At 39.6% G+C, this 144,179-nt stretch overlaps 3 protein-coding genes and 1 non-coding gene across 11 annotated transcripts; 1 reads left to right on the forward strand and 3 right to left on the reverse strand.

The window, feature by feature from the left end:
* Positions 1–61,605: 61,605 nt before the first annotated feature.
* Positions 61,606–87,475, forward strand: Cstf2 (cleavage stimulation factor subunit 2). Of its 6 annotated transcripts, none has more exons than XM_045140648.1 (16): positions 61,606–61,737; positions 63,462–63,540; positions 64,064–64,233; positions 65,055–65,191; positions 65,776–65,895; positions 66,009–66,146; positions 69,226–69,349; positions 71,433–71,498; positions 72,563–72,625; positions 75,393–75,491; positions 76,147–76,288; positions 77,296–77,471; positions 77,720–78,012; positions 83,972–84,127; positions 84,880–85,005; positions 87,242–87,475. In XM_045140648.1, exons 1-15 carry the CDS (start codon positions 61,680–61,682, stop codon positions 85,000–85,002), a joined length of 1,944 nt encoding a protein of 647 aa, XP_044996583.1. In that variant the 5' UTR covers positions 61,606–61,679; the 3' UTR covers positions 85,003–85,005; positions 87,242–87,475. The 6 variants fall into 6 exon arrangements, with proteins under 6 accessions (XP_044996583.1, XP_044996584.1, XP_044996586.1 ...); XM_045140649.1 differs by having other exon boundaries at positions 75,432–75,491; XM_045140651.1 differs by lacking the exon at positions 75,393–75,491.
* LOC101599322 (SAP domain-containing ribonucleoprotein) lies at positions 81,240–81,956 on the reverse strand. The gene has a single exon (XM_004668790.3). It carries the CDS (start codon positions 81,953–81,955, stop codon positions 81,323–81,325), a length of 633 nt encoding a protein of 210 aa, XP_004668847.1. The 5' UTR covers position 81,956; the 3' UTR covers positions 81,240–81,322.
* A 2,982-nt stretch (positions 87,476–90,457) lies between the features above and the next one.
* On the reverse strand, positions 90,458–120,762 carry Nox1 (NADPH oxidase 1). 3 transcript variants are annotated; one of them, XM_004668786.3, is made up of 13 exons: positions 120,694–120,762; positions 117,372–117,467; positions 108,931–109,041; positions 108,580–108,664; positions 107,331–107,482; positions 107,047–107,228; positions 106,833–106,965; positions 100,203–100,295; positions 99,320–99,555; positions 98,942–99,104; positions 96,863–97,009; positions 96,541–96,665; positions 90,458–90,584 (listed from the first exon to the last, which is right to left on the reverse strand). In XM_004668786.3, the coding sequence occupies exons 1-13, from the start codon at positions 120,742–120,744 to the stop codon at positions 90,458–90,460; spliced, it is 1,701 nt and encodes a 566-aa protein (XP_004668843.1). In that variant the 5' UTR covers positions 120,745–120,762. The 3 variants fall into 3 exon arrangements, with proteins under 3 accessions (XP_004668843.1, XP_004668844.1, XP_004668846.1); XM_004668787.2 differs by lacking the exon at positions 108,931–109,041 and having other exon boundaries at positions 120,694–120,738; XM_004668789.2 differs by lacking the exon at positions 96,863–97,009 and having other exon boundaries at positions 120,694–120,738.
* On the reverse strand, positions 91,055–91,163 carry LOC123456858. Its single transcript, XR_006634733.1, has one exon. It is a non-coding gene; the product is annotated as a U6 spliceosomal RNA (small nuclear RNA).
* Positions 120,763–144,179: the final 23,417 nt, after the last annotated feature.

The following is a 144,179-nucleotide window of genomic DNA, read 5'->3' on the forward strand; positions in this document are numbered from 1 at the left end:
GGCAGATCCCGCAGCAGCGGCTTCGGGGGGAGCAGCAGCGGTGGTCACGGGTGGCAGCTTCAGCAGTGGTGGTGGCTCTGGTGGTGGCAGCTATAGGAGCAGCAGAGGCAGCAGCAGCGGCTCGGTTTGCCCCGTAGGAAAAGCAAGTGCCCAGCTCCAGAAATCAGAACAGCAGCCCGATGACCCAGGCAGCAACTTGACTGAGACCAAAATCACCCAAGGTAACTGGGATTGCACCAGGGAAGGGTCTCACTGGTCACAAGCTGACTTGGATCCCTCAATAGACCAGAAATCTAAACCTCTTTGTTGATAGAAGATCTGGTCATTATAATAACTACTCTTGCATACATACTCGGGGCTGTTTTTGATTGAATGTGTACAGTGTTTAGTTAAATTTTAGAATCTACCTGTATTTTATTCCACTCAGCCTGCTTGAATACTCCTATAGCAGGGAATCTCAACCCCTAAGAACATCTTTGTAGATACTCTGAGAGTCTTAAGAGCTGCACCTAATACCTTAAGGTCCTACCCTGAAAATATATTACATCAAATCAATTGATACAGCTAAGAATACACAGCTAGCTAGAAAATCCAAGCATAAACTTAATCCAAGATGCAAAAATATATACATTATAACACAAGAAACACTAAAAAGCAAGATGATATAAATCCACCTAAAAGTATTAATGCATCAGAAATGTCCTCCAGAGAGAAAGAGTTAGAGGAAATGCCTGAGAAAGAGTTCAAAAGAATAATTATAAATATGTTCCAAGAGGTCAAAGAACACATGAAAACAATCAAGGAAGAAATCAAAGAGGAAATCAAAGGAATCAAAGAAGAGGCAGGACACCAATTTAATGAAATAAAGAAGGCAATACAAGACATAAATAGGGAAATAGAAATAATAAAGAAAAACCAGTCAGAATTACTAGCAATGAAGAACACAGTTAATGAAATAAAAAACTCTGTAGAAAATCTCACCAGTAGGATGGATGAGGGAGAGGACAGAATATCTAAGCTAGAAGACCAGGTGGCAGACCTAATGCAGTCCAACAAAGAGAAAGACAAACTTATAGAAAAGTATGAGTGGGAATTTCAAGATATTCGGGACACTATGAAAAGATCCAATATAAGAATTCAGGGCATAGTAGAAGGAGAAGAACTCCACTCCAGAGGCATAGTAGGCATCTTCAACAAAATCATAGAGGAAAATTTCCCCCAATTTGGGAAAGAGGTGCCAATACAAATACAGGAAGCCTTTAGAACCCCAGCCAGACAAAACCCAGAAAGAACCTCCCCTCGCCATATTATAATCAAACTTCCAAACACACAAGCCAAAGAAAAATTATTGAAAGCAGTTAGAGAGAAAAATCAAGTTACCTACAAAAGCAAGCCCATCAGGATTACAGCAGATTATTCAACACAAACTTTTAAAGCCAGAAGGGCTTGGAGTGATATATTCCGAGTTCTGAAAGATAACAACTGTCAACCAAGGTTACTTTATCCTGCAAAGTTATCCATTCAAATAGATGGAGAAATAAATACATTCCATGACAAAAGCAGGTTAAAGGAGTATTTGAAGACAAAACCAGCTCTACAGAAAATACTTGATAGAATCCTCCATGCTGAACAAAAGGAAAAGCACACATATAAGGAACCTAGAAAAAACAAGCTATACTCAAATGCCAGTTAACAGAAGAGAGCACAGGTAGAACCAGTAACACACACACACACACACACACACACAAATGGCAAACATAAATACACACCTTTCAATAATATCTCTTAATATCAACGGTCTCAATGCCCCAACGAAAAGACATAGATTTGCAGACTGGGTTAAAAAGCAGGATCCTACAATTTGTTGTCTCCAAGAAACTCAGCTTTCTACAAAGGATAGACATTATCTTAGGGTGAAAGGTTGGAAGACGGTGTTTCAAGCAAATGGGCCTAGAAAACAAGCAGGGGTTGCTATCCTAATATCAGACAGGGTAGACTTTAGTCCGACGTTAGTCAAGAAAGATAAGGAAGGTCACTTTATATTGATTAAAGACACACTCCAACAGGAGGACATTACAATCCTGAACATATATGCACCTAACATGGGGGCTCCCAAATTCGTCAAACAAACACTATTAGAACTAAGGTCACAGATAACACCAAACACAGTGGTGGTGGGTGACTTTAACACCCCACTCTCATCAATTGACAGGTCATCCAGGGAAAGAATAAACAGAGAGGCATCTGGACTAAATGAGGTCATAGAAGGAATGGACCTAACAGATATATACAGGACATTTCATCCAAAGGCTGCAGAATATACATTCTTTTCAGCAGCACATGGAACATTCTCTAAAATAGACCATATATTAGGACATAAAGCAAATCTTAACAAATTCAGGAAAATTGAAATAATTCCTTGCATTCTATCTGACCACAATGGAATTAAACTACAAATCAGTAGCAAGAAAGGCTATAGAGCATACACAAAATCATGGAAACTAAACAATACACTACTAAATGATGAGTGGGTCAATGAAGAAATCAAAAAGGAAATCAAAAAATTTATAGAGTCAAATGATAATGAGAACACAACATACCAAAATCTCTGGGACACAATGAAGGCAGTTCTAAGAGGTAAATTTATAGCCTTAAGTGCCTATATTAAGAAATTAGAAAGGTCGCAAGTAAACGACCTAATGCTTCGCCTTAAAGCCTTGGAAAAAGAAGAACAAGGCAAACCAAAAATTAGTAGACGGGAAGAAATAATAAAGATTAGGGCAGAAATTAATGAAATAGAAACAAAAAGAACAATCCAAAGAATTAATGAAACAAAGAGTTGGTTCTTTGAAAGGATAAACAAGATTGATAAACCCTTAGCAAATCTGACCAAAAGAAAGAGAGAAGAGACACAAATTAATAAAATCAGAGATGAACAAGGCAACATCACAACAGATTCCAGAGAAATTCAAAAAATCATAGGGACATACTACAAAAGCATATACTCCACAAAGTATGAAAATCTGAAAGAAATGGATGATTTCCTTGATCTATATGACCTACCTAAATTAAATCAAAATGAGATTAATCACTTAAATAGACCTATAACAAACATGGAGATCCGAACAGTTATCAATAATCTCCCCACTAAAAAAAGCCCAGGCCTGGATGGATTCACTGCTGAATTTTACCAGACTTTTAAGGAAGAGCTAACACCATTGCTTCTTAAGCTTTTCCAGGAAATAGAAAAAGAAGGAATTCTACCAAACTCCTTCTATGAGGCCAGCATCACCCTGATACCAAAACCAGGCAAAGATAGAACAAAAAAAGAAAATTACAGACCAATCTCCCTCATGAACATAGATGCAAAAATTCTCAACAAAATATTGGCAAACAGAATACAAGAGTATATCAAAAAGATCATTCACCCTGACCAAGTAGGCTTTATCCCAGAGATGCAGGGATGGTTCAACATATGCAAATCTATAAATGTAATACATTACATAAACGGGTTGAAGGACAAAAATCACATGATCATCTCATTAGATGCAGAGAAAGCATTTGACAAAATCCAACATCCCTTCATGATAAAAGTCCTACAGAGACTGGGAATAGAAGGAACATATCTCAATATAATAAAGGCTATTTATGACAAGCCTACAGCCAACATATTACTAAATGGGGAAAAACTGGAAGCTTTTCCACTAAAATCAGGAACAAGACAAGGGTGTCCACTGTCCCCACTTCTATTTAATATAGTTTTGGAAGTCTTAGCCATAGCAATAAGGCAAGAGACACACATAAAAGGGATACAAATTGGAAAGGAAGAAATCAAGTTATCATTATTTGCAGATGACATGATTCTATACATAAAGGACCCTAGAGACTCTACTAGCAAGCTGTTAGAGCTGATCAAAACCTACAGCAATGTAGCAGGATACAAAATAAATACACAGAAATCAGTAGCCTTCATATATGCTAACAACAAACACACAGAGGATGAAATCAGAGAATCACTCCCATTCAAAATTGCATCAAAAAAAAATAAAATACCTTGGAATAAACCTAACCAAGGAAGTAAAGAATCTATACAATGAGAACTTTAAAACACTCAAGCGAGAAATTGCAGAAGACACTAGAAAGTGGAGAAACATCCCTTGTTCCTGGATTGGAAGAATCAATATTGTGAAAATGGCAATCTTACCTAAAGCAATCTACACATTTAATGCAATCCCTATCAAAATTCCAAAGGCTTTCTTCATGGAAATAGAAAAAACAATCCAAAAATTCATTTGGAATCACAAAAAACCTCAAATATCTAAAATAATACTGAGCAACAAAAAAGAGGCTGGTGGTATCACCATACCTGATTTTAACCTATACTACAGAGCCATAGTAACAAAAACAGCATGGTACTGGCACAAAAACAGACATGTAGATCAGTGGAACAGAATAGAGGACCCAGATGTAAGCCCAAGTAGCTATAGCCACCTGATATTCGATAAAAATGCCAAAAATTCTCATTGGAGAAGAGACAGCCTCTTCAGCAAATGGTGTTTTGAAAACTGGATAAATATCTGCAGAAGGATGAAAATAGATTCTTCTCTCTCGCCATGCACAAGAATTAAGTCCAAATGGATTAAAGACCTTAACATCAGACCTGAAACTTTGAAACTGCTAGAGGAAAAAGTAGGGGAAACCCTTCAACATATTGGTCTTGGCAAAGACTTTCTGAATACAACCCCAATTGCTCAGGCAATAAAACCACAGATTAACCACTGGGACCTAATGAAATTACAAAGATTTTGCACCGCAAAGGACACAGTGAAAAAAGCAAAGAGGCAACCTACAGAATGGGAAAAAATCTTCGCCAGCTATATATCTGATAGAGGATTAATATCTAGGATATACAAAGAACTCAAAAAGTTAAATAATAAGGAATCAAACAAGCCAATCAAAAAATGGGCTATGGAGCTAAATAGAGAGTTCTCAAAGGAAGAAATACGAATGGTATATAAGCATCTAAAAAAATGTTCTACGACACTAGTCATCAGGGAAATGCAGATTAAAACTACATTGAGATTCCATCTCACTCCTGTCAGATTGGCCACCATCATGAAAACAAATGATCATAAATGTTGGCGGGGATGTGGAAAAAAAGGAACCCTTCTTCACTGCTGGTGGGAATGCAATCTGGTCCAGCCATTGTGGAAAACAGTGTGGAGGTTCCTAAAACAGCTAGAGATTGATTTACCATATGACCCAGCTATAACGCTCCTAGGCATATATCCAAAGGACTCATCTCATTTCCTTAGAAGTACATGCTCAACCATGTTTATTGCTGCTCAATTTATAATAGCTGGGAAATGGAACCAGCCTAGATGTCCCTCAACAGATGAGTGGATAATGAAGATGTGGTACATTTATACAATGGAGTTCTACTCAGCGGTAAGGAAAAATGAAGTTATGAAATTTGCAGAAAAATGGATGGACCTGGAAAGTATTATACTAAGTCAGGTAACCCAGGCCCAGAAAGCCAAGCGCCACATGTTCTCTCTCATATGTGGATCCTAGCTACAGATGACTGGGCTTCTGCGTGAGAATGAAAATACTTAGTAGCAGAGGCCAGTAAGTTGAAAAGGAGACATAAAGGGTGGAGAAAGGAAGGGAGGAGGATACTTAATAGGTTGATATTGTATATATGTAATTACAATGATTGTAATGGGGAGGTAATATGATGGAGAATGGAATTTCAAACGGGAAAGTGTGGGGGTGGGGAGGGAGGGAATTACCATGGGATATATTTTATAATCATGAAAAATGTTAATAAAAATTTAAAAAAAAAAAAAAAAAAGCTCTACCCACAGGGACTGCCATTATCTCAAATCATTTGTGAGGAAGTTCTACCCTACAGATACTTTTAGAAACAGTGGATATTTTGGTAGTAAGTAATTAAGAAGAAAGTGTAATGCCTATGAGAACAACAAACTAAACTTGTGGCCAGATAATTTACCAGAGGGAACCAGGGAAACACAAAGTTAATATTAGGCCTGACATATGGATCAAACCAAACCTCAGATAGGAGCTTCACTAGTATCCCTGCCAGAGGCTCAAGTTAATTGGATTCAGTCATGAAGCAATGTAAACCATAGGGTGCTGTCTAAGTCGTAGATGGTCAAATCTTTTGACATTGTGACATGAAATCATATTCACAGCAATGCAGGAAAGCATTTGTCAGAGAGTCAAAGACTATCCTGGACTTGAGACAACAGAGCAATTAGCCCACAATTACAGGAGACTAGCATGTGGGTGTGACAGCAAGAGAGGTAAGTGTTCAACAGACAGGGGATCAGAAAGATAGACCAGAGGCAATCTTATTAAAACCACTGTCATTCCATAGTGACAGTGAGCAGGTCCAAAGCCACTCCTTCTAGGGAGCAGCAACAGTGCTGTAGAACATTTCCCTAAAAGTATCCAGCCAAGCTATTCACACATAGATAAGCAAACAAAACAAGCTATAGATAATGAAGATAAATCAGTATCTGCACTTACTACAATGTGTGACCTTATATGTCCAACTTTCCTTAAAATTATGAGACATGCACAAAAGAAGAAATGAATAACTCATAAGCAAGGGGGTAAAAGCAGGAAATAAATGGTCTGAGAGAGTAACCCAATCCTGTATTCAGTAGAATAAAGCTTTGAAGTTGCGTAGATAGATAGATAGATAGATAGATAGATAGATAGATAGATAGATAGATAGATAGATAGATGATAGATAGATAGATGGAGTGTGTATGTGTGTGTGCATGTGAATATGTGTGAGTGCATATATGTACATGCTACAGCACATATGTGGAAATCAGAGGACAACTTTCAAGTGAGTCCTTGCTTTCCACCCCATTTTAAGCAGGGTTTTTTGTGTTGTAGCTGTCACTATTGTATTCTCCATGAACTTCTGAGCTTCTGGAAATTCTCCCATTTCTGGCTCCCATCTCATTGACAGTGAGCTGGGATTATAGACATCTTCAACAGCTTTTGGCTTTTTATGTGTGGTCTGAGGATCAAACTCAGTACTCATGCTTGAGCTGCAACTGCTTTATCCATGCAGCCATCTCCTCAGCCTAAAGTCATTATAAATCTTTAAATAATAAAAAGAAGGGTTAGGGAAATGTGTCAACGGCTAAAAGCACTTGCTGCACAAGCATGAGCACCTGAGTTAGATCACAAGTAACCACATTAGAAGCTATGCATAGCCACACATGTTTATAACCCCAGTGCTGAAGGGGCAGATGCAGAAGAACTAGGGCTCCCAGGTCACCCTGAAAAATAGAATGAGTTCCAGATTCAGTGAGAAACTCTGTCTCAGAGAACTAAGATAGAAGAGCAATAGAAGAAGGTATCTTTCTCTGGCCTCTGCATGTGTAAACACAGGGTGAACATATTTGCATATGCGTGTACCACACAGTATGTATGCTACATACACATATACATAAAAAAGGAATTGTGATGACAATATTGTACCTAATAGAGAGTATCACTTGGAGGCAAAAATTATTTTTAGGAAAAACATATAGACATTCTGGGATTAGAAGTACAATAACTTAATTTTAAAAATCAGCTAGGCGGGGTGGCACATGCCTTTAACCCCATCACTCAGAAGGCAGAGGTAGGAGGATCACTGTGAGTTTGAGGCCACCCTGAGACTACAGAGTGAATCCAGGTCCGCCTGGGCTAGAGTGAGACCCTACCTTGAAGAAAAAAAATCACTGGAGGAATCCAACAGTATATTTGACCTAGCAGAAGAGGAAATTAAAAATCTTGATGACAGGTTGATCTCAATGAATATCTGCTGAAAGTGAGCTCCAAGTGAGTCTTGAGGAACTCTAAATGGAATACATTCAAATACACTAAGATACATCATAATAAAATGCTGAAAGTGAATTCAAAGAGAATATCTTTCAGGAGAAAAATCAATCCATTATGGACATTGCAAGTCCAATGGACTAACCACCATTAACATATGAATGGATAAAGAACATGCACTGTAAGTGTCTGGGGATATAGATGGCTTAGAGACAGATCAATTGCATAGCATGTGCATGTCTGTTTGTTTGCTTTCCAGCATTACTTAGACAAGAACACATGGAATATATGGACACAAGAAAATATTGTTTAGCACTAAAAAATGAATCCTACTGCTTGTGACAACATGGATAAACCTAGAGGTTCATGTGTCCTGTAGTATTGTTTGGATGTGGAGCATCTGTACAAAAGCTCAAGATCGGAGGCTTGGTCCCCTTCTGGTAGCACTAGTGAGAGGTGATTGGATCGGAGGGGAAGTAACTTTATAAATTAGCAGATTAATCTATTGATGAGTTTATAACTGAATGAGCCACTAAGAGATGGGTGCTAGTTAGGGGAAGTACATCACTGGTGGGTGTGGCTTTGAAAGGTATATGATGCCTCCCAACACCACCCCACTTCCTTGGGACCAAGAAAGAAGTAGTTTTGCTTGTACACTCTCCCTGCCATAATGCTCTTCCTCCCACAGGACCACAGTAATGGAAGCCAAGAACTATGGACTGAAAGCTCTAAAATCATGATCCAAAATAAATATTTTTTTCCTTTACATTATTTCTGTCAGTTTTTCATCATACTGATAAAATTGAGTAACACAATATGCAAAGTGAAATAAAGCAGTCAGTAAAACAGTACACACAGGGCTAGAGAGATGGCTTAGCAGTTAAAGTGCTTGCCTGCAAAGCCAAAAGACCCAAATTTGATTCTCCAGGACCCACATAAGCCAGATGCACAAGGTGGCACAGGCATCTGGAGTTCGTTTGCAATGGCTGGAGGCCCTGGCACACCCATTTTCTCTGTATCTGCCTCTTTCTCTCTGTCCCTCTCCCTCTAAAATAAATAAAACTACTTTAAAAACATAAGATTACACAGAATCCTACTTATGTAAGTGATTAACGCATTGCCTGCAAAGCTGAAGGACCCAGGTTTGATTCCTCAGTACCCATGTAATGTCAGATTCACAAGGTCATGTATGTGTCTGGAGTTCATTTGCAGTGGCTGGAGGTCCTGGTGTGCCCATTTTCTCTCTATATATAGGCTTCTTTCTCTAATAAATACATAAATAAAATACATTAAAAATTTAAAGGAGCCATAAGGAAATTATTGGAGATAACAGATGCATCTGTTACTTTGAGTGACGATTCTAAGTTCATACTCAAATTGTTCATGATCTAATTCAGGAGCATTAGATCATGATGGAAAGAAGGGCAAGCAGGTGAGTGCAGATTAGAGGAAGCAGGTGGGGCCTATAACATCCGCTCTTGAGTTGATTATCTCACTTCCATAAGAAAGGCATCAGGCCTGGCATGGTGGCACATGCTTTTAATCCCAGCACTTAGTAGGCAGAGGTAGGAGGATGACTGTGAGTTTGAGGTCACCCTGAGACTACATAGTGAGTGAATTCCAGGTCAGCCTGGACTAGAGTAAAACCCAACCTCGAAAAAAAAAAAAAGCCATTAGGGCTAGAGAGATGGTTTTGCCATTAAAGTACTTGCCTGCAAAGCCAAAGGACCCAGGTTCAATGCCCCAGGACTCACATAAGCCTGATGTACAAGGAGGTACATGCATCTGGAATTCATTTGCAGTGGCTGGAGACCCTAGTGTGCTTGTTCTCATATTCTTTCTCCCTCTCTCTCTCTCTCTCTCTCTCTCTCTCTCAGAAAGGAAGAAAATACTTTTAAAAAAGAAAGTCATTAATCTTTCTCAACAACCTCAGCATCTCTTAAAGGCCTCACCTGCCAATACTAGTTTAATGTCAATCATATTTCAACATGAGTTGCAAAAGGAGTAAGCCATACTCAAACCCAGTAAGTCAGAACAATCTAATTTGATCTGGTAACATCTTACATCACATAAAAAAAAAATTATTGTAGCCAGTTGTGGGAGTGCACGCCTTTGATACCAGAACTCGGGAGGCAGGAGGTAGGAGTATCACTGTGAGTTCAAGGCCAGCCTGAGACCACATAGTGAATTCCAGGTCAGCCTACCTCAAAAAAAAAAAAAAAAAAAAACTTACTTTATATCAATGGCTCCCACCCCACTTTGATTTTTTTTTTTTTTTTTTGTAATACTGGTGCTTGAGCCTAGAGCCTTGCATATGCTAGGAAAAGTGCTGTATCACTGAGCTACTGAGCTACACCCAAAACCCTTACTCTATGCTATTGGTGACAGAAATTACATTTCTTTATATTGCAAATCCTCTAAGATTTATACTTTAAAAAATATTTATTCATATTTGAGAGAGAGAGAGAGGCAGATAGATATAGAGAAAATGGGCATGCCAGGGCCTCTAGCATCCTCTACAAATGGACTCCAGATACATGTGCCACCATGTGCATCATGGCCAGTTGGCCATGGGTTCTGGCCAGTTGAGCATGGGTCCTTAGGCTTTCCAGGCAAGCACCTTAACTGCTAAGCCATCTCTCCAGCCTGAGTTATACTTTTTTAAATTTTTTTTTTTTATTTATTTATTTGAGAGCGACAGACACAGAGAGAAAGACAGACAGATAGAGGGAGAGAGAGAATGGGCGTGCCAGGGCTTCCAGCCTCTGCAAACAAACTCCAGACGCGTGCGCCCCCTTGTGCATCTGGCTAACGTGGGACCTGGGGAACCGAGCCTCGAACCAGGGTCCTTAGGCTTCACAGGCAAGCACTTAACCGCTAAGCCATCTCTCCAGCCCTTAAATTTATTTTTTTATTGGGGGGAAAGGAGAGAAAGAATTGGCACACCAAGGCCTTAGCCACTGCACTCAAACACCAGATGCTTGCGCCACCTGGTGGGCATGTGCGACCTTGTACTTGCCTCACATTTGTGTATACGGCTTATGTGGGATCTAGAGAGAAATGGAACATGGGGCCTTGGGCTTCATAGGCAAGCGCCTTAGCTGCTAAGCCATCTCTCCAGCCCTAATTTTACACTTTTATGCTTTGGTTTTACAAAACAGAGTTTTAAAGTGATTTGGACAATACATGCCAATACTGCAGTATTCTACATTTGTCTATATTTTAACCTTTACAATGGAGTTTTATAACTTCATAGGGTTTTATGTTTCTGTTTATTGTCTTTTTGTTTAAAATTGAGAGTCTTTTTTAACACTTTTCTTTTTTTAATTTTTTTGTTCATTTTTTATTTATTTGAGAGTGACAGACAGAGAAAGAGGCAGATAGAGAGAGAGGGAATGGGCGCGCCAGGGCCTCCAGCCACTGCAAACGAACTCCAGACGCGCGCACCCCCTTGTGCATCTGACTAACGTGGGTCCTGGGAAATTGAGCCTCGAACTGGGGTCCTTAGGCTTCACAGGCAAGCGCTTAACGGCTAAGCCATCTCTCCAGCCCCCCCCTTTTTTTTTTAACACTTTTCCTAAAACAATTCTACTGTGATTAACTCCTTCAGCTTTTATCTGAAAGTGTTTCAATCTTCCACTTTATTTTTGAAGGTCAGTTTCCCAAAGATGGAAATTTTAGATAGCAATTTTTCTTTCAGTATTTTGAATATATCTATTTTGAGTATATCTATCATACAAACTTCTCCAGAAAAAAATCTGCTGATGATCTAATAGCTAACAAGTATCCAATCATTTTCTCTTGCTGTTTTCAAGATTCTCTGTAACTTTGGATGGAATGAATTTATGATGCAATTCAATGTAAATCTCTTTAGAGGTCTCCTAGTTCCATGCCCTTGATTGAGCTTTATGTCCTTGAGCTTCTTGAATTTGTCTTTCTGTTTGGATTTGAAGATTTCAGCCATTAGTTCTTCAAATAGCCTCTCTACTCCCTCCCTTTTTTGTTTAATGTTTCTAGTATTTCATAATGCATATGTCCTTACACATGATACCAGAAAAGTAATTCCCTTGATCTCTGCTCACATTTTTTCATTATTTTCTCTTTTATAATTTTATTTGAGAGAGAGAGAGATAATGGGCATGCCAAGGCCTTCAGCCAATGCAAATGAACTCCAGACATGTTTGTCACCTTGTGCACATGTGTTACATTCTGTGTTTGTGCTGTGGTGTACCTGGCTTATGTGGGACCTGAAGATATGAACATAAGTTCTTAGGCTTATGCACCTTAACCACTAAGCCATCTCTCCATCCCTCTTCACTATTTTATTTATTAGTTTATTTATTTGAGAGAGAGAGAATGGGCATGCCTGGACCTCTAGCCACTGCAAATGAACTCCAGATGCATGTGCTAACTTGTACATCTGTTTTATGTGGGTGCTGAGGAATTGAACCTGGGTCCTTAGGTTTCACAGTCACACCTTAACCACTAAGCCATCTCTCCAGCCCCCTTCTAGCTAATTTAGAATGTCCTGTCTTCAAGTGCACTGAATCTTTTTTAAACCTGTTAAAGACTGCTCTTGGAAATCCATTATGTGTTTTTCTGTTTAGTATTTATTTTTCAATTCTATAAGTTTCATCTGTTTCTTCTTCATAGTTATATCTGCCATTTTTCTCATTTTGTTCATATGTTCCCTGATATCATTTTGTTGTCCATCTGTGTTCTCTTTTAATTCATGTTTATGAATTATGAACTGCTTAATGACAATCAATTTGAATTCCTCTTTATCTAGAAATTCACATATCTCTGTTTCATTAAGGTCAGTTTTCAGATATTAACTTCTTCTGATGGATCATATTATCCTTTTTCATTGTATGATTTATCTTAAACTCAGCTACCTCTCCCAGCATTTGGAGTTTGGCTTCATGCTATGCAGGAAGAACTTTCTCCCATGTCTGACTACAACCTGGCGACCTCTCATGCTTTTGTCTACGGATTTTTCTCCCTTACTCTTGTAATTGTAATGGAATTTGCTGGTCTCTGCTCACGACCTTCCCCCTACTGTTCATCTGTAATATTGCATCTTTGCTGATGACCAATGAAGGTACAGTACTGGAGTGCCACCTAGCCTTTCTCTGTGGTACTACATACTGCATTCTTGGATGCACGCATCTGTAAACTTGGCATTCAATTCCTTCAGCACTTAGCTTTAGGCAAGACAGAAACTATTCTCCCAGGCAGCTTCGCACTCCAAAACCATAATTCTGGATGTATGTTACAGTCTTTTCTTTCCCTTCTTAGGAAGAGCTAGACAGTTTGGAGTTTTAGCTGTATTTCCTATTCTAGGAGGGGGTCTGGCAAGAATCACAAACTTTCCCTTCAAACTTCAACGGATTTGACTTCCCACTGGCTTGAGGGGCAAGACTAAAGTGTGCATTTGTGAATTAGCAGGCTAGTAGTGGTATGCAACCACTATGATAACCAATGAGATCATATCCATCACCTCTGAAAAAAAAATCCATGTAAACTGACACTTATCCATGTGCTCACCTGGCCTTTCTCCCGGAGCCCTACACAGTCAATGATAGATTCTTTATCTCTGAGAATTTTTCAATGATGAACTGTGTAAGTGGAAATATAAGCTATAAGGTCTTTGTAATTGGCTCTTTCATTTAGCAAAACATTTAGAAATTTTATCCATGCTGTATATGTAGACAGAGAGAAAGAGGTACACCAGGGCTTCCTGACACTGCAAATGAACTCCAGAGACATGCTACTTTGCACATCTGACTTTATGGGGGTCCAAAGGAATTGAATCTGGGCCATCAGGCTTTGCAAGCAACCACCTTTAACTGTTGATACGTCGCTTCAGCTCAGGATTTTTTTTTTTTTTGGTTGATTTTTCAAGGTAGGAACTCGCTGTCACTCAGGCTGAACTGGAATTCATTTTGCAACATCAGGTTAGCCTCATACTCGTAGGCATTCCTGGACAGCCCAGGATTTTATTTGAATATTTTATTTGTATTTACTTATTTGAGAGAGAAAGAGGCTGATAGAGAGAGAGAATGTTGGCTCCAGGGCATCTAGCCACTGCAAATGAACTCCAGACTCATGAGCCACTATGTGCATCTGGCTTACGTGAGTACTGGGGAATTGAACCTGGGTCCTTAGGCTTTGCAGGCAACTGCTTTAATCACTAAGCTATCTCTCTAGCCCAGGAAGTTTTTATTTTTGATAAAACATTTATATTTTCTTGTATTGTCTTTGTTTGGTGTCACATATCTTAAAACCAAGGCTTAATCCAAATACAGGAAGATGTATATTTACTTTTTTTCCTTTTCAAAATTGTTTTATTAACAATTTCCATGATTATAAAATATATCCCATGATAATACCCTACCTTTCCCCACTTTACTCTTTGAAACTCCATTTCCCATCATATCCCCTCCCCATCTCAGTCTCTCTTTTATTTTGATGTCATGATCTTTTCCTCCTATTATGATGGTCATGTGTAAGTAGTGCAGGCACTGTGAGGTCATGGATATCCAGGCCATTTTGTGTCTGGGGAAGCTTGTTACATTCCTTCCACCACCTCTTCTACAATAGACCCTGAGCCTTGGATGGTGTGATACAGACATTGCAGTACTGAGCACTCTTGTCACTTCTTTCCAACACCATGATGCCTTCTGAATCATCCCAAGGTCACTGCCATCTGAAAAGAGAAGATTCTGTACCAAAAGTCAGAGTAGCATTAATATAAGGGTATGAACATTAAGAGAAGTGCTTACTGGGCAGTTTGATAAGCATAGCATATACATTTAACCAGACAGAAGCAGACATTACACTACTATGGCTCATGACTACCCCTGTTTAAGTTTTCAGTATCAGGGATGTATTCTCTCCCATGGAGTAGGCCTCCAGTCCAAGTAGAGGGCAGTTGGTTTCCACCAAGACAGATGTGCCACTATTGCACTTGTTAGCTACTTTGGCCTGGCTGGCCAAATCTAAGGCTTGCAGTTTCCAATGTTGAGTATCTTCACTGGTGATTTATCTTGCTCCCATTGAACTGCATGCAGAATGGCTTCTTCCAGCTTTCTGTCAGCTGGTCTACATGGATGAGGTTATCAGCTCAGTTCCAACGGGATTTCTCAGTGGCCTTGCAGTCCAAATATGTGGAGTCTTCAGTAATAGGGTCTTACCATCTATTCCTGGTGGGAAACCAAGGGCCTTGCCAATGGCCTACAATGTTTTGGTGGCACCAGGGACCTCCTTGGCCAACAACTTACTGGAAGGTATCTGATCCCTGGCACTGAAAATTTTCTAGCAATAATCTATGGCTCCTGAGTGTTCCATTGTCCAAAAAAGTAGGTTCCCATATGATTAATTTATATCCTCTTAGATTTTAATTAGCCCTCCCTCCACATTTCCTCTACTCAATCTCTTCTCCTGACCTCACTTTGGGCCTTTTCATCCCCATTAATCTATTCTTCTACTTACATAATAAAATACCATCCTAGGGCTGGAGAGATGGCTTACCAGTTAAGCGCTTGCCTGTGAAGCCTAAGGACCCAGGTTCGAGGCTCGGTTCCCCAGGTCCCACGTTAGCCAGATGCACAAGGGGGCACACGCGTCTGGAGTTCGTTTGTAGAGGCTGGAAGCCCTGGCGCGTCCATTCTCTCTCTCCCTCTATCTGTCTTTCTCTCTGTGTCTGTCGCTCTCAAATAAATAAATAAAAAAATTTTTTAAAAAATACCATCCTATTAAGTATCCCCTCCCTTCCTTTCTATTCCCTTTATATCTTTTTTCTAGCTTACTGGCCTTTGCTACTGAGTTTTCTTCCTACTCACAAAGAAGTCCAATCATCTGTAGCTAGAATCCACATACGAGAGAGAACATGCAACACTTAACTTTCTGGGCCTGGGTTACCTCACTTAGTATAATCCTTTCCAGATCCATCCATTTTCCTGCAAATTTCATAACTTCATTTTTCTTTTCTATTGAGTAGAACCCCATTGTATAAATGTGCCATATCTTCATTATCCACTCATTAGCTGAGTGACCTCTAGGCTGGTTCCATTTCCCAGCTATTGTGAATTGAGCAGCAGTAAACATGGTTGAGCATGTATCTCTAAGGAAATGAGATGAGTCCTTAGGATATATATACCTAGGAGTGCTATAGCTGGGTCATATGTTTGATCTATTTTTAGCTGTTTTAGGAACCTCCACACTGATTTCCACAATGGCCGGACCAGATTGCATTCCAACCAACAGTGTAGAAGGGTTCCTCTATTTCCACATCCTTGCCAGCATTTATGGTCATTTGTTTTCATGATGGTAGCCAATCTGACAGGAGTGAGATGCAATCTCAATATCAATGTTTTTATTTATTTATTTGAGAGTGACAGACAGAGAGAGAAAGAGGCAGAGAGAGAGAAAGGAGAGAGAATGGGCACGCCAGGGCCTCCAGCCACTGCAAACAAACTCCAGAAGCGTGCACCCCCTTGTGCATCTGGCTAATGTGGGTCCGGGGGAATCGAGCCTTGAACCTAGGTCCTTAGGCTTCCCAGGCAAGCGTTTAACCCCTAAGCCATCTCTCCAGCCCTCAATGTAGTTTTAATCTGCATTTCCCTGATGACTAGGGATGTAGAACATTTTTTACATGTTTATATGCCACCCGTATTTCTTCTTTTGAGAACTCTCTATTTAGTTCCATAGCACATTTTTTAATTGGGTTGTTTAATTTCTTATTATTTAACTTTTTGAATTCTTTGTATATCCTAGATATTAATCCTCTATCAGATGTATAACTGCCAAATACAGGAAGATGTATATATTTTTAATCTTAATTTTATAGTTCTAGCTCTTATATATGTGTCTTTGATACATTTGAGTATAAAGTGAGGTGATGGTGCAGTGATGCTAACAAGATTAGACAACAAGAAGCTGGGTGTGGTGGCACATGTCTTTAATCGCAGCCCTTGGGAGGCAGAGGTAGGAGAATCACCGTGAGTTTGAGACCACCCTCAGAATACAGAGTGAATTCCAGGTCAGCCTAGACTAGAGTGAAAGCCTACCTCAAAAAACAACAACAAAAAAAAAAGATTAGACAATAAGACTGGTCTTTTACCATTGAATTGTCTAATAACTTTGCTGAAAATCAAGTGGCCACAGGTGTATGTATTTGCTTCCAGACATTGAATTCTATTCCACTCATCTAATTGTATTTTTATTTTTTGAAAAAGAGTCTCATGTATCTTAATCTGGCCTCAAACTTACTATATAGGAAGGCATGACCTTAAACTTCTGTTCCTTCTGTTTCCACCTTCTGAGTGGTGGGATTATAGGTGTGAACCACCATTCTCAGTTTATGTGGTGCTGGGGATCAAACTTGGGGAATTGTCCATGCTAAGCAAGCCCTCTACCAGCCCTCCTATGTAACTATTTTTATTTCAGCACCACATCACCTTGATTACTCACAGAGTCGAGTAAGTAATGAAATGAGAAAGATTAAGCCTAGAATTTGTTGCGTCCTTTCAAGATTCTTTTAGCTATTCTGGTTCTCTTGAATTTCCATGAATTTTAGGACTATCTTGCAAAAATTCAAAAGAATTGGAATTTTAATAAAGATTAGATTGAATCTATAAATCACTTTAGAGAACTACCCACTTAGCAATGTAAAGCCCTCCAACTCATAAATGTTCAATGTTTCCATTTAATAGCTTTTAATGATACTTTATAGTTTTTAATTTACAATTATTGCATTTTGTTGTTTGAATTTATTCCTCAATATTTTATTCTTTTGATGTTAGTGTTAATTAACTTGTTTTAATTTATTTTCATAGAAAAAATTCATATATTTATTAGAAGTACAACTGATTTTGTATATGCACTTTGTAGCTTGCAATGCTACAAACCTCATTTTTTTGCTGCTATAAATGTTTTTATGGGTTTTTAATTTTTTATGTTCAAAATCAGAGAAAAGCCATCATATAAAGCCATGGATTTAAGATAAAGATAAGTTTTATTTCTTTCCTTCCAATGTGAGTGTTTTTGTTGCTTTATCTAGTATAGTTGTCCTGGCTTGACCTTCAAGTAAAACGTTATTTCTTCCTGATCTTAAATTTCAGTAACTCACCACTGAACATGAGGTCATCTGTGGGGCTTGCATGTATGCTCATTATCAGATTGAGGAAATTCCTTTCTGTTCCTACTTAGTTTTTTCACTGTAAAAACATGTTTAATTTTCTTCAAACGTTTCCCCTCCATTTATCCAAATGATTGCATGTGTTTTTGCTTACTCTAATAGTATATAGCACATTACATTGATGCATGAAAGTAACCCTACATTCCTGAAATTAATGCCACTTTTCATGTATGTAATCTTTCATATGTTGCCAGATTCTATTTGCTAGTATTTTGTTGTGGATGTTTATGACTATCATTATAAATGGGATGCAGTTTTACTTCCTTGTGCAGCATTGGACTAACTGAAGCCTGTATGACCCCAGAATAAATCCCATAACCCCACAGAGGAGAGTCCTAGCAAAACAGGAACACAAGAGAGGGAAGAAAATGGTATAATCTGTTAAAAATAAATAAATATTTTTAAAGAAGAAAAAAGAAACAGAAAATCTGAGGGGATGAACGTTATAACTAAAAAGATTGAATCAGTTATAAAAAACTAACCCACAAACAAAAGCCCCAGGACTTTATAATTTCATTGGTGAATTCTACCAAGTACTTAGAAATGAATGTCAATCCTTTTCAAACTCTTTTAAAAATAGAAGAATAAGGTTGGAGAGATGGCTAAGAGGTTAAGGCACTTGACTGCAAACCCTAACAACCTAGATTCAATTCCCCAGTACCCACATAAAGCCAAATGCACAAAGTGGCACATACATCTTGTGTTGGTTTGCAGTGGCTCGAGGCCCTGGCATAGCCATATTCTCTCATTCTCTCTCTACCTTTTTCCTCTTTCTCTCCTTGTTTAAAAATAGAATACAGAAGCCAGGCGTGGTGGTGTACGCCTTTAATCCCAGCACTCAGGAGGCAGAGGTAGGAGGATCGCCATGAGTTCGAGGCCACCCTGAGATGACATAGTGAACTCCAGGTCAGCCTGAGCCAGAGTGAGACCCTACCTTGGGAAAAAAAAAACATAGAATACATAACACTAATTCATTCTGTGATGCCACTTTTAATCCAGATATGAAAATCTAGACATTTCAATAAAAGAATGTAACAGGCCAGAATCACTTATGAATCTTTTGTGAATATGCATGTGAATAGCCTTAACAAAGTACCAAACCAAACAAGATGGAAATTAATATAAACCTAATCAAATTGGATTTAACTCACAAAATAGATAATTTACGGAACAATGCAATACCATCTATTAACTGAATGACATGAGGAAAATCCAGAATCATCTTAATAGACACAGCAAAAGCATTTAACAAAATCCAATGTCTTTTAATAATTAACAAAATAATTCCCAGATGAAAGGAATCAAAAAGCATTTCCTCAACATGACAGAAGGCATGATGAACAATTAAAAGCTTTCATTTTAAGATCAGAATTAATATAAAGATGTTTGCCTTTCCTCTTCTACTCAATATTGTATTAGAAGTTCTAGCCAGAGCAATTAAATAAGAAATAGTGGGGAAAGTATCTACGTTGGGCAGAAAATTGTATTTGCACATGATACACACCTACTTATAGAAAGCCTAAAGAATCTGCCAACAAAATCCATCCAGGGGCTTTATATCCTGTCCTGCCTTCTCATGGGCAGGAGCTCTTGGTACTCTCTCCTCTTTCCTTCTCTTAGTTTAATAAAGTATATCTAAACATTTTTTAAAAAATCACCAAATCTAATAAGCAAGTTCAGCAGTGTTGTAGGGTTGAAGATTAACAGAAAAAAATCAAATACTGCAGGGCATGGTGGTGCACGCCTTTAATCCCAGCACTTAGGAGGCAGAGGTAGGAGGATTGCAGTGAGTTTGAGGCCACCCTGAGACTCCTTAATGAATTCCAGGTCAGCCTGGGCTAGAGTGAGATCCTACCTCGAAAAACCAAAAAAATAAAAAATAAAAATAAATAAATAAAATCAACTACTATTCAAAATAATAAAATGGATAACCTGGAAAAGAAGAGAATAATTTTAAGTATAATGACTAAGAAATGATAAATATGAGAACAAGGGGATGATTTTGTGGTTAAAAGCACTTGCCTCCAAAATTTGATTAACCTGTATCCACATGAAATCCAGGTGCACAAAGTGGCATGTGCATCTCGAGTTTGTTTGCAACAACAGGAAGCTCTGGTGTGCCCATCCCCTCCCTCTCTCTAATTAAACATTTCTTATTTATTTATTTATTTATTTATTTATTTATTTATTTATGTGATATAGGGGATGACAGAGAGGTGGGAAGAAGCAGATAGAGTAAGAGAAAGACAGAGTGGGCATGCTAGGGCCTCCAGGCACTGCAAATGAACTTCAGATGCATGTGCCACCTTGTAGCATCTGGATTACATGGATACTGGGGAATCAAACCTGGGTCCTTAGGTTTCAGAGGTAAGTGCCTTAGCCACTGAGCCATCTCTCCAGCCCTAAATATTTCTTAATAATAACAATAAATACATATGAAAACAAGTTCAGCCAAGGAAGAAAAAGTCTTGCATACTGAATATTTTATACATTTTAAAACTGAAGATCTGGATAAATATTAAGACAGCCTGAATTCACAGATGGAAAAACCCATTAAGAAGACAATGTTCTCCGAATTTATTTACAGGATCAATGCAATCCTTTTCAAAATTCCAACACTTTCAAGATAGGGTACTTCAGGGGTATGTTTTGTCTTTAAAGGATTGGGTCAGCTGATGTTCATACTCATATACAATAACAAGAAATCCTGGAATGTCCAAAACCAATTTGGAAAAGTACAAAGTCGGGGGGTTCACACTTCCAGATTTCAAAACACTTAACAGAGGATGCAATAGCCAAGACAGTGAGATACTGTCATAAAGAATAGAATTGAGAATACAGAAATAAACACAGTCAATTAACTGTCAAGAAGAGTGCTAAAATCATTCAGTAATCAAAGAACAATATTTTCTACAAATGGTGCTAGGACATTTGAATAGACATATGAAACAAAATGAGTTTGGACTCAATGTTACACCACATACAATGCCCTAAAAGTAAAAGATGTAGATTTCTGTGAATTTGGGTGATATAAAAATCTCTTAGATATAAAACACCACAAACACAAGTAACAAAGAAAACACAGACAAACTTATTTCATTAAATTTTAAAACTTGGGGCCAGGCCTGGTGGTGCATGCCTCTAGTCCTAGCACTCAGGAGGCAGAGGTAGGAGGAGTGCTGTGAGTTCAAGACCAGCCTGAGACAACATAGTGAATTCCAGGTCAGCCTGGGCTAGAGCAAGACCCTACCTCGAACCCCCACCCCCGCCAAAAAAAACTTGGGGCTTGAGAGATTGTTCAATGGTTAAGGTGCTTGCCTGCCAAGCCTAAGGACCTGGGTTTGATTCTCCAGTACCCATGTAAATCCAGAAACACAAGGTGGCACATGTGTCTGGAGGGTTTCATTGCAGTGGCTAGAAGCTCTGTAGTATCCATTCTCATTCTCTCTCCCTCCTTTCAAAAAATTAAAAAAAAATTAAAAACTTGTAAAGCAGGTATGGTGGCTCACACCTGTGATACCATGCACTTGGGAGGGTGAGGCAGGAGTATGACTATAGGTTCAAGGGTAGCCTTGTCCTTGAGGTCTAGAACAGCATAGGCTACAGTGTGAGAGCCTATCTCAAAAAGATAAGTATAAACCTGCTAAGATATTATCCAGAATCTGAAGCAAAGAAAGACAACATTTGGAATGAAACAAGTAATTTTCAAATAATATAGCTATCTGGTGAGGGTCCAGCATCTAGGACACATAAAGAGCTCTTGCAACTCAACATAAACAAAAAAGCAAATGGTAGAGGAACCAATTTTCAAAAGGACAAAGCATTAATGATGAATAATCTAAAGAGCAAAATCAATGAAGTAATCTCACAATAGCTACAAAAATTAAATCCTTTAGAATAAATTTAACCAACAAAGTAAAATATCACTACTTTAAAAATTATAAAATATTGGGCTGGAGAGATGACTTAGCACTTAAGGAGCTTGCCTGTGAAGCCAAATGGACACAGGTTTGATTTTCCAGTACCCATGTGACCAGATGCACATGGTGTCCATGTGTCTGGAGTTTATTTGCTGTGGCTAGAGGCCCTGGCATGCCCGTTCTCTCTCCTTCTCTCTCTCTCTCTCCCTCTCTCTCTCTCTCACTCTCTCTCTCTCTCTCTCTCCCCCTCTCCCTCTCAAATAAATAAATAAAATATTTTTAAAAGAAAAGTATAAAATATTTATTGTAGAACTTGAAAAATCCCAAGTAATTACACTAATTTTCATGATTGGAAAACTTGTTAAAATACCCATGCCTGCCCCCAAAATGATCCACAGACTCAATATGATGTTCTCTCAAGTAATACTGTCCACCAAAATAGAAAAAAAATCCTGAAATTAATATGATGCCACAAAAACTGAAGATATCCTAAGCACACAATCAAAAAGAATGAAGTTGGAAAAACCACCTGAATGCAAAAGAGTCTATAAAGATGCATTGCTTGAAACAGCACAATACTTGCATAAAATAAAATATAGACAATAAAACTAATAAATCCACATGTTCATCATTAGTTGACTTTTTTTTACAAATGTGCCTAAAACACACATTAAGGAAGGCAGATTTAGTTCAATAAATGCACATGCAGGAAAAAATGAAACTGTGCCCCTACCTTTGCCGAGTTAAAGAAATCACCTCAAGATGGATTAAAGTTTTAAATGTAAGACATGAAACCACTCAAAGAAAATATTGGGAAAGTATTTCCAGGATATATGTATCAACATGGATATTTTGGACAAGACCCCCCCAAAAGTATAGAAAACCAAAAGCAAAAATAAAAAGGACAAATTGAGTTGTATCAAACTGAAACACTTTCTCAGAGCAGAGTAGAAAGACAATCTGCTGTGTGGGAGAAAATATTTGCAAAACATTTACCTGCTAAGAAGTTAATATAAAAAATTCAGGAAGCCGGGTGTGGTGGTGCACACCTTTAATCCCAGCACTTGGGAGGCATAGGTAGGAGGAGTGCCTTGAGTTTGAGGCCACCCTGAGTATTCACCCATAGTGAATTCCAGGTCAGCCTGAGCTAGAGTGAAATGCCTACCTCAAAAACAAACAAAAAACAAGTACAGGAGAGAGGCTGGAGAGATGGCTTAGTGGCTAAGGTGCTTGCCTGCAAAGCCAAAAACCCCTCATTCAATTTTCCAGGACCCACGTAAGCCAGATGAACAAAGGGACACATGCATCTGGAGTTCTTTTGCAGTGGCTGGAGACCCTGGCATGCCCATTCTCTCTTTTTCTTTGACTCTTTCTTTTTCACAAATAAATATGTTTAAAAAATGAAAGACTGAATAAAAATTTCCTCAAAAATATTATTTTTAAAAGTACAGGACAGCCAGGTGTGGTGGCACACTCCTTGAATCCCAGTACTCAGGAGGCAGAGGTAGGAGGATCACTGTGAGTTCGATGCCACCCTGAGACTACATAGTGAAATCTAGGTCAGCCTGAGCTAGAGTGAGACCTTACCTCAAAAAAAAAAAAAAAAAAAAAAAAAAAAAAAAAAAAAAAAAACAGGAGAAACAGAATTCAAACAATGTAATAGAAAAATCAAATGTGTGATTAAAATAGGCAGATGTAAAAATACTCATTTCTCAAAATAAATATGTAAGGCCTTCAAGTATATTTTTCAAACAACATCCACCATCACTATTCATGAAGGAAATGCAAATTAAAACCAGGAAATATCATCGTCCACTGATCATGATGGCTATTCAACAAGAAAAAATCACAGAAATTGTTGATGAGGATGTGGAGAAAAAGGAACACTACTCTATCATTAGTAGGATGGGGTACAGTCATTATGGTGTTTTCTGAAAAAAAAATAAAAAGAAGTGGGGCATGGTGGCACACACATTTAATTCCTGGACTCAGGAAGCTAAAGTAGGAGATACACCATGAGTTTGAGGTCAGCCTGAGTGACAGAATAAATTCCAGATCAACCTGGACTAGAGTGAAACCCTGCTTAAAACAAATGAAAAAGTAGAAGGAGAACAAGAGAGCTGGAGGGATGGCTTGGCAGTTAAGGCATTGCTTGCAAGGGAATAGGACCCAGGTTCGGTTCCCCAGGACCCACATAAGCCAGATGCACAAAGTGGTGCATAAGTCTGGAGTTCATTTGCAGTGGTTAGAGGCCCTGGCATGCCCATTTTCTCTGCCTCTCTCTGTCTCTCTTTCACTCTCAAATAAATAAAGTCTATTAAAAAAAGAAGGGGGAAAGATAGGATGATGACAGGGATAAACAAAAGACAAAGTCAAAGCTAGGTGGGTGGCTCTGGAGTCAGAAGACTTGAGACTGGGGGAATCCTTCACATGTGAGACCAAACTGTGCTAAGTTCCTGGACACCAGAGCCTACAGAGTGACACTTAGTTTCAAAAAATAAAAATAAAAATTCAGGCATGGTAGTGCATACCTTTAACACTAGCACTGGAGAGGCTGAGGTAGCAGGACTGCTGTGATTTCAAGGCCAGCCTAAGACTACATGGTGAATTCCAGGTCAGCCTGTGCCAGAGCAAGATCCTAACTTGGAAAACCAAAATAATAATAATAATAATAGTAGTAATAATAATAATAATAATAATAATAATAAAATTTTAAAATATATATAAATAGGGCTGGAGAGATGGCTTAGTGGTTAAGCGCTTGCCTGTGAAGCCTAAGGACTCCAGTTCGAGGCTTGATTCCCCAAGACCCACATTGGCCAGATACACAAGGGGGCACACGTGTCTGGAGTTCGTTTGCAGTGGCTGGAAGCCCTGGCGCGCCCATTCTCTCTCTCGCTGTCTCTCTCTCTCCCTCCCTTGCTGTCACTCTCAAATAAATAAATAAAAATGAACAAAAAATATTTAAAAATAAATAAATAAAATCTAAATGATTCCTTCTCTATGTGCATTGTCCTAACAGCAATTGGTACAAAGCAGGGATCTGACAAGCTCTTATCCACTGTGTCAGTAAGAGACCCTTTATCATGAGCAGTAACTTGACCTCTGTAGCCAAAGGAAACTACAGAAAGTATTTCACAGAGCAAAAAAGGAAAGCAAGGGACCATTCCAGAATGATCCATGTCCAGAAGCTACCCAGTGATGTCACTGATGTCACTTCAGGGCAAAGTCATCTCCCTGGGCTGCCCTTTGGGAAGGTCATCAGCTTCCTAAAGCTGATGCTGAAGGGTAAGAACTATACCTTCATCAGTCCCTAAGGTGCATGAAACCATACCACCTGACATAGCAACAGCAACAGCAGGGGCCATATAGACTTTCCAGGCTCTGCAGGGGCCTGGAACTCTGTCCTGCTGATCAGCAATCTGAAAACTAAGAGTCACACCCCAAAGCCTCTTAGCCTCTTTAGTGTCTGGGATTACTTGCAGATGGTGACAATCAATGTTGTTCAACAAGGAGAAGCTGCTGGTGAAGATAGCCAATGGCAGTCAGGTACAACTTGCCATGAGTCACCTCAAGGGGCCCAAGCTGAACAGGAAGACCATGCATATCACACTTTCTAAGCACCAGAGTGTGCAGCTGACCTGTGAGGGCCAGAAGGGCCAGAGCCTGAACCAGGACCACAGCCACTCACCACTGCATCACTTCAACAACATGTTCCCACCCAAGGCCACCCTGCACCTCTCCAACATCTTACCCTTGTCTCCAGCAACCAGGTTGTTTATGAAGAGTTTCAAATTCTTCCAGAAGGGCCACAAGATGACGCTGATCCAAATGGGCTCCTTGGAAGATGCTTTGAGTTTTATACCTAGCACTCATGTTAAGAGCTGAGCATAAAAACATTAAATTACCTGCCAGAGATAAAAGGTAAGACCATATTGCTGATGACACCACAGGTTGCTGTTACAGGACATTAGAATATTAGGCTGGTACCAAAAGGGAAACTAGTTCCCTCTCAGCTAGCCCTCATAGTGCTAGAGAACACTATTATAACTGCCAGAGGACAACAGTCACCAACAGCATGGATAAACAGGGGACTCTTCAGACTATGAAATCAACAAGCCGAACAAGATGTTCACACTTGTGCAATAGTGACATGTAGCCTCTACAAGTATCCAAGGCCAGAACCAATTCCTGATCAGTTGAAGGGAACTCATATCTGGTACTGGAAACTAAGTCAGAATCCCAGATTCAGTAGAGTGGGCTGGCACACACACACAAAACATCTAAACAACTCTGCATATCCCCTTTAACCCAAGTTGCTCTCACACTTGGTTGGTGAATCTATTTTATTTCATAGATGGTAGAGAAAATGGAGCAGAGCCTAGATTCCTCAATATGACAAGAAGATAGCTGACTGCTCACCATGAGACTTTCCACTTCTACCACATCATCCAGGGTCCAGGAGAAATAGCACATTAAAGGATGTCATAAACACTGCTCTTACTGCTAGCCTCAACATTAAATCAGACTTCCAACAGGCTGGATTAAAAGGCAGGATCCTGCCATTTGTAGCCTTCAGGAAGATAGATACTGCCTTAGGGTAAAAGGATGGAAATTGGTCTTTCAAGCAAATGGGCCTAGGAAACAAGCAGGGTTGCTATCCTAATATCTGACAGGTAGACTTCAAACCAGCATTGGTGAAAAAAGATAAAGAGGGTCATTTTATACTCATTAAAGGAACTCTCCAGTACGAGGACATTACAATCCTAAACATATATGCACCTAACATGGGGGCTCCCAGTTTCATCAAACAAACACTATTATACTTAAGATCACAGATAACATGAAACACAGTTGTAGTGGGAGAGCGCAATACCCCACTGTCTTCAACTAACAGGTCATCCCGGAAAAAAAATAAACAGACATCTGAATTAAATGATGTCATGGAACAAATGCACCTAACAGTTATCAGTTATCTACAGAACAATCCATTCAAATGCTGCAGAATATATCATGTTTTTAGCAGCACATGGAACATTCTCTAAAATAGACCATATGTTAGGACACAAAGCAAATCTCCACAAATAAAGGAAAATTGAAATAATCCCTTGTTCTCTCTCTCTGACCACAATGGGATTAAATTGCAAATCAGCAACAAGAAAAGCTACAGAGCATACAGAAATTCATGAAGACTAAACAGTACACTATTGAATGATCAGTGTGTCATTGAAGAAATCAAAAAGAAAATCAATAAATCCATAGAATCAAATAATGATGATAATACAACATACCAAAACTTTTGGGACACAATGAAGGCAGTCCTAAGAGGGAAATTTATCGGTATAAGTGCCTATATTAAGAAATTAGAGAGTTCACAAATAAACAATTTAATGCCCCACCTCAAAGCCTTGGAAAAAGAAGAACAAGGCAAACCAAAAAGCAATAGATGAGAAGAAAACATAAAGCTTAGGGCAGAAATTAATGAAATAGAAACCAAAAAAACAATCCAAAGAATCAATGAGGCAAAGAGTTGGTTCTTTGAAAGGATAAACAAGATTGACAAACCCTTACCAAAAACTTGACCAGAAGAAAATGAGAAGAGGCAAAAATTAATAGAATTAGAGATGAAAAAGTCACCATTACAACAGATACCAAAGAAATTCAGAAAATTGTAAGGACATACTTTAAGTATATATATGCCTCTATGTTTGAAAACCTGAAAGAAATGGATGATTTCCTTGATTCATATGACCTACCAAAATTAAATCAAAATGAGATAAACCATTTAAATAGGACTATAATGAGTACAGAGATCCAAGCAGTTATAAAAAGTCTCCCAACTAAAAAAAAAAAGCTCAGGCACAGATGGATTCACTGGCGAATTTTACCAGACTTCATGGAGGAACTAACATCAATGCTTCTCAAGCTTTTGCATAAAATACAAAAGGAAAGAATTATACTAAACTCCTATGAAGCCAGCATCACCCTCATACCAAAACCAGGCAAAGACAGAACAAAAACAGGAAATTGCAGACCAATCTCCCTCATGAATATAGATGCAAAAATTCGGAACAAAATATTGGCAGACAGGGCTGGAGAGTTGGCTTAGCAGTTAAACGCTTGCCTGTGAAGCCTAAGGACCCTGGTTCAAGGCTCAATTCCCCAGGACCCACGTTAGTCAGATGCACAAGGGGGCACACACATCTGGAGTTCATTGGCTGGAGGCCCTGACATGCCAATTGTTTCTCTCTCACTCTCTGCCTCTTTCTATCTCTGTCTGTTGCTCTCAAATAAATTAATTAATTAAATAATTAAAAATATTGGCAAACAGAATACAAGAATATATCAAAAAGATTATTCACCAAGTTGGCTTTATCCCCGTGATGCAGGGATGGTTCAACATATGCAAATCAATAAATGTAATACATCATATAAATGGACTAAAGGACAAAAATCACATGATCATCTCAATAGATGCAGAAAAGGCATTCAACAAAATCCAACATACTTTCATGGTAAAAGTATTAGAAAAACTGGGGCTAGAAGGAACATATCTCATCATAATAAAAGCTATATATGACAAACCTTTAGCCAACATAATACTAAATGATGAAAAACTCGAAGCTTTTCACTAAATTCAGGAGCAAAATAAGGGTGTCCACTGTCAGCACTTTTATTTAATATAGTACTGGAACTATTAGCTATAGCAATAAGGCAAGAGACACTCATAAAAGCAATACAAATTGGATAGGAAGAGATCAAATTATCACTATTTGCAGATGATATGATTCTATACTTAAAAGACCCTAAAAACTCTACCAGTTAGCTGGGCATGGTGGCACACGCCTTTAATCCCAGCATTCAGGAGGCAGAGGTAGGAGGATTGCCATGAATTCGAGGCCACCCTGAGACTCCATAGTGAATTCCAGGTCAGGCTGGGCTACAATGAGACCCTACCTCAACAAACAAACAAAAAAAAAAAAACAAAAAAAATACCAGGAAACTGTTAGAGCTGATAAACACTTTTAGCAATGTAACAGTATACAAAATAAATACACAGAAATCAGAATCTTTCCTATATACTAACAACAAATGTGTGGACAATGAAATCATAAAATCTCTTCCATGCACAATTGCTTCAAAAAATAAAGTAACTTGGAATAAACTTAATAAGGCAGTGAAGGAGCTCTACAATGAGAACTTTAAAACACTCAAGCAAGAAATTGCAGAAGACACAAAGAAATGGAAATATACCCCATGTTATTGGATTGGAAGAATCAATATTGTGAAAATGTCAATCTTATGAAAAGCAATCTACATGTTTAATGCAATCCCCATTAAAATGCCAATTGCACTCTTCACAGGAATGTTAAAAAATCATAAATTTGATTTGGAAGCAGAAAAGTCTTCGAATAGCCAAAATGATTCTGAGCAACAAAAATAGGGCTGTTGGTATCACCATACCCAATTTTAAGCTATATTACAAAGCCACAGTAACAAAATCAGAATGGTATTGGCACAAAGACAGACATTAGATCAATGGACGAGAATAGAGAAGCCAGATGTTAATCCAGGCAGCTAGAGCCATCTGATTTTTGACAAAAAATATTTATTGGCGAAAAGACAGACTCTTCAACAAGTGGTGGTGGGAAAACTGGATATTTCTATGTAGAAAGATGAAAATAGGTCCTGTCTTTCTCCGTGCACAAGAATCAAATCCAACTGGATCAAGGACCTTAATATCAGACCTGAAACTCTGAAATTGCTAGAGGAAAAGGTAGGAGAAACCCTTCAACATATTGGCATAGGTAATGACTTTCTGAATATAACCCCAGTTGCTCATCAAATAAAACCACTAATCAACCACTAGAATCTCATGAAATTACAAAGTTTTTGTATAGCAAAGGACACTGTGAATAGAGCAAAGAGACAACCTACAGAATGGGAGAAAGTCTTTGCCAGTTACAGATCTGACAGAAGATTAATATCCAGAATATACAAAGAACTCAAAAAAACAGAACAATAAGAAATCAAGCAACCCAATCAAAAAATGGGCTATGGAACTAAATAGAGAGTTCTCAGTGGTAGAAATATAGATGGCATATAAACTTCTAGACTTCCGGTTAAGATGGCGGCACAGGTACCATGCCAAAGCAGCCTAGGGGGGAAAAAGAGCAAAATAAACTCAGTAAAATACACACTTTTACTAAAAAGTGAGGTGTATAGGAAATTGAAATGGCAGTGGAGAAGTAGAAGAGATCCAGAGCCCGCACAGGCCAGCAAAAGCGGCCCCAGCATGTCCGCCGACCGCGGTGGGGGCAGCGCATCAGAAAGCCTCCAGGCTCCGTTCCAGCCACAGGAAAAGCCAGGTGAGGAGAGCTTACACTCACACCAGAGTTCTCCACAACTCAAGAAACGTGAAGCGAGAGTGGCAGTGAGCAACAGAGGAGCAGATCACAAGGTAGAAGGACATGTGGAATAGCGAGAGAACCAGAGCAGCTGTGGCTCCATCCCCTCCCCCACCACCTGTGCCCAGCTCCAGCAAACAGAGCAGCCCAGCCACGCCAACATGAGCTGACAGTGGGACCCAAGCAAGAGCAGAGTCCAGCAGCAACATCAGCAGCTCCAGCACCGGTAACAGCGGCACCAGCAGCGGCAGATCCAGCAGCATCAGCTTCAGAGGCAACAGTCACAGATCCAGCAGCAGCAGTGGAGGATCCAGCAATGGCAGCTAAAGCAGCAGCAGCGGCAGCAGCAGCAGCAGTGGACCCAGAAAAGGCAACAGACCCAGCAGCGACAGCTTTAGCAGCAGCGGTGACAGATCCAGCAGCAGCAGCTTCAGGAGCAGCAATGGCATTTCCAGAAGCGGGGATGCCAATCTGCAGGGCCACAATTGCCAGGTTCGGTTTGCCCCACAGGAAAAGCCAGTGCCCAGCTCCAGAAATCAGAACAGCAGCCCAACCACCCAGCCAGCAACTTGACTGAGACCAAAATCATCCAAAATGGTAACTGGGATTGCACCAGGGAAGGTTCTTACTTGGTCACAAGCTGACTTGGATCCCTCAACAGACCAGAAATCTTAACCTCTTTGTTGATAGAGGATATGGTTGTTATAATACCTACTGTTACATAAATACTAGGTGCTGTTTTTGATTGAATGTGTACAGTGTTTAAATTTTAGAATCTACCTGTATTTTCTTCCACTCAGCCTATTTGAATACTCCCATAGCAGGCAAACTCAACCCCTAGGAACACCTTTGTAGATACTCTGAGAGTTTTAAGAGCCACACCTAACACCTTAAGCTCCTACCCTGAAGATATATAACATCAGATCAATGGATACACGTAGGAATACCCAGCTAGCTAGAAAATACAAGCATTATCTTAATCCAAGATGCAAAAATATATACATTATAACACAAGAAACACTAAAAAGCAAGACAATATAAATCCACCTAAAAGTATTGATGCATCAGAAATGACCTCCAGTGAGAACAAGTTAGAGGAAACACCTGAGAAAGATTTCAAAAGAATGATTGTAAATATGTTCAAAGAAATCAAAGAACAAATCAAAAGAATCAAAGAGGAAATCAAAGAAGACGCAGGACACCAATATAATGAAATAAACAAGGCAATACAAGACATAACTAAGGAAATAGAAATAATAAAGATAAACCAGTCAGAATTACTAGCAATGAAGAACACAGTTAATGAAATAAACAACTCTGTAGAAAATCTCACCAGTAGAATGGATGAAGGAGAGGACAGAATATCTAAGCTAGAAGACCAGGTGGCAGATCTAATACAGGCCAACAAAGAGAAAGACAAACTTACAGATGTATGTATGAGTATGAGTGGGAATTTCAAGATATTTGGGACACTATGAAAAGATCAAATATAAGAATTCAGGGCATAGTAGAAGGATAAGAAATCCACTCCAAAGGCATAGTAGGCGTCTTCAACAAAATCACAGAAGAAAACTTCCCCCAAATTGGGAAAGAGGTGCCAATGCAGATACAGGAAGCCTTTAGAACCCCAGCCAGACAAAACCTGGAAAGAACCTCTCCTTGTCATATTATAATCAAACTACCAAACACACAAACCAAGAAAAAAATATTGAAAACAGTTAGAGAAAAATCAAGTTACCTACAAAGGCAAGCCCACCAGGATTACAGCAGATTATTCAACACAAACTTCAAAAGCCAGAAGGGCTTGGAGTGATGTATTGCAAGTTCTGAAAGAAAACAACTGTCAACCAAGGTTACTTTATACTGCAAAGCTACCCATTAAAATAGATGGAGAAATAAGGACATGCCATGACAAAAGCAGGTTAAAGGAGTATTTGAAGACAAAACCAGCCCTACAGAAAATACTTGATAGGATCCTCCATGCTGAAGAAAAGGAAAAGCACACATATAACAACCTAGAAAAAATAAGCAATACTCCAATACTAGTTAACACAAGAAAGCAAAGGTAGAACCGGAACCACACACACAAAAAAAATGGCAAACATAAATACATGCCTTTCAATAATATCTCTTAATATCAGTGGCCTCAATGCCCCATCCAGAAGACATAGGTTTGCAGACTGGGTTAAAAAGCAGGATTCTACAATCTGTTGTCTCCAAGAAACTCACCTTTCTACAAAGGATAGACATGATCTTAGGGTGACAGGTTGGAAAACAGAGTTTAAGCAAATAGGCCTAGAAAATAAGCAGGGGTTGCTATCCTAATATCTGACAAGGTAGACTTCAGTCCAACATTGGTCAAGAAAAATAAAGAAGGTCACTTTATATTGATTAAGGGCACACTCCAACAGGAGGATATTACAATCCTAAACTTATATGCATCTAACATGGGATCTCCCAAACTCATCAAACAAACACTATTAGAACTGAGGTCTCAGATAACACCAAACACAGTGGTGGTGGGTGACTTTAACACCCCACTCTCATCAACTGATAGGTCAACCTGGGAAAAAATAAACAGAGAGGCATCTGGACTAAATGAGTTCATAGAAGGAATGGACCTAACAGATATATAAAGAACATTTCATCCAAATGCTGCATAATATACATTCTTTTCAGCAGCACATGGAACATTCTCTAAAATAGACCATATATTAGGACACAAAGCAAATCTTCACAAATTCAGGAAAAGTGAAATAATTCCTTGCATTCTATCTGACCACAATGGAATTAAACTACAAATCAGTAGCAAGAAAGGCTATAGAGTGTACACAAAATCATGGAAACTAAACAATACACTACTAAATGATGAATGTGTCAATGAAGAAATCAAAAAGGAAATAAAAAAATTTATAGAGTCAAACGATAATGAGAACACAGCATATCAAAATCTCTGGGACACAATAAAGGCAGTTCTAAGAGGTACATTTATAGCTTTACGTGCCTATTTTAAGAAATTAGAAAGGTCGCAAGTAAACGACCTAATGCCTCACCTTAAAGCCTTGGAAAAGAAGAACAAGGCAAACCAAAACTCAGTAGATGGGAAGAATTAATAAAGATTAGGGCAGAAATTAATGAAATATGATAAAAAAATCCAAAGAATTAATGAAACAAAGAGTTGGTTCTTTGAAAGGATAAACAAGATTGATAAATCCTTAGCAATTCTGACCAAAAGAAAGAAAGAAGAGACACAAATCAGTGATGAAAAAGGTAACATCACAACATTCAGAGAAATTCAAAAAATCATAGGGACATACTATAAAAGCATATACTCCACAAAGTATGAAAATCTGAAAGAAATGGATGATTTCCTTTATTTGTATGACCTACCTAAATTAAATCAAAATGAGATTAATCACTTAAATAGACCTATAACAAACATGGAGATCCGAACAGTTATCAATAATCTCCCAACTAAAAAAAGCCCAGGCCCAGATGGATTCACTGCTGCATTTTACCAAACCTTTAAGGAAGAGCTTCTTAAGCTTTTCCAGGAAATATAAAAAGAAGGAATTCTACCAAACTCCTTCTATGAGGCCAGCATCACTCTGATACCAAAACCAGGCAAAGATAGAACAAAAAAAGAAAATTACAGACCAATCTCCCTCATGAACATAGATGCAAAAATTCTCAACAGAATATTGGCAAACAAAATACCAGAATATATCAGCCACCCGTTCCGTAGCTGACTTACCAGACCACTCACTTTGTGGAGATATAACGCATTTTGCTCTCAACAGGACCGTCAAAGCCCCATAAGGATCCTGGAGGAAATATGTTTGGTAGCCAATTAGTATGAGGGGTCGTGGAGACCTGAGTTATTGTTCGGAGGGGCGGGACCAAAATTTCTACCCCAGGGTGGATTTTTGCAGGGGGGTAAAGTCTAAGGGTCGAGATGGGGGGTTGTCTTGTTCTTTTGGCGGGTCAGCGGCAGATGTTTCTTCTGTGGTGAGGCGATGGTAATGGACTTCTATCGGCTTGATTGCAGAATCTACCTGACTCTTAACAAAACTTGTTAATCATTTAAAGGCCCAGGGGCCAAAAGAGAGAAGTAAAAGGAAACCTATAAAAGGTCCTAGCAAACTGGGAAGCAGAGTGGTTAGCCATGGAGATGTGGAAAACCAATTTTTACACCAAGATTCTTGTTGTTCTCAAGTCCTTTTTCTATCATCTAGATTTCTTTTAACTTTATCAAGGCTATTCTGTATTAGCCCAGTCTTATCTGAGTAGAAACAGCATTCTTCTTTGAGGGCTACACAGAGTCCCCCTTCTTTAAGGAAGACTAAATCTAATCCTCTCCGATTTTGAAGAACTACCTCAGAAAGGGAAGCTAATGAATCTTTAAGATCTTGTATTCCCTCATGTATGAGGTTGAGATCTCTATCCACTAAGGCACTGAGATGTGAAACATGTTGTTGGGAGGTAACCATTGAGGCAATACCTGTCCCGGCCCCTGCAGCACTAAGCCCCAGGAGCACAGTCAGGGTAATAGCAGTTAAAGGCTCTCTTTTTTGTCTGATGGAGATACCCTGATCCAGAGTGGATAAAAATTCTTCTAGATTATGGACAAGGAATCGCAGTAGCACAATAACTACAACGCAGTAATCTTTATTATTAATAAAATCCTTATTGACTATAAAAGGAGTCAGACCCAAGGAGCAAGAAAAGTAGGTGTTATTAGGGGCTTTAGTATAGGTGGAAGTTTCATTGACAATAGCAGTCTGATTACAGACCGATATGAGTGAATGGGGGGGCAACATTTTAGGGCCAACAAGACAGAGTCCAATACCTGAAATGGAGCTAAGAGTAAGGCCTCCATCTGGGGCAGCATGCCAGGAGAGGCCATCTGTATCATTGGTGAATATAGGGGCCATAAGCATTGCAACACCCTCATAAAAGGGAGGTGTAGGAGAAAAGCAAATCCAGCATTCTTGATAATCGGGATTGCTAGTATTATGAACAGCTTCTAGGGAGGCGTTTACTAAAGAAACAATGAGATCAGCCGAGCTTGGGGGTCCCTCAGGGATGGTGGGTTGGAACAAGTTATTTTTCTGAGATAACTGAGTGACAATAGGGGGTGTGGTAGACCCAATAGTTAATTTGGGTCAGGCTGGCTTAAGTAAGACAGGGTTTGGTCCCATGGCTGCAGAATTTTTATTGGGAATAGACTTAAGTAATCTGATTCTAAAAGTAAGTCCAATATCTTTTCCTTCTTGATAGACTCTGAGCCCCCATTCAAATCCCCGACCAGTCCAATCTTGTTGTTTGGCCTGAGGGGTGAATTGAATTAACAGGGGGTTGCACCATCCACCTGTAGAGGAGTGGGCAGTATTACAGAGTCGTCTTACATCCTGGGGGGAATGGTTAGGTGTCATCTGAGGATGTTTCCACTTTTGTTTGACAGTAATGTAGTCCCAGGAGGAAGAAGGCTTCCAATAGGCGTCCCCAGTAGTTTCGCAACCCCAGGAGGCACAAAAATAGTCATTAGCCCACCCGCACTTATAATTGAGGGATTTATCTCGGTGGGCTCCCGGGCAGATGTAAAAACCCTGTAGGCCATGAAGGAGACTTTTTTCGACATCGTTTCTACAGCCAGCGAAACTGGGGTTGCGTGCAGGAAGTTCAGGTGCTAAACCTTTGGGCCGAGGCCAGAATACCTCCTCTAGACCCCAATCAGGGTGTGCTCCAAGGGCAAGGGCACAGAGATCTATTTCTAGATCAGGCCATTGGGGCTGGAGTCCGACCGAAGAGCTAGAGTTAACAATATCTCCAGCCTGGTTTTCAATGATCCAAGTGTAGTTATAAATTTGATAAGGGGAGGGGGCACTTACCACCAGCAGGGCTGCAATTAGAAATGAGAGAATGGCAAGGCCGAGCATCTTTCTGTAATTAAGCACAATTAAAATCTTTCTCAGGGGTTTCCCTTGGAGAATTAATCAATTTTATTAGCCTCTCTGGGAGCCATCTAGCATTTTGTTCTTTAGAGTCATATATGCAAGCATGTCCTTTCCCCCAGATTAACACAGGATCTGGGCCGGACCATTTGTGAGTTAATGGATCCTTCCATAATGCTTGAGCATAATTATTTGATGTAGAAGGATGCCAAAATCTATCAGCCACGGATTTACCATCTTTATCAAGGGTCAGGAAATTTAAAACAAAGCATGGTTTAATAACGTTTTGGGATTTTCTGCCTGGGGGTATAATATTCCCCCTGAGTGTTGTAGCTTGGAAAGCATATTTTTAAGGGTTTGATGTGCTCTTTCTACTATACCTTGTCCCTGTGGATTATAGGGAATACCAGTAATATGTTTAATTTTTAATTGAGCACAGAATTGTTTAAAGCTAGTGCTGGTATACCCAGGGCCATTGTCTGTTTTGATGACTTTTTGCAATGGCATAAAGGCAGAGCAAGCAAATATATGATTAATAACATTTTTAGTAGCTTCCCCCGTCTCAAGGGAAGCACAAATAAATCCACTAAAGGCATCTATAGACACATGGATATATTTTAATTTGCCAAAGGGAGAATGATGGGTGACATCCATTTGCCCTAATTCCCCTGGTGTAAGACCACGAGGATTAACTCCCAAGTGTGGCTCAGGCAAAAATGTTATACAGCCCTGGCACTGGCGGACTATCTGTCGGGCCTGTTCTCAGGTGATAGAAAACATCTGTTGGAGAGTTTGGGCATTAAGATGGTGTAACCAATGTGTCTCTTGTGCCTGATATATGGGGTCAGGTGGGGCTACCATTCCCATTAGGATAACAGAACTATTTTGAGTTGCCTGATCCACAAGGTCATTTCCTTTACTTAAGGGTCCAGGAAGACCAGAATGTGCTCGAATATGTCCCACAAAAAAGGGGTGAATCCTGGCCAGGATTAGTTGTTGAAGTTTAGCAAAAAGAGGGGAAGCATTGGTAGAGGGACGGATGTAAGGGACCGTCTCAAGCAAAGGGACTGAGCTGGCTACATAGGCGCTGTCACTATAAAGGTTAAATGGGTGATTGGAGAGAGTCTCAAAGACCTGTATAACAGCAACCAATTCCACAAGCTGTGCCGAAGAAAGTTTAGTTTGGACTTTGGAGATTTTTCAATTGATGTTAAAGGCTGCAATTCCAGATGAAGAACCATCAGTAAAAAACTAACATGGCTCCAGGAATGGGAGAGCTTTTAGTCTGTTTTGGGAAAACAATGGACTGTCTATAAAGGAATTGAATTAGTCTGTCTGAAGGATAATGATTATCTATTTTGCCTTGGAAGGAAACACAATCAACAGCCCATTCATCAGAAGACTGTACTAGCCATTGAACCTGGGAGGTGCTATAAGGCACACTAATGGTGTCTGGGTCTTTTCCAAAAAGTTTAAGAGAACTTTCTGTCCCAAGTTTTAAAACCTGGGAAACCAGGGAGGGGTAGGTAGGCAGAATTTTGGGGGGGGGGTAGCAGGTAAATGGATCCAATATAAAGGCTTAGTCTGCCATAAAAGACCAGTGGGTGTAAAAGTTGTAGGGAGAATAAGTAACCATAACGGGGAGGTGGGAGAGAAGTATCCAATCTTTTGTGCCTGAATGGCCTTTTCAGCAATTTGTAAGCCTCTGTAGTAAGCTCTCGAGCAGAGGAAGAGTCGGAATCCCCTCGCAAAATATCAAACAAGGGTTTAAGTTCTCCAGTAGTTAATTTTAAATAAGGTCGTAACCAATTAATGTCCCCCAAGAGCCATTGGAAATTGTTAAGTGTTTTTAAAGAATCTTTTCTTAACTGGATTTTTTGAGATAGGATTTTATTGGAGTGTAATTCAAATCCAAGGAAAAGGTGGGGAGGATGGACCTGAACCTTCTCTGGGGCTATTTGTAGTCCGAATTTTTGGAGTATAAGGATTAATTCTTGTCCCACCTCATATAATTTTGTTGTCTCTGGGCCTGCTAATAAAATATCATCCATGTAATGAATGATATATAAATTAGGATATTTAAACCGAAAGGGATCTACTGCTTGGGCGACAAATTTTTGACAGAGGGTAGGGCTATTGGCCATCCCCTGTGGCAAGACTTTCCATTGGAAGCAGGGCGATGGACCCATACAATTAACAATAGGGAGGCTGAAGGCAAAACGTTTGCAATCCTCTGGGTGGAGGGGAATGCAAAAGAAGCAATCTTTAAGGTCAATGACTAATTTAGCGTAACCCTGCGGGATGCTACCAGTGATGGGAGACCAGGCTGAAGAGCCCCCATCGGAACCATGGTCTTGTTAATTTCTCTTAGATCTTGGAGTAATCTCCATTTCCCCCCCCCCTTTTTTTGTATAACAAAGATGGGTGTATTCCAGGGGGAGGTGGAGGGTTCAATATGACCAGCCACTAATTGTTCCTGCACCAACTGTATGGCTGCTATTAACTTATGTTGAGGAAGGGGCCATTGATCTACCCAGACAGGGGAATTATTTTTCCAGGTTATTTTATCTGCCTGGTGTGCAGGAGGAGCAATGGCCCTTAGGAAAAATGTGAGTCATAGCCAAGACCTGTCCGTGTTGTTTTTGGAGTAACCGAGACAGGGTCTGGTATTCCTTGGTTGTTTTTTCCAAGGCCTCTGGTTAAGCATTTGTTGAGTAACTGCCTCAGAAGGGCTGAACATGAGGACTCCCATCTGGGATAAGATGTCTCTTCCCCAGAGGTTGACCGGAAGGCCAGGGACTACGAATGGCCGAACATGTCCAGTATTTCCCTCAGGGTCCTCCCAAGTCAGGAGCTGGGAGCTCTGAAGGGTGTTAGTAGATTGGCCAATACCTTGAAGATGAGTCAATGAGGGCTGGAGGGCCCAGGAGGGGGGCCAAGCATTTTGTGAAATTACGGTGGAATCCGCCCCTGAGTCTAAGATGCCCTCAAAAATTTTACCATTGATTTTAAGTTTTAGGCTAGGAAGTTCTTGGGTCATTTTTTGAATCCAATAAATGTCTGAAGACCCAAGCCTGGAGGCTCCTCTATGGGGACCTATTGAAGGAGCCGTTGAATCCAAGGGCAGGGGGAGGGCCTGTGCTAAACGTTGTCCTTGTATGATAGGAACAGGCCCTCGTGTAGTGGTGGCCAAAATTTTTATTTCTCCTGTATAGTAATTATCAACTATTGATGGAAAAATGGTGATGCCCTTTAAAGTACTAGATGCCCTTCCCAGAATTAGATAATAGGTTTGTGGCGGAGGTGGGCTAGAAACTCCTGTAGGAATTATTTGGACTCCCTCTTCAGGTTTTAGTATTGAGTCGGTGGAGGCACACAGGTCCACCCCTGCACTTCCAGGAGTGGCTCTGTGGAGGCAGGCAGTTGATTGGGGGTCTGGCTGTTGTCTGTCTGGCTGTTCCCCAAGGACAGCAGGAAGGCTATCAGTTGAGGGGCCCGGGGTTGGCCCCTCATTCCGTTTCCCAGTAGGGGAGGGAGACGATTGCCAGAAATGTTTGTTTTAGACCGGCAAGTATTAGCCCAATGTTTACCATGATGGCAGCAAGGGCAGACTGTGGTAGGTGGGGGGCAAGCCCCTCCAAGTTGACCAGGAAGCTGTGGCTGACCAATGGACTGTCCCATAGTTCCTTGGGGGCATTGCCGTGCAAAATGGCCTGTTTGTCTGCATTTGAAGCAAGCATGTTTAGAACCGTTGGGTTGAACAACCACTCCAACGGCCAGATTGATTGCCTGAGAAACCTTATGGGTAAATAGATCTACGTCTTGGCATATGTGGATCATGTCATGAAGATCCTTGTCTCTATATTTGCTGCGTAGGGCGGCTCTGCAGGCCGAATTGGCATTTTCATAGGCAAGTTGTTTAAGAAGTTTATTTTCGTTTTGACCAGGTCCCAGAGACCTTTCGGCAGCCTCTAAGAGACGACTGACAAAATCACCATATTCTTCATGATTGTCCTGGATGATTTTTGTCAAGGGCGAGAGAACAGATCCCTTAGAGGGAATTGCACGCCAAGCTGCCATAGCGGCATTAGCAGTCTGCGCCAACAGGCCTAGAGGAAAATTTTGTTGTTGGTGGTCAGAGGAATATTTCCCTTGACCTATAAGTTTCTCAAATGTCCAGCCAGCAGAGGGAGCTCTAGGTCTTTTAGCGTTATTATTAGCCAGAGTTCTACAGCGATTGACCCAATCAGCCTGCCATGAAAGGAATTGTCCTCTAGTTAAGACCAACTGTACAACGGTGAGCCACTCATTAGGAGTCAGATAACCTCCCCCGTCAAGGTTTTCCAATAAGGAAAGGGTAAAAGGGGCATTAGGTCCATAGTCCTTGACTGTTGAGTTAAGTTTTTCTAGGTTTTTAAAGCAGAGTCAGCGATAAACAGTCTCCTCACCTTGACTATCTTGGCCTGTGGTGGGCATATTGTGGTGTGGTATACTCTGACTTTCTTTCTCCTCACTTTCATTTTCACTTTGAGAATCATCCTCATCAGAGGAAGGCAAGGAAACAGAGACTGCGGGGAGATGGCGTGAAGAGGATGGGGCATCGCGATTAGGGGCAGAGGAGGAAGGCCCGAGGGGGTCGGGCCCAGATCTCCGATCAGGAGAGTGTCTAGTTTGTGAGCGGGTAACAGGAAAAGCCAAACAAGGAGAAGACGAGGGGTGAAGGGGCTGGGGTAGGGGAGGGGGGAGTTCGGCAGAACAGCGAGCAGAGAGACGAGAAAGTTGTTTTTTTTTTTTTCTTTTTTTTTTTTAAATTTAATTTATTAGTTTTCTTTTCAGTAAATACAGGCAGTTTGGTACCATTATTTAGGTTCATCTGTGATCTACCCCCTCCCATTAGACCCTCCTTGTTCATGAAAATGGGTCGTGCATTGTGGAGTTAGCCCCCAGTTATTAGTATGATAAATGTCTCTGAAAATCATGACCCAACATGTAACTCTGACATTCTTTCCGCCCCCTCTTCCGCAAGATTTCCCTGAGCCATGTTGGGTTCATTTTTGGTCTGCTTCAGTGCTGAGGTGTTGGGGAGAAAGTTGTTTTTGAAGTTGGAGAATTTCAGTGAGATCTCGAATTTGAGAGGAGAGGCAAAGCTTGGTCTCAGAAAGGGAATTAGGTGGAACAATCGGAAAAGAGGACAAGGTGAAAAGAGGAGCAGAGGGGAGAGTTTGGGGGGAAAGAGTTGGGGCAGCGGGGGCGAGGGGTGGCCGATCAGGATTATGATAATGGTGGCCTCACCTTCTAAGGTGGTTGCATCGCCAGGATCAAGAGGGTCATCTGGAGGGGAGGCAGAGGATGAGGGACCAGTAGGAGGAGGCTGAGGTTTAGTGGTAGGTTGCTTCTTTATTTTTTTTTAAATTATTTATTTATTATTTGAGAGCGACAGACACAGAGAGAAAGACAGATAGAGGAAGAGAGAGAGAATGGGGGCGCCAGGGCTTCCAGCCTCTGCAAATGAACTCCAGATGCGTGCGCCCCCTTGTGCATCTGGCTAACGTGGGACCTGAGGAACTGAGCCTTGAACCAGGGTCCTTAGGCTTCACAGGCAAGCGCTTAACCGCTAAGCCATCTCTCCAGCCCAGGTTGCTTCTTTAGAACAGGATTGATTAGGTGAGGCGATTGGTTATAGAGGGGCGGTTTAGAAATGTCAATTGGGGGTAGTGGAGGGTAAAGTTGGGGAAGATTCGAAGGGTCAGAAGTATGAGAGTCAGAAACATCAACGAGAGAAAAGGAGTCTGAAGTTCAAGAGGGGGGACGCGAAGGGCAGCGGGAGCCAGGCTGTGAAGACGAGAGACAATGTTCGGCCACAGAGAGAAGGTGGTGTTTACCAGAGTCATTATTTGCTTCCTCGACAATGTCTCAAATTAAGCCCCAGAAAGAGAAAATAGTTGGGGATAGTGCATCATTGCCTTCCTCAGTGAGCTTCTGATTTAATTCTCTACCTACTCTTTGCCACTTTTTGTGATGAATATTAGGTCCATCAATCATCAACCATGGACATGTCTTGTCAACAAAATAAAAAACTGTATAAGATCCTTTTTCTTTACCCGTATTCCTCGCTCTGAAGGCTTTTAAATCCTTTATGAAAGAAGCCTCTTTAGAGAATGAATGGCCCATCTCGATGGGACGGAATGAAGAGGGAAAACTTACCAGGTATTGCCGTCTTCTTGGGCGGAGAAGCGGTGACCATTCAGGAACACTCCGGAGATCGTGTGCTGGGGGGTCTCCATCCGGCAGGGGTCCGTGCCTTGAGCCCCACGTTGGGCGCCACGTGTCCCGTCCCGTGGGACCTAGTTATTCATGGGGGCGAGGAGGACTCTAACCTGAAATAAGATGGGCAAGAGAGAGAGAGACTCAAGCAAATGTACACCTGTCAAGAGTCCAATTTTATTGAGCCGTAGTGGTCTTTTAAAGGGTTAGGGTTAAGGTTAGGGTTTTTGGGTGAGGGAGGGGCTGGAGGAGAAGGTAATGGAAAGTTACAGAATCTTCTTGGCCTTTGCCCTAGGACAGTTTGCCGGTTGTTCTGAGAAGTCACAGAATAGTTATCACGTCTCTGCAGCCACCAGGCAGGATGTTAATCAGTTAGGTGTGACAGGGTGGGGGGATGAGAAAAGGTCAAAAGTTGCGCAGGGCAGAAGTTATCTCAGGACAGAAGTTTGCTCAGGGCAGAGGTTATCTCAGGGCAAAGGTCTGTTCAGGGCTCATCTCCTCGTCTCCAACAGTAGAACTCCTTACAATGTGGTCCTCCAAACACAAAATGGCCTGGATATCCATGACCTCAAAGTGCCTAACACTACTTACACAAGACCATCATAATAGGAAGAAACAATCATGACATCAAAATACAAGAGAGACTGATTAAGAAGGGTAGGGGATATGATGGAGAATGGAGTTTCAAAGGGGAAAGTTGGGGGAGGGAGGGAATTACCATGGGGTATTGTTTACAATTATGGAAGTTGTCAACAAAAAAATAAAAATAAAAACCTCTACTCCACAAAACTGCATAATATGGAGGAAATGGATGAATTCCTGGACACATACCACCAACCAAAGCTAAACTCATAGAAGATTAATCTCCTGAACAAACCTGTAACACCCATCAAGATTGAAAAGGTAATCAAAAACTTCCCCAAAAGAAGAGTCCAGACCCAGATGGCTTCTCAGCTAAATTCTATCAAACCTTCATGGAAGAACTGAACCCATTTTGTTTTTCAACCTCTGCCACACAATTGGAGAACAGGAAAGCTCCCCAACTCCTTCTATGAATCTAGTATCACCCTAATACCAAAACCAGAAAGAGATACAACAAGAAAAGAAAACTATAGGCCTATTTCCCTGATGAACTTAGATGCAAAGACCCTGAACAAAATCGTCACAAACTGAATTCAACAACACATCAAAAGCATGATCCACCTTGATCAAGAGGGCTTCATCCCAGGAACACAGGGGTGGTTCAACATATAGAAATCTGACAATGTAATACACCACATAAATAAGCTTAAATACAAAAACCACATGATCATTTTGATAGGTGCAGAAAACGCCTTTGACAAAACACAACATTACTTCATGATCAAAACATTGGAGAGAATTGGCATGGATGGTTTATGTCTCAACATAATAAAGACTATACATAAAACTCCTAAAGCCCAAATAATACTTAATGTGGAGAGATTGAAGGAATTCTGCATAAGATCAGGAACAAGACAGGGTGTACACTTTCACCTCTGCTCTTCAACATAGTACTGAAAGTCCTAGCTCAAGCAATAAGACAGGAAAACCAAAAGGAATACAAATTGGAAAGGAAGAAGTTAATTTAGCCTTATTCACAAATGACATGATTCTATACACAAATGACTCAAGAACCTCCATCTTTTTTTTTTTTTTTTTTTTTTTCGAGGTAGGGTCTCACTCTGGTCCAGGCTGACCTGGAATTAACTCTGTACTCTCAGGGTGGCCTTGAACTCATGGTGATCCTCCTACCTCTGCCTCCCGAGTGCTGGGATTAAAGGCGTGCGCCACCACGCCCGGCTTAGAACCTCCATCTTATAACACTTAAGGGTGATTAACGCCTTCAGCAAAGTAGCAGGATACAAAAGCAATGAACAAAAATCAGTAACCTTTTATATGCAATAGAAAAACACACTGCAAATTAAATAAGTGACATTGTCTCATTTACAATACCAACAAAAATAATAAAATAACTAGGAATAACATTAGCCAAGGATGTGAAAGACCTACACAATGAAAACATAACAACACTCAAGAAAGAAATTGAGCAGGACTAGAGAAAATGGAAATCCCTCCCATGCTCCTGGATAGGCAGAAATAACATTGTGAAATGACAATCTTACCAAAAGCAATATACAGATTTAATGCAATACCAATGATCTCTAAATTCATATGGCATGGCAGAAGGCCTTGGATATCCAAACATATCCCCAGCAAAAGAAACACCTCTGGAGGCATCACCATACCTGATCTGAAACTATATTACAAAGCCATAGTAATAAAAACTACATGAAGCCGGGTGTGGTGGTGCATGCCTTTAATCCCAGCACTCAGGAGGTAGAGGTAAGAGGATCGCCGTGAGTTTGAGGCCACCCTGAGACTACATAGTAAATTCCAGGTCAGCCTGGGCTAGAGTGAAACCCTACCTAGGAAAAAAAAAAAAAGAAAGGAAGGAAGGAAGGAAGGAAGGAAGAAAAAGAAAAAGAAAAAGAAAAAGAAAAAGAAAAAGAAAAAGAAAAAACAACTACATGGTACTGACATCAAAAAAGGATTATAGACCAATGGAACAGAATTGAGGATCCAGACTTTAGGTCAAGTAACTACAGCTACTTGATATTGGATAAAGGCCGTAAAAATGTGGGCTGAAAAACACAGTATCTTCGACAAATGGTGCTGGAAAAACTGGATAACCATATGTATGAAAACTAAACTCGATCCACACATCTCACCATGCACAAAAATCAACTCCAAATGGATCAAAGATCAGAAACTCTGCTACTACTGGAAGAAAAAAATAGGAGAAACTTTCCATTATATAGGAGTGGGAAAAGACTGCCTGAACAAATCCCCAGTAGCTCAGGAAATTAAACAATCACTCAACCATTGGGATCCCATGAAGCTGAAAAGTTCTTTCACAGACATACAATAAGCAGAGCCAATAGATTACCCACAGAATGGGAGAAATTTTTTGCCTGCTATATAACTGACAGAGGCCTAATTTCTAGAATCTACAATGAACTCAAAAACCTAAACAATAAAAAGTCAAACAACCCACTTACAAAATTGGACAGAGAACTATACAGGGAGTTCTCAGAGGAAGAAATACAAATGGCAAAACCTTGCTTTAAAAAAATGTTCAACAGCCCTGATAATCAGGGAAATGCAAATTAAAACAACTATGAGATTCCACTTTATCCCTGTAAGGATAGCAAACGTTAAAAAAAAAAAAAAACTAATGAAGCCAGGTGCAGTGGCACACACCTTTAATTCCAGCACTTGGGAGGAAGAGGTAGGAGGATCACCTTGAGTTCAAGGCCACCCTGTGACTACATAGTGAATTACAGGTCAGTGTGGACAAGAGTAAGACCCTACCTTGAAACACACCCACCACCAAAAAAAAAAAAAAAAAAATCTAATAAAAACAAATCCTGGCATGGCTGTGGAGAAATAGGAACACTCATTCACTGTTGTTGGGAATATAGGATAGTACAAAAAAAAAAAAGCAATATGAAGACTCCTAAAAAGGTTGTATATGTGGTTACCAATGGACCCAGTTATTCCCTTACTAACTCTTTACTAAAAGCTCCATGCCTTAGTTCAGAGAGAGTCACTCAACCATATAGTTGCTCAATTCATAAGAGTTAAGAGCTGGAATCCACCCAGATGTCCATCATTAGACAAATGGATAACCAAGATGTAGTATACCTACATGATATAATTTTACACAGCAGTAAGGAAAAATGACACAATAATATTTGAATAAAATGGTCAAACATGGAACAGATCATTCTAAATGAACTCACCCAATCATAGAAAGATAAGTCATCACATTGTCTCACTCATCTGTTGCCTCTAACCTGAATTTTCCCAAGATGGTGATGTACCTAATAAGCATCTTGAGAACCAGACAATAGGAAGGGTGGGGTAGGAGGGGAGGGGAGGGGGGACATAAAACCAGACCCAAATGGAAATGGTACCATAAAATCCTATGTCCTGAAAGACAGACTAAATGGTTGAAACTTCATCAGGTCCTTAGAGGGAACACCTGAATTGCAGGGCCCTGGAGAGGGTATGATGAAGACTAAACTTAATCTCCTATTTTTTTTTTCTCTCTCTCCCCCTCTTCTCTCTTTCTCTTTTATATTGCCTATATTTTTCTTTCTTTTACTTGGCTCTGGCCTATAACTCCCAGTTCCAGCATGCAGTTAACATACACAGTGGGCTATTTTTCAGGGAGACCTACAAATTTTCCCAAAGAAGACAGATTTCTGTCAGAGTACTTGCTGACCCACTAAAGGTTAATAGTAAGACCCTACTGCTGAAGATACCATATGCTGTTGGTACGGAACGTGGAGTGACCTGGTTGGAATCTGGAAGAGAGTCAGTCTCCAGAGAGTTAGCTCAACTAGTGACATAAGGTGCTACATGAGCAACTGGGGGAAAATGACCAACATCTCTACAGGTAATTCATGGCCTAAGCTACTCAGCAGGAAACAACCTGACATGATGCTCACACAAGTGCAATAGTGGAACACAGCCATGGTAGGTAACCAACTGCTCTTGAACTGGCTAATGGATCTGCTCAGTGGAACAGGACCCATAGCTGGAACTGAGAAACAAGTCAGAATCATATCAAAAAATGAGTCCGCTCTCCAATATCAAGATCCTTCCAATCATGAGCTACAAGAGGGCCGACACCTATTAAATACTCTCTAAAATGATAATGGTTATTCCATTTATCCGGTGCTGACTTCGCTCTCCCTTGAAGACTTTGCTTCTCTTTTTCAGGTGGATGCAGAACCCAAGGAGAGAATCAGCCCATCACACCTCAACAGGGCCCCAGATGAAATCACACACAGCACACTTAGGAATTCCAGGCAAAACTCAAGCACTTTGCATACCTTTAGATTGCAATTTCAAATTCACCATCACACCTTAGGGCTGATCCCTAAGATCTACCCAGTGACATGTCCTCCACCCAGGTGGTTGCAGATCTAAATTACAAATTGTGAAAAGAGCTTGAATCTATTAGGGGCCATTCATTTAAACTACCACAAGTTGCTGCTAAATTGGGTGGATAGTAATGATAGAGGGGTTAAGAAAAGCTTATCAATAGTTAATGAATTATAATTAGATAGGAGTAAAATGTTATGGTGTGCTCTTATCCAGTAGGATGACATTAAATAATAATAATATACTACATAACATTATATACTAGAACAAAAGAATTTTAATTTTTCCATAAAGCAATAATAAATGTTTCAGGAAAGAGATAACTACCCTGATTTAAGCAATATACAATATATGCATGTATCAAAATCTCACATGAAGATATGGGGTGATGGATTGGTCAGTGGTTAAAGGTGCTTGCTTGCAAAGTTTCAATGCCATGGTCACCCACACAAAGCTCACAATATACCTTAGTGTTTCCCCTACACCCATGCACTCACACACATACTGATGTAAATAAGAAAAAAAATTCACTTGGTTCACCTTAAATGTGTTCAATATTTGTGTTTTAAAAATATTTTATTTATTTATTTGAGAGACAGCACGAAAATGGGCACGTCAAGGTTTCCAGCTACTGCAAACAAACTCCAGATGCATGATTCCCTTGTGCATCTGGCTTACATGGGTCCTGGGGAATCAAACCTGAGTCCTCTGGCTTTTCAGGCAAGCTCCTTAAGTGCTAATCTCTCACTCCAGTGCACAATATTTGTTTTATTCTTCAGTTACAAATTTAGTTTCTTCTTTTCCTAAATTTTATTTATTTGAGAGGGGGAGAGAGAGAGAGAAGGGAAGATACAGATAGTGAAAATGGGCACACTAGGGCCTCCAGCCACTGAAAACAAAATCCAGAAGCATTGTACCACCTTGTGCATCTAGCTTTCATGGGTCCTGGGGAATCTAACCTGGATCCTTCAGCTTTACAGGCAAACGCCTTAACTGCTAAGCCATCTCTCCAGCTCCCAAATTTCATTTCTTAAAGTATATCAATAGAATGAAAAGGCAATCCAAAAAATGGAAGAAAATACTTGCAAATGACGTGTGTGATAAGGGGCTAAAAATCTAGAATAAAAAAAAAAAACTCTTAGCTGGGCGAGGTAGTGCATGCCTTTCATCCCAGCACTCAGGAAGCACAGGTAGGAGGGTTATGATGAATTTGAGGCCACTCTGAGACTACATAGTGAAACTACATAATGAATTCCAGGTTAGCCTGAGCTAAAGTGAAACCCTATCTCAAGAAACCAAAAAATAATAAATAAATAAAAATTAAAAAATAATAAGAAAGCCTCTTAAGGCTAGAAATTAAAAAGAAAACAAAACAGAACAACTTTAGTGCTGGAGAGATGACTTAGCAGTTGAGGTGCTTGCCTGAAAAGCCATGGGACCCAGGTTGGATTCCCCAGTACCCATGTAAAGCCACAGCCAGATGCACATGGTGGTGCAAGCATCTGCAGTTCATTTTCAGGGGCTGAAGGCCCTGGCATACCCATTCTCTCTCTCTTTCTCAGATAAATAAAATATTAAATATATAAAAAAATAAAACTTTTAAAGACAAACTCAGTAAAATAAGTCATCCACAAAATGACAATATTGTATGATTCCATTTATATGAGGTACCTAGAGCAGTCAAAGTCACAGAAACAGAACATAGAATGGAAGAATGGAGGTTTATGAGCTGGACATGGTGACGCACGCCTTTAATTCCAGCACTTGGGAGGTAGAGGTAGAAGGATTGCTGTGAGTTCAAAGCTACCCTGAGAATACAGAGTAAATTCCAAGTCAACCTGGGCTAGAGTGAGACCCCTACCTCAAAAAAACCAAAAAAAAAAAAAAAGAATGGAGGTTTATGGAGTGTTTAATAGGTAAGGAATTTTGTTTGGGGAAAAACCAGCTTGCAGATGTATGATAGTAATAGCTGCACAGCAAATATAAATGACCTTAATGCCCTGGAGCTACTTTTATGAGTTGTTCAGTACATCAAAACGGGTCATTGGGGGTCCAGAAATGACCCAATCTGTGAGGACCTGAGTATGAATGCCCTGAACCCATTTAAATGTCAGACAGATGGACTTGGCAGTGTGTCTGTAATTCCAGAGCTCAGGAAACAGAGACAGGGGATCCCCAGAGCAAGCTGGCTAGGTCGACTAGCCAAATTGGCAAGCTCTAGGTTCAAGTGAGAGGCCCTGTCTTGGTAAATAAGGTGTAGAGCAACTGAAGAAGACATCTGACATCAACTCCCTCCACAAGCAAGTGGGCACATATACATACACATGCAACATAATACATACATAAGCTTATGCGGGGCTCCTTCCCGCACAGGTAGTGCCGAGGGCAGGACCAGGCCTGCTGGTTCCTTCCTAGGGGTTGTGGGGATGATGAGCGTCGGACAACTCAGAAACCTCTCCTGGCCACCGGAGACAAACCACACTGAGTCAGGAGTCTTTTCCATGCAGAAACAACTCGCTTTATTACTTTGAGCAGTTGCCTATATCATGTTGGGGACGAAGGCGGGGATTTTAGGATGGGGGAAGAGGTAAGGGCCAATAGTATACTTTAACTATTGAAATGGTAATTACAATTAACACAGGGAAGTAGCAGGCCAGAAGCCATTAGGCATCCTGCTGAGTCTTAGCTGGCCAGAGACAGGTCGCCAAACTTTAGCTAGACTCAGAAAGTTCCAAGCTGGCCAGAGACAGGCCGCCAAACTTTAGCTAGACTCAGAAAGTTCCACTAGGTCACACCTGGGCCTTTCAGGGCCCAACATCTCCCCCTTTTGTTTTTGTAAGAGCATTAGTCACCGTGGCCCCTGTCTTAGGTTGTCCCCCTCTGGGGATCTTACCCGTCATTGAGGACCAGGTGTTTAGCTGGCTAGGAAGCCACTCCATGGCCTGTCTTAGGTTGTCCCCTCTGGGGATCTTACCCGTCATTGGTCACATGGAGGGCAGGGGAGGTGGCAGTGGGTCATCTGAGGAACTTAATTCCTGAGTTGCCAGCCTGTGGTATTTCGACCTGATGAAGTTTTATTGCCTCTAGCCGCTGGTGAATAAATTGTGTAATTTTGTTAATGACACAAGGCCTGACAGTGAGGATAAGGAGAAGGGGAAGGAGAAGGAAGGGTAGGGGTCCAGGTAGAAGGAGGAGGTAGGGTAAGAAGTCATGTAAGCCCGTCGCAGCAGGTTGTCCTGGGGGTCCCATCGCCTCCTCTCCAAGTCCTCCTGGAGCCTCTTAATCTTGTCCTGGACGATTCCCGATTTATTGGCGTAAAAGCAGCATTTTTCCTGTAAAAACAAACATATGCCTCCCTTTTCGGCTGTTAGTAGGTCTAGTCCTCTCCTGTTTTGTAGGACTACCTTAGCCAGGGAATGTAGCTTCCAGAAATGATATCTACATCTGGGAGTAAGGTGGCTGGGGCGTAAGGCCTGTCCAATTGCTGGGCAGAAAGAAAGACATAGGCCATCTCACCTCCATAAACATAAAACATTCCAGAAGGTGGGCAGTGTTGAGCATTGGGCTCAGTTGTTTTAAAAGTATTATCATACTAATAACTGGGGGCTAACTCCACAATGCACGACCCATTTTCATTAACAAGGAGGGTCTAATGGGAGGGGGTAGATCACAGATGAGCCTAAATAATGGTACCAAACTGCCTGTATTCACTGAAATGAAAACTAATAAATTAAATTTTAAAAAAAGTATATAAGGAAGGATGAAAGTATCTCACATCTATACTGGAATTGTTAGGGGAAGGCGGGGCCCAAATGCCCAGAGGAAACATTGGGAAAAGCTGAATGGGGATGGGGAAGGTGGCTGAGCAGTTTTTTAAGGTCGTATGGACAACTGTACTGTAATTAGCCAGAGAGGCCCAGATCAGAGGCAAAGCCAGCAATCCTCCGCAAGGGAGGGAGTTATTTAGTTTAGCAGTATGAAGGACCATTTTAGGAACAGTCCTCAGGGGCAGGACACTCCCTAGAGAAGTGATTGTCAGTGTCCCCTTGTTGGGACAAATATTTTAGGTCTCTCGCTGGTACCCAAATGGGTCTTTTTCTTTTTACAAAGTTTTTTCCATGGACAAAGATTTTATGAGCTTCACACAAGTTTCTATCAAAAAACTCCTTTCTGTTAGAGTTTTTGTATTTTAATTACTTCTCAGTATAAAAGACTATTAAAGCCAGCCAAATGGCTTGACTCTGAATATACATAATCTTGTTTACATGTAGGTGCTAATGTCTTGCTGCCAGAACAGCTTCTTGACGTTGAATATACATAATCTTGCTTACTGTAGGTGCTATAGTTTTGCTAAAGCCTTGCTATAGTTTTGCTAAAGTGTTGCTGCCAAAAGCCCAGAGCTATGGATACAAGTCCAGCCAAAATGGCTCCCGACAATTCCCCCTTTTTTATTTAATATTTTTATGAACCGGGCCTCAGTGCAGAAAGACTGTGTCTTAGGTCGTCCTCTACGATATTTAGGCCTTACCCGTCATTGGTACATGAATTCCATTATTCATGCCCTGTCTTAGGTTGACCTAACTCGAGAGAATCTTACCCATCTTTGACTACCAGCCTCTGCAGGGGCTTTAAGATAATGTCTCAGGAAACTGAGGTCGGGTCTGTAGCTGTATCCCATGTATTTCTGCACAGATATCCATAATGGATCTTGAAAGGCACTTAACGAGTATGGGCAGCAGACACAGAATGAGTAAAAGACAAACACCTGTAGTAGCAAAGCTTCCTATCCAAGAAGTGAGAGAATTCCATCTAGGCAAGGTAGACGTAAAAGCACATATTAAGTCATCAGCAGCTTTAGCTGTATCAAAAATAAGCTGATTATTTTGTAAAGACAAAATCTCTGAATGTAACTGAATTAGATCTAAGGAAATATTATTGTTGTGCTAAATATCTCTTAAATGTATTTCCCCAATGCTGTTAACTGTTATTATATTTTTTAGAAGTAACACAAATCCATTGAAAATCTACATGACACTCCAAACGAGTTTTAACTTTTAACCCTAGTATATAGAGTATCTAACAGGTATCTATGTATGTATCTATGGTAAGGATCAAGCCCAAGATCTTAAAGAAAGATACAGTTTGAACTTTCTCAGGAACTACTTTAAAGCTGTGAGTATGAAGGATAGTTAGACATTAAAAGTACAATATTAAAGTCAAAAGCCACAACACATTTTAGGAACTCCTACTAGGTACAATTTCTATATCTTTAGATTGAAATCTGAAACCCACCATCACACCTTAAGATAAACAATTGAATATATTGGGGGCCATTTATTTAAATAATCACATTCTGCCCCTGGAGCCCAATAGATTTATAACCATCACACATTATAAATTGTTAGACAAAATTAAAATATTTAGGGTAAATAAGGCCCTTTTTAGTTGGTCGTGTGGGGGTATGGATTCCCCCTTTTGTTTTTGTAATTGAGACTTGAGAGTTTGATTACATCTTTTTTTAAAAAAAAAAATTATTTATTTATTTATTTGAGAGCGACAGACAGAGAAAGAGGCAGATAGAGAGAGGGAGAGAATGGGCGTGTCAGGGCCTTTAGCCACTGCAAACGAATTCCAGACACGTGTGCCCCCTTGTGTATTTGGCTAACGTGGGTCCTGGGGAGTCGAGCCTCGAACCTGGGTCCTTAGGCTTCACAGGCAAGAGCTTAACCGCTAAGGCCATGATTATATCTTTTAATAATAGCCTGCCGGGGGTTGTATAGGATGCCTGTGGAATGTGAGATTTTCCAGGTCTGGAGAAAATCTACAGAGGTCTTGCTTACGAAGTAGGGGCTATTATTTGTTTTAATTTGATCAGGCAGCCCAAGAGTGGTGAAACATTGAAGCAAATAACTCATGGCATGTTTAGATGTTTGTTTTTTTTTTTCCTGGAATGTGTCAATGCCCAGTAGGCACAGGAAGTGAGCCCAGTCACCACGAGATGGCGGACGTCTCCCCTGTCCCCACCTGGGTCAGTCCAAGGGGGCCACGTGGCAGTCTCCTAGAAGGTGGATTGCCCATTTCCCAGTAGGGGAGGGTCAGGCACAAGCTGCCAGGAGAGAGGCCATCTATTTAAATTACCAAATTTTGTCCTTGGCTCCCAATGGATTTATAACTATCATATATTATAAATTGTACTTAGTTAATTTTAAAGGTCTCCACAGTCTTGACCAATTTAAGATATTGGGATTTGTAAAATTAAACACTTCTAATATATAAAGGCACAGAGTAAACATTTTTTAACTGGTATAAGGTATAGTAAGGAAAGACTAAAACAATGTAAATTGAACCATCATAACCTAAAATTTGTCTCAGTGCTTGTAATTTTAACTTGTTTGAGATTTTTTTTTAATTTTTTTATTTATTTATTTGAGAGCGACAGACACAGAGAGAAAGACAGATAGAGGGAGAGAGAGAGAATGGGCATGCCAGGGCTTCCAGCCTCTGCAAACGAACTCCAGATACGTGCACCCCCTTGTGCATCTGGCTAACGTGGGACCTGGGGAACCAAGCCTCGAACCGGGGTCCTTAGGCTTCACAGGCAAGCGCTTAACCGCTAAGCCATCTCTCCAGCCCTGTTTGAGGTTTTTTTAGCTTAAAATCTTAAATCTCAGCGGGGTGTCGTGGTGTTCGCCTTTAATCCCAGCACTTGGGAGACGGAGGTAGGAGGATTACCATGAGTTTTAGGCCACCCTGAGGCTTCTTAGGGAATTTCAGGTCAACCTGGGCTAGAGTGAAATCCTACCTCGAAAAACCAAAACAAATATTAAATTTTTAAATCTAATATCTCTAGCTTAGCATATCAGTCTATTACAAAGTTAACCCTGATTAAACTCTTTGGGCCTGGGCAGCAGGACGCAGCCAGCCCTTATGCCAGTATCCCAGTTCCAATGAAGTTCCCTGTAGTCTTTCTTTCCTCTTTGAAAGCTTATAAGCTAAGCCTCGAAGTTTAATGCTGTCTGTACTTAGAGTTTTTAAATTTGTATCTGAATAGTCTATAAAATTTGTCTTATCACTCCAAAGACACATTTAGTTGAAAGCATCAAGTTTATGCCTAATTCTTTAAAACAAAGGTTAAAAAAGATTAACATCCACATGGTCAGGTTCATCTCAGCTCATTAGACAGCTTTAGGTTTGCTGAGATAAACTTCCAGATCAGGTACAGTTATGGAGGAAGGAATATTTATTGAAGTTTACAGATCCAGGGGAAGTTCCATAATGGCAGAAAAAGCTGGCCTGACTTTACAGGCCCAAGTAGAGAGAGAAGTACGAGCCTTTAGAAATACAAAAGCCGCTGGCGAACCGAAGGTGAAGGGAAGAGAAAGGGAACGAAGAGATGTCGACAAGTAAGTACAGGTTATAGAAGCAAAGTGTAGTGCACTAAATACGAAGACTGCCTCATAGCTCATGAGGGTACGCTCACCCGCACACACCGATTACCTCCTCAACGACTGCCTCTCACGGGGTGCACTAGTCTGTCGGGGTCCCAGAGCCGCACGTTGGGCACCAGATGCGGGGCTCCTTCCCGCTCAGGTAGTGCCGAGGGCAGGACCAGGCCTGCTGGTTCCTCCCTAGGGGTTGAGGGGATGATGAGCGTCGGACGACTCAGAAACCTCTCCTGGCCACCGGAGACAAACCACACTGAGTCGGGAGTCTTTTCCATGCAGAAACAACTCGCTTTATTACTCTGAGCAGTTGCCTATATCATGTTGGGGACGAAGGCGGGGATTTTAGGGTGGGGGAAGAGGTAAGGGCCAATAGTAAACTTTAACTATTGAAATGGTAATTACAATTAACACAGGGAAGTAGCAGGCCAGAAGCCCATAGGCATCCTGCTGAGTCTTAGCTGGCCAGAGACAGGTCGCCAAACTTTAGCTAGACTCAGGAAGTTCCACTAGGCCTCACACCTGGGCCTTTCAGGGCCTAACAAGCTTGATTGTTCATTCTGAATTTTTTGGTTTTTAATAGTTTCTTTTTTTTTTTAATTTTATTTATTTATTTGAGAGCGACAGACACAGAGAGAAAGACAGATAGAGGGAGAGAGAGAGAATGGGCACGCCAGGGCTTCCAGCCTCTGCAAACGAACTCCAGACGCGTGCGCCCCCTTGTGCATCTGGCTAACGTGGGACCTGGGGAACCGAGCCTCGAACCGGGGTCCTTAGGCTTCACAGGCAAGCGCTTAACCGCTAAGCCATCTCTCCAGCCCAATAGTTTCTTTTTTTATTTTAGTTCATTTGTTTTATTGTCAATGTGTTCTACGTACATTTCTCTTTTCTTTTCCCTGAATCCTGCTCCTTCACAGAAGGTCCCAGGGTGTACCCTTGCTCAAATGCTACTTTTGATATCAAACTAAAACTATCTTGTGGATCTTGTGAGAATCAGATAACCATGTAGAACAGCTTGTAATCCATACAATGTGTTACAAATGTTAACCCTTTGTAGTAACTATCACCTCTTCATCCCTCCCCCAACCTGATACCATTCACCATTTGTGCTACCTAGCCATGGTTACCTGCCAGCATACTATTGGAGTTGAATCATATTCTGTGATAATCATTTTCATTTTGCTAAACCATGGCTTGCATGTCCTAGGCAACAATATCCCAGAGTTCTGGTTCTGAAGCAGATGTTAGACCAATCTGGTGGATTCTAGGTAAAAAGCTCAAAAACATCCTCCTATTGTGCAGTTTTATCCAATGCTTGACTTGGAATCAGCCCTCGTTTGGTAACAAGAGGTCACCATGACATAGCCAAGGACAGACTATATCTTCCAATTTAATTGTCCACATCACTGCCTAGCCTTTGACTTAGCAACATATTTCATAATGCAGCATTTCAACAAGCAAATAGTTTAGAGCCCTCTCTTAAGGAACAGGATTCTAGGAAAGGAAAAAAGAGAAATGCACACACATGCACTGAAAATAGTTAACTAAGAAATAAAAAAAAATAAATAAAATCAACAGACCAAAAGTAACAGTTTTGATGTACTAAACAACTCTTTCTAGAGTAGCTTCAGGACTGAAATCTCCTACAGTCCCAGAAAGTATAAATCTTACTCTGGAGTCAGTTTGGTAATACAGCAGTACAGAATTACAATCAATGCTCTTGAAGCAAAGCCAATTGATAGCTTCATCCAGACACTGATTGGCATCTATGCTCACATAAGTACATGTTTCTGCATATCTTGCAGGCACTGTTCATTGAGTATTTTTCCTCACATAGGTAGCACTACATCTGACATCTTTTCATGCAATGGTACCCAACCAAGAATAACAGCTTTTCCAGATGTGTCTTGCAGGACTACTGATGGATTTCATTTCCTGAGCTTTTGAAGAGCTTTAAGCATAGCTCTAACATGAAGAATGATGTACTACTTACCTCAGGAGAGTAAAGAGATCAATGTGTATGTGCCCTTACAGTTTTGGACATCTTTGTTTCACATAACGGTATCTCATCCAAGATTTGTGGTGTCATCAACAAAATTGGATAAGAAGTGGAAACTTTCCCACAAAATTTTCTAGCCCACAAACAATGAATATGGTTTTCCAAATTCATTAATTCTCCATCAGGTACATTTTCTTATCTAGTCAAAGTCCCAAGTACCATTTATCCTATACCTTCTATACATCTAGTCCCATTTATGCAAAATGCTTCCTTTCTAGTGGTCTCCTTACCTCTTAAACTCATACTTATGTTATTGTTCATTGAAGCTTCAATGATAACATACAGGATGATCACACACCTCGCTGTCTGTCTTCACTTTACTATAAATTGAAGGCAAAAGAAATGCTGCCACACAGGGAGTGGCTCAATCACTGGAAGACTCTCAGTAGACAGACATTTGCATAGAGTCTATATAAGTAAAACCCAAAGAGAAAATGCAAACATTTAGGATGTATTCCTTGCACACACTTCCTCTTGTACAACTAGTAGAGATAGTTTGGTTGCTGATGTGACAGAACCAATAGTTCCATGGATGGTTGATGATAATGTGGTAGAAAAGTAGCTAAAAATTAAAGTGATTCACTGAGTTACTATAAAAGTTATCTGCTGAGGAGCTAAAACTTATCTTTGTCAGCAGATGGAAAAATCCCAAAGAAGGAACTGTCCAGAAGGGGCCCAAAGGGATGACAAGAAGAAAAGACAGTTTAGGCTAAACAAAGTAAAATGGAATTCATTGTTAGGGTGGCCTGACTACAGAAATGATTGATATGCAAATTGTCAAATCTTGTTTGTTCACTTATCCCTCCCCTTGGCTATGAAAGCTATAAGATGGAAATAAAATTTCAGCTTGGGGCCAGAGCTTCTTTGGAGGGCTACCTGAAGCTCTTTGGCCCCTGTGTAATAGGTTCCTCAACTTTTTTCTGGTGGTTCATTTTATAAGCCATGTCTCTGCTATCAAAAGATCATAAAATTTACATTCTTTGCCACAAATGAAAAAAAAATGTTGATCCATCCAAGTTCAGTTATTCTAGAAGGTAGTAGATGCACCAGTAAATGGTCTCTAGTGCCAGAGTGTCATAACTCGATACCATGCCTTAGCTGTTTTTTTTTTTTTGTGGAACCTAAAGTAAATTAACCTGTTTATTGAGACAGTGTCTAGCCTCAAACCCACAATTCTTCTGCCTCAGGCTCCTGAGTATTGGGATTACTGATGTGTACCACCAAGCCTGGCTACTTAAAGTTCCATATATGTTTATCCATAAATTGGGCATGATATTGAGAAGTCCAAGTTGGACCCAAAGATTTCCTGGATCCTGGTTATATTAACAACCTCATATGATTATGATGGGATGTACTCCCATAATGTCATGGTGTTATAGAACATAGTTGACCTTACCTTAGGAAGATTATCTGGGTGGACATATTGTAAACAAACAAACAAAAAGACCTTTAAAAGTAGAGTACTCCCCAACTGTTTACAGAAGAAAAGTGAGAGTCAAAGCATAAGCTTCCAATGTGCTGTTCCTGACTCTAAGGTGTGATTGCCACATGCAGGGACCAGCGAGACATCTCTAGGAGCTAAAAGGATGAGCTCTCAAGCCAATAGTCAGCAAAGTAAAAAAGGATCCAATCCTATCAGAACAAAGGAAAATTTCTACTAACAACAAACTGAGCTTGAAAGCTAATCTTCCCCCACAGTCTCCCAGTAAAAGCCCAACCCCTTGATTTCATCCTCTTGAGAAATTAAGCAGCAAACCTAGCCAAGTCCATTCAGACTTCTGACCTGCAGAACTGTGAGCTAATAAATTAATGTTGTCAAGAGAGCAACTATGTTTGTGGAAATCTGAGACACAGGACCAGAAAACTGCTACAATAAAGCCAGAGAAATGTGTAATAAATGTTAGCTTTTTGTGGCATCAGCTGCACAGCTCAATGGGCTAAAGTAGAAGCCATCCATGCAAAACTGGCAATGTAGTTCGGTCTTTAGATCCAGGGTCTCTTTTTGTTTAGTATGGCTGATATTCACAGGGTTACTCAAAGGGAGAAATATTGGCATTTGATGGGGTGAGAAGTTCATTGATAAGACTACCCTGGACATGGCAGTCCATTTATTTCTAGTTCTCCCAGTAATAATGCTCAGTGTAGTCATTGCCACAACCGTAAAACACTTCTGTACATTTCCAAATGCCTTCTCTCACAAGGGATAGGTCTGAGTTGAGAACTGTGAAAGCAACAGTAAAAATTGTCCAGCTAGTGCTTAATAAAATTTTGCAGTTAGAAACAGCACTTAAGAGCACTTGCTGCACAAGCATGAAGGCCAGAGACAGTTAGAGTTTGATTTCCTAGGCACCAAAGTAAAATTGCTAGGTGTGTCCGTGCATGTTTTTAAATACAGTCCTGGGTGCTTGGTGGGGGTGGGGTGAAGACTGGAAAATCCATGGGGGAATTATTAAGGGGGTGGGAATGTTAATAAAAAGTCTGGGTCAAATGAAGGTCTTCTAGGAAACATGTGAATGAGAGAAAAGTGAAGGCTACCCAAATTTCTCTACATGTGTGCACAGAGGCGCATCTGCACACACAGCACATCACATTATATGCCACACACCAGCACACATATGCATGCGTGTGCCCTAAACACCAAATATGTATCTATGTAGTTCTAAATGTTGCCATAAATCTCTCAGTAACTGCAATATTATATAAATTGCTTGCCTCTATGAATCATCAGAGGCACTTATTTAAAAATAACTCCCTAAGGACTGGGGAGATGGCTGAATGGTTAAGCGCTTGCCTGTGAAGCCTAAGGACCCTGGTTTGACGCTCAATTCCCTAGGACCTACGTAAGCCAGATGCACAAGGTGGTGTGTGCATCTGGAGTTCATTTGCAGTGACTAGAAGCCCTGGCATGCCCATTCTCCCCCCCCCCTCACTTTTTCTGTCTGCCCCTCTCAAATAAATAAATAAAAATCAACAAAAAATTAAAAATAAAAAATAAAAAGTCAGGATCTGACTGAAAAAAAAAAACTCCCTAGCTCCTTGTATGAAATCTCATTACATAAATGGGTGGAACTTCATAACTCCAGGTAAATCTTTGTTTTCATATTCTATTTATTTGAGGGGGGAGAGGGAGAGAGACAGACAGAGAATGTGTGCACCTAGGGCCTCTAGCTACTGCAAAAAAAAAACAAAAAAACAAAAAAAACAAAAAAACAACTACGGATCCATGTGCCACCTTGTGCATCTGGCTTTTTCTTGGGACCTGAAGAATCGAACCAGGGTCTTTTGGCTTTGAAGGCAAGTGCCTTAACAGCCAAGCCATCTCTCCAGCCCCCCAAGTGAATCTTGTGTTCTGAGTTTGGGAAACACTAGGTGACCATGCATTCATTTAGCAACACTGTAAATGTTGCAACTTTTAGTTTCTTTTCTCCTACAGAACTGTGACTGAAATCAAAACTTGTTGAAACTGTGTATCTTACAGAGCTGCAAGCACAGACTTTTGAACAATTCAATTATACAAGCCACCATAAATAGAAGTCTGCACTCATGGGAATGGGTCTATTCTTTTAAAAGTTTCTCCTTACCAGAATTGCTCCTTAAAATGACAACTCCACAATGTAAAATAATTATTTTTCTATCTTTTCATATTTTAAGGTAAGACTTATTCTCTCTTCTGACATACTATAAGATAGACTGTTGCATGATTAAACTTGGACTAATGCATGTAAGGCAAAGTACTCTCCCACTACATCCTCAGGCAGTGGTAATATTTTTTAAGCCCTCCAACATAGTGCTTATTTTTACAATCCTTATTTCATCACACGGCAAGTTCTTCAAATGACAGTGTTCTTAACTTCTTTTTGTCTTCCCTTATTCCTGTTGTCTAACTTAGATGACCTACTCCAATTTGGCAAGTTGTCCTGAACGCCATATTCCAGAGCATGGCAATAAAGTTGCTTCCAAACCCTTCCTGCTAATGTCTGGTGGCACATTTTTCCACCGCTTTAAGCAGCTGGGGCCAAGGAAGTACAGGAGATAAGACAGTCTGTCTCCCCCTATGCTCTCTGGTTACAGTGCTAGCAGAGGCACTGGGAGCCACTCTTTTCACGTCTAGCTGGACTCTCTTCACTACTCCCCCCTCCACACAACTTTAATAAAATTACAGGGTGCGCGCTGCAGCGATCCTTTCCTAAGGCAGAACTAAAATGAAAGTGTCCAGGCTGTTAGCAAACAATTTCCCTGCTACCAAGACAAGGCTGCTGCAGCTATCTGTACTATCGCTGACACATGTTTGGATCAGTGGAAGCGAAAATGATTAATAATGATCTCTGCAGGTTAAAAGCTTTCGAAGGTAGTCAAGCCCCTCTTCAATCACGCTGGGATCACAGCTACTCTCAGACTGTAGTCCCACCCACCGATGGATTCTCCTCCTCCGGACAAAACGTACAGTGAAATGACGCTAGGGGAGGGCCTTGCGCTCTCTTCCTCCAGGCTTTTCCGGCTCAAGCGCCCTACGGAAGCGTGGTCGGCGCTGGGCTTGCTCTCCTTGCGGAAGTGTGTGTTTCGGCGCACCGGAAGACACTGGGAGCGAACGATGGCGGGTTTGCCTGTGCGAGACCCTGCGGTGGATCGTTCTCTACGTTCTGTATTCGGTGAGAGGAATTCAGTGGAGCCAAGCGCCGGGGAGGGGCCAAAAAGGACATGGGAGCGGTGAGAAACGCTCCCTTGGCACCTCCCATCATCTCCCTTCCTGGAGAGCCAGTGTTGGGCCAGGCATGCTGCTCTCCCTGCTGATCCTGTCTGTGGGGTGGGCAATCTGATGTACTCTAGGCCTGATGAACTTGAGATCTCAGATTTTCCGCAGTATCATTCAGGGAGTTGGATTCTAGCATTCATTTTCTATGCATTTTCCCATGTATAATTTACAATTATTTGAAGAAAGGGTGCAGAGTAACAGACCTTGAACCATACTGCCACTTTTTACAGAGGTTGTAGATACCTGTTTCTGATTCCCATGTGCTTTTATTTGTTGGTTTGAAACAAGATCTCATTAACCCAGGCTTGGCTTGAACTCATATAGTGGAGGATGACCTTAAGATCTTGATCCTTCTGCCTCCACCTCTCAAGTGCCAGGATTGCTGCTCTGCATCCACCATTCTTTTTTTTTTTTTTTATGTAGTGCTGTGACTCTAACCCAGGACGTGGTACATGCTGTGCAAGCCCTCTACCAACTAAGTTATAACTCTAACCCCTCCTTTGCATTTTACTTGCAATATTTCGTCTGTAATAAGAACATACACTTGGTATCTTCATGTGAGTTTAAATAATGAATGATTTAAAAACCATCAGAGAGATTTTAACGTGGATGGAAACTATTCCGAGTTATTGTAACTGGATTATTGTAAAGTTACTTTTAAATATGTATTGATTTTTTGAGTGCTGAGGAAGATGAGACAGTTGGATTTCCTCAAGTTCAAAACCAGCCAAAGCTATAGTTTCCTGTCAGTCTGAGCTACATATGAAGATCCTGTCTCAAAAATAAAAAAAAGAACCCAGGCATGGTGGTGCATACCTTAAATCCCAGCACTGGGAGACAGAGGTAGAAACATCACTGTGAGCTTGAGACCATTCTGACACAACAGTGAATTCCAGGTCAGCTGGGCTACAAGGAGGCCCTACCTCAAAATAAACAAACAAAAAGCACTGTGTGAAACTATAACAAAACAATTCAGCAGGTGGATGTGGTAGTACACGCCTTTAATCCTAGCACTCTGGACTTGGAAGTTAGTGATTTCCAACTCAGCCTGGGCTAGAGTGAGACCCTACCTTGAAAAAATAAACAAAACCTATTTGAGAATAAATTTTAAGTACTCCCTGCTAAATTCATGATTATTCACCCCAGTATATGTATAAATGGAACCTGCTTTTTAAATTATATGTCTGTTACTCAGTAGCAACACTTGTTGATCTTACACTTAATATTTCCATCAAAATTAGCAAATATCTAATATTTGTCAGGCCTGCCTGAGAACTGTTGGGGAGACACTTTTTTTTTTCAAGGTAGGGTCTCACTCTAGCCCAGGCTGACCTGGAATTCAATATGTAGTCTCAGAGTGGTCTCGAACTCATGGTGATCCTCCTACCTCTGCCTCCCAAGTGCTGGAATTAAAGGCGTGTGCCACCACGACCGGATTGGGAGACATGTTTTTATATTTAGTCTGGCTTGTTTTGCTTGAGAGGTCTGACAAAATACAATAAAGTTGGTTTTGGAGAAAACAATGTTGAGCCTCTTATTACAAATTTGATAAAAGTCTACTTTCTCACTAAGGATATTGGTTATATTCTCGGAATTTTATCATGCTATCTTATTCCTTAGTGGGGAACATTCCTTATGAAGCTACTGAAGAACAACTGAAAGACATCTTTTCTGAAGTTGGACCTGTTGTTAGTTTCAGGTGAGATCCTCTTCTGTTTCATAGTGGGAGATTGTTTAAAATCACCAAAAATTTTAAGCTGCATCTCACAAACCATATTATGCACATTCAGTCATAACTAAAAAAACAATGTTTTTCATTAAAATGTTTTTTAAATCACCACTTCAGTAACAGTATCACAGTATCTCACATTTTCCTTTTTTTTGTTTTTTTCATATTTTGTTTATTTATTTGAGAGAGTGAGAAAGAGGCAGAGAGAGAGAGGGAAAATGGGCATGCAAATGAACTCCAGATGCATTTGTCCCCTTGTGCATCTGGCTTACGTGGGTCCTAGAGCGTCAAACTGGGATCATTTGGCTTTGCAGGCAAACACTTTAGCTGCTAAGCCATCTCTCCAGCCCTCATTAAAATGTTTTAAAAGCACAAGGCAGTCAGATGGTAATCTTTCTTACAGTGGGCCAAATTAGAGCATGGTAGTATTTGCAGAAATCCTGCATGTGTGTAGCATTTAAATTTCTTTTTGATACTTGATTTTGCTCTTCAGATTGGTATATGATAGAGAGACAGGAAAACCAAAAGGTTATGGCTTCTGTGAATACCAAGACCAAGAGACAGCACTTAGTGCCATGCGGAACCTGAATGGGCGTGAATTCAGTGGGAGAGCCCTTCGAGTGGATAATGCTGCCAGTGAAAAGAATAAAGAAGAATTGAAGAGTGAGTATGAGTCTGTAGCATGCAGTATAAGTCAGTGAAGATGGAACCATGAAAGTTTTCATTTATGATTGTTTTGGAATATGCCAAATACTTAGAGCCAAATAGCTTCTTTCCTGGCCAACCTGAGTTAGAGAAGTGTATATCGAAGAAAAAAAAAAAAAAAAAAAAAACCAAGGTAAGCTGGGCGTGGTGGCACACCTTTAATCCAAGAACTCGGGAGGTAGGAGGGTTGCCATGAGTTCAAGGCCAACATGAAACTACGTGGTGGATTCCAGATCAACCTGTACTAGAGTGAAATCCTACCTCGAAAGAAAAGCCAAAAAAAAAAAAAAGGAAAAAAACAAGGTAAAGTTGACCACAAATCCTTGTATTGCTAAGGAGCTGGTTTCTAGTTAAAGGGGAATTCAAGGCCATCAAGTGTAGTCAGTTATGTGTGTACATTGCCAGAGCAGTAACTGGTGGGGGTACTGAAGGCATTTTATGGTGAACTTTATGAGATAATAGATTCAGAAATTTTTCTGTTGAAATTAACATATTTTTTTCTATTTAAGTGTCCCTTTGAAATGATTTGTCAAAAGAAATCAATGAGATTTCATTCTCTGAGGTTAACATCAACTATGTGATCACTGTTCCAGCTTTCTTCTGAGAACAGACCATACACTATCACATTCTTTCACAGGAACAAGAGATTGTTTTTTGGATCACTTATTTTTCAGTTCCACAGAAATTAAAGTTGGTGATTACTGCTTACAGCAGCCCTGGAAATTTTTTTTTTTTTTAATTTTCCCTTCCTAACTTTTCTGTACTTTCTTCCTAATTAGGCCTTGGCACTGGTGCTCCAGTCATTGAATCACCTTATGGAGAAACCATCAGCCCGGAGGATGCTCCTGAGTCCATTAGCAAAGCTGTTGCTAGTCTTCCACCGGAACAGATGTTTGAGCTGATGAAACAAATGAAGGTGGGATGAGACATTAGCTTGTGAATAAAGTAATTCATATCAGACTTTTCAGGAAATGAATTGATATGTTACTGGCTGTTGTTTCCTGAGCTCAAGTAGTTGTTTGTATCTCTAGATACATTATTGCACCTTCAATATTCTGTACATGTGTGTACGCTATATTTTACATTTTTTACAAGAAGCTTTCTACTTTTGTAGTGAAACACCTACCCTAACAATCCAGTGGAATTTGGTGGCCCTTGTAGATATCAGATACAGATATTAAAATGTTGCTTTTTTGTGCAAGTGACAGTATATTGTATTGTAAATGCCACTTTTTCTTGCCATGGATAAGAGTTTGTGTTCCATGTAAATCAATTGTAACTTACCAGGCATGGTGATGCACATCTGTAACTTTAGGTCTTGGGAGAGTATGGCAAGAGGATCAGGAATTCAAGGTCATCCTTGACTACATAGTGAGTTTGAGGCTAACCTGGGCATAGGAGACCCTGTCTCTTAAGCATTACATTAACCAGATGAGATATGGCTCTACATCATGAGATTCTCAGTATTGAACCTGAATGGGAATCTTCTTATCTCCTCAGCTCTGTGTCCAGAATAGTCCCCAGGAAGCACGGAATATGTTGCTTCAGAATCCACAGCTGGCTTATGCTTTGCTGCAAGCACAGGTAGTGATGAGAATTGTGGATCCTGAAATTGCCCTGGTGAGTGTTTCTGGTTCTTTACAGAAATATTAGGGCAATCCTTGAGCAGGGTAGGAACTACCTGGTTGCTTTGTTAAACAGACAGCTCATAGGTTTGTCTTTTCACTTTTTAGAAAATTCTACATCGCCAGACAAATATCCCAACGCTGATTTCAGGCAACCCTCAGCCAGCCCATGGTGCTGGGCCTGGCTCAGGATCCAATGTTTCCATGAACCAGCAGAATCCTCAGGCCCCTCAAGCCCAAACTTTGGTAGGGCTTTATCCCTTAATATTTCCTTTATCTGTCTTAAAATGTTATTTTCTTTTTAGGAGAATATATTGAGAGAAGAAACACCAGGAATCAGAGATGGTAATTATAATTTGAGGCATAAAAAGCCATTTCTAGGAGGCAGACCACATGTCAACTAAAGAATATAGTTTCACTTCTGAGTTCAGCAAATCAAAAGATACTTCCTGTATACCCTTTTCTTATAAGATAATTTTGTGGTTATGTATGCCTGTAACTGTAGTTAGTGCTTCATTATTCCATATATGTTATCTAATTTAATATTCACCACAGTTACATGAGGCAGGCACTCTTATGATCTTCATTCTTAAGTGATACAATGAAAAGCTTATGTTCAAAGCATGATACAAACTTGCTACCATAAAAATTTGATACATTTAGCCGGGCGTGGTGGCGCACGCCTTTAATCCCAGCACTCGGGAGGCAGAGGTGGGAGGATCGCCGTGAGTTCAAGGCCACCCTGAGACTACAGAGTTAATTCCAGGTCAGTCTGGACCAGAGTGAGACCCTACCTCGAAAAACCAAAAAAAAAAAAAAAAAAATTGATACATTTAAAAGTTGAAATTATTTCCCTACAAAAAGGTAGTAAACACCAAAGACAAAGTGGGAAAACACTAACCCACATATGATAGGCAAAATGCAAATTACTTAATAAAAATAGTCATATTAAAAAAATGTTTATTGCCACATTATGCTAGTGAAAATTTGGGACATCTGCAATGTACATCATGGAAGAATGGAGAAAATGTGGTATATTTATCCAATGGGAAACTTTAAGCAGCTAAACAAACTATATGTACAATGTGAATGGCTCCGTAAAAAAACTGTTTTTGTTGCAAGCAGAGATAGAAAGAGAGAATGGGCACAACCGGGCCTCTTGCCACTACAAACGAACTACAGATACATGCACCACTTTGTGCATTTGACTTTATGTGGGTTATGGGGGAATTGAGCCTCAGCCATCAGGCTTTGTAAGCAAATTCCTTTAACTGCTAAGCCATCTCTCCAGCCTGTGAGTAACTATTAAAAACATAATTTCACATAGCATTAATCTAAGCTAGGATACATAGTATCAACACATTTAACTCAAAAGATATAACACTATACAGAAAAAACATGGGGGCTGGAAAGATAGCTTAGCAGTTAAGCGCTTGCCTAAGGACCCTGGTTTGAAGCTCTATTCCCCAGGACCCACATTAGCCAGAATCCAGGTGCACAAGGGGGCGCACACACACATCTGGAGTTCCTTTGCAGTGGCTAGAAGCCCTGGCACGCCCATTCTCTCCCACTCTCTCCCTCCCTCTCTCTCTCTCTCTCTCCCTCCCTCCCTCTTTCTCTATCACACTCAAATAAATAAAAATAAACAAGAAACAATGGGCTGGAGAGCTGGCTTAGTGGTTAAGTGCTTGCCTGTGAAGCCTAAGGAGCCCTGTTTGAGGCTGGATTCCCCAGGACCCACGTTAGCCAGATGCACAAGGGGGCCCATGCTTCTGGAATTCGTTTGCAGTGGCTGGAGGCCCTGGCACGCATTCTCTCTCTCGCTGTCTGCCTCTTTCTCTCTTTCACTCTCAAATAAATAAATAAAAATAAACAAGAAAAAATATGTCAGCATAAATTCCAAATATGTGTTGCATGAAATGTACAAGTATATATGTAGTATATAGTGATGAATATAAAATTTCCAAACAGCTGTAGGAAACCTTTGTTAAAAACTACAGGATATAGGGTATGATTGAGGAAAATCATATAGGAGAGTTCATTTGCATATATAATGTATTTTCTAAGCAGAGTAGTTATTACATTTTCTACATTATTTATATGTAATTTTGCATTAAAAGTATCTTAAAATTGGTAAGAAAATTGCTACCAATTACCCAGTAGAAAATGGGCCATGTGCATAAATAGTTCACAAATGTAAAAATAAAATAGTCAATGTTAAAATAAATGTAACCATAAATTAAAATAAGCTACCATTTTTCACCTATCAGGTTAGCAGAGATAAATAATGTGGGTGATTTTTACAAAGATATAGGGCAAGGACTCACAAACATTTTCTGCAAATACCTAGATAGCAAGTATCTTTAGTGTTGTAAGTCATAGGATCTGTTACAATTATTCTATTGAAGTTGTATGAAATAATATATAGAGAAGTATATTTGATTGCTTTCAGTAAAACTTAATTTATAAAAAGTGACAAAATTTAGTTAGCAGTCCATAGACTGCCAGCCCCTTATCTGAATAAATATTATTTTTGCAGAAATAGAAAATTGACTCTGAAAGGTTTGTTAGTCTAAAAATAGAATTGTAAGTGGCAAAACTAGATTCTAAACCTCATTTGTAGCCTCTTTTTTTTGTAGCCTCTTTTTCTTTACCTTCTCTCTACACATTTCATCTTTTCTATTTTAGAATTTTGTGTAAATGTGTGTAATTTTTTATTTAACTTAGTTTTTATTCTTTCTGTTATGTTGCAAAGAAGTGCTGGTGTCTCTGGGGAATAAACTGATGAAAAGATAACACTCCCCTTCTCTCAAGGAACTTCAGTGTAGCATTAAAAATTCCACATTCTCCCCAAACACTATCCAGGGACAAAATCAGTCCCTCAGGTCTTGTAAGCAAGCACCTTTAACTTCTGAGCCATCTCTCTAGCCCTAAGTCATGTTTAGCTGTTATTACGAGGCACAGTCATGAATTCAAGAATGAATCCTATATGTAACTTGTCATGTACATAAGGTTTGTTTGTAAGTTTCTGTATTTAGGATATTCTCCATATTAAATGTTCACATAACCAGACTTGTGGAATTGCTTCTGTGGATTTCAATGTATGATAGATCTAATGTTATAGACAACAAAAAGAGTGTTTGGGAGAATGCTTGGAGCTACCAATTTGAAGAAGGCTTTAAGGTCATAAACTTAATGTTTGGAGTCTTCACAGAGTCGTGTGTGTGTGTGTGTGTGTGTGTGTTAAATCCATATGTATTCTCTTATATAACTATATAAAATGTATATAATAATATATATATTTTCTTTTTTTTCTCTTGGTTAGGGTGCAATGCATGTCAATGGTGCACCTCCTCTGATGCAAGCATCTATGCAAGGTGGAGTTCCAGCCCCTGTGCAAATGACAGCTGCTGTAACAGGACCTGGTCCCGGTTCCTTAGCCCCTGGAGGTAACTTTCATTTAGAGTCTTTTCCATTTGTTACTTTACTTAAGTTTTATCTTAGTAACTGCTGCAGTACAGCCAAATTATTATTATGTGACACTAGGATTTTGAAAGAAAATTAATGTACAGCTAGAAAGTATCCTAGGATAAGGAGATAATTAATAAATGATTTCTTGGTTGTTTTGTACTGTTTTTTATAAAGGTCTCATTATATAGCCCAGGCTGGCCTCAAATTCTCAATGTTACTGCCTCAGACTCCGAAGTATTGAGATTAGAGGCATGCACTACCAGTTCCAGCTAAATGATTTCAGAAACAAGTGTACTGATCACACACTTGGATGTCACAATAATGTCAAATTGATACAAGTGTTTCTAAATGCCTGCTCTCCATTTCTGTATTCACTTGGTCATAAACTGAAAACAGACATACAGGTTATGATCAATGTCTTCTGTGGACCAAAATTGAATAGCATTGTGCTGGTGGACAGACAAAATGTAGGCATGTAGGAGACTTAAATAATATAATTAGTAAGTTCCACTTACTCCTTGGAAATACCCTCCTGTCTTTTGAGGACAGAGCACACTCTACCCATCCAAATAACCATCAAACTTTTTTTTTTTAACTGTACTTAGCCTCTGAGTTAAACCTTAACAAACTTGAAACATAGAGATATTTTAGATCACATTCTCTGGTTGTAAACTGAAAAAAAAATAAAAAAATACTTAAAAGGTGATTGAGAAGATTACTTGTACAGTTAAGGAACATACTATAGCTAATCCTTGAATTAAAAGGAAACAAAAAAAATTTATAAAGTAGCTAAATGAAAACAAAAAGTTTTATGTACATATATATTTTATTCAAAAAGCATGAGAAATAGTAAAGGCAGTGTGTAAATGAAAAAATGAATATCTTTAAATGCCTGTATTTAAAAAGTTAAGGAATTCTAAGTGTTACTTCTGATGAATTAGAAAATTAATAAATGAGAAAATACCAAGAAGAAATTAATGAATATAAGCCTAAAATTTAAATGATTAAGCTTTTGAAGTATATGTTTTGAGTTTATAGCATATATGTTTCTGAATTTACTATAACTTAAAACTACATGAAGATTTTTAAGGTATCCTGTGTAGAGCTCTATGACAATTGATGAGAAAGAGCAAGAAAAAATGATTAGAAAGATGAACAAAGAAAATACACAAGAATTTCCTAGATAAGTAGAACCAAATGACTAACCAAAGCAAATTCATTTAGACTTAGGGAGTTGCAAATTAGATAACAATAAGATGGCACTTAAACTCATCAGAGTACCAATTTGCAAAGAAAGATGACAATATTCATGGAGAAAGTTGTGTTTATACATTGCTGGTAGAAATTTGAAGACTTTCAGCTTTTCACAAAATAATATAGCATGAAAAATTCATGTATATTTTGACCTACCAATTCCACTAATGAGAATCTAGCCCATTCAAATAAAAGTGGTATTATGTGATGTATGTGATGGTTTATTTAATGAGAAATTATGCCCACAATACCTTCTGCTGTCTTTCCCTCAGATCCTAAGCCTTTGTATTGTTTTGGTGATTGGTCTGAACACAACAAATAGAGTAACACATTATGGCTGGAAGGGAGCTTTGAAATCATTTAGACCAGTGGTTTTCAAATGTTGATATGTATCAGAATCTCCTGAAAGGCCTATAAAATACAGGTTGTTGATCCCTACTCCCAAACTGGGTAATTCAGCAAGTCTGAGGTGCCAAGCCTGAGAATTTGCAGTTCTAACATTTTCCTGCTGATGCTGGTATGGCTTGTCTGGAGACCACATTCTGAGAACTGCTGTTTGGAACAACTTGTTCATTTTACACACGAGGAAGCCTGGGAATGTAATAATTTTATTGAGTCATTTGTTCAAAACCATAGTTACTTAGTGGCAAGGGCTGGGCTAGCACCCAGTTCTTGGGTTCTTAATCCATAGCATGTTAGTACCTAGCATGTTCAATGAAACAGGGAGAATGTGATGTGTACTTTCTATTTTAGGGAAGTATTAATGAACTGCAAACAAATCAGCTTGCCTTTTATCCCCACTCACAGCATATCTTGCTCCTTTGAGGAAAAGAGAATTATTGCTATGTGGAAGGGACCAGACAAGGATTTGTGGTGCGTGATCATTCTTTATATAGTAGTCATCATACCCCATCTGGTTAGAGTAGACTGTAGGTTCTCAGCCCTGTTAAATCCACTACCTCCTTTTTGTAATGGATATTTTATAATGAACTTATTATCCAGAAATGAAATGTACAGATTAGATATAACTTATGTAGCATGACTCCAAAAAAGTCCCCAGTATAATGCCCTAACTACACTATAAAAGTAAGTAAAAGGTTACTAATTTATAATTTAAAAATGTTAATATGCAAGTGTGTAGGTACAGTTACACTAGGTAAGCTGTTTGCATCTATATTATGAATATACAAACTAAAAATGTAGATAGTCATGTTTGCTTTGACAACTCAAATACCATAAGAACTTTTGACATGATTTTCCTAAATAGTGAAAAAATTATACTAAAATTTTTAAAACAAATTTCAGTACACATAATTCACTCAGTAATTGTATTTCTAGAAACCTCAGCAAATATATATTAAAACAATGCAAATAACCTGATTACAAATAAAACAGACTTGGGATCTACATTAAGACGGCTACCAACAGTGTTTTCTTTCTATGAATGTTCAACGAGACATTTGAAAGTTTTATAAAACACAAGATAATCCTTGCTTTTGTAGGATTGTCTCATACTTTGTAGGACACAGTATCCCTGGAAACTTTTCATTCAATGCCAGATGTTTCCCTACAAATCTTTAACATGACTGACATAACATACCCACACATTTACAGAATACCTTAGGAATGGTATTGCCTCCTGCGAAAGGAGGTCCGTGGGTAAGTGGCATTATTTTCCTTTATTACAGAAGAGCTGCCACAATTTTGGTAACTAATGATGTGAAATATTCTTACTGAACTTAATTTTGTCACTGAAGTGTGACATATACTAACAAACCCCAGCCTTTGTCCCACTACATTGTTGAGTGGTAGTTACCACCTTCCCTTATAGGTTTCTCCATGTGGGGAAAAATAAGGAAATTTGTAAACTCAGCCATTTTGTTAACTTTTTGTAGTATCCTAATTTGTGTTTTTCTTTCCTGCCCTTTATCTTCCAGGAGTAATGCAGGCCCAGGTTGGAATGCCAGGCAGTGGACCAGTGCCTATGGAACGAGCACAAGGTAAATGTCAATATCTAATTATTGTGAACTGTACTTGGAAATGTTCCATATCTGTAATCTCTAATATATCACCTACTAACCACCAGTGGCAATTTAAACATTAGCTTAATTCAAAAGATAAATTCAAATTAAGTGTAAAATTTGGTTTTCTAGTCACAATAACCACATTCTAAGTGCCCAGTAGTCACATGTGGCTAATTAACACCGCAGTGGACATTGCAGAAACAGAATAGTTCTATCATCACAGAAATTTTCATGAAGCAGTGTTGCTCTAGACTTTGCACCTGGTTATTCTGAGCCTAGCTGTGCAAGGACTGATGCTGAAACAAAAGCATCCTTTGTGTCTTAATGGTCTCATGACTCCACTGAAATGTCCTTATTTACACTCTATGAATAGTTGTAGCCTTACAATTAATTTTTAACAGTGAGCATATGGTGTATGTCCATGACTAGATTTATAGCACTGAGCCAAACTGGTGGGGTATCCTAGACATAGTAAGAAAATTTGGCAAGTTTCTGTTGACAGAAACATAACAGCATTAGCATATCAAAATCTTCACATTGTTTCTTCATGTAACTGGACAGTTAAGGAACACAAAGTGTAGTAGTTCAGTTGAGGAGATCAGAAGGGGAGAAAAAGAAAGGGGTGAGTATATAGTGGATGCACTTTAGCAGTACTTGGGGTTGAATATAGGGCATTGTCCATGCTAGGCAAGCACTCTGACACTAAGTTTCATCCCCAGCTATACTCAGCCATTTTGTTTCATAAATAAACTTGTGAGTTAGGTGCCGTCACTGCACCTTTGCTGGATGCTCAAGAGTTGTTAAGTATCTCAAGGGGATGAGGTAAGTAAATGGTAACATTTGAGCACTGGGGACTGGATTCAGTATTTCTCTTTTCTTCCAACCTAGAAGTGACAGAGCTGATTGAAATCTTTGAATCCAGAATCTGTCCACTTTCCATCATTCCACATCGCCACTATATTAACTTCAAAAACATTGTTCAATACGTTCTACTCTAATTCTTTGGGTCCCTGTGATGGGAATAGTCTGAGTTGGACAAGAACGGACAAGCTCAATATTTTTCTTCTTAGTTTATGGTCTATAAGTAAAACACATTGGAAAAGCAAAATACTAAGACATAGGTCCATGGTTGCACACTGGGCTTGATGGTTGAAGTGATAAAAGTGATGTCTTCTTTTTAAAAGTCTGGCAGCAAGACAAACTCCTGGCCAAATACCTCATCTTTTCTCTTAAATACCCACCTCAGGTTTTTGTGCTGCTGTATGTTCTCATCCCATTGATAACAATACATGGTATTTATGCCAATATTTTTGCAATAGTGAGAAGGCATTAGGACTGCTAGCTTCCCCAAGACATTAATTTATCAGTGAAACTTTGGCTGGTTAACACATACTTTCACAGGTATCTTTCTTTCTACTATAATTATTTCCATCTTTCTGGTAAAGAATTTATAAAGGGAAATGACTCATGTTTCAAAGATATTTCAATGACTTATTCAAGAAAAAAAACAAAGTAAATTTAGCTTTCTATAGTACCCAGCAGAGGAAGCAAGAATCCTTGCATTTGTGCCCAGTGTGTCTTAATCTTCCTGAAATGCTTATTTCTTGTGCACATCTGTAATGGTGAAGGGAAGCAGTGAGGTGTTTTAGAAGATATTTCTTGTTCATACCATGTTTGTTTAGTGTTAGTGCCTGTTTCATCTCACTAATCTTTGTTGTCATGTTAGTGATCAGAATCTTGTTATGGTAGAAAGTGAAAGTTTCTTTATCCTAAGTTCATTCACTTTATTCCCCCTATTTGAGATGATATATATATTTTTGTTTGTTTGTTTGTTTTCAAGGTAGGGTCTCTCTACCCCCGGCTGACCTGGAATTCACTATGTAGTCTCAGGGTGGTCTGGAACTCACAGTGATCCTCCTACCTCTGCCTCCTGGGTGCTGGGATTAAAGGCATCCACCAACATGTCCAGCTTATCTGATATATTTTTAGTGGCAGAAATTTTGTGCCTTAAAATATGATAAAGGGCTGAAGAGATGGCTTGGCCGTTAAGGCACTTGCCTGTGAAGCCTAAGGACACAGGTTCGATTCCTTAGTACCTACAGAAGCCAGATGCTCATGGTGGCACATCCATCTGGAGTTCATTTGCAGTGACTAGAGACCCTAGCATGCCCATTCTCTCTCTCTCTCTCTCTCATAAAGAAATTAAAAATAAAAAAAAAAATATGCCTAGCATGGTGGTGCACACCTTTAATCCCAGCACTGGAGAGGCAGAGGTTGGAGGATTGCTGTGAGTTGGATGCCAGTCTGAGACTACATAGTGAATTCCAGGTCATCCTGGGCCAGAGCGAGAACCTACCTCAGAAAAACCAAAAATATTTTAAAAATATGTTAAAAGTATTGCCCCACTTCTGTTATGACCTCTATAGTTCTCACATTCCACATTTTAGTACAATTTCTTGCATTTTGCTTTTGAACATATGTTTATCTTTAGTAGGGAGATTTAAAAAAAATTGTAAGGGCAGAAGGAAAAATCACAAGTGGTTGTTGTGGCCCAAATAACTCCAGTGGCTTATGGGTTTCCCTTTAAGGAAGTTATCTGGTCAGAGGAAAACAGTTTCAAATACCAAAAAGACGTACTGTTGGTTAGGAAATTTTGTAACCAGACTAACAAGCTCTTTTCTTAACGTACGTATGTAAATCTCCAGTCTCCCTATATACATTTCTGTGTGTGTTCTATTTTAAGTGTCTGCTGTTTCTCCTTTTGAACTTACTGCTTACCTAGGAACCCTACAGCACTCGCCCGTGGGACCCGCCGGGCCTGCATCAATTGAGCGAGTTCAAGGTACTCATTGTATCTGCGGGTTTCCTTTTGCTTGTGATATTCAGGGTGGGGTGTAAAGAGGAAAAGAGCTGCTTGGCAGTCATCCTCACATTTCAAACCCAAAACAGTAGGTTTCTTTTTGTGTGTATGTGTGTGCGTGTGCATGTGTGTGTTTAATTTTTTTCCCTATTGAGGCCACAAGCCTAAGATTGACCTCTTCACACAGGGCAGAGAACATGGCTGATATGGGCATCTGTCTGAGGCTGTACTCCCTCCCTACTGGTGTCAGGAGGCTTGGATGGAATAATCTGTAAAGAGACACCAGGTTCTTGCAGAGCCATGGCAGTGTTCACATATGCCAAGACCCTACCTCTCTTTTGTGGTCATTGAACTAAAATTGATTAGAAGGAAAACCAGGAGCTTAAGACTTTTCAGGTCACAGTGCTAGTCCTTGACAAGTTGCTCCCCAGTTTGCTCTTTATATCATTCCATCCATACCTCCGACATGGCACAATCTGCCTACACCCTGCTTCTGTTCTTGAGCCACGAGAGGACTCTGCTGTGGTGAGGTTTCACCCACTCAAGTGTCTGAATTATGTTGTCAGTGGTACAGAGTCATTTCTTGTCTCTGTATTTGTCTTTCACAGCAGTAATTCCCCGTTTGTTTCCCCGTCAGTGCCGATGCAAGACCCCAGAGCAGCTATGCAGCGGGGAGCCTTGCCTGCCAATGTCCAGACGCCTCGTGGTCTGCTAGGAGATGCTCCAAATGACCCACGGGGAGGCACTTTACTTACTGTAACTGGAGAAGTAGAGCCTAGGTAAGTACTAACATGGAAAGAAACCGTTTGAGAAGTCAGGACTTTTCCTGCCTGCATAGCAACTCTTCGTGCACCAGTTGTACCTGTTTATCCACTTTAAAAGAGAAATATTAGCTGGCATGGTGGTGTATGTCTTTAATCTCCACATTCATGAGGCAGAGATAGAGCAGAAGATCACTGGGAATTTGAGGCCACCCTGAGACTACATAGTGAATTCCAGCTCAGCCTAGGCTACAGTGAGACCCTACCTCAAAAAAAAAAAAAGGATGAATATTTTTGGCCACTGGCCAAGACTGAACCCTTACTTTTCCTAAGGCAAAGGTGTAAATACAAGGCATGACTATGAACTATGACTACTGTATTTTCAGAAATTGCAAATTCTAATACTTACATACTTCAACAAGGAAAACTTGTAGTGGTAATACTAGTAGTAGCAAAAATAATAGTTATTAACATTAATGGGGCTCACCCTTGACTCTGCTAGGTAGGTCATCTTATTAGACCTGCAGGACTCAAGCCTGGGGGTATAGCACTTGACTAACATGCACATGACCCTGGGTTTAATCTTTATCCCCACAAAGATAAGAAGGGAGAGAAGGAAATCCAACCAACCCTAAAATCTGGATTATAAGTCTTATTTTATTAAAAAAAAAAAGGCATCAAGAAGTAGAATAAATGTCTCAGATCACATATCTAAAAATGATAAAGCCTAGATTTGAGTCTAGGCAGTCTAAATCTAGAACCCATGTTGTTAAGCACTATACTAAATACTCCATATGTGCAGTGAATATCCATTAATTCCTTCCTAATTATGAATGCCCTGGTCATGGATATTTTCCAATACACGGATTTCTCTGGCTTTTCCTTGATCTGCTTGGCATTGTCTTACTAACACTTACTGATGTTTGTATCAGTTCTTTATTGGATATTTACGTACTGATATTCTGGATGACAATCTACTGTTGGTGTGTTCTGCTTTAAAATATATCACTTTTCTCTATGTTTAGAGGTTACCTGGGACCACCTCATCAGGGTCCACCCATGCACCATGTTCCTGGCCATGAAGGCCGTGGACCACCCCCACATGACATGAGGGGAGGTCCATTAGCTGAGCCCAGACCTCTAATGGCAGAGCCAAGAGGACCCATGCTAGATCAGAGAGGTCCACCCTTGGATGGCAGAGGTAAGGGGAAACCACACCACAAGGCTAACTTATAGATATGGGTTGACAAAGAACTCAGCTTTCTTCAACTCCAGTCTGCAGTAGAGGGTTGATAGACATCTTTCAGGTTCATCTACTATTCTGAGAAATTAGGAGATGAGTCTCATAGCTGAAAAGAGATGTGAATAGAGAAATAGATTCCCATCTTTATTGAACTATTAGTTCTTATAGGTGAGTAGCTACACAATGGTTGTCTTACAACTTTATAGGTGGGAGAGATCCCCGAGGAATTGATGCACGAGGGATGGAAGCCCGAGCCATGGAGGCAAGAGCACTAGAAGCCAGAGGACTGGAAGCCCGTGCCATGGAAGCTCGTGCAATGGAAGCCCGAGCCATGGAAGCCCGTGCCATGGAGGCTCGTGTGATGGAAGTCCGTGGAATGGAAGCCAGAGGCATGGATCCCAGGGGCCCAGTTCCTGGCCCTAGAGGACCTATGCCTAGTGGAATCCAAGGTCCCAGTCCAATGAACATGGGAGCTGTTGTTCCACAAGGATCCAGACCGGTATGTATAACATTTCTGGCATCTGTGTGAAATTTTGACTGTTTTTCAGTAATTATTTATTTAACCTGATTGTTACTGCCTTCCAACTTGAACTGTATCTTTGGTTGTTCTAAAGGGAAGACTAGGATCTCCCTTTACTTCTCTATTCTATAGGGTAGTGATTTTCCTGCTGCCAGGATTGTATCTTGTCCCACAATTTTAGTAGTTAGCTCTTTCTGAAAAGAGCCTGGGAACATTTGCAAGTCAGAGAGTACTCTTCACTGTGGATACAAACCAACATCACAAAGAAGGCTTTTCTAGAAAAAAAGTGGCTTCTGGCGTCTCAGCCCAAGCCTGCCTTGGCATCTTGATCTGTAGGATCTCCATATGGAAAGATTACAAATCTCCCCCAGATGATGCTGGGCTAGAGCATGTGAGTGTCAGGTGTCATTTAGATAATTGAAGGTGACAGAAACCTGTGATCTATTGTTATCAAAACACTTAAATGAAGCGGAGGGAATTTACTCGTGATCACCAAGAATCTATGGAAGAAAATCTGTATCTTCTCTCTTTTACTTGGCTGTCCATGTGTCTGTGGTACTCTACAATTGTCAACTCCTCTTCATCATTCACATTTGGTTTTTATATGCTGACATCTTCATTTCCCTTTAGATCCTCCACCTTCCTATTTTCTTCCTCTTCTGTGTACGTCTGTCTTCTGCTTTCTTATGTTTATGTGTCCTCTTATGTATTTGAGGGAGGGGAGAAGGAGAAAGAGAAGAACATGGCAACTGGAATGGGAGATGTCAACTATCCAGTTGTCTTATTTCATAGGCTTGGAAACTGACCACCAAGCATTCGGGTGACTTAGACAAATTCACGGTTAAAAAGATAGAACAAAGAATAGCACTCACTCTCGGCTGGCTACTCTGTCCTGTTATCTGCATGTGTGTACCTACATGTATGGATGCTTATCTACCCATATTTAAGATACCAATGTGGCTTATTTCTTAGTATGTAGAATAAAAATATTCTCAGGCTGGAGAGATAGCTTGGCAGTTAAGGTACTTGCTTGTGAAGCCTAAGGACCCAGGTTTGATTCTCCAGGACCCACATAAGCCATATGCACAGGGTGGTGCATGTATCTGGAGTTTGATTGAAGTGGCTATAGGCCCTAGTGCACCCATTCTTTCTATCTTTTTCCTCTCCCTCTCTTTGTTTCAAATAAATAAATAAAAATTTTAAAAAGTATTCTCTTTTGTTTTTCAAGTTTGTTTTTTGTAGGGGACAAGCATGTGCCACTTTACACATGTGGAGATCAAAGTATACAGTTGTGCAGGTCATAATACAACTTTGAGGTGTCTGTGCTCCTCTTTCTTTGAGGCAGGATCTCCTGCCACTGCAAGCAAATGGCCAGACTGCCAATGAACAGCAGACTAGCTAGCCCATAAGCTTTTGATTATCCTGGCTCTGCCTGCCATTGTTCTAGGTACATTGGGATCACAGATGCATGTGCCAGTTTGAATTCAGCTTTATGTGGATGCTGGGAGATTGAACCTAGGTCAAGCACCTTTAACCACTGAGCAATCTCCTTAGACCCTCAAATTCTGATGTTTCAAAAAATGTTCCTGTAGCCTGGTATGATTTTGCACACATTTAATCCCAGCTCTTGGGATGCAGAGGTACCGTGAGTTCTGTTTGAGGCCAGTCTACAACTACAGAATGAGTTTCAGGTCAGCGAGGGCTAGAGGGAGATACTACCTTGGGGGGAAAAAAAATATATATATATATATACACACACATACACACACATATATGTAGGAGGTCCCATATAGTCAGTAGCCTCATAATATAAATGTTTTTTATGTATTTTATTTATTTGTTTGTTTGTATGTTTATAGCCCTGGCTGACCTGGCACTCACTCAAGCTGGCCTCAAACTTATAACAACCCTCCTATCTCAGCCTCCCAAATGCTGGTATTGAAGACATGTACCACCACACCTGGCCCTGGTTTCTTTGTTTCATTTGGTTTGGTTTGGTTTTTTGAGGTAGGTTCTCACTGTACCAGGGCTAACCTGGAATTCACTATGTAGTCTCAGGCTGGCTTCAAACTCACAGTGATCCACCTACCTCTGCCTCCCAAATGCTGGGATTAAAGGCATGTGTGCCACTATGCCCAGCCCTAATAGGCATGTTTGTATACATTCATTCAATAATTATTTTATGAGCACCTACTAAGTACCAAATACAGATCACGAGTAAGGATATGCTATAAACAGAAAAGTCCTTGCCCCTATCCAACTTACATACTAGTTGAGGAGACAGATACCTACTATTTAGTGTGCTTCTCGTAATTCTACTGATGATTCTGTACAAAAAGACATTAAAAATAATGCTAATGTCTTGTTCCTTTTTCTGTTAGTATTTGAATTCATTGCTCTGTGATACTAATTGGTGGAGAGTTTTCTGGCATTAAGGATAAAACCTGGGGCCTCACATATGCTAGGCAAGAACTCTACTACTGAGCTACACCTCCAACCCAGTATGTATGTATGTATGTATGTATGTATGTATGTATGTATGTATGTATATATGTGTATATATATATGGTTTTTTGTTTGTATCTTGAGGTTAAGGTCTCACTCTAGCTCAGGCTGACCTGAAATTCCCTATGTAGTCTCAGGGTGGCCTTGAACTCATGGTGACCCTCCTACTTCTGCCTCCCAAGGCATGTGCCACCACAACTGGCTCCAATATAGTTTTTTGTTGTTGTTGTTGTTTGGTTTGGTTTGGTTTGTTTGTTTGTTTTTTCTTTTTGGTTTTTCGAGGTAGGGTCTCACTCTAGTCCAGGCTGACCTGGAATTCACTATGTTGTCTCAGGGTGGCCTTGAACTCACAGTGATCCTCCCACCTCAGCCTCCCAAGTGCTGAGATTAAAGGCGTGTGCCACCATGCCTGGCCAATATGGTTTTTATTAATGGTCTGTGAAGTCAGTTAGATCCAAGGTAGAGAAAATAAGAATTTAACCTTCATACATTTTAATTTTTTTATTTTCTTTTTTTTTTTATTAACAACCAAAATAATTAAAAACAACACAACCTTAAAGGTAGAACATCAGTAAAGTCAAACTGCTGCTGGAGTTCATGGATGAACCTGAGGTACATGCTTTCTCACTGCGAGGCAGGATATAAGCACGTAACTGCATTTAGGGGTATACATATACATATACATATATATATATATATATATATATATATATATATATATATATATCCAAGAAGAATCAGAAGTGGAAACCACTGGAGAACAGAAAACACCAACAACTTTTCATCATGCAATCCCAAAGCGCTCTGCTCTTTTCCTCTTCTTTGCCTCTGTGTCCTCTGTGGCTCCAGTTCCAGCTGAACTTGTGACTATCCCAAATCGTTCCTTCCTTTTCTTCAACTTCTCATCATCTTCTGACTTTCTAGAGATTGCAGAGACATTCAAACCAAATCTTTGTGCTCTTTCCTTCAGCTTATCCAGATTGACCACAAGCTTGTTGTCAGATGACAGACCTTTTGTTGGAGCTAAAGGAATGCCAAATCTAGCTGCCCGAGCAGCTTTCTTACTCTCCAAGCTCACGGGCACATTGAATCGTTCAGCCCTTTTCTGCATTCTCTCGGTCTGTGGCATTTCAGATGTAATTTTTACCACCTTCTTTTCTGATGCCACATCGACAGTTTTTTTAGGAGTTTCTTCCTCTTTGGCAGGCAGCTCTATGGGCTTCGGTTCTTCTTCCTCTGTTTTGTCTCCCAATACATCTTCATCATTTGCTTCCTCTTCAGCATGTTCTTCAAGATATGCCTGGAGCCTATGGATAAGATCTTGTTTTATTCCCTTGGTTTCCAATCCACGAGCAAGACACTCTTGCTTTAGTTCAGCAAGCTTCAGCTTGTGCAGCTCCACCGTCTCCGCCGCCATCTTCTCACCCCGCACTCCAACATTTTAAATTTTCATAAAATTAATAAGCTCATTTATAAATAAATTTATAATACATCCAATCAACACTAAAAACTATATAGAATGTCACTTCTCCTGTATCTCTCACTTGTGATAATTGTTCTTCTAGATAATTTCTTTGTTGTATTACTTATGTACTTTCCAGCAAAAATATTCTCCTTTCCCCCACATCATGATCATGTTTATTTTATCTTAAGAATATATCCTTAATTCATTATTTTAAAATATCTTATTTTTATTTATTTATTTGACAAAGAAAGAGAGAGAATGGGTGTGCCAGGGCCTCCAACCACTCCAAACAAACTCCAGACTCATGTGCCCCTTGCATCTGGCTAACCTGTGTCCTGGGGAATCGAGTCTGGGTCCTTTGGCTTTGCAGGCAAACATCTTAACCACTAAGCCATCCCTCCAGTCCCTTAATTCATCACTTTAAATTGCATTTCTAAAATTTATCTGCAGTCCATCTACTTGGAGGTTTGTAGTTGCTGGGCTTATTACAAGGATGATTATGTAATTTATTTCTAGAGAAAGGATGACAGTTGAGTGTTAAAGTGCTAATAATAATGGACTTCTACACAAAAGTACAAACTGGAACAATCTTACGCAGACTAAGATATATGGTCACTCTTGCTAGTGCTTATCTGCCTAGAACACTTACCTCTGAAAACTTAAAATGGCCCTTATTGGGTGATTATTTCTCTTTTTTTTCTTTTCTTTGTTAGAGAGAGAGAGAATTGGCACACCAGGGCCTCAGCCACTGAAATCGAACTCCAGATGCTTGCACCATCTAGTGCACATGTGCAACCTTGTGCTTGTGCCACCCTTTTGCATCTGACTTGCATGGGATCTGGAGAAAGATGGAACATGGGCCCTTAGGCTTCATAGGCAAGCACCTATCTTTCCAGTCCAAGTGGTTATTTACTAAAAGTACCTCAAATTAGTATTAATAAGTACTAGTAAGAATAATTGCATGTGAGTGGTCCAGAACTCTTCTTAAACAACTGTTTTAATGAAAAAAGTATTTATAAGGTATACTTTTTCTGAACTTGGAAGGAAAAATATTTATTCATTATTTCATTATTTTATTCATTGTTATGATTCAAGGTCAATATTAAATAGATCCATCATTGTGTATTCTATGATATAAAGAATAGTTCTCTCCTGTTTGGTTTCTGGTCCTTTTCACTGTCAGGTTGTTACCTGGCTCTTCACATTGCTGCCATGGTCGCTACTCCTAATAGGTGTTTATATTTCTGTATGTTTTGATGCTTCTTATGTGCTGGGGAAGCAGGTAACAGGTTTGTTAATTTATATTTAATAAGGGTGCCTTAAGCCCTGCTGAATGCCTGAGTGTGAACATAACTCAGGTAGAGCCCATCCAAAAGCCTCAGCCGGTGCATAGAGGCTTTTATGTCAGGGTCTGATAGTCTTCCAAAGAATTGGTTGAACTCACTGACAAGCTTAAATACCAATAAGTATAATACAACTGCATTTTGTTGTTTTACGCAAGTCTTGCTGCAAAAAATGCTGGGATAATAATAGTCTTTTCTCTAGAGGCCTTTCCATCTCCTTTCTGCCTAACATGGTCGCTGCCTTGTGAAATAGGGCCCTTGGAACAAACTAACTACGATTCAACTAAGTAGGCAGTAGCACTGTAATATCGCTTCCTCAACGGACCAATATATTTTTTTGCCTAAAATATGTTATATTTCCACTAAGCACTAGTTTCTAGAGTGCTCTGGTTTTTTCCTGTGCTTTTATGGCTGAACTTTGCTTAGTTCAAGTGTTTGTTGAAGACGCTGGAACTGCTGTAAGCACATATATGAAACTTATTCATCTTTGGCTAGAGCTTGCCTTCTGCCGATGCTAACATTAGAAGCTGATCGTTAGATTGGACCCAGAGCTCTGTACTCTGTTAAGCTTCCCTGTATGTCAGAAGTTCTGAAAAAAAAACTCTTTTTGTCTTTGTGTACATAGGTCCCAGTCATGCAGGGAGCAGGCATGCAAGGAGCAAACATGCAAGGAGCAAGCATGCAAGGAGCAAGCATGCAAGGAGCAAGCTTGCAAGGTGGAAGCCAGCCTGGTGGCTTTAGTCCTGGGCAGAACCAGGTCACACCCCAGGATCATGAGAAGGTAAGCAACACTGTCTGACTGCCTCCATATGCACAAATCTAGTCTTTTTGATCTTTTCACAGTTAACCATGTGGCGATCCTGGGTCTTCAAAGTCCTTTTGGAGGTGATGTTTACTCTAATTTAGCAATCTTATATTGTTGGCTGAACATTTGTGAACCTGATCCTAAAGTTATTAAGTAGATATAAATGACAGCTTGTTTTATATTTCACACTCATCTTTGAATAGCAGATATTTTGTGCAGAGAAAATTTGCCTATAAATCCAAACTCTTTGCCTCCTCCCCTCTCTGTCTTATCCCCAATAACAGTGGCAGATTCCCCACAAGTATATCTTTCTGTTGCTATGTTCGGCTACTGTGGGAGCTGTATCTTATGGAAAGGCTAAAACTTGTGGGAGGGGGGAAGAAACTTTCAAAACAGGATTAAAAACTGAAGAACTCCCAGGGGGGCACAGATCCCACCTTAGTCTGGAGGAACTTTAAGTTCCTGAAGGTGTCTGTTTTGAATTGTCTAACCTTAGGTATTTTAATTTATACTTGTTCTTTTCATTGTGTTTCTTCTCACCAGATTTTTTTCCTTCTTTTTGGCCTGCTTGTGTGAAATCTTTTTCCATTTTTCCTCATAACCCACTACAGCAGCTTTTTGGAAAGAAGCTGGTGGTGGTTTTTCTTTGTTTATTGTTATTATTAACTATTAATTATTATTATTGGCCACTGTAACTGAAACTCACTATCTTCTTTCCCTCTGCACAGGCTGCTTTGATCATGCAGGTTCTGCAGCTGACCGCAGACCAGATTGCCATGCTGCCTCCTGAGCAAAGGCAGAGTATCCTCATCTTGAAGGAACAAATACAGAAATCCACTGGAGCGCCTTGAGAGGTGAGCAGACTTCATCGTACCAGATCAGGACTACTAGTCCCTTCTCTATTCAGAGTATATACTTTCAGCTTAACCATCAGCATGATGTTCCCTGGGGCCCTTAAGCCTTTCCATTAGACTCTACCCTCCACTAATCAACAATTGGGGAAGGTTTTAGATCACTTGTTCAGTTGTTAAATGACTTCCAGCCTTTTTTAATGATAAAAGTATTGTGAGATCAGTTTAACAAAATTCATCAGATACAGGAATGTAGAAAGTTAAATGTAAAAGACCTGTGTCATGAATCCCATTTCTGCAGCAGGATATTTCACTATAATTTAGCATGTATCCATCCACAATCATTTATTATATTAATTCTAAACTCTCCCATCAAAATGAAGAAAATAGAAAACATTTCAATAAAATATGTAATTATATGAGCTTCTATTTATTTCTAATGAACATTTTGACAGTAAACTTATAGGATATTTAAGATAGATGTTTACCATCATCAATTTTTATACATTTTGGATATTGCCACACACTGCTAACCATATTTTCCTTGCTCATCAGTTAGGTAAAAGATTCAAGTATACAGCTTCATCAGTAATCATATAACCTAACTTGTTGGACAAGCACTATCTTTTTTTAACAAAATTCCCAAAGCTGGGGAGAAGGCCCAGTGATTATAAGCACTTGCTGCACAGGTCCAGAAACAACAGTGTGGACCCCTATAAGCTACATAAGAACAAGTGCAAGTATTACAGCATGTCTGTGAGTTGGTGTCAGGAGACTCTCAAAGCTAGTCTGGTGTTTTCAATGAAAATAATAAAGAGACTATGGTTCAAACAAGGTGGAAGTTAATTAAGGTAACCTTAGGGTGTCCTCTGACTGCCACACACCATGGCACATGTGCCTATACATTCATGCATGTGCCTGTACACATGTGCATGCATGCACACACCTACACTCTATATCCCCAACACCTTTTATAAGTAGCTCTATATTCCGAAAGTAGTTTAAAATTCATATTGTCCCAATATTTGCTGCAATCTACTTTTTAATTTTTACTTTTTACCCCATTCCTGCTACAGTTTCTACTTATATGTTATACAAAAATAGTAAACTCACTTATGGTAATTAGAAGTCTTACTAAATATATTTTAACCCATATTTGTAATATCTTTAAAACCTCCAAACTACATATTACATCACATGTACTTAAACTGGAAATGACTAATCTTTAATTGGAAGCTGTGATACATACATGGCTATCTAGACTTTTGGTTTGGTCAGTATTTTACCTTTCTTTCAAACATTCTATTTTCTTCATTAAACACGAACTATTTATTATATTCCTATGAATTTATTTTACTAATTATATGAGAGAAGGCATTCTCTGCAATGTGAGAAAATTACTGGTTTGGAAGAGTAAAGATAGAACTATTTCTCAAAGTTCTGCAATTATGCATTCCTACTATATGTCATCTGCCTGGCACATTAACTTCAGGGTTTTTGCATTTTTTTAACCTTTGAAATAAATAACATTCATGAGGACATTGGAAAACAGAATGAATCTCATGTGTACTTCACACATATTCAGTCATAATCTCTTACCCTTTGGCTTTGTTGAACAAAGCCAAGCACATGTTCTTGTAACATTACTGTGAGCTAGACTACAAATTTTACTCCATTTTCTCCATTTTATCTTACAGCAATTTATACCAATGTATGTGAAATTACAGCTATGTGATTTGATTTGAGCAGGGTTTTACTGTCTGTTAAAATGTGTATGCATGTTGTGGCTGAAGTATTGGCCCTCTGTTCTAGACCATTACAGACAGGCTTATTGCCATTAGAGATAAGTGTTTCTTAAGTAGGAGTGGTTTTGCCTCTTCTGGCGCATTTGCCAGTTTCTAGAAACATTTTCTATTGTCACAACTTTAGATAGTATAGTATGCACTGGCATTGAGAGAGCAGAAATCTGAGATGCTCCAAAGTATCCCATAATGCTCAGGACATGCCTCTCACTCCCTAATATCAGGTTGCTCTGGCTTAAAATATCAGTGTAGTGCTGAGGATGAAAAACCCTGCCCCAAATGGCCATTGCTTTAACAAGGCTAAAGGCTCATAGCAATTGATCTTTTGTATATCCTTCCCTTTCCCCTTTGATTTCTTTCTTCCTTTCTTTCTTAATATTTAGGAAAGAGTACTTTTTCTTCACTTTTAATGGATTTCTCCAAACTTTTTCTTACAGGTTTTCAAAATTACCTGGCAACAAATCTGGAAATTAAATTCCACAATGCTGTTGAAATATTGAAAAAAACAAAAGGTGACTTCTGCATCCTAATCCCCCATGACTCAAATTGGTGCCAGGTGGAGGACTCACATCACCTTCTTTCAGAACAAAAGCAGTTCATTTTGTTGTATTAGTTTGTATATTTTCTGTGACTTGAAATAAACTTTGAACACAATTTTAGTACACTGTAAATTGATACACGACCCTTTTGCTTTTAAAAAGCTGAACACCAAGGGTGAAACCTTAGATATGTTTTCTACCCTTACTGTAGAATTGTACTTTAATGTTATATTATCATAGCTCTATTTTTACTTTAGGTTAACCATTTATTCTTCTTGATATTTGAGAATTTCTTAGAAGCAATGTTTTCTGGAATTTTATTTTTGTTGAATTTGCTTCCAGCAAGATAATTCTAGATTTTTGAGTCTTCTGGGAGAAAATAGCACATGCTTGGAACTGTAAAATGGCCAGAAGGCCAACAAAGCAAATAGCATACCACAGTGGTATGTTTGTTTAAGAAAATCCAATTATCAAATTTTTTTTTTTTTTGTTAATCGCAGGTATGAACATACATAGTTCAGAGTTAAGACAAAGATTGTGTTGGCACCAGTTTGAGTGTGTGTCAACTAGCCGAGAGACTGTGACATTTACTTATCTGTTGTGAAGCTCTTCTGTCTAGGTAGCCAACTTCAAAGGTTTACAAAGTCACTGGTATTTTACATGTTCAAACTTAATCAAAAACAAATTCAGTGAACAAAATAAATTTAACCTTATCTCCCAGAAAATCACAAACTTTGTGGCCCTACCCTATAACCAAATTTATGCTAGAAATGTCAAACATAAGAAAACCCTAAAACTTTTACGTTTTTCTCAGTTTTAAGAGGACCAAGTGTCGAGTACAGGCAGGCAGATTGCCCAGTAGTCTGGCCTGCTTCTTTGCAAGTAGGAATGAAGATAATTAGTGCCACTAGCTAGCCTGTAGTTCTCCTTGCCTTCCGTTCTCATAGTGGCATTAAAGAGGAACATGGTTTCTCTCCATCAGGCCAACCTCAAGGGTTAAGAGTTGCCTTAATAATTAGTAAAGTTTACTGGAACTACTTTGAGTTTATTTATATTCTTAGAATCTTGCTCTCTGGGTTAGGGTTGTGGGCAGGTAAATTAAAAATCATGGTATAGGGCTGGAGAGGTGGCTTAGCGGTTAAGCGCTTGCCTGTGAAGCCTAAGGACCCCAGTTCAAGGCTAGATTCCCCAGGACCCACGTTAGCCAGATGCACAAGGGGGGCGCACGCATCTGGAGCTCGTTTTGCAGTGGCTGGAAGCCCTGGCGCGCCCACTTTCCTCTCTCTCTCTCTCTCTCTCTGCCTCTTTCTCTGTCACTCTCAAATAAATAAACAAAAAAAAATATTTAAGAGTCATGGTATAGGCTCAAGAATGTAATCACGTATTGCTTACAAAAGAATACAAAAATTGTCAAGTTAATAAGACATTAAATGAGGGATTTTTCTTAGCAAACATATGCAAAAAGCATTTGCTAAATATTTCATACTGTAACCTATCAGGAAAAAAATGCAAAACAGCCCTGAACTTTCTAAGTATCTCATGCATCCCCAATTTAACTGAGATATCATTTATGCATAGAATTTACTGTTCTTACTGCATTTTCTGCCTTCTTCATATTCAGCCTTTGATGTGTTGATTTTAGCAGCAATCATTTCTTAAAGTGTCAATATGTTTAGACATTGAGTCCAAGACTAAAGCATTTCTGTTGGTGACTGCCGATGAAATTATTTGCTAACTATATCTTTGAAAATCTATTATAACTTTTCCCAAAACCTTATTGAACTTAATTTACTTAGTGGTATTCAGGTGAATAAATTGGCAACAGCAGTGGAATTCCAATGTATCCTTAAGGAGACATTCATCAGTATTCTTTTTTTTTTAACTGGTGTAATGACATGATTAGTAACCACAATTTCATGAGCTACCTTTATTTGTGTTCAAACTAGTGACTGCAAACTGCCCCTACTAATTCTTCAAGCTATGGAGGTCCCTGAATAATTGGAAACCACCATTTGTTCATTTTTGATCAACTAATGGCAGTAAAAGTTGATGCTGTAGTGCTCAGTAGAAACATTCTGGTGATGTGAGTTGTCAGCACAGTGAAGTATGGGAATTCCCCCCTCTTGAAAACCTGCAGCTTCTTTCTTCAACTTACTCACTGTGACTGCTAACATGCCAGAGTCAGTGTGTTTATTGTACACAGTTGGGAAGGTGGGAGAAATAAAAGCATTTTTATAGGAGAAAGAATGCCATTCCATAATGGGATTCCTTCATAAGTATGAGTAAAAATACCAAGTGTATAAGTTCCTCATCTTTTAAACCAGACATTAATATACCCCGCTAACCAAAATGATGAAAAAGAGCTTCAGTCATCCATCTCATGATGAGATCAAGCTTGCCCAATTGTCTCCAACACATGACGACAATATAGCTGACTTCAATTATAATACATCTTCTCTCACAATTAATATGCCTTAAGATTTCTTTCTAATGCAACAAGATTTGTTCAATAAGAAATCCCTTCATATTTTTGTCAAGCAAAAATTAGTAAAATGTAAGTTGCTGTTCACACTGGATAAGATTATGTTCAACAAAATGTACCTAGTCTGTGATATGGGGTGGGGCTCATAATTTTATGTCATTGTTTATTATTTATGATTATGTTTTGTCATTGATTCAATAAAGTTTTATTTAAAAAGTCCTACTTAGAATTCTTTGTGAAAGTAGTTGGGAAGGGAGATTATGAGCCAAAGTCCAGGAGATTGGTAACACTTGAAATCAACAGTCACCTGAGGTAAAATTGTGAATTTTTCAAGTGTCAACTAGCAAAGCTCAGCTGCAGTCAGTTTTCCAGAAGGGTTTGCAATCATTTTTTTTTTTTTTTTTTTACAAAAAAGGGATCTATGTGCTTTGCAGTTGTGACTGCTGAAGTTCTTAGGTTGGCAAAACCTCAAGTGTAATTAAGTTGCATGGAGAAAAAGGGATGGGGATCAGGGGTAGGGAGTGAAGGCCTGAAAGGCACAATATTGTCCAGTGGCTTCTCAAACCTGACCAGAAAAAGTCATTGACTGTAAAAGGATAAAAAATGCACGCTGTTGTGCTTATCCATATAATTCAGAAATTTTCTTTGTTGAAGTAGAATTGAACCTTCCTAGGATCCAAACTTGAGTATCGGTGACAACATTTGCGCAGGCTCTTTGCCAAAGTCTGAGGGCCACACAAGAAAACGCCCACCACAGACCTGTAGGAATAGAGCAATAGTAAGGGCCTAGATACAATGAAGACTGGATGGGAGTGACAAAGGAGAAAAGGCCTCTGTCTCTCCCACATTGAACAAGAATTCAGTTGTTGATTTCCATGTTCTTCATGGTAGTTTTCTTTCTCTTTAAACATGTGTAGAATCTATTCTAAATGTGCCATCAGCCTTTACTGCATTTGGCATTTCCCATTACAGCAAGAGCACAGACACAAGAGACAGATTCCAGCACAGTGGGTAAATGTTAGGCTCTGAAGCTGAGGTAGGATAGAAACAGGAAAAAACGGTGACATGAGAAGGGAAAGAAGCCTCTCACCTTTCCTACTGAGTCAAGATACTAATACAACTCATAAAGCTAAAATAGCCTACAGAGCTAATGCAAGTCTTCTAAAGACATCTCAAACAAGTACAGTAAAAACAAGTGTACTATGCTTACCAGGACATTTTTTTTTTTTAAATAAGGAATGCTTGTGTGACAAACTTGCATGTCATCTTTGTGCAGGGGCCATGCTAATCTTCTCTGTATCATTCCAATTTTAGTATATGAGCTGCCGAAGGAAGAACTTACTAGAAAATTCTTAACCGTGAGTTTACTGACTAATACTCTTCACTCATCCCAGTATCTAACCAGTGCCTCATCAAATCATCTTACAATCCATTCATCCAAGGAAATTCTTTAAGGTTATATGAATAAGTAAACCGGCTCAAATATTCTTACTTAATTTTTAAACTTTACATACATTTTAATCTCTGCTTAATCTTTAAACCTTGTAAGTTTATATCCTTTGAGAAATGTACCTGAAAGCATAGGATCATACTGTAGCCATTGCAAAGATACATAAGTACAACCCTTTCAAGAACTATTGTATACTGTATACTATAAGGTTTTTACCTTATTCATCCTAGAATTCTTTTTTTTCTTTTTTTGTTTTTGTTTTTCAAGGTAGGGTCTCACTTTAGCCCAGGGTGACGACCTGGAATTCACTATGTAGTGTCAGGGTGGCCTCAAACTCATGGCAATCATCATATCTCTGCCTCCTGAGTGCTGGGATTAAAGGCATGCACTACCACACTCAGCTGGAATTCTTTCTTAAATTTTCTTATTTATTTTATTTTACATGCATGGCACCAAGGCTCTTGCCACTGCAAACGAAACACTAGATTCTTCTGTCACATTTTGTGTCCAGTTTACATGGGTGTCTTGGGACTTGAGTCCCTGGCCAGCAGGCTTTGCAAGCAAGCAACTTTAACTACTGAGCCATCTTCCCAGGCCTACATCCTGAAATTCTTTTCTGTGGCATAGTCAAGAGAGCTCCTCAGGCTGCTGGTGTATATGTTAGGTTTTATCTTTCTGCCCTTTGCTGACAGAGCCAGTCTGACCAACTTTGACATCCCAACTGTGTGGCTTTAAGCAACTTTCTGTTTCCACTTACCCTTTTGTAACTTGGGGATAAAAATATCATGTACTTTATAGGGTTATGTGATGGTTTGAGACAGGTGTCCCCCATAAACATAGGTATTCTGGATGCTAGGTTCCCCAGCTGATGGCAACTGGAAATTAATGCTTCCTGGAGGGAGTGTGTTGTTGGGGGTGGGCTTATGGGTGTTATAGCCAGTTTCCCTATGCCAGTGTTTGGCACACTCTCCTATTGCTATGGTCCACCTTATGTTGGCCAGGGGGTGATGTCACCCTCTGCTCATGTCGTCATTTTCCTTGCCATCTTGGAGCTTCCCCTTGAGCCTGTAAGCCAAAATAAACCTTTTTTTTTCCCCACAAGCTGCTCTTGGTTGGGTGATTTCTACCAGCAATGTGGACCTGACTGCAACAGTAAAATGATATCAAGGAGTGGAATTGCTTTTAGATACCTGACCATGTGGCTTTGGCCTTTGGAGCTGATTTTCAAGAGGAATGTGGAACTATTTGAAACCTTGGCCTAAGAGATGCCTTGCAGTGCTGTAAGTAACAGATTGATGGACTCTTCTGGTCAGAGTTGAAAGAACTGAATGCAGTAAGAACTATGGACTGTGAGGTTTGGTTCATGAGGGTGAGAAAGCTGTGCCTGGACTGGGCTAGCAGTTTGTGTGGGAAGCTTGCTATTATGCCTGTGTCCTGAGAAGTTGTGCGGGTTGCTTTGCATAGAAATGAACTGGTGTGAGCAGATGGATATGGCACAGAAAAAATGAAATCTCATTGGCCTGCAAATTGAGAAATTATAACTTTTCAGATTAGGCTAGCTGAGCTGAACTGGGGCAACATGAAGAATGTAGACTTTTTTGGAGGGGCCTGAGTCCTCAAGGAGTGTCCTGTTCTTTAAAGTCTGCCTCCTCCCCCCTCCCGGTTTAACAGATTGGCACCCTACCTGGCATTGTGGAGTGTAACAAATGCAGGAAAAAGAGGGTCATTGGGTTTGCAACACGTTCATGTGTTTTGGAAATGGCCATAGGCAGTGTGAAGCAGGTTTGCTGGATGCCTGCATGGAGACCCAATGGGGCCGTGAGGATGAACCGCGGATTGCAGTGGAGATGCTGGGACCATGATATGGCTGCTGATGAAAGCTGCCGGGCCCAATGAAATTTTCCAGGACTGTGAGTAGCCTAGTTGGAGGGGTGGAATTGGAATGCCAAAGAATTATTGCTCGTTAGAATTATTGGACTTGGAGATTTGTCACTGGCTAGAGTTGTTGGAGTTGAAGTTACAGAGTTTAATGTTTGCCCTGGTTGTTTTAAATCTTGTATTGGTTGAGTATTTCTTTGCTATGTTCAATGCCATCTTTTGCAGTGTGAGTATTCTGTGCCGTTATGGGTTTGGGGGGGATTTTTTTTTTTTTGGTTATTGTGGCTCAATTAAAAGATCTTCACTATGGGGATATTTGAACATCATTGCAATTAATAAAAAGCTATGGGGACTTGTAAAGTTGGATAAATGCATTGCATTTTACATCATGTATGGTCACCAGTTTAGGGGGTTCAAGGGTGGAATGTGATGGTTTGAGTCAGGTGTCCCCCATAAACTTAGGTGTTCTGGATGCTAGGTTCTCAGCTGATGGCAATTGGAAATTAATGCTTCTTGGAGGTAGTGTGTTGTTGGGGGGCTGGCTTATGGGTGTTATAGCCAGTTTCTTCTTGCCAGTGTTTTGCACACTCTCCTGTTGCTATTGTCCACCTTATGTTGGCCAGGGGGTGATGTCCACCCTCTGCTCATGCCATCATTTTCCCTGCCATCATGGAGCTTCCCCCTCAAGCATATAAGCCAAAATAAATCTCTTTTTTTTTTTGGTTGGGTGATTTCCACCAGCAATGCGAACCTGACTGCAACAGGTTATTTTGAGAATGAGATGAAAGCATATAAAACAATTAAAACAGTGCCTGGCACACAGCATGTGCATTCATGTTAACTGCCTTTCAAGCCATCCTTTGTGAATTTATCCCCACCTACATCCTACACCTGCAGAAGTGGTGCTTTGCTAAGTCAATATTTTCAGTTGTACTGTGGGTCCCAGTCTCTCTCTCCTGCCCCACTCTTTTTAAGCCAATTATGACATAATACCCAGGCCATAAAGTGCACCTTTTTAAACTGTACAATTAGCACTTTTTATTATAACCACACAGTTGTGCAACCATCCACCACTATCTAGTTCCCAAACATTTTCATCATCTTCAAAAGAAACCCTATTTACGTTAGCATTCACTCATTTCCTTTGAGTCATGCCTGACCACTGATCTACTTTCTCTACATAAATACTTGTCACTTTTCAATACATATGTTGATATGTATATATCAATATATACATATATCCTGAATATTTTCTATAAATTGAATCAAAACATAAGTAGCCTTTTGTGTCTGGTTTCATTCAGCCTATTGTATACTCAAGGTTCATCCCTCTTATAACATGTGACAATACTTCTTTCCTTTTATAACTGAGTTATGTTCTGTTATGTATACATACTGCATCTGTTGCTGGACATGAACTGTTTCTACTTTGGGCTATTATGAGCAATGCTACTTTGCAGATTCATGTGCAAGTTTTTGGGTGTAATCATGCTGCCATTCCTCATGGTTACATATCAAGGAGTGGAATTGTTGTGTCACATGGAAACTCTATGCTAAACATTTTGAGGGACTATAAAAGAGTCTTCTCCATTGGCTGCAATCTCACATTCCCATAAGCAATGTACTAGAATTCCAGATTCACCAGTTCCTTGCCAACACTTGTTTATTTTTTTATTATGATTATATTAATTATCTTTCTTCTTCTGTGCACTTATTTTATTCTGGTCTACTGGCTTGTGGCCTGTCTGTAAATATGTTCAGAACATCCTGAAGTTAACATTTCCTGACCCTATCACTCCAAATGCTCCTGCCCACACATCTCCAACATTTTTTTTCTCTTGGTTTCTAAGACACTACCACTCTTCATCCTTCTGTTTCATGCCTGGTTTATCTTTCTCTTCTCCCACATAATGTAGGCATTCCTCTAACATTAGACAGTAATAGAATACATGTGATAAGAAAGTAGGAAAACCTATCTGCAAGAAGGAAGAGACCCAGCTAGGAAAGGGCAGTGGGGCAGGAGAGCAAATGAAAACAAAGTATGACTTATGTATAACGATGGCACAATGACACCCCTAAATGTCTCTCCCTGCCTTCTCTTTCTCAGCAATTTCATGCACTCTCACCACTTCAAATATACTCAACTCAAACTACAAGATAATTAGCATAACCTCTTTGGCTTGTGTGCTGTTTTACAATTTTAAAAGATTATCATAGATGGTTTCAATCTTCACTCTTCACAACAACTATGCAAGTAAGTATGGCAGCAATTTACATGTCACTCCATTTTACAGAAAGGGAATGTGAACATGACAGGGATTTCTAGCTCCTTGTTCTAAAACTGAGAAGAGTCAAAAGCATCAGTAGGACCCAGAATCACCAAAATTTGAGTCACTACATGCTTGATCTAGTGACTGCCTTCATGCCGCCTTGCCTGAAAACTTCAGGTGTCCTTCAATCTTGTTTTCTCCCTTAGGTGCTCGTTCATCTGCTCCCTAGAGTATATCATTCTGCTGTGAATTGACTGTCTGCCTCTCTCACTCCAATGCATGCTCCTCTAGGACAAAAGCCATATCCTATTTCTCTTTCAATCTACAAAGCTTCTGGCACAGTAAGGGCTGATCTTCTGAAGGTAGCTAGTAATGTTTGAGGGAATGGATTGCTTTTGCTTGCCAACAATCAGCCTCATCTCCTTCTAGTGGAATGGCTGGTGCCATATCAGCAGCTCTTTCTATATTTTAACATGTCTCAAAACCCTCCAGAAAGACTGAGCTCAGTTGATCAATAAGATTATATGCCCCAACCTCTTGTTACTTTATGCAGAGGTCATTGAGGCCCCTTGAAATGCATTTGAATTTCTCCAGTTCTCTGCTTCTCTCTTTTGTTTGGCAGTGACATTAAGAATGGAGTCTCTTGGGGCTGAAGATATGGCTTAGTTGTGAAGGCACTTGCCTGCGAAGCCTAAGGACCCAGGTTCAATTCTCCAGGCCCCACATTAGCCAGATGCACATTATGGCACATGTGTCTGGAGTTAGTTTGCAGTGGTTGGAGGCCCTGGCATGCCCATTCTTTCTTCCTCTTTCCCTCTGCCCCTCTGTATCTAATAAATAAATAAATAAATAAAAGATTTAATTTTTTTTTTTAAAAAAAAGAATGGAGTCTCTTTGCTTTATTGTTTGAATGCAGGCTTATGAGGACAACTAACATCTTCTTATCAATAACACAACCATGATCCTTATTTTAGTAAAACCTTAGATGGAATATCCTTGGTTTTAAATAAGAGGCTAAGAATGGCACAAATAGCTTCTGCTCCAGAGACTCAAGGGTGTTCAACTGTAGGTGCCTTCTTAAACCCATATTCAACTAATCATAAGACAAGATACTTACTTAGGGTGGGCAGTAGCTACTGCAGAAAACTCATTGTCCCACATTGGCCTCCCAAAGAAGGTTTTCTGCTTCAGACCCGTCAGGATATCAGTGGCCTTGTCAAAGTTGAATGCTGCATGACCAGCCTGAAATCGGAGAAGTATGAAGTTAGAAAGGTCACGTCTGAAGCTTCCTCTTCTTTCAGCTGCTTTTAAGTTTAGATGTGAGGGTGAGGCCACATAGGAAATTATAAGAAATAATTATTTCTGATCAGCATGCACTATCTTTTGTCTGAAAGTCATCTTACATTTGTCACGGGAATTGGTGTTTTATTTGAACTCACAATGTTGCTATCCCAGCCGGTGAGGAAGAGACGATAGTTTAGGAAACCCACTTTGCCTAATTCTTCCATCTCCTGTTCCAGGGAATTCAACAGGTGATTGAACCAGGCAAAGGCACCAGTCTCTCTGCAGATCCAGTAGAAATAGATCTGAAATCAGCAAAAGATGCTATATCCTTATCAAGTGTCCTTTACCATGCATACTGTGTCAACACAAATATAAGTATGTGTATATTCTAAATTTGTTGACTAAGTCTAAGGGTCACCTGAAAAACCACATTTACAGAGTAGAAGATTTTCTACAAAATGGAAATTGTCATGTTAAACAAAATGAGAGATTCAGAAAGACAAATGTTGCATTTTTTTCTCCCACATATGGAATGTGAAAAAAAAATGAATTCTTTAGTAAAAAGAAGGGGGAATCTTAGGAGAAAAGCAGGAGAGAGCAATGGACACTAATGAAATTGTCATCATGAAAACTATATTTTGGGCAGGTGCAATGGCTCACACCTGTAATTCTAGCACTTGGGAGGCTGAACTAGAAGGATCACCATGAGTTCAAGGCCATCCTGGATAACATATTGAGTTCCAGATCACCCTGGGCTACAATGACATCTTTCCAGGAAGGAAGGAAAGGTAGGAAACCATATTTTGTATAATAAAAATAAACTGAAAACAAAACCATAATGAAAATGTTCAAGATATTCCAAATTAATTAATTAATTAAACATAAAACTCTAAATTGAAAAAAAAGACCATACTCTTATGGTGAACATGTGCAGAAGTGGGTGGATGACAAAGGGAAGTTGCCACTCAATATTATTTTAAGTAAAAGATTTGAGGGGGATTTTTGTTGTTGTTTTGAGGAAAGGTCTCACTCTGGTTCAGACTGACCTGGAATTCATCCTGTAGTCTCATGGTGGCCTCTAATTCACAGTGATCCTCCTACCTCTACCTCCTGGGTGCTGGGATTAAAGGTGTTTGTCACCATGCCCAGCTTAAGATTTGTTTTTTTTTAATATTTTTTTGAGCTGGGAGTGGTGACACAAGCCTTTAATCCCAGCATTTGGGAGGCAGAAGTAGGAGGATTGCCATGAGTTTGAGGCCACCCTGGAACTATATTGTGAATTCCAGGTTGGCCTGGGCCAGAGTGAGACCCTACCTTGAGAAACCAAAAGTGTGCGTGTACGTGTGTGTATGTGTGTGTGTGTGTGTGTGTGTGTGTGTGTATTTTGATCTTATTCCTCTCCCAATAATACCCTTCTGGTTCCCTGTTTTATTTTCATGCCCCCCCTTATTTTGGTTTAAGGGTGTCCTCAAACTCACGGCAACCCTACCTCTGCCTCCTGATTGCTGGGATTAAAGACATGTGTCACCACATCTGACTTACATGCTGTTTGTTTGCTTTTTTATCCATTGAGTTAAATTAGGTTTGCTCACATGATCATGGGTGGAAGGTTATTTACTGTGGAATGGGCTATTTACCAGTGACCACCCCACTGATGAACATGACTCCCCTCTCCCAGAAAACATTAGTTGCCATTATCTACTCAGAGAGGTGTGGGGTCTCATGTTCCCTTCTCCCATCTAGTTTAGAAGCCTCACCAAAGTATTCTGTCCATATTATAAAAGAGTGGTTAAACTGTAATAGGGACAAGGAACAATCTTGGGCAAGCAAAAATAGCCTTGACTTGGAAGATTAGAGCACTCCACTTCTGAAAGAGAAGCCACAAGGACGGAGAACCCTTTCTTCCTCTTCTAAACAGCCTCCAAACTGAAATAGTATCATCATGAGCATGTTGAGACCAGTAGAATGGCAACAGACTGGACTGATTGTGTCATTCAGGGTATCTCAGGGCAGATGCAGGAGTGGTGGCAGTGACTCCTAGTGCAACCACATACAGGCAGCCAGGCTCCGGCCCTTCAGAAGCCAAGGCTGACCACACCTTCCCGCCTGGGCTGATCCTTCACTCAAAACGTCTATTTTTCCTCTCTTATCAGCTGTAAAGATATTAGTCTATGAAGGCATTAGACCTGTCCGGATCAGGCTGCATGAAAATTGGCCTGTGGAAATAAATGTACCTTTTGTGTTTTGAGCTTGTGGTCTGCACGCTGAAATTTGTACCAGATGGATTTCAAGATGGAAGCAAAGGGGGTGACCCCAATTCCTGCCCCAACCAGTACAGCCACTTCGTACTGGAAAACATCCTCGCTGACTGTGCCAAAGGGACCATCCACCTCAATCCTAGCAGATGATGAAAGACAATGAGAAAGTAAAGTCTCACCTCCACCCTCAGCCTTAAACATTCTTCCAGAAATGTAGCTGCTTCCCCAGCTAACATTTGCCCACTCATTTTCATCTTATCCAGTCTTACTAAATGTGAGCTTCATAAAGGAATCATTTTCTTTTTGTAAGTCAATCTCTATTCTGATTTGAATCTCCATATTTCAGAGTCCTACCTGGGCATTGGTGAATGCTGTTGTTCAAATGCCCTTATGAAGTTTTCTGTCCAGTCTCCTGCTGCTCGGACATGAATGGAGAAGAAGTCTTCCTCTGGAGCAGAGGTCAAAGTAAAAGGATGCCACTCCAGAAGAGAGATTGAGGGGCAATTTACAAAGATATACTGTCCCACTTCCATGCTAAAGCCACGTTTTCTCATCTGCAATTCCAAGACCTTAGATGGGTGCATGACAACCTATGAATGGAACATATACATCATTGGAGGTGAATTCAAAAGGCAGCAAGCATGAATTTGTGAAAGCAAGTGTTCTCTAAAAGGGACAGCAAACATAGGTTACAATGTGGAGCTGAGATTCCTGATTCTTCAAGAGAAGTTTGGTATGCCTTTTTAATGTTTCATTTATCTATTTGCAAGGAGAGGGGTGAGGGAATGAGTACATCAGGGCTTCTGCCACTGCAAACAAACTCCAGAGGCATGCACCACTTTATGTATCTGGCTTTAGGTGGGTATTGGGGAATCAAACCCAGGTTATTGGAAATTCCAGGCAAGCACCTTACCTTCTGAGCCATCTCTCCAGCCCAGGAATGCTTTTAATATTACTGTGCTTTAAGTTAGCATACAACACAATGGATTTCATGATGACATTTTCATACATTGTATATCACTATATATCACTATATATTGCTCATGTTCACCCCTCATATACTTCCTCATCCCTCCCAGTTGCTCCCTCAGTGGTCTCCTTTCTTCCCCCAAATAATAGTCCTCCTTCTGCCTTTGGGAAATAAATGATATATAGACAGATGAGAGATAGATAGGTTCCCCACATGAAAAACATTTGCAAACTTAGAACTACAAGAGAAAAGTGCTTATTTTCTTACCTTAGTAATCACAACCTTCTGCTTGGAGCGATAAAAGCGAAGGATCCTTTCAAAGATATAGAGAGCAATTGGTGCAAGGATCCACTTCCAAGACTGTATAAAGACAGAGCAACAAATGAGGTGAGGTTACCCATGAATCTCTTATTTGGAGCTGACATGTGTAAAAGTTCATTCCTCCATCCAATAAATATTTATTAAATTCGCTGATGTATATCATTATCAAGCCACTAATTTCACCAACACTTAGTATGGAAATAGAAACAGATACGCTATGATAGTTTTGCTTGCCAGTCTTTTACTCAGAAAACAAACCATTCCCTAAGAATTCATAGGTCAGACCAGGAAGCAAAGACAAAAGGCACAAATAAAATAAATGGATATATACACATATACTTATGAGTGTATTGTTAAATTATGTATGTAATTTAAAAGTTTGAAAATCCATCTTTCAATACAAAATGAACAGAAAAGGTAAACATAAAGTGTAAATAAAAGCAGGCAATTGAAAACAACATCACCTAAAATGGGAAAGCACGTTATTGATGCTTCTGGTACTAGTAAACCAAATGAGTAAATTAAAACAAATTAAAAAGCATGATGTTGACTTAGTGTCTCAAATTGGAGAAGAACTTTCAGCATCAGTGTCCAGAACTAACGGTGACTCAGGGAAATGGGCGTGTGTACACATGCAGCTGCTGTATATAGATATTTCTTTTCTTTTTTTTTTTTTTTTTTTGGTTTTTCGAAGTAGGGTCTCACTCCCCTAGACCAGGCTGACCTGGAATTCACTATGGAGACTCAGGGTGGCCTCGAACTCGTGGCAATCCTCCTACCTCTGCCTCCCAAGTGCTGGGATTAAAGGCATGCGCCACCATGCCTGGCAGATTTTTCATTTTTTGAGGTAGAGTCTCGCTGTAGTCCAGGCTGACCTGAAATTCACTATGTAGTCTCAGGGTGGCCTCAAACTCACAGCAATCCTTCTACCTCTACCTCCCGAGTGCTGGGATTAAAGACGTGTACCTCCATGCCCAGCCTATAGATTTTTTTTTAAATGTTTAGAAAGAATATTTGACAGTAGAGGGAAGAATCCAGAATTACCTCAAGATGATAGAATTATATGAAATTTAGACTTAATTCTATTTTATATATTTTCCAATTGTTCTATTCTAAACATGAATTTTTTAAAAATTTTTAAATGCGGGATGTGGAGAGGGTATTTTTAAATGTTTGTGGAAGAGACAAAGCAATACATTCAGATGGCAAAACTGAAATTCTCACCCTTAGAATATTACATAACCAATCACAAAAAAACCTGGAATCTTATGTATAATTTCAAATAGGCCAACTCTAACTCATCTCAGGTAACAGACAGGGAAAAGATGCTGATGGACAAGACAGAGCATTAACCAACTTATCTGGTAAACTTGGTTAAGAAGCCTTACACAGGCCCCTGTCTTCGAAGTCTTTATCTACAGTATAGGACTCTGGTTATAACCTTATACTTTTCAGTAATTTTACATGTTATATATGCTTTTAACATATGTCAGGTATCTTTTCAAAAATTACTATTTTTGGTGCTGGGCATTAAACTGAAGATCTCACTTGTTTTAAGCAATTACTCTACCACAAATTACAATTTTTGTAATATTGTAGAACAAGCCAAGTGCATCATGAATGCTAGGCAAGAACTCTACCACTAAGTCACTCTCCCAGCCCTGGAAATTAATTTTAAATAGATAATGCATGTACAATCATGCAGTGCATAACAATATTTGGCAGTTGTCATATATATATACATATATATTTAAATATTTTATTTTTATTTATGTTTATGAGAGTGACAAAGATGGAGGAACAGAGGGAAAGAGAGAGAGCGAGAATGGGCACACCAAGGCCGCCAGTCACTGCAAATGAACTCCAGATGCATGCACCACTTTGTGCATCTGGTTTTACAGGGGTCCTGGGGAATCAAACTTGGGTCCTTAGGTTTTGCAGGCAAGTGCCTTAACAGCTAAGCTGTCGCGCCAGCTCTATATACATATATTTTTATTTTGTTTTGTTTTGCTTTGTTTTGTTTTGTTTTGTTTTTCAAGGTAGGGTCTCACTCTAGCTCAGGCTGACCTGGAATTCACTGTGTCATCATAGGGTATCCTCGAACTCACGGTGATCCTCCTACCTCTGCTTCCCAAGTGATAGGACTAAAGGCATGCACCACCATGCCCAGCTCAGTTGTTATATTTTTATCTAAAGACGAGGTCTTATTGGCCTCAAAAATCACAATCCTCTTGCCTCAACTTCTATAGTACTAAGATTACATACATGTACTTGTATACCCAGCTCATAACAATGGGCTTTAAAAAAAAAAAAAACAGAGAACACATACTATTGGGATCCCATAAAAATACATCACCTAGTGATGTCATAGCTGTCTTATTTTATGTAATTATACTATGTGATGTTCACTCAATGATGAACTCACCTAATGAAGTATTTTTCAGAATTTATCCCCATTGTTAAACAATACATAACTGTGTGATTAAAAAAATCCTCAAATACAAAATAATGCATAATGAAAAGTAAATCTCCCTTGCATACCTCCAGAAGTAATCATGTGATTACTCTATGACTATGTAAAATATCCATTGAAGTGATCTTTTTCATGCAAAGGATAGACTACACCCAATGCCCTTCCTCTTTAACATCTGGAAGTTTAGCCCTTATTCATACTGTTGAGATCAGGCTGTGCCCTGTTCTATATTACTGCATATTGTGTAAAACAGTGCTTTTTTTAGGATGTACCTTGCCTGAGGAGCTCTATTTAACTCCATTTTGAGTGCAAATGTAGAAGCAGAATGACTCTATACATTGTTGTTCACATAAATATAATCACCTGTCCAGAACCCATGAGGTACAGATTGATTTTTAAATTTATTCTTTAAAATAAAAAAGGACAACACTATAAAATTATCAAAGTAGATTGGGAACATATCAGTAGGTAGACATATTAAACTCATGCCAGGAAAAGCAAAGACCTATAAAGAAGAAGATCTATAACACTGTTAATGGCCACAGCCACACTGACCTGTCATCTGACCATCCCATGTGTGCATCAAGTGACCAACAGGCAGAGAATTTCTGACTGTCCCTTGAATCCCCAATGCCTCTACAGTCTCCACATCCAACACCTTACCTCTACAACTCAACCCTGAAGATCTGTTCAACTCTGACCCTTGGCTTTGTTCTGCAGCCTGCATCTCCAGAAGCTGTCCAACAGGGTTTGTTATCTAAAATCCCCTAGAGGTTCTTTGCCTATTAGCCCTTTGCCTCCAGCAAAAACTATCTGAACTTCTTGAACTCTGTTCAGGACTCTTTAGCTCTTTTGTAGCCATTCTGTAACCTGCATAGATAGGTGGATGGGTAAGTGATAGATAATAGACAGATAGATAGATATACTGTGTGATATATTATGTGTGATCTGTGAGTTAATATTTGTAATTAAGATTAGAATAAAAGAGCTTGCATTTTCCAGCTATCAAGGAAAATTAGAACTGCCCGGCAAATTGCAGCCACCAAAACCTATGTGACTTGTGAATTAATTATTTTAATTAATTCAATAAATTCTAATATTGTGGAAAGACACAAATGTGTCAGTCTATGTCTCTGATATAATACACACATGACAAGCACTTACTCAACTACCTCTTTTTGTTGGCTACTGAATATTACCTTGTGTGAATTAGGTCCCATAATTTAATTAGTCCCTACTGATGGATACTGGTTTCCAATATTTTGTACTATCAAGTAATGGTACCATTAATAATTCAATACATGTATTTATATCTATGTACAAGTAAATTTATGGAATAAACTTCTAGAATGAGAAGTATACTGTCTAATTATCCTCTACAATCAGTTATAAATGTTTATGTTCTCACCAGTATTTACCCACACTCTTGCCAATGCATAGTTAGCAAACATTTTTGTCTTTGCTAATCTGTGAGATAATTAAAAGTACTTTTTGTTTATTTTTCAAGGTAGAGTCTCACTGTAGCCCAAGCTGACCTGAAATTCACTATGTAGTCTCAGGGTGGCCTCAGACTCATAGCAGTCCAACCTCTGCCTCTTGAGTGCTGGGAATAAAGGCATGTACCACCATGCTTAGCTAATTAAAATTATTTTTAAAGTATCTTTTATGTGCAAGATGGTATGGTGCATGCCTTTAATCCCAGCACTCAAGAGGCAGAGGTAGGAGGATCACCATAAGTTTGAGGCCACCCTGAGACTACATAGTGAATTCCAGGTCAGCCTGGACTAGAGTGAGATCCTACCTTGAAAAAATAAAAAATATAAATATATAAATAACAGTTATTTCATATATTCAGTTCATAGCATCTGTCTTCCTTACATCAGTTTGTTATGCATTGCCCAGTAATTGCTAAGAGTTATTTATGTTTTAAAAATTAGTTGTTAAAATTTTTCCTACTTAAAAACATCACCTGTTTTTAATTTTTGTTTCTTTTGCTTTGCAACATTATCCTTTCATTTCTGGGGAGATGACTAGGTGAATAAAGTGCTCAATGACTCATGCTGGAGTACTCAAGTATGCTTCTCTAATCCCAATATATTGATGGTCATGGTGATGGTGATGGTGAGATAAGAGAAGGAGACAGGATAATTTCAAGGAAGGTCATGGTGAGTGCAGCAAAGAAGAACAGAGATAGAATCTAGAGTGAAAAACCCAGCCTCAAGTGAGTTGGACAGGGGAGGACCAGGCTGAAAGCTGTCCTCTGACCTTTACACACACACCATGGCACACGTGCACCTGAACTCATACATGAATGCACACAAATGCACACACACACACAAAGTAATTTTTTTTTCTTTTTTGGCTTTAAATTTGTATGTCTTATTTAAAAATGTCTTTCTTCGGGCTGCAGGAATGGATTAGCAGTTAAAGCCTTTGCCTGCTAAGCCAAAGGATCCCCGGGTTCAGTTACCCAGAACCCATGTTAGCCACATGCACAAGGGGGTGCAGACAGGGTGCATGTGTCTGGAGTTCATTTGCAGTGGCTGGAGACCCTGGAATGCCCATTCTCTCTCTCTTTCTCTGTCAAATAAATAAATAATAAAATATTAAACAAAAATGTCTTTCCTCCTCCTCTGATGTTCCATTAGAACAAAATGCCCATATGGCCTTAGGGTAACTTTATGATTTTTTTTTCACATTTGCATTCTTTCTGTATGTATCCTTGATCAATATTTTGGTGTAAAGCATGAAGATACACCATTTTTTTCTTAAGAGCTATTTAATTAATTTTCCTGGAAAAATATTAACCTATATCTTCTCCCAATGAACTGTAATATCAATTTTATTTTTGTTTTAAATATGTTTTTCTCTTTTTTTGTTGTTGTTGTTTTTTGTTTTTTGAGGTAGGGTCTCACTCTAGCCCAGGCTGACCTGGAATTCACTATGGAATCTCAGGGTGGCCTCAAACTCACGGCAATTCTCCTACCTCTGCCTCCCGAGTGCTGGGATTAAAGGCATGCACCACCACGCCCGGCTTTGATTTTTCTCTTTCTTGATGAAAGCTAAACTACTCTTTTTAATGCTGCAAAGATTTAACGACTTTAATGGTTCTCAGAGTGCCATGTTAGCATTCCCTTTCCTTTTCCTCAATATAGCCTATTTTATGAGCAAGAAAACCTAACCTATAATATCCATTATGTTTACGCTGAGGCATACACCTTCAGTTCCCTAGAACTCAGTTTATTTCATTCATCTTTTTTGTGATTATGGAACTCAGATCTAAAGCCACTTGTGCATGCTAGGCAAGCACTCCACCATTTGCCACATTTCCAGCCCTTGGAACTTGGTTTCTTCAGATAAAAATGTTTCACAAGAATTTTCAAGCATAGTACAACACCAAAAAAAAAAAAAATCCACTTTAAGGATGCTTTGTTTTTCCTCCATGAAAACTTTTCTGGAATTTTGTAGGTGAGCTTTGGGACACGAGAACGGCCAAGAGTTTAATCTTTGGATTTGGAAAGTGTTGGACTTGAATTCAAGCTCCATTACTTACTGTAGCTTTACTTAATCTTGTGGGACCCTGCACCTTGTTGTCTCAAAATGGACATGAAAGAGATAATCCACATAATTTTGTAGCAAGGCTGGTACATGATAAGAACTATCAATTAATGTGGATTGTCATTTTTACCTCTATGGAGGTGTTATCACACAACATGTAACAACTGTTAATCTCTCTTCCAAGAGCCTCCATAATGGCCTATTGCCCATGATGGTGGAATATTCTTAAAGGCAGAAACATTGTAGATATCTCTCATTGGAACCAGTACAGGGCTGAGCTAATCACAACGTTAATACTAATAAGAGTAATATTGCCGAGCCAGGCATGGTGGCACATGCCTTTAATCCCAGCATTTGGGTGGCAGAAGTAGGAGGATCGCTGTGAGTTGGAGGCCACCCTGAGACTACATAGTGAATTCCAGGTCAGCCTGGGCCAGGGTGAGACCCTTCCTCAAAAAATCAAAAAAAAAAAAAAAAGAGTAACATTGCCAACAGTGACAGTAACAGAGTATGACAAGAGACTGCCCTGAAACTTGCATTCTTACCGCAGGGGGGTGCCCCTCAAAATGAGGATGCTTGCATTTTGACTCATGTGTACCCCACTTCTGATAAGACTCTGAACAATTGTGGGGATGATTCTCACTCATGCTCTCCTCCGTTTGAGCCCGGACAATCCCACTGAAACAAAGGACAGTTTGCAATGAATAATTATGCAAAGACAAGGGCTGAGAAATGAGAATAAGTATCTGAAAACCTTACCCAAGACCATGGAGTCCTAAGCAGATGATATAGATGATAAAGAGGTGGTGTGTATACCAAAAGAGTTCAAAATAATTTCTCCGGATAAACTCCATAGCTGAAGTGACCATGAGAATCAAGACTGTTGTGATGAGCACTCCAGTGAGCCCAGCAATACTGGTGAATGCCACATACATCACTGTCTGCGAAAGGAGCAATGCCAGCCTGATACAATATCAATTTAAGACACCATAACCTTCCTGCTTATGACCAGATCCCCATGTTTTGCCATTGAATCAACTTACTGTGTTTGGGGACTGGATAGGATTAAGCCAAGAATTGCCCGCTTTCTCAGGATGAGATAGGGTGGAGAGAACAGAAGCGAGGGATCCATCCATGGCCTGCTGGCTTCTGCTATAGTGTTCAAAGTTAAACAGGTGTGCAATGATGTGAATAGCTAAGTGAAAAGATGGGAAACAGGGTGTCTCAGGAATATTATTACAGACATAATCCACTAGAATAAGAGGCCCCTATATACTGAGTGTGGAAAGAGATCCAAGATCTTTTGCATACCTATGTAGTTCCCAAAGGAAAAGAATTTAAGCTCCACGAATATATAAGTATAGAAGAGTTCCTCAAGGTCTGGAGAGATGGCTCAGCAGTTGGAGTGCTTGCTTGCAAGGATGATAGGTAGATAGATAGATTTCCCATATAAAAAATTTGCAAACTTTTCTCTCACCACTTTACCTTCTTCTGTTCCCCCTACCCTCAGACCTTTTCTTCCCTCACATGCCCAGAACTCACATAAAGCTCAATACACAAAGTGGTTCATGTGTCTGGAGATCATTTGCAGTAGCAAGGGGCTCTGGTATTCACATACTTTCTCTCTCTCATTGCAAATAAATAAAAAGAAAAACTCAAACATAGTGACCAATGCTCAATAAAGTTTATTTTTGAGCCAGGGTCTCAATCTAGCCACAGGATAACCTGTAGCTTACTTTATATCCCAGCCTGGCCTTGAATTCATGGTTATCCTCCTACCTCAGCCATCCCATTGCTAGAATTACAGGAGTAAGTCACCACTCAATAAATATTCATGTTATTATTTTTTCGTTTTCTTTTTTTTTTTTTTTTTCTTTTGGAGGTAGGGTCTCACTCTAGCTCAGGCAGACCTGGAATTCACTATGTCGTCTCAGGGTGGCCTGGAACTCATGGTGATCTTCCTACCTCTGCCTCCCAAGTGCTGTAATTAAAGGCATACACCACCACACCCAGCCTATTTTTTCTTTTGGAATCAGGGTTTCACTCTAGCCCAAGCTTATCTGAAACTTACTCTATAGCCCAAGCTTGCCACAAACACAAAGTGATCCTTCTTCCTTAGCCTCCTGAGTGCTCGGATTAAAAGTGTGAGCTGCCATACCTGGCTCCTCAATACTATACATATATGTATATATATACATTATTGTATATATATTGTATACACACACACATGGGTAAATGAAACAAGGTTCTGAATGCTTTGAAATTCATAGTTCCATGGTTTTCCCAAGTTACCTGTGAATATGCAGATCATATATGCCACCAGTTTATGGAAGGTGAGGTTGTGATCCAATGGCTTTCTCAGTGTGTGACTGCAAAACTGCAAATGTAAAGTGATCATGGCCAATTGTCACAATCCAGCCTAATGAAATTTACCAATCCACAACCAAATGCCTTAGACATAAAATGCCTATCCTTATTCATAGCATAGCATATCAATGCTCATCCAACTTTATTCACCCCTTCATTCACCAAAGAAGACTTCCAGCTTCAATTCTTAGGGACTTGGTGTTGGGCTGTCCTACTAAAGAGTCCAGGGACTCTTTTTTTAGTGTGAAAGTTGACCTAGGGACAGCAGGGACTCACTGAGCAGGTGCCCCTCAGGAAGGACAGCAGATTACGACACACAGGAATCAGGATCAGCATGCTGTTACAATTCAAGCAGAGAGCAGAGGCTCGGGCAAAGGCCAACGCCGTCTGGAACAGAGGAAAGAAGAAACAAACTGCTACTTTATTTCAGCATCCAAGTGATGAGGCTTGGCCCAATTCACTTTTCTCAGACCAACAAATGGACATTGGGAAAGCTTCCTATACATCTCAGTAGCCCACTTGCATCGACTGTCAAAGACAGCAAGCATGCTGAACTGCATTCTGAATTTAGAGCTTATCATGGCACTGGCTTTGGAAGTGTTGGGTGATACATTTATTAATATGAGAGAGCAAGATTTGGTAGTTCCACATTAGAAAATATGTTTGAATGTAATGTTTAGCACTGAATATTTTAAATATTTTGTTTATTTATTTGTAAGCAGACAGAGATATAGATAGAGAAAGATAGGGACATGGGGGTGGGGGAGAATGAACCCACCAGGGCCTCTAGCCACTACAAATGAACTCCAAATGCATGTGCCATCTTGTGCATCTAGCTTTAAGTAAATACTAGGCAATCAATCCTGGGTACTTAGGCTTTGCAGGCAAGTACATGTTAACTGTGGAGCCACCTCTCCAGCCCAGCATTGAATATTTTTGTTTCAGACATTTAATTAAGATATTGTTATTTATCCTTCATGAAAAAGCCTTACAATCATGTATAATTTTATACATATTTCAATTAAAGCTCATATGTAAAGGTATAATTACAGATAACTATTTTATTCATTTTCCCTGTATTTCTCATTGAAATTATGACTATAATATATGTATAAAGAAAACAATTAAATGTTAACATATTTAAGACATCTTTACAAGTTGAACCTTTGCTGCGAAATTCTTAAATATAAGTAAAGATTTTATAATGGAGAACTTCACATTTTTAGCGCTGGGCATGGAACCCTGGGTCTTTTGCATGCTAGGTGAGCACTCTGCCATGGGAAAGTAGAACTTCTAAGGACAGAGTTTTAGACTGATTTCCTTGGGTGATCAATTGACATAATCCAACATCTTTTTCTAACTGTAAAAGATATATGCTGGTTGTTGCAGTCCGGTTCACATTGCTGGTAGAAATCACCCAACAAAGAGCAGCTTCTGGGAAAAAGAGATTTATTTTGGCTTACAGGCTCGAGGGGAAGCTCCACGATGGCAGGGGAAAACGATGGCATGAGCAGAGGGTGGACATCACCCCCTGGCCAACATAAGGTGGACCATAGCAGGAGAGTGTGCCAAACACTGGCATGGGGAAACTGGCTTTAATACCCATAAGCCGGCCCCCAACAATACACTCCCTCCAGGAGGCGTTAATTCCCAAATCTCGATCAGCTGTGAACCTAGCATTCAGAACGCCTAAGTTTATGGGGGACACCTGAATCCAACCACCACACTGGTCAAATACATTCAATTCTGCAGCAGCTAAGTACAACCTCTATATAATTATCCAAAGTAAACTACAGATTCAATGCAATGCACATCAAAATTCCAGTGATATTCTTCATAGAACTAGAAAATAATATTAAAATTCACATAAAAGCACAAAAAGACCCTAAGTAGTCATAGCAATGCTAAGCAGATGAAAAATGATACAGCTATTACAATATCTAATTTACAAAACTATCTGACACTAGCACCCAACAGACAGAAATAAACCCACACTGCCACAAACACTTAATTTCCCATGACAGTGTCGAAAACATAATTGGAAAAAAGACAGACTATTCAATAAAAGTACTGGGGGAACTGAATATGCACCTGTAGTAGGAAGAAACTAGATCTCTATTTCTTACCTGGCACAAAAGCCAATTCAAAATGGATCATATGTTTAAATATATGAACTGAAACTCTGGTACTTCTAGAGGAAGACAGGTAAAGACACTTCAAGATACAAGCATAGAACTTTCTGAATAGGACTTTTTGATTAGGACTCCAGTAGCCCAAGAATCCAAATGGAATTATGTGAAATTAAAAAAAAAAAAAACCTTCTGCACAGCCAGGCGTGGCAGTGCACACCTTTAATCCCAGCACTTGGGAAGCCCAAGTAAGAGGATTGCTGTGAGTTCAAGGGCACCCTGGAACAATATAGTGAATTCCAGGTCACCCTGAGCTAAAGTGAGACCATCTACCTCGAAAAACCAAACAACAACACCAAAAAGAACTCTGAACAGCAAGGAAAACTGTCAACAGAGTTAAGGGTCATCCAAAAGAATGGTAAAACACTTTACCAAATATACATCAGATGGGATTAATATCTATAATATATAAAGAAGTACAAAAACTAAGCACTAATAAAAACACCGCACACATACCACACCACCTACCCCCCCCCACATTCTCACACACTCACACATGCACACACAAAATCCAGTAATTCAGTCAATAAATGGGCTAATGAACCAAGCCAAAAATTTTCAAAAGAATTAGAAAAATCCAATAAATGTTTGAAAAGGTGGTCAATATCCTTAGTCAAGAAGGAAATCCAAATTAAAACTACTATGGTATTCCTTCCCAACCTAGTCAGAATGGTTACCATCAAGAAAACAAACAACAAAAGCTGGCCATGATGTGTGAAAAGAGTAACCTTTGTACACTGCTGAGAGTGTCAACTGGTACAGCCAGTATTGAAACCAGTGTACACATTCTTCAAAAGACCAAAACTAGAACTACCATATGACCTAGCTATAAACATACCCAGAGATATATCCAAAGGGCCAGGCAAAGTGGTGCACACCTTTAATCCCAGCACTTGGGAAGCTGAGGTAGTATGATTGCTGTGAGTTCAGGGCAAGCCTGGGATAATTTAATGAGTTCCATGTCAGTCTGGGCTAGAGTGAAACCCTACCTCAAAAAAAAAAAAAAAGAATGGAATTTGTGGATCATGAAAAAGAAGGGAGGACCATTTGGAAGGATGTATGGGATCAGCAAAAGGAGCGTAGTGGGACTGGGGCAGGCATTAGGTAAGAGGGATGAATAAAAACAACATAAAATGGCTTGTATGTATGAAAATGTCATAATGGAAACCCATTACTTTGTATGCAATCTTAAAAATAATTTGAAAGAGCCATATGTGGTGGCTCGTGCCTTTAATCCCAGCACTCGGGAGGCATGAGTTCAAGGTCACCCTGAGACTATGTAGTAAGTTCCAGGTTAGCATAGACTAGAGTGAGACCCTACCTTGAAAAAGAAAGAAAGAAAGAAAGAAAGAAAGAAAGAAAGAAAGAAAGAAAGAAAGAAGGAAGGAAGGAAGGAAGGAAGGAAGGACGGAAGGAAGGAAGGAAGGAAGGAAGGAAGGGAAAAGAAGAGAAGAGAAGAGAAGAGAAGAGAAAAGAAAAGAAAAGAAAAGAAAAGAAAAGAAAAGAAAAGAAAAGAAAAGAAAAGAAAAGAAAAGAAAAGAAAAGAAAAAACAAACACCTAATCAGCTACATTTTCCCCCATACAACATAAACCCAAGACAATGTGACATCACCTTAGTAAGCCAGGTGAAGACCTGCCTAGCATTGATAATGGCTCACAACATAGGCAGTGCAGTGAACAAGAGCTGCCCTACTGCTTTTTATCTCTGGCCTTTGGCATGACCCATGTATTTTTCCTTCTGCTGAGTCACACGCTAACTGTTTTTGGTAAAGACAGACTGTTCCATTTTGAAGTAAATTTCCTCTGTTCATCACAGAGATTCTGCATTTCCACACTGGTTCCTACAGCTTGTTTATGTGAGTCACAGAGGTTTCTTGAAGCTAAGGTTGGCAAGTGAATTGAAAATATAAGACTATAATTTCACAGCTCCATATTTTGTGACAGCTATCTGTATGGGATGGATCCTTTTTAGAGAAAATTTTTTGTCCCTATTGCAGCACATTGAAATGTCACAATGTATTCATTTCTATCAGCTTTCATAAATGTCATAATTGAAATGCTTTCATCATTAAGACCTTATTGACTATGGATTTAATTTCCTTCTTCTGATATTTATTTGCTCTGCTTTACGATGAGTCAAGTTGCACTCCACATTCTCCCAGGGTGAAACTAAATGTGAGAAATACCCTATGAAATGATTAAACCAATTATGGCCCAAAAGTGTAAGGGACTGATAAACTCTTCACAGGCAGAGAGCCAATGCAGTGATTTAGGCATGGTAAATGTTTTAACAGTCAATAAATGGGAACTCTTCATTTCCAGAATGTGCCTATTTTGATAATGAAACTATTTTCACCATGACAAATTTCAAGATACCAACTTGATGTCATTGAAAACCACTTAACACAGAGTTGAGAGGAGATAGACACATCCCGCTATTACAAACTGGGATGCACTGGCTCCAGTATGCTGCTGGTAAGAAACTCCTATGGAAAGACATCTAAGATATATTAAGTGTAGGAAGTGATTTCTAACCAATATCTACACTGTCACCCTCTTTTGACTGAATAAAAAATTTGTGTAGAAGGGACTGGAGAGATTGCTCAGCAATCAAAGTCTCTTGCTTGCAAAGCCTGCCAACCAGGGTTCAACAAATAAGTTTTTTTTTAAATAATCTGTCCTGCTCTGCTTATAGACTTATATACCAAAAAAGAACAAATTTCACTCAATGCAAATTAAAAAGTGAATTAACAATATCACTTACATCAAGACAAAAATAAATATAATAAAAGCAAGCATATGTGGCTAATGCATTTGTGAATATGTTAGTGTGTCTATTTGCATGTGTACAAACCTGTTTATAGTAGGTAATGAGATGAAAGGTACTTTTCACATTATTGATGCACTTCATTAAAAACAGCATTGTTTATAATTAATTGTTTGTTTGATTGATTACTTTGAGGCATGGTCTCACTCTACCCAAGACTGGCCTTGGATGCATGAAAATCCTCCTACTCCCCAAAGCCAGGATTAAAAGTGTTGACCACCATGCCTAGCTTATAATTAATTCTTTTAAATATAGCTTTTAAAAATATAACATTCACAGGATATCAGTATGATTCATTTTTTATGCAGCTGACTTTTCAGTCATGAAATAATCAAGTTCTTAATAACTAACCCCATTTATTGCATCATTCTGTTAATAAAAATCTATTTTAAGACAAATTAACACTTCCTTTGGAGTTTTAGTTTCTAAAAAAGGATCAAGGAGGAACATTTAAAATGGAAAACAGCAGGGTGAAATCAGTCATGAACAGAACATTCAAATTCGCTGTGTTCTCAACATGTATCCTTTGACTATGAAGAGAAAAGAAGATTTTTTTAAAGGACAAGCTTTCTTAAATATGTACATTGAGTGGGTCTTTGTGAAAAGCGATTGAAAATAAAGCACCATCAAGATGGTTTAACCATATCCCTTACCTGTTACTGCATGAAAGAGATGGCAATAAAATTGCTTTTCTAACCAAGTACGGCCCAGGTGTATCAGCCTGGGAAGAACCTGCCTCAACTTCAGGTTTTCTCCTGGCCACCTCTATACCCATGTACTCTACAAATGACTCCCACCCTATTCTGTACTTAGTATGCCACTTCGTCCGATTCCTCATCACACCATCCACCACACCCTCCCCACCTCAGATACCCTTCTTGTTTCATATGGGAAGGATTAGTGCACAGCAGTAATTTTCAAGTTTTATCAATGCTTTTCATTCTCTCTCTCTCTCTCCTCTTGATATCACCCCATTTTTGAGGCATGGTCTAAATCTAGACCTAGGTTGACCTGTAACTCACCCTGTAGTCCAGGCTAGCTTCATACTTACAGTGATCCCCCTACCTCAGTCTTCAGAGTACTGGGATTAAAGGCATGAGCCACAGTGACCAGATCCTCTTTATCATTTAAAAAAAGTCCCCCCCCTTTTTTTGGGGGTTTTTCAAGGTAGGGTCTCACTCTAGCCCAGGCTGACCTGGAATTCACTATGTAGTCTCAGGGTGGCCTTGAACTCATAGTAATCCTCCTACCTCTGCCTCCTGAGTGCTGGGATTAAAGGCATGTGCCACCATGCCCCGCAATAATGTCCCTTTAATCCCAGCACTCAGGAAGCAGAGGTAGGAGGATCACCATGAGTTTGAGGCACCCCTGAGATTACATAGTGAATTCCAGGTCAGCTTGGACCAGAAGGAGACCCTACCTTGAAAAACAACTGAAAAAATTGTAGGGTTGGGCATATGGCTTAGTGGTTAAGGCACTTGCCTGCAAAGCCAAAGTACCCAGGTTCCATTTCTCAGGATCCATGTAAGCCAGATGCACAAAGTGGCACACGCATCTGGAGTTCATTTGCAGAGGCTGGGGGCCCTGGCATGCCCATTCTCTCTCTATCTACTGCCTCTCTCTTTCTCTCAAATAGATAAATAAATATAAAAATAATATAGCACTGATTGAACTCAGAGTATTGAATATGCTAGCCAAGTGCTCTACAACTGAACTACATATATCTCTGGCTAACCAAAATCTTTCTTAGTCACAAGATAGATGAAGGCTGCTCTAGCTGAAGTAAGGGCAGGGCAGGATTCCAACCTGGTTAGCCTTTTTCTGACACCCTGTAGGAACATCAAGGTTTCTGAAAATTAGTTGGAAAACTACTGTGTTATACTTTCATTTATTGTATGTTTTTCTTATTGGGCCTGGGAGCATGCCTTAAAATTGTCAAATTCAGCAAATAAAAAAATGCAGCATGTTTAGCAAATTAGAATTCTATGTAAAAGTGATGTTTTTATATGGCTATGTATATATATGGAACATGTACATGTTAAAAATGATTCATTATTGCTCTGAAATTCAAATTTAACTAGGTATCCTGTATGTTTTCCCTCCCCTGGTAATCCTAGTCTTAATGAAATCATATCATTGAGTCAAACATGAAAAGGAATTGAAGATTAAAAACAAACACAGTAATCAGGTCTGGTGGCTGTCATTCCAGCTATTCAGGAGGTGATAACAGGAAAATTGAAAGTTCTAGGCTGTCCTTCGCTACATAGCAAACCTGGATCAGCCCAAGTTACTGACATATCTGAATGGCATCTCAAGGCTTAATCAATACAGGTGGTAGGACTTGGGGAAAAGGAAAGGGTGGCGGGAGGAACCCCAAAGTGAACCTAAATTGAACTGGTACCACAGAACTCTATATCCTGGAAGTTAGAATAAAAGGTGGAACCCTCAAGAGGACCTTAGGGGGAGCACATGAATCAAAGGGCCCTGGAGAGGGTGAGATGAAGCCTAACCTTAAATTTCTCCTGTTTTTTTTTTCTCTGTCTTTTTCTGTTTTCTTTTCCCTTGGAAATGGCCTATAATTCTCTGTACAAGGACACGATTAACATCCACAATGAGCTGTTGATCAGAGATCCCTACTAGATCTCCTGAAACAAGCAAAACAGACTTGTCAGAGCACTTGATTACCCACCAGAGATTAATGGTAAGACACTACTGCTGAAGACACCATATACTGTCAGCACGGACCATGGAGAAACCTGGCTGTAATCCAGAAGAGAGCCAGTACCCAGACAATTAGCCCATCTAGTGGTGGAAGGTGCTACATGAACTACCAGGGAAAAGTGCCTAATATCTGTCTGAGCAACTCGAGGTCTAAGCGACTTAGCAGCAAACAACCTGATGTGATGCTCACACAAGTGCAATAGTGGCATACAAACATGGTGAGTAACCAACTGCTCTTGGATTGGCTAACAGATCCACTCAGTGGAAAGGAAACTATATCTGGAACTGGAAAACAAGTCAGAATCATATCCAGATAATGATTCTAATTCCCATTGTCAAGCTTCCACTAACTGGGCTAAAGAGGGTCTATACCTTTTCTCTCTAAATTAATAATGGTTATCCCATTTAACCACTGCTGATGTCACTCTCCAATGGAGAGTTACTTCTCTGTTTCAGACAGGAGTTGGACCTGAGGAGATAAATGACCCAGTGCACTCCACCCCAGCCCCAGCTGAAACCACAGAGGAATTGGGGAAATGAGTAAGAGGGCTGCTTTCTTAGTGAATCTGATATTAGCACAAGGGTGAAGGAGATAGACTCTGAAGACATTCAACACCTGCCAAACCATAGATCCAGAGGCTCCTAAGAGCCCATCACTGAAGTAGACTTAAAATGTACCCAACATGGCTAAGGGGATTTTGTGGAAGAGGGCGTGGGAAGATTGTTAGAGCCACAAGTTGGGACATTATGCCCAGAGGAATTGCCTCTCCCCCATAACTTACTGCTGCCCCCATAATGCATGACCCATAATCCATATGGAGTTGACCTGCATCCCCAATGAGGAAGGCCTCTTCAGGAAAGGGGTAGGGAGGAGGGACCAACATGTGTTGTTTACATACTAAATATGTCCATTTCTAATAAAAATAAGTTTAAAAAGAAAAAAAAAAGAGATTCACTACATCACAACCACAATACTCACCCCAAGAATTTCTCTTGTGTAATAATATTTATCAGACATCTCATAAGTTAGGAAGGTATATATAAACAGGAAAACATTCAGTCCCAACCAGACAACCTACAGAAAGAAAGAAAGAAAGAAACAAGCTAGAATACAGTGGAATACAGGAAAGTTTCTGTAACATATAGAAAATAGTATTGACATCTTAACTATGGTATTTACATTTTTTGCTTCACATTTTAGGTGGTTGAAAACATTATTAAAATAATGTATCATGACATGAAGATTATATGAAATTCAAATTTCAGTGACCATAAGTGAAGTGGTATTGGAACTCAGCCACACATACTCTGTTCCATATTGTTTATACATGTTTTCATGTGATCATGACAGTGTTGAGTAGCTGGGACAGAGAACACATGGTTTGCAAAAGCCAAAAATATCAATTTAGCTCTTTCAGGAACATATGTCAGTTTCAGGACAGAGCTTTCAAACTATTGTACCTAAAAGATGGCAAAAAGTGAAAACATGGAATTCTGAAGAAACAAAGCATAGATTTAGCATCTGTAACAGCACTCAGCTGAGAAGAACTAAGCCAATCCCAGATGGGCCTGCCTTTTTATGCCCTAACATTCATTTTCTTGTTTTAGAATGTCTTTTTTGGACTCTTGTGAACCTTGAGGAATGTCTTTGCTCATCCAAAGCTTGTGTATTGGCCAAGAGGAAAATTTGGAACCCACTGCACATTGTCTTTAAGACCAACAAACCGAGCTCTATCCTAAGTTTGAATGTGCCAGCCTAAAATTAAGCAGGTCTCCATAGTACTGGAATGCCTTTCAAATATGTCCCTGAGCCCATGAATGTATAAGAATCATTTCAACCCACAGGTAAAAGACCTTCATCTGGTGCCTGGCCCATCATTTTCCCTAGATCTGGAGCACTCACAAACCTCTTACAGTACAGCATGGTGACTCCAGGTATAACATTAGAGTCAAACTTCTGAGGTTCAATTTCTAGTGCCACCACTTAAGAGCTCCATAATCTTAGACATGACTCAAATTCTCAGAAAATCAATCTCTTCACCTGTAAAATACAGATAATAAAAGTATCTGCCTCACAACACTATAGAGCTTACATGAAATAATGTATGTAAAGTGATTAATGCAATAGTGTATAGTAAGAGCTCAGTAAAGGCAAGTTACAGAGTTGCATCATTACCAAACTGGTGTGCAACCGCCAGTTTCTCTCCTGCTTTATTTTCCTTTCTTTCTTTGAATGGCCTGGACTGGCTCAAGTTGGCCTTGAACTCCTGAGCTCAAGCTCTCCTACTTCATCTTCCCAAGTAGCTATCACTTCCTTCCTGCTTCCTGTGCTCCAAATCCTTTCCAGACTTGAGTATGATCTATAGAGTTGAGTGTCTCTGATTCCAATGGAAAGCCAGAGACACTTCAAGGATTTTTGGAGGATATGAGCATATTTGGAAGTTATCTAAAATACTTCAGGACCCAAGAGGAAATCAGGAACAAAGAATTCAGTCCATCATCAGTTGTATACAAGGTAAATGAAATACAGCAACATCTAGGAATAAGAAACTCCATTTTCTACCTTTAGGAGTATTTCCTCAACTGTAAATGGAAAAGAAAGTAAAATGCAAGACCTGGGAAGAAGGAGGAATAAAAAAAAATTTTAAGTAACTTATTCTTTATTTTAAAATAGTACATGGTAGTATACGCCAGAGATAGCAAGAAGTTGAGCCTGCCAGCAGGGTTGATAAGAGGTAGGAATTCAAAACCAGAGAGTTAAATGTGAGTCATCACTGGCAGTGATGGTGCCAAAAAGGAAGAAAAAGAAGCTAAAGAGTAAAAAAAAAAAAAAAAGCAATGGCTTTTAGATCTAGGTACAACCTTGAATGTACAGCTAACCCAGTCATTTCCACAAGTCACCCAGCACTTGAATAAATAATTTGATCAAGGTCATTCAGTGGCAGAACTGAAAATACTTACCAGGTTCCTTATCTCTTAAGCTAATGCTCTTTCTGACTGAATATGAAAAATATAAATCATGGGATAACCTGATAAAATAAGTACTTGGCTTTTCTTTAGATACAAAATAAACAACCTTCTAACAGCACTCCACACTTTTCCCTGGGCATCTGGAAAATTCTAGGGAACCAAAATAAAAGCGGAAAAAAGAGCCCCAAGAGAGAAATCAATGAAGTTTGAGTGAGGAAGGATGCTGGGAACCCCAGGGTTAGGTGTGGCTCAGAAATGGAAAGATAATGTAGGTGGGGGACAGAGACAGAGATAGGAATAAGGGAAGAAAGAATTCTGTGTAGATAGGATAGGGAAGAATTTCTGCTTTGAATCATGCCTTGTCAATCAATTCACTGTGTAACATCTGGGTCACTTTCCTTTATAAAAATCAAGGAATTGTATATCTGCTCGATGCAATACAGTCGCTACCCACATGTACTTTTGGAACACTTGCAATGTGACAAATTCCAATTGAAATGTGCTGTGCATGGAAAATACTCATGCTATTTCAATGAGTTATAAACAATGAACATAAATTATCTCATTAATATTTTCAATATTAATTACATGCTGAAAGATGAGTATCTTTCTATATTGGGTTAAATTATTACATTGTTAAAATTCCATCTGCTTCTTTTCTTATTGTTTTAAGCAGAAATATGAAAAGTTTTATAAATTTCATGAGTCACAGTATATATCTATCTAATGGATGGTACTGGGTCAAGATGATCTCTAAGATCGCTTTCACTTCCACCCTTAAATTATTTTATGGAGGGCTGGAGAGATTGCTTAGCGGTTAAGCGCTTGCCTGTGAAGCCTAAGGACCCCGGTTCGAGGCTCGGTTCCCCAGGTCCCAAGTTAGCCAGATGCACAAGTGGGCGCACGCGTCTGGAGTTCGTTTGCAGAGGCTGGAAGCCCTGGCATGCCCATTCTCTCTCTCTTCCTCTATGTCTTTCTCTCTATGTCTGTCGCACTCAAATAAATAAATAATTAATTAATTAAAAAAATATTTTATGGACTCTTGATAACAGCAGTAAAGGATGGAGAGAGCAACCAAGGCTCTATGGCAGTAGTTAGAAATGAGAGGACAAGACTGAAAATGAAAACAGATTTAAATTCCAAGTACTCACGGTTTGTCATTGTTCTCTCAAATGGCCTAGAGTTGGATTTTTATAACTTATAACTAGCTTTTATGAGCCAAATAATTTCCATAGACTCTCCCTTTTGAGTATTTTTACAAATATTAACAAGCATGATGTCTTCTTACCCTGGTAGCATTTCTAATTAATAGAAAGTGAAACATCACTTACCAGAATCAAAACTAAAAGCCAGTGATTAACCAGCCAGTTTCCCATAGTCATGTGAAAGTGTGGAGCTTCTCTAGGACCAGTCTAGATTCTGGAGAAATCCTTCAGGATAGGGACCTCTGTCCAGCTCAGAGTAAGAAGCCTCTATGAGTCTTTAAGCTGTCAATGATGCACACCCACTTACAAAGCTTCCAATTTGTGTTTTGTCTTCCTCCTCTCACGGAACTGTGTTATCAGTTTAGATAAATCAGCCCTACCTATGAGAACCACAGGGGTTTTCCCTGATGAGGTTTTTATTCCTTCAGGAAATTGCAATGTTCTTGGGTAAAAATAGCCTCTCTGATCACTTTATAGGCATAACCTCATGTGAAACACTGCCCTCCTTGAAAAGATTTAATAAAATTTCCAGAGAAGCATAATTAGGCTGATACTATATCCAGATCAACCAAAGGAGAAGTAGGAAGGGGAAGTGTGGGTTTTAAGGGATGTTTTGTTTTGTTTTGTTTTTTAAGTTTTTCAAGGTAGAGTCTCACTCTAGCTCAGGCTGACCTGGAATTCAGTATGTGGTCTCAGGATGGCCTTGAACTCATGGCAGTCCTCCTTCCTCTGCCTCCCAAATGCTGGGATTAAAGGCATATGCCACCACACCAGGCTCAAGTATGCTTCTTTTTGTTTGTTAGCTTTTGCTTTTTGTGACAGGGTCTCATCTACGTCAGAATGGCTTGTTTGATAACCTCACGCTTCTGATCCTCCTTTCTCCAGTTCTTAAGTGCTGGGGTTAAAGACTTGTGCCCCCATACCCAGTTGATGTGGTGCTAGGGATCCCATGCATGTCAGGAAAGCACTCTGCTAACTGAGGTATATCCCTTGCCCAAAAGAGCTTCTTTGAGGAAAACTTCAGAAAAATTGTCATATCGGCCAGCTGCCATTTGAACCTCGGCCTAGCTAACTCAGAAATTTCATTAGACCAGTTGCCTTGGAGGATGATCCCAGATTGGTGGATATGATAAGAGCTCTGAGGAAAGCCTGACTGATGGGAATGATAGAATAAGAGAAAATCTTAAAAGTAAATATGATTCAAAACAAACAGAGGCATAGCTCTCAAAATAAAGGTGCTTATCTTCTATGATGGGTTAGCTAGAGCTGTGTTCAGCTCTGGATGCTGATAATTTTCCTTTCTAAATTTGTGGGTAAAAATATATATCCATATATACAAGAGTACAAAAGGCATATGTACGTAACTTGAAGAATAGTTTTAAATAATAAAGATCTACAGAATCACTACCCAGGTTAAAAAAATGTAATATTGGGCTGGAGAGATGGCTTAGCAGTTAAGGCGTTTGCCTGCAAAGCCAAAGGATCCTGGTTCAATTCTACAGGACCCACATAAGCCAAGGTGGCGCATGCATCTGGAGTTTGTCTGCAGTGGTTGGATGCCCTGGCACACTCTCTTTCTCTCCTTCTTTCACTCTCTCAAATAAACAAATAAAAAATATTTTAAAAATGTAATATATATTTCCAGTGTCAAAGCACTTGGTGTGTTCTTTCCTAATCACATACTTTTTAAAAAATTTTTTATTTATTTATTTGAGAGTGACAGACAGAGAGAGAAAGACAGATAGAGGGAGAGAGAGAGAGAATGGGCGTGCCAGGGCTTCCAGCCTCTGCAAACGAACTCCAGACGCGTGCGCCCCTTGTGCATCTGGCTAACGTGGGACCTGGGGAACCGAGCCTCGAACCGGGGTCCTTAGGCTTCACAGGCAAGCACTTAACCGCTAAGCCATCTCTCCAGCTCTAATCACATACTTATTCTTTCCCTTCTTCACCAGATGCATCCTCAAATTTGGAGTAATCATTTCCTTTTTTTTTCTCATAGTTTTAGTAACTATAAATGCATTCTTGAAATACTGTTCAGTTATTCCTGTGTTGAATTTTTATACAAGGAACACAACTGTATTTATGCATGCTTCTGTGATTTGCTTCCTCAACATTGATTTGTTGAGATTCATACAAGTTGGTACATGCACTTTCAGTCCATTTACATTGCATGAGTATATCTTTATTTGCTCATGTCTTTTTGTCTTCCTGGTCCTTTTGAATGAACCCCAGTAATTGTTGCTAACCACCTTGTTTTGTGATACAACATCCTTTTATTCATTTTATTTATTCATTCTACCATTGATTTATATAAGGATGGAACAATGTTGATAGAATGACACATATGTGCCACATTTTACCTAAGGTTTTCCCAGGAGTGAAATTCCTGGGTCCTGAGATTTGTGCATGTCCAACTTCACTGTAAAACTGTTCTAGAGAACTCAAATAAATGGATACTCCAGTGAGCTTTTCATAAGAACTTCACCTGCGCACCAACCCTTGGTATTTTTTGAACTTTTCTTTTTATGATTCTAGTGAATGTGAAATGCTATTTTTCATACTTTATTTTTATTTATTTATTTGACACAGAGAAAGAGGCAGATATATAGAAAGAGATAGAATGAGCATGCCAGGGCCTCAAGCCATTGCAAACAAACTCCAGATGCATGTGCCACCTTGTGCATCTGGCTTACGTGGGTACTGGGGAGTTGAACCTGGGTCCTTTGGCTTTGCAGACAAGCACCTTAACCTCTAAGTCATCTCTCCAGCCCTGAAATGCTACTTCATTATGATGTTAATTTGTAAATTTCCAAATTATGAATCATTTAATTTAACAAACAAAAGGAAGCCTTCTTAAAGCATATATTTCCTTCTCTACTTCTGCTGTGCTAAACTTGGTATAGTCTCAGCCTAAGTATGCTTCTCATGAGAAACTTTAGCAAATCTCTTCAAGGAAAACTGTGCTTCACATTAGATTATGCTGATAGAATGAGAGAGGCTAGTAATGTTTCAAATCAACTACTGGAAACTTTATTTCCACTTTTGATAAGTGTCTATTCTAAATTTTCCTCACTCCCCCCTTTTCTTTCCTTCCTTCCTTCCCTTCCTCCCTCCTTCCTTCCATCCTTCCTTTACCATCCCACCCCTTGCCTTTCCCTTCACCTTTCAACCTTCCCACCTTCCTTCCTTTTTTCTCTCTTTCCTTCCTTCTTTCTTTCTTTCTTTCTTTCTTTTTTTTTTTTTTGGTAGGGTCGTATTCTACCTCCACCTGACCTGGAACTCATTCTGTAGTTCAGGCTGGCCTCAAATTAATAGCAATCCTCCCTCTTAGTGCTGGAATCATAGGTGTGAGCCATGATGCCTGGCTTTGACATATACCTATTGGCTTATTTTTCTCCTGCTTATGCATTTTTTACAGATCTTTTGTTGGTTGTGGTTGCATCTTGCCTTTTCATTTGTAATAATATTTGTTTCGAGGTAGGATCTCACTCTAGCCCAGGCTGGCCTGGAATTCACTATAGTCTCGGGGGGACCTCAAATTCACAGTGATCTTCCTACCTCAGACTCACAAGTTCTGGGATTAAAGACATGTGCCACCATGCCTGGCCCTTAATAACATTTTTTTAATAACAGTAAGTCCTTAATTTTTATGTATGTATACTGATTATAAGTCCTGGCCTTTATGATTTGTATATCTTATGTCTTATTATAGCATTCCAGTACTATCAAGAGATTGATAGTCTCATGCAGTTTTTTAAAAACAAACACGCACGTCTTTTCTTTTCATGTGTATGTTTTGAATGGATCTGAAGTTTTATTTAATTAGAGTTTATTAATTCCTGGAGTTGTTTATTCATGCATGATGTAAGGTGGAATTTTTTTTTCTATTTTTGTACTCAGTGAATACAGTCAAGTTGGTACCCTTGTTAGCCTCCACCCTGTCCTCCCCCCCTCCACAGGGACACTCCTTGTTGGGGTATATGGGTTGTGCATTGTGGGGTTAGCCATCAGTTTGGGGTAGGAGGAAATACCTCTACATATCATGACCCAACATGTGGCTCTGACATTCTCTCCTTCCCCTCTTCCACAAATTTCCTTGAGCCATATTGGGTTCATTTTAGGTCTGCTTCAGTGATGAGGTCTTGGAGCCTCTGTGTCTCTGGATATCTGGTTTAGTAGGAGCTGAGTGTGCTCTATGTCTATCTCCTTCACCCTTGTGCTGGTACCAGGTTCCCCAAGAATGCAGCACTCTTGCTCATTTCCCAAATTACTCTTAGTTTCAGTTGGGGCCCTTTTGAGGTATGATGGGGTGGTTCTTTCCTTAGAATCTGTGTCTATCTGCAAAAGAGAAGCAGATTCTCTGACGGAGAGTAAATATGAGAAATGTGAAAAGTAAGGTGGAATTTTGACATATGAGTTTTCCACCATTGCAACCATGAACATTATTTTTTAAAATCACTTTCTTTTAACTGCTGTGAAATTCCAGTTCTATCACACTGAAATGTCTGTATGTGTGGGATTTGTTCAGTTCTCCCATGCCACTGCTTTAATTATTGTGGTTTTATGTCTTAACAGCTGATAAGTTTCCCCACCTTCATGTTAAAGAGTATGGTGGCTATTTTTGGTCTTCTATACTGTCATGCACATTTTATTGCTAAGTACTTTGTATTTTAATGGGATTCTAAATTATATATGTGTTAATTGTGGCTGCTACGTAAAGATACAACTCAGAGCTGGGTGTGACGGTGCACACATCCAATCCTAGCATTTAGGAGGCCCAGATAGGAGGATTGTTGAGGTCAACGCCAGCCTAAGACTACACGGTGAATTCCAGGTCAGCCTGGGCTAGAGTGAAACCCGATCACGAAAAAAAAAGATACAACTTGGTATACATATTGATTTTTCTGTCTAGCAACATTACGAATTTTAATGGTAGTTCTGCATTTGGTGTTGTTTTCTTGTTTGGTATTTTAAATTTGCTAAAGCACAATCATATTTTTGTTTTAATTATTTATTTATACAATTCTTCCTTCTTTTTTTGAGGTGGGGGGGGTCTCACTCTAACCCAGGCTGACTTGGAACTCACTCTGTAGCCCAGCCTGCCCTTGTATTTATTTGAAATAAAGAAAGAGAGATAGAAGCAGACAGAGAGTAAGATTGTATGAGTGTGTCAAGTCCTCCCGTAACTACAAAGGAATTCCAGATACAGTGCTGCTTTATGGATCTTGCTTTATGTGGGCCCTGGGAAATTAAACCCAGGCCATCAGGCTTTGCCAGAAAAATGCCTTAATTGCTGAGCCATCTCTCCAGCCCATGGCTCTTCCCTCTTATTTTTACATTGCTTATTTCTTTTGGTGGGCTTATGTCGCTTGCTATAACTTCTAAAATACCAAAAGTAGAAATAATGTCTGTCTAATTCCCAGCCTCATAGTGAATTCATTCACTTCACCCTTAAGTAGAAAGTAGCATGCTTGATGTAGGATTTCATAAATACCCAGCTACATAGTCTTATCTTACCCTTCCTTATACATAAAAAAGACTAATTACACACACACACACACACACACACACACACACATTGCTGTGGGGAGCAAGCATGCACCACACATGTGTACATGTCAGAGGACATCTGTCAGGTTGGTGGTTGCCTTCCACTTGGTTCAATAGGGGGAAGGGATTTTGCTTGTTGTTCACCATTCTACTCTCTAGTTTCTGGGAAATTATCCTGTTTCCGAATCTTTTCTTGCCACAGGCACACTGTGATTACAGAAGACTACCATAGCTTCTGGAATTTATGTGGGGTCTGGGGTTCTGGGCTTAGGATACTCAGAGTTATACAGTAAGTGTTTTATCCACTGAGCTGTCATTCATTCCAGCATAAGACTTAATTTGAAAGAAGAAAAGGGGGCTGGAAAGATTGCTCAGCGATTAAAGACACTGTCTTGCAAAGCTTGCTAGCCTGGGTTCAATTGCCAGTACTCACATAAAGCTAAAGGCACAAAGTGGTACATGCATCTGCAGTTTGTTTGCAGGGGCAAGAAGTTCCGGATCATCCTTTCTCTCTCTCTCTTTCTTCTCATAAATAAATAAGTATTAAAAATAATAGAATGGCTAGACAGATTGCTTAGTGCTTAAGGCACTTGCCTATGAAGCCTAACAACCCAGATTCAACTCCCTAGAACCCTCATAAGCCAGATGCACATGGGGATGTATGTTCACAAAATGGCATAGGCATTTGGAGTTTGATTGCAGTGGCTAGAGGCCCTGACATGCCAATTCTTTCTCCCTTTAATAAATAATAAAAAATTAATAAATAAAAAAAATAAGAAAACAAATCAGCACATTTTAACAGCTTTATTAGGCATGATTTATATAACACAAATGTACTCATTGTAAAAGTATAGTTCAATACCCAGCATGGTGGCACACACCTTTAATCCCAGCACTTGGGAGGCAGAGGTAGGAGGATCACTGTGAGTTTGACAGCACCCTGAGACTACATAGTGAGTTCCTACCTCGAATAACCAAAAAATACACACATACCTACCTACATACATACATACATACATACGTACATACGTACATATTTATTTATTTATTTATTTATTTTTCAATCACAACACCTTTGATATTTTTTCAAGTTGATATACCACAAACCCTTACAAATAACATTTTCATTAGCTGTGTAACACACATGCAACTTAGTGTTGTACAGTGCAGAGTGAAATTGACACAACGGGTGGTAAGAGTATTTATGGAAGTCATTCCTACTCAAAGATAGGTAGAAATTAGTTAACTATACATGCAAGTGTAAAAGAAGCACACAATTCATATAACTGCCCTAATACAAGCTAAATGTATCACCCATGAAACTTCCCTGTAGCTGTATCCCAGATATACTCATGGTCATCCCAGGATCACAGGAAGGATGACAGAGGGAACCCAGATTGAAAAGAGTGGCATTTTCATCACTTGTTATGAAATTATATTACTTTTGCAAAATATACAGAATGTTTGACATGTCAAAGACCTCATCTTAGAAGAAGAAACAAACAAAACTCTGTCCATAGGAGGGTGACAAGAACAATATAATGATCTGGGCTCTCCTATATTAGGAATAGTTAAGAAATTTTAAAAATATGACCTGGATAAAGTGGCTTGTCATGAATATGAGTTTATCTATAATTCTTTCATGGGTTTAAGATTTTTATTTTTCAAGGTGGGGTTTCAGTCTAGTCCAGGCTGACCTGGAATTCATTATGGAGTCTCAGGATGGCCTCGAACTCATGGTGATCCTCCTACCTCTGCCTCCCAAGTGCTGGGATTAAAGGTCTACAACACCATACCCGGCTTTGATTTAAGTTATTTTTTTAATATTTATTTATTTGCAAGGAGAGGGAGAGAGAGAGAGAGAGTGAGAGAGAAGAGAGAATAGAGGATGTGTATGCCAGGGTCTCTAGACACATGGGCCCTTTGTGCATCTGGCCTACATGGGTCATGGGGAATTGAGCCTGTGTCATTTGGTTTCGTAGGCAAATGCCTTAACTACTAAGCAATCTCTCCAGCCCCTTTCATGGGTTTAGAGTGTTGTATAAGAGGAACCAAGTAAGAAACCTAAGGATAGAGACTCTAAAATAACACATTTTGGTTCAACATAAAGCTTATTTTACTGGTTTAAGGAGTGGCTCCATCCTGTTTGGTGTTTTGTTTTGTTTTGCTTTTAGAGAGAGAGAATGGGCACACCAGAGCCTCTAGCTACTTCAAATGAACTCCAGACACATGTACCACCTTGTAAATCTAGCTTTATGTGGGTCCTGGGGAATTGAACCTGGGCCCTTTTGGCTTTGCAGGCAAGCACCTTAACCTTAACCACTGAGCTATCTCTCCAGTCCTCATCTTTTTATTTTGTATCTTTGGGATTTCTTTCAGGGTTAATATACTTTTCAGAGTATGCACATGCTCTTGTTTTTCAATAAGTAAAGCAAATTCCACAGGTTAAAGACTTCCTAATTCATTATTCGATGGAAAACTAGCAGTCTGAATATCTTACAAAGCACATTTTATAACACTGGTGTTCAAAGTAGCAAAGAGGCAATGGGTTCAATCACACTTGTGATGTCCAAGGAATGATAGGAAAATCCTTGCCAGGCTGGAGAGATGGCTTAGCAGAAAAGGAATTTGCTTGCAATGCAAATCCTGGGTTTGATTCCACAGTACCTACATAAAGCCAAATGCAGAAAAAAGGTGCATCCATCTGAAGTTCCTTTGCAGTGGCTAGAGGCCAAGGTGCACCAATTTTCTCCCCCTCTCTTTCTGTCTCTCTCCCTCTCTATCTTTCTCTCTGTTTGCAAATAAATAAATAAATATTAAAAAACAAAACTCTTTGCCAGCTATGTTGTAGCAGAAATATCACTAATATCTAAATATTTTTGAGATTGTGGGATTCATAAGAGAATGATCTGTAATCTATTCATCTATAATTTCTGTAATGGCTAAAGGATTATATATGCCATTCTGAAAGGATCTTCACATCTTTTCTGAGTAGAGATCCTATTCCCAATATCAGAATTCTGGGAAGTCAGTCGATAATTTGCTGAGGACAGAATCTGAACTAAGATAATCAAATGATCTAAATGGCAGCACAGGGTCATTCGATTCTTTTGAAAAGAAAATTGCACCAGCCAATTCAACTAAAATAATTGTGTCTCTATTCTGAGCCCCCTGGACAATGCTAAACACACTATAGGGCTTCTTTTTAGCATCAAATTCCCCCTTTTAGTAAATTATCTAGGAAATGCTTTCCTTCAGTTAGTTCCAGACATTTTAACAATCTCCCTCCACCCTGTATTGTTTCCCTTATCTTAATGTTTGCATTTCCCAGGTTTATAGATTATTAAGTTGCAGCATAGCTACTTCCTGGAGATTTCTAACAGGTACTTAAATGGCATCAGCAGTTACACAAAGTTCAATCACAGGATGCAGTCAATCTCTTGAAAAGATTTTGTGAAGACATTTGATCCCACCCAAAATGTGTAGATTCTTGTAAAATCATGAACCTAAAGCCCTGTCCTAACTTTTATGTTTTGTCTTCTTTCTGATAACTTGCCTCAGTCATTATTTATACTAAATTTACACTTGCAGTTACCATTCTTTTACAGCTGTTCCAGCAATTAATATATGATAGTATTGACTTACCTGTCTAAGCATGTACTTAGGTCACAAATATGTTTTAAGAATATTTAAAAGAAAAATTTTTAGTAACAATCTATGGCTTCTGAATGTTCCATTGCCCAAAAAAGTAGGTTTCCAAATGACTTGTTTATACCCTCTTACCTACTGTTTTGGGACAATGGAACACTCAGAAGCCATAGATTATTAATAGAAAATTTTCAGTGCCATGGATGGGATACTTTCCAGTGAGTTGTTGGCCAGGGAGGTCCCTGATATCCCCAAAACATTACAGACCATTGTGGAGGCTCTTGTTTTCCCACCAGGAATATATGGTAAGCTATTGCTGAAGACTCCACATACTTGAGCTAAAGGATCACTGAGAAATCCTGCTGGAGCTGAGCTGAAAACCTCCTCCATGTAGACCAGCTGACAGACAGAAAGCTGGAGAAAGATATGCTGCATGAAGTTAAATGGAAGAGAGAGAAATCACCAGTGAAGATACTCAACAGTGAACACTGCAAACCTTAAATTTGGCCAGTCATTTTGCCAAATGAGACAATGGGTGCAATAGTGGCATATCTGTTATGGGGGAAACCAACCACTTTCTAATTGGAATGGAGGCCCATTCCATGGGAGGGAATACATCCCTGATACTGAAAACCTACAACAAGAGTAGTCATGACCCCTAGGGGTGTAACGTCTGTTGGTGTCTCACTAAATATATAAACTATGCTCAACAAACTGCCCAGTAAACATTTTTCTTAATGTTCACACCCATATGTTAATACTACTCTCACTTTTGGTTGGAGAACCTTCTCTTTTCAGATGGCAGTGACCTTCAGATGACTCAGAAGGCAACATGGTGCTGAGAAGAAGTGACAGAGGAGTGCTCAGCACTGAAATATCTCTATTGCACCTTTCAAGGTGGCAGAAAGAATGTAAGAGCCAAAGGAAGGGTAGGACTCCTTATAATGTGCTCCTTCAGGCACAAAATGGCCTGGATATCTATGACCTCATAGTGCCTGACACTACCTACATAGGACCATCATAATAGGAGGAAAATATCATGACATCAAAATAAAAGAGAGACTGATTGAGAAGAGGAGGGCATGTGATGGACAGTGTAGTTTCAAAGGGGAAAGTGGGGGAAGGAAGGGAATTACCATGGGATATTGTTTACAATTATGGAAGTTGTCAATAAAAAATTAAATGGAAAAAGAATATTTAAAAGAAATTTGATAGTATTTTCAAAAGAAAATTTTAAGTAGTCATGATGGGGAAAAAGTAATATTTTGGGTTTTTGTTTGTTTACAATTATTTTTTATTTAAGTCCATAAAACATAATGTTGAAAACTGATGCTTTTCCTTTTCGGATTTTAGATCATTTTTAACTGTTTTTTTTAAAATTTTATTTATTTATTTATTTATTTGAGAGTGACAGACACAGAGAGAAAGACAGATAGAGGGAGAGAGAGAGAGAATGGGCGCGCCAGGGCTTCCAGCCTCTGCAAACGAACTCCAGACGCGTGCACCCCCTTGTGCATCTGGCTAACATGGAACCTGGGGAACTGAGCCTCGAACTGGGGTCCTTAGGCTTCACAGGCAAGCACTTAACCGCTACGCCATCTCTCCAGCCCTTAACTGTTTTTGTTTTTATTTATTTATTTATTGGAGAGTGACAGATAAAGAGAAAGAGGCAGAGAGAGAGAATGGGTGTGCCAGGGCCTCCAGCCACTGCAAACAAACTCCAGACACGTGCACCCTCTTGTGCATCTGGCTAAAAGTCCTGGGGAACCGAGCCTTAAACCGGGGTCCTTAGGCTTCACAGGCAAGCGCTTAACCACTAAGCCATCTCTCCAGCACGGTTTTAGATATTTTAATGATATAGTCTGGTTTTTATCACAGTCTATAATAATACATTTCATAATGATAAGAGTGAATGATGTATGTGGAATTGTTTGAAACAAATATATTTCTTTAAGTAGAAAGAGAACAAAATCTCATCAAAGCAGCCTCTCTTAAGTGTATATGCTGTGATAGAGCTAAATTTGACCTCAATCAGCCTTAACAGTCTTTTTTAGGCCTCAGTTCCTTCATCTGTAATTTTATCCTTGTGGATAAATGATCCAGACATTGGGGGTGTAGCTCAGGTAGCAGAATCCTTGCTTAGCATGCTCAGGGTCCTAGGTTTGATCTCCTGCACTGCATAAGCTGAAGTGATGTCTCATGGCCATAAATTCAGCACTTATGGAGGAGGTAGGAGAATCAGAAGCTCTTGATCAACTTTGGTTACACAACAAGACCAGTGACAACTCATGGTTGCAGAATTATACAATTTGAAGCAACATTTTTTATGAGTAAAAATAATTATAAAAATTAAACAAGTACAAGGTGCCATGTTTTTCTTTTTTTGCCATTGAAAAGGGAAAGGAAGTTTAGAAACAGAATCCAGAGCCAGTCTACCTAGGTTTAAGCTTGCATCATGTTTGTCAATAAAAAGGGTTGTTGTGGTCATTAAATGCATTAAAATATCTAAAGCAATTAAAACAATATTTGACATATAAAAAGTACTCCAGGGCTGGAGAGATGGCTTAGTGGTTAAGCGCTTGCCTGTGAAGCCTAAGGACCCTGGTTCGAGGCTCGGTTCCCCAGGTCCCACGTTAGCCAGATGCACAAGGGGGCGCATGTGTCTGGAGTTCGTTTGCAGGGACTGGAAGCCCTGGCGCGCCCATTCTCTCCCTCGTCCTCTGTCTTTCTCTCTGTGTCTGTCGCTCTCAAATAAATAAATAAATAAATGAACAAAAAAATATTTAAAAAGTACTCCATAGTTGCCTGCTGGAATAATTATAATTATCCTTACAAAAGCACAAGTGGAGGACCTTACCTGAATGCTACCTTAGCCATTAGAAAAGGGAGAAGAACCAGGTCCCTGAAGTCCTAGTACCCAGGAAACAAAGACAGGAGGATCAGGAGCTTAAGGTCATCCTTGGCTACATAAAGAGATCAAGGCCAACCTGGTCTAGGAGACCATCACTCAAAAAAAAAGGGAGAATTGACAGTAGGTGGTGGATGAAAATGCAGATCAGGAGGAGGAGAATGGGGATCAGGAGGAGGAGAATGAAGAGAGGAAAAAGGAGGAAAACAAGGAGTAGAGAAGGTTGATGAGGAGGGACCAGAAACTATGGATCATATAATATTCTTTTATACAATTGTAAAGTTGTGGGGTTGTCACTTCCATGTCTCTGTCAATTTTATCACCTGTTTCCTCAATTGTTTAATATATAAGTCTTAATTAAATGAATCTTCGTGGGTGGCAAGAAAATAGGTGGATAAAGATGACTTTCTCCTATCTTACTGGGCAGAGGAAACAGGCTGTGTCTCTTTGTTTGCAAGGAATAAAGGACATGCTGAGTGACCTTAGTCCTGGGAAAAGGGGCCCGGATATTCATGCCCGGATGGCATGGCTCCTGTGGCTTTCTTCCCTACTTTCCTCATAGTACTATGCTATACATCAACTGAGTTGATGTGTAGAACAGTGCTTTTGAAGCTCATAAATGTTGTGGGTACATCACTTAAGTAGCACAGACTACTTTCATGTTACAGCTATTACACTGGAAATCTACACTCAAACGTGTGTAAGACTTACCCAGCTCAGAAATTATATTCAAGTCTTGATGTTTAAGACAGACTGTTCAGATATAGCTCAGTGGTTGAGCACAAGGCACTGGCTTTAATCCTCAACATTGCAAAATAAGTGAGCAAGTTCTTTCTCCTCCAGGAATCCTTCTCTGATCACCTTGGTATGTATGCCACACCCACTTTTAATTTTCATAATGAGTTACTCATATTACTTCTCTGTACTTATTTTTACTCTTTTCTGAGTAAGTCCTGTGTCATCTCCTGATTGCCTCTTAAGTCAGAGCACAAAGTTCTCTATATCCTGGGTATGTTCAATAAACATTTTTTTTCAAGTAGTATGTGATAGGTGGAACTATGCTACTGCCTCCCCACCTCCACAGAAAAGGTCTCCATGTTATGTCCTGGAGCATATGAATATGTGATTTTATGTGACAAAAGACAATGAGGGTTGCATATGGACTTAAGATAGCTAATCAACTGACGTCAAAGTAAGAACATTGTTGAGATTATATGGATTGGCCTAATGCAGTCTCAAGAACCCTTAAAAATGGGAGAGGGCTGCAGAAATGGTCACATGTTGGTATGTGAGGATACAATGTGTTGTTGCTGACTACAAAGCTGAGGAAAGAAGCTTGGAGCCAAGGAGTGTGGCAGCCTCTCCAAGCTGGAAAAAGAAGGGAAGCTATTCTCCCTACCTCTAGAAAAGATGCACTGAGAGATTTCTCAGTGGTTAAGGCACTTGCCTGAAGAACCTAAGGACTTGTGTTTGAGTCCCCAGTACCCATGTAAAGCCAGATGCACAAAGTGGTGGAAACACCTGGAGGTTATTTACGGAGGCCTGTTTCTCTCTCTCTTTCTCTCTCTCCCTCTCCCTCTCTCCCTCTCCTGGCAAATGAATAAATATTAAAAAAAGAGGGCTAGAGAGATAGCTTAGCAGTTAAGCGCTTGCCTGTGAAGCCTAAGGTTCGAGGCTCGGTTCCCCAGGTCCCACGTTAGCCAGATGCACAAGGGGGCGCACGCGTCTGGAGTTCGTTTGCAGAGGCTGGAAGCCCTGGCGCGCCCATTCTCTCTCTCTCCTCTGTCTGTCTTTCTCTCTGTGTCTGTCGCTCTCAAATAAATAAATAAAAAATTAAAAAAAAAAAAGAAAAGATGCAGTTTGCCAACACTTTGACTTACCTCTGTAAGACTCGTCACAAACTTTGGGCATCCAGATATGTGAGATAATAAACTTATGTTGCATTGATTACATATATTTGTAAATTGTTAGGTATTGATAGAAAAGGAAGTACAGAAGGAAAGACAGGACTTTCCTGCAATCATATTTACTAGCTTTGAACTTCCTTCTCTGCACAGGATAAAGGGTAAAGCTACAAGATTTTATAGGTAAAACCTGACAATCCACAACCTGAGGTAAATGATCAAAAATCATTTGGTCATATGTAAAGCAGAATATAAATAATGAGCCTTTGAAATAAGGAAACGCAGTGCTTTAAAAAAATTCCCTTGTCATATTAAAAGCAACCAGCTTGTACTTAGGGGAAGGAACCTCTCCCAGAACCAAAAGCAAATATTTACCATCCTTTGCAGAGAGTTTAAGATAAAACTAAATTTTGAAAACTGCTAAGACAAAAGTTATTTAACTGCTTAGCATTTGTATTCTGGCTTGAAGCTCATCAAGGTATCTTGGTTAAAAACTAAAAGAGAGGAGCTGGAGACATGGCTCAGCAGTTAAAGGTTCTTGCTTGCAAAACCAGATAGCTCAGGTTTAGTTCCCTAGTACTCGCCTGAAAACAGATGTGCAAAGTGGCACATGGGTCTGGAGTTTGTTTGTAGTGGCAGGAGGCCTTTGCCAGCCCATATTGTCCCTCTCTCTCTCTCTTTCTCTCTCTCTCTCCTGCCCTCCCTCATTTCCTCCTTCTTTCTCTCTGCCTCTCACAAATAAATAAAAAAATTAAAATAAGGAGAATTCATATTTGGATAGAGAAGAGATGCTCAAATCCAGGCAGGATCTGGCATATGAGAGAAGAGAAAGAACATCGCTGTACAAATCAGAGAGTGGCTAATATGCCTTGGAGATGAAGCCTAGTATACTGTCCTCATAGCAGTACTAAGTGGAAAATGGAATGTGAAAGGAATAGGATGATCTCTCTGTGCAATGCAGGTGTTTACTATTACCTAAGGATTGGGAAGATCCCCCTGTGCAATGTACCATGACCTCCCTGTATCTCTTTGTTTCTAAATGTCTTTGTGATTACATAGCATAGAATGTTTCTTGCCTCAGTTCTGCCTGTGTGACCTATGTAACCTTGTGACTTCTTGTAATAGCCCCCCTCTTGTTTAACCGTATTTAATTTTGTAGTTTAACCCCCAATCCTGTTTTGACTATAAACATCATGTGGTTATTTGCAATAAAAGCTGACACACCAAACTGTTCAAGGCTGCATCCTGAGATCCTGAATTCTGGGATGCAGACCTGATGCACCTGCTGTATTCTTTTTCTTTCTTTTTACCCAATAAAACTTTGCCTCACATTCTGTGAGTCAATGATCTTACTTATGTGACACCAGATGCCATAATATCTGGGGGCTCTCTCCTCTACTCTGGGGTGACTGAACTGGGGAAGGACCCCTAATCTTGGCCCGAGAACCATATCTCCATCTCTCTGCATGTATCTGGTTTTGGAGTTAGTAGCAAGCCATTGATAGGGAACTTTTGCCTAGGACTGCTGGTCCCCTCCTTTATTGGGTAACAACCTTCCAGGGTGCTTTGTTAACTTTTCTTTTTGTTTCTGGTTTTCTGGTTTTGCACTCTTTTCTGGGTCCAAGAGGGAAGCTGGACACAGCATTAATTCCCCTGGACAAGGGATTGAGGGGCTGCACTTGACCTTCTCAGGCTCTATTCAGAGATTTCAAATCAAGGTCTGTTTCTGGTTCAGTTTTGGTTTGGCAGCCAGGTGGAAGTGTCAGGAGAACCATTATTGCTAGCATGATTGTGTTTGGTGTTGTGTTCATTTGTCTTGTCTGTCTTTGAAGATATGGCTCAAAATAATTCTGTTGAAAAATTTCCTTTAAATCTTGTTTAAAAGCACTTTAAAGATCTTCAGGAAGAAACGATAAACAGTAAAATGACCTAGGCCTATTATCCTAGCTACTTGGGAAGCTGAGACAAGATGATCTCCAATTCAAGGTTCCAATGTGATAGCCTGACTCCACATTTTAAACCATGTGACTTTTTAATTGCTTGATAAAAAACAAGTATGTACCCAGGCATTGTGGTGTACACCTTTAATCCCAGCACTCAGAGGTAGAGGTAGGAGGATTGCCGAGAGTTCGAGGCCACCCTGAGACTACATAGTGAATTACAGGTCAGCCTGAGCGAGAGTGAGACCCTACCTCGGAAAGCCAAAAAACAAAGTATGTAATTTTAATTTGAACTGTGCCTGATATTTTCTCTTTTGTTTAGGTTTTAAACAAAGAAGTCATTGTTTATAGACACCTTTTGGTTTATTTATTAGTCCAAATAGCCCAACAGGTCTCTCCTAAAGTTTTGTTGGCATTTGATTTATTTTAAGAATTTTTTTTGGTTTTTGTCTTTAAAAGTCAGATTTAACTAAAGCCTATGGTGAGCTATACTTTTATGTAAACAAAGCCACATTTTGTTACATTATCTCATAAATATAATTACTGAGTTTATGTTGTAGGTCAACTTCAACTTACATAGAGGATTATTAAAAACAACAAAATTCAGGCTGGAGAGATGGCTTAGTGGTTAAGCGCTTGCCTGTGAAGCCTAAAGACCCCGGTTCGAGGCTTGGTTCCCCAGGTCCCACGTTAGCCAGATGCACAAGGGGGCGCACGTGTCTGGAGTTCGTCTGCAGTGGCTGGAAGCCCTGGCGCACTCATTCTCTCTCTCTCCCTCTGTCTTTCTCTCTGTGTCTGTCGCTCTCAAATAAATAAATAAAAACTGGACAAAATTTTTTTTTAAAAAAAACAGCAAAATTCTTTCTGAGTTGGTGACTCACAATTTACCAGCTATTTTAACAGATTGTAATGTCCTGGTACTTAAGAGGAGGAGGCAACTGGCCTGAGTTCTAGGCCAGCCTAGACAAGGGTGTCCACTGTTCCCAATTTTATTTAATATAGTACTGGAAGTCTTAGCCATAGCAGTAAGGAAAGAGATACCCATAAAAGGGACAAAAATTGGAAAGGAAGGGATCAAATTATAATTATTTGTAGATGACATGATTACATACATAAAGGACCCTAAAGACTCTACAAGCAAACTGTTAGAGCTGATAAATACTTATAGCAGTGTTGCAGGGTACAAAATAAACACACAGAAATCGTAGCCTTCCTGTATGCTAACAACAAACACACAAAGGATGAAACCAGAGAATCACTCCCATTCATAATTACATAAAAAGAGTACCTTGGAAAAACCCTAACCAAGGAAATGAAGGATATTGTCAATGAAAACTTTAAAACACTCAAGAGAGAAAGTGAAGAAGACAATAGGAAATGGAAAAACACCCCTTATTCTTTTATTGGAAGAATCAATACTGTGAAAATAGCAATCTTACCAAAAGCAATCTATACATTTAATGCAATCCCCATCAAAACTTCAATGGTATTCTTCATGGAAATAGAAAAACTATCCAAAAATTCAACAAGCAACACAAAAAAATCCTCAAACATCTAAAACAATTTTGAGTAACAAAATAAGGCTGATGGTATCAACATATCTGATTTTAACCCATATTACAGAGCCATAGTAGCAAAACAGCATGGTACTGGCACAAAAACAGACGTGTAGATCAAAGGAACAGAATAGAGGACCCAGATTTAAGTCCAGATAGCTACAGCCACCTGATCTTTAACAAACAAACGTGCCAAAAATACTCACTGGAGAAAAGACAGCCTCTTCAACAAATGGTGCTGGGTAAACTGAATATGTATATGTAGAAGGATGAAAATAGATTCTTCTCTCTCTCCATGCACAAGAATTATATCCAAATGGATCAAAGACCTTAATATCAGACATGAAACTCTCAAACTGCTAAAGGAAAAAGTAGGGGAAACCCTTCTACACATTGGTATTGGTAAAGACTTTCTGAAAATAACTCCACTTGCTCAGGAAATAAAACCACTGACCAACTTCTGGGACCTCATGAAATTTCAAAGCTTTTGTACAAGAAAGGACACTGTGAATAGAGCAAAGAGTCCACCAAAAGAGTGGGAGAAAATCTTTGCCAGCTATTTATCTGACAGATGTTTAATATCCAGGATATGCAAAGAACTCAGAAAACTAAATAATGAGAAATCAAATGACCCAATTAAAAAAATGGGCTATGGAACTAAATAGAGTTCTCAAAAGAAGAAATACAGATGGCATATAAACATCTAAAAAATGTTCTACATCCCTAGTTATTAGGGAAATGCAAATTAGAACTAGTTTAGGATTCCATCTCACTCCTGTCAGAATGGCTACCATCATGAAAACAAATGGCAATGAATGCTGGTGAAGATGGGGAAAAAGAGGAACTCTTTTATGATGTTGGTGGGAATGTAACCTGGTCCAGCCATTGTGGAAATCAGTGGGGAGGTTCCTGAGACAGCTAAAAATAGATTTACCATACGACCCAGATGTACCACTCCTCGGCATATATCCTAAGTACTCATCTTACTACCTTAAAGATACTTGCTCAACCATGTTTATTGTTGTTCTATTGACAATAGCTAGGAAATGGAAAGAGCCTAGATGTCCCTCAACTGATGAGTGGACAATGAATATGTGTCACATTTATACAATAGAGCATATAAAAAAGTATATAAAGAAAAATTAAATTATGAAACTTGCAGGAAAAATGGTTGGATCTGGAAAGGATTGTACTTAGTGAGGTAAGCTAGACCCAGATAGTCAAATGTCACATGTTCTCTCTCTTATGTGGATCCTAGCTACAAATAATTGGACTTCTATGTGAGGCCAGTAAGCTAAATAGGGGATATAAAGGAAATAGAAAGGGAGGGAAGAGGGACTTAATAGGATGGTATTGTATATATGTTAGTAGAAGAACAGATTAATGAGGGTGGAAAGGATTAAGTGAGATCAGAGGAAGAGACTGAGTAAAGGAAAGGTAGAGGGAGGGATAACCAAATTCTAAAAGTGTATGAATAGGTCATATGGAAACTGACTCTTTTGGACAATGGAACAACCAGAAGCCATAGATTGTTGTTGGAAAATCTTTCAGTGCCATAGATGGGATACCTTCCAGTGAGTTGTTGGCCAGGGAGGTCCCTGATGTGTGCAAAACATTACAAGCCATTACTAAGGCTCTTGCTTTCCCACCAGGAGTAGATGGTAAGACCCTATTGCTAAAGTTCCACATACTTGGGTTACAAGGTCACTGCAAAATCTTGCTGGAGCTGAGCTGAAAACCTCATCCATGTAAACCAGCTGACAGAAAGCTAGAAAAAGCTGTGCTTCATGAAGTTCAATGTGAGAGACAGAAATCACCAGTGGAGATACTCAACAGAGGACACTGCAAGCTTTATTTATGACCAGCCAGATCCAATGAGGGAACTGGTGCAATAGTGGCATATCTGGTCTGGTTGGATACCAACCACTTTCTAATTGGAATGGAAGCCCGTTCCATGGAAGGGAATACATACCTGATACTGAAAACCTACAACAAGGGTAGTCATGACACCTAGGGGTGTAACATATGCTGGTGTCTGGCTAAATGTATATATAAATGCTCACCAAACTGTCCAGTAAGCACTTCTCTTAATGTTCATACCCATATATTAAAGTTACTCTCATTTTTGGTTAGAGAAGCTTCTCTTTTCTCATGGGGGTGACCTTGGGATGACTCAGAATGCAACATGGTACTGAGAAGAAGTGACAGAGGAGTGCTCAGCGCTGAAACATCTCTATCACAATTTCCAAGGCTCAGGATCCATTGCAGAATAGGTGGCAGAAAGAATGTAAGAGCAAAAGGAAGAGTATGACTCCTTACAATGCTCTTCTCCAGACACAAAATGGCCTGGATATCCTTAACCTTGCAGTGCCTGACACTACCTCTACAAGACCATCCTAATAGAAGGAAAAGATGATGACATCAAAATGAAAGAGAGACTGATTGGGAGCGGGAAATGTATGATGAAGAGTGGAGTTGCAAAGGAGAAAGTGGGGTGAGGGAATTACCATGAGTTATTGTCTATAATTATAGAAGTTATCAATAAAGAAGTTTGAAAAATAAATAAATAAAAATGTAAATACATATATAAATAAACATCAAAAATGGCAGCTCCAGTTTGGGTGAGAGATTCTTTATAAAGGGGAATGGGCAGATGAATGAAAAAAGGAGGATACCCAATGATCTCTTCTAGCCTCTGCACTTGTGATCACAGAGCATACACATCTGTGCTTGCACACACGTGCATATACTACACACACATACACATATCATACCACACATCACAACACACATACTCTACCAAACCTGTGCCAAAAAGAGAATAAAGTCATGATGTTTGCAGGAAGATGGATGTGACTGGAGATAATTGTATTAAGTGAACTAAGCCAGTCTCAGAAAGACAAATATCATAGGTGCTCTCTCTTTTGTGGTTCACATATTACATATAGTACATAAAATTATACATGTCTATAAAACACAAAAGTAGAAGTAACTGTCTATGAGGACAAAGAGGATTCATGGGCATGGGAAGGGCACAAACAAGGAAGGTATGGGTGAGATATTCAACATATATGCTTGTAAGAAAGCCTAAATCTAAATAAATAGAAATGTACATGCTATTCTCCTTCACAAAGTAGGCCAAGTGGGAATTAGAATGCTTTCCAAGTTATTTGAATGTTACACTTTTCTTGCTTAAAGGTGTGTGGTAATGTAAATTATATTGCATGTGAATATAAAAATGTTGCAGGTTTTCTGAAAAATTAATTTTACTTTTGTATCTATTGACATTAAATATATAAATATTTATAAAAGAGAAAAAGGAACTCACAGAAGGGATAGAAGAATAGTTCTAATGTGCTATTTGTATAGAAGAATTGATTTCATGTCCACCCATTCATTTATCTCTCTAGGCCCCAGTGTTTTTTTTTTTTTCTCTTCATTATCACTTATTTTCTCCTCTTTAATTCAAACAACAGAAACTGGATTAATTGACAAGAAACTGAGTGGAAAATTTTTTTGAGATGCACCTTCTCTGTTCTTTACATAGATTCATTTCCTTCTCATCTCTGTCTCTCCTGTTCTTTCACCAACTTGATTTTTTCTGATTCCCCGTACTCAAATTCATAATATACTTTTACTGCTCACAAGGTCTGTTTCTGTTTTACCACTTCCTGTTACTGAAAATAAGATCTGATTGGTCTCATTTTTATTGTGTTGTAAGCCAGATGTGGTTCCTGGCTATCTATTGGAGTTGTCTATTCCTGTGTTATGTGATCATCCCTTGGCTCAGCCACTCAATGTGTATATTGGTGAAGCACATGGCCATTGAAGCAGGAGAAGGCTGTGAAACAACTCTTGAGTTTAGGTATCTTATAGTGTAGGCAGTCATTTACATCTCTAGTATGGCAAATTCATCTCTTTTGAAGTTGTTTCTTGTGGGATTATACTTTGGGTTGTGAGTTGCAGGGCTAAATAAATGGTTGTAGATAAATAGCTTCAGTTTTAAAAGGGAGAAATTACAGCAAATTTCTGATGTAAATATTAATCCACTAGTGGAAGCATACTTAAAGCTTCAGTGAATATGGTGTAATATAATCTGCAAGCAAGGAACCCTTCACTCAACCCTGTGTTACTTTCATTGCTTTGGAATTGCAATTCCTTTGGACACAATATGAAATGACTATTTGAAAGTTCAAGGGCAGGCTAGAGAGATGGCTTAGCCTTTAAGGCACTTGCCTGAGAAGCCTAAGAACCCAGCTTTGATTTTCCAGTATCCATGTAAACCAAATCAGTCAGGTGGTGCATGCATGTGGAGTTCTTTTGCAATGGTTAGAGGCCCTGGCATGCCCATTCTCATTCTCTCTCTCTTCCCTTCTCTGTCTCAAAAAATAAATAAAATATTGAAAAAAAGAAACTTCAAGGGTTTCCTGGAACTAAAAAATAAGACAATTTTGCTATCAATGAGACCAGAGTAGATGAGAGGATGAATAATCAGGGTAAGTAGGTGGTTAAAAATCCCCTAAATTGGGCTGGGGAGATGGCTTAGCAGTTAAGCGCTTGCCTGTGAAGCCTAAGGACCCCGGTTCGAGGCTCGGTTCCCCAGGTCCCACGTTAGCCAGATGCACAAGGGGGCACACGCGTCTGGAGTTCGTTTGCAGAGGCTGGAAGCCCTGGCGCGCCCATTCTCTCTCTCTTCCTCTATCTGTCTTTCTCTCTGTGTCTGTCGCTCTCAAATAAATAAATAAAATTTAAAAAAAAAATCCCCTAAATTAGCCAGGCGTGGTAGCGCATGCCTTTAATCCCAGCACTCAGGAGGCAGAGGTAGGAGGATTGCCATGAGTTCTAGGCCACCCTGAGACTCCATAGTGAATTCCAGGTCAGCCTGGGCTAGAGTGAGACCCTACCTCGAAAAATAAAACACACACACACAAATCCCCTAAATTGTATGGTTTTATAGTTATTGTTGAGAAATTTGAAGTGATATTCTTCCTTCTCATCCCACTAAAATAGCCTCCCCAATCATCTTCTTAAATGTATGAAATTCTAATCATCAGAATTATTCCTTTGAAAAAAAAAAAACACTTTGCCATCATTGGTTAAATTTCATGTTTGTTGGTGGTACAGAAGTGGTTACTGTTGATCTTCTGTTATTACTATTTTCATGGAAGGAGAGCAGATCCACAGAGAAAGGAACCCAGGAGAGGTAAATCTGAAGGTGAGGTAATCGTGGAGGTATCTGACAAAAGGGGTAGTTAAGATGGGTCCTGCAGTAAAAGGCTTGGAAAAAAACTGGTGTTGCACAGTTGGAGTGTGATAAAACCAAAGTGAGTGCCTAAGTGTGGAAGCTAAAAGACTCACCTAATCCAGTGGGCAGTGTTCACACACCTATGGGATTAGAATGTTCCTTTTCACCAGATAAGCAGGCAATTCTCATACACATTAATTTGAGATGTCTCACTCTAATGGTTTGCAACCCACCAAGACTTCAAAACACTGACTAATAGAAACATGTAAATGTAAACAAATTGTTATTGATCTGAAAATATGGTTTAAGTTCCTTCTTCCTTTTATTTAAAGATTGGTCTTCTAGGAAATAGTTTTTAGAACTCGGCTTTCCTTCCTGCCTTACTTGAATCCTCACAAATCCAAAACTACAAACAATTCCACCCTGTTTTATTACAGGAAAAGCCCAATTTTAAACATCAAAGATACTGGCTAGAGTCCTCTTCTGATCACTAAGGAGATATGAAACAAACAATCATCTAAAATCCCCCATGAGTCTTTGTAAAATTATCAGCTTATTTTAGCACCTGTCTTAGGTCCTACAGCCTGGAATGGAAGGCAGGCCATTAGGTTCAGCCTCTGCTTTGAGCAGCTCAGTGTTTATGGCAAAGACATGTTTCTACTCACAAATCTCTGAGGAACAAACAGAACCAGTGCTCTGACTTCAGGTCTTAAGTTTAGCAATCTCAGCTGAAAGTCAGGTGAGTTCCTTGACCTATGGAAAGGATCCTCATTTTTCTTAATAACTAGTCCTGTTAGCTCCACTAATGTGGTCTCACTGGGCCTATGGACCTATGGAAGGGATCCTCATTTTTCTTAATAA

Source organism: Jaculus jaculus, chromosome X (genome assembly GCF_020740685.1).
Source record: "Jaculus jaculus isolate mJacJac1 chromosome X, mJacJac1.mat.Y.cur, whole genome shotgun sequence".
NCBI classification, from domain to species: Eukaryota; Metazoa; Chordata; class Mammalia; order Rodentia; family Dipodidae; genus Jaculus; species Jaculus jaculus.

Coding starts and splice junctions, on each gene's coding strand:
- Cstf2 (XM_045140648.1), top strand. CDS start 61,680: ATGGCGGGTTTGCCTGTGCGAGACCCTGCGGTGGATCGTTCTCTACGT. Junction 65,192..65,775: donor AGCTGATGAAACAAATGAAG/GTGGGATGAGAC, acceptor TTATCTCCTCAG/CTCTGTGTCCAGAATAGTCC. Junction 77,472..77,719: donor TCCACCCTTGGATGGCAGAG/GTAAGGGGAAAC, acceptor ACAACTTTATAG/GTGGGAGAGATCCCCGAGGA.
- LOC101599322 (XM_004668790.3), bottom strand. CDS start 81,955: ATGGCGGCGGAGACGGTGGAGCTGCACAAGCTGAAGCTTGCTGAACTA.
- Nox1 (XM_004668786.3), bottom strand. CDS start 120,744: ATGACTATGGGAAACTGGCTGGTTAATCACTGGCTTTTAGTTTTGATT. Junction 107,483..108,579: donor TATGATCTGCATATTCACAG/GTAACTTGGGAA, acceptor CTTTTCACTTAG/CTATTCACATCATTGCACAC. Junction 99,105..99,319: donor CAGCATTCACCAATGCCCAG/GTAGGACTCTGA, acceptor ATCATCTGCTAG/GATTGAGGTGGATGGTCCCT.